General features: G+C 38.1%; 1 long non-coding RNA gene across 1 annotated transcript; it reads right to left on the bottom strand.

Moving 5' to 3' along the window:
• Positions 1 to 47,054: 47,054 nt before the first annotated feature.
• LOC106996985 (uncharacterized) lies at positions 47,055 to 134,967 on the bottom strand. Its single transcript, XR_001443089.3, has 3 exons — positions 134,845 to 134,967; positions 50,495 to 50,658; positions 47,055 to 49,709 (listed from the first exon to the last, which is right to left on the bottom strand). It is a non-coding gene; the product is annotated as an uncharacterized LOC106996985 (long non-coding RNA).
• Positions 134,968 to 144,179: the final 9,212 nt, after the last annotated feature.

Genomic DNA, 144,179 nt, shown 5'->3' with positions numbered 1-144,179 from the left:
CTTTGGTTTATCAGGACCTTATACCTTGAAAATTCTGATAATTAATTCTATGCTTATTAATTACTACAGCCAAGTGTGCAGTTTTCCAGGAGAGTCTGAAATGTTGCTTAGTGTTTTCATGCCTCCAATCATAATTCAAGTTAAGATGTTTTAGCTAGAGTCCATCAACAATTATTAAATTAGTGTTTTGGGGTTGTGTTGCTACTTCTGCTTTACCTAATGCTCTATGGAAGGCAACTAGAGTGTGACTAAAATTTTAGCATCAAACCATGGTTTTCAGAAAGGGAAAGGTCAAGGCCTACTTAAGTATACAGAATCAAAGGGAAGAACCTCTGGTATTCCCAAGGTCCAGATAAAGCATAATCTTTAGCAAAATGCCAAAACTGCAAAATGTAGATTTATTATAATATATTCTCTTTTGGATAATGAAGCATTCATTAGGAGGGGGAATTTAGCATAGAGTAACATCATGTTATTATGACAGGCTGTGACCCTTATATGAGCACAGAGTGGCAAGACTGACACCAAGTAATGACCATCAGGGTTACTTAGAATTTTTCCTCAATTAAGGGGAGATGGTAAAGCAGATGGAGAGAGAGAGGCATCCAGAAAACTTGGTATTGTTGTTTTGTCTAAAAAGAGTAAAAAATGCTAGCTGAGAAAGCTACGTTCTTGAGCTAATTATGAGAGCTGAAGACATAAAAATAACATTTCACTTTCAACAGGCAAGATAGATGCTTGAAAGCTTACCAGCAGGGATTTAAGGGAAAATGGCATAAAACCACTGGTTTTTGGCCACTTTTGGCACAGACTGTAAAGTCATGTGTTTCTTGAGGAAATGATGTAGCAAGCAGTGAGAAGAAAAAGTGTCATGGAGGTCTGTTCTACAGGGCACAGAATCTACCCTGGGACTGCCTCATCTTTTGTCTGGAAACTACAATTACTCTTCAACCCCTCAAATCCATCTATATCTATATGGTTAGTATAGGGCTTCCCTAAGAGTATAATGTGACTCCAACTGCTCGTTACAGTCATTGGCCTTAGGATGGGCATCTGGCTCAGGCTAAGCAAATCACATTTCTCTGAATTTGGAATGGATCCAAAAGTTCCTGCTTGCTTTGGCAGCTTTCTTAAAAGGAAGTGATGAATTTGGGGGAAATGAATTCAAAAACCACTTCCTGTCACAGCTATAAAACAGAGAAGTCAAGTCTGCAATATGACAGAAGAAAGAAATAGAGTGAAAGAGAAGCAGAGACAAGAGAAAGAATGTTGGTGGCATTGTGTGTCTCTATACCAATTACTCCTCAGGCCTGGATGCACTGTGCTCTACTCCACGTTAGTCTACATTGGGCATTTATTCTTCCAATCAAAAGAGTTCTAAATACTGTGGAGACAGAATGCAATAGGACTGCCCAAACAAGACCAAGGACAAATACCCAGAAAAGAAAGAGGAATTGGAAGTAAGCAAAGAATTGCACTCCAGGCATGGTGGCTCATGCCTGTAATCCCAGCGCTTTGGGAGGCTGAGGTGGGTGAATCATGAGGTCAAGAGATTGAGACCATCCTGGCCAACATGGTGAAACTCCGACTCTATTAAAAACACAAAAATTAGCTGGGCTTGGTGGTGCACCCCTGTAGTCCCAGCTACTCAGGAGGCTGAGGCAGGAGAATTGCTTGAACCCAGGAAATGCAGGTCGTAGTGAGCTGAGATTGTGCCACTGCACTCCAGCCTGGGTGACAGAGTGAGACTCCATCTAAAAAAAAAAAGAAAAAAAAAAAAAAAAAAAGAATTACACTACAAAATAAAGCCTGCTAGGCGAGGCTGAAATCAAAGTATGAGTAAAGCTGTCACCAGACACCAGAAAGCAAAAAAGAATAATCAGGCTCAAGCCTTTATCCAAGAAGTAGGGGTATGGGTGTCAAGTCCTAAGAAGTTTGGTTGCAAGTGGATTGGCCAGATTGAAAATGTTTCAAATAGCTTTGGTGGATTGAGGTTGGCAAGGTTCAGTATCCACATCTGAAAAATCAACCTCCAATTTCTAACTGAAATAGAGAAAGAAATGCTATGTTCACTTTTTAGAAGATCTTGATTTCAGTAAAGAAAAGAAAGACTCCCATATGTGGTATAACTGCTATCTTTGCTGTTGTTAATATTTTCTAGCAGATCTATCTCTGTTAGATATTATGAGGTTTTTCCATATAAAAAGGAAGTACATTTAGTTGTATCATTTGTGTGAATTTTTCAGTGATCTCTGTTTTCAAGACTGAGTTAAGTCTAATCATTGAACATGGTGATGCTTACCTAAATTATAAGAATAAAGAAAGTACTATCCTGGCTAACATGGTGAAACCCCGTCTCTACTAAAAATATAAAAAACTAGCCGGGCGTGGTGGCGGGCGCCTGTAGTCTCAGCTACTTGGGAGGCTGAGGCGGGAGAATGGCGTGAACCCGGGAGGCGGAGCTTGCAGTGAGCCGAGATCACGCCACTGCACTCCAGCCTGGGAGACACAGCGAGACTCTGTCTCAAAAAAAAAAAAAAAAAAAAAAAAGAAAGTAGAGGAGTTATTAACAGTCTTCTAGCAATGGGACTTGAATATTCAACCTATTCATTGATGATATGTTTCTGATGACATACGTCATAGATTGTCTAATTTTACTCTTGTCACATAAATTTATCTAGTGCTAAGCATACCAAAATGGTTCTGTGAAGTATGGCCAATTTTAACATAGACATAGATTTAATCTTAACTTTCTACAGATTATTATTATTTTAATCACCGTGTTGATGTTTTAAAAATACCAAAAGAGACTAGCTGTGTTGACAAATAAATTAAATTAATACACCATTTAAACTTAGACAAATAGACCTTAGTCTGTTGATAGACATGAACATTGCTTAGGTTTTAAGTGCAGTAAGGCCAGTGTAATACAGAGTTACTCAAACAGGCCATTCCATCATGTCTAATTCTGTGTACTTGACCTTTAAGTAACTGAGAAAATATCCTAAGACAATGACATGCTGTGTAAAGTTTTATACTATAAGAGGGTAATGAATTTGGGAAATGAAGAGTAGTGATAAGAATTTTAGTTTTTCGGCCGGGCGCGGTGGCTCACGCCTGTAATCCCAGCACTTTGGGAGGCCGAGGCGGGCAGATCACGAGGTCAGGAAACCGAGATCATCCTGGCTAACACGGTGAAACCCCGTCTCCACTAAAAAAATGCAAAAATATTAGCTGGGCGAGGTGGCGGGCACCTATATTCCCAGCTACTCGCAAGGCTGAGGCAGGAGAACGGCGTAAACCCAGGAGGCAGAGCTTGCAGTGAGCCAAGATCGTGCCACTGCACTCCAGCCTGGGCAACAGAGGGAGACTCCGTCTCAAAAAAAAAAAATTCTGGTTTTTCATTCTTAGTGAGTTCAAGAAACTCAGACTCTGAACTTTCATTTTTAAAAACTGAAATGATGTTACTATTATCTTTCCTGCTACCTTAAAAAGGAAAAGGTGGCGGTAAGGAAGCCAAATAGCACTGGGAAGAGCTCTTTGTTCAAAAAAAAAGAAGGAAAAGGAAAAAAAAGAACAAATAGAAATAAAAGAAACAAAAAAGACCACCCCCCACCCGCTACACACTCCCATGCATTATTGACCCCTTTAAGTTTCCAGCAAATAACCAAGAATGAAACTATTGGAAAGTGAGATTCGAAGCAAAAAACTCAAAAATACATAGAAGTCTTCAGAGGTAGGAAGAGAGGGAAGGCATTTTTGTGATCTGACTTTCGATATACCAAAATGACTCCTGTGATTAAAGACAAAAATAAGACTCAAGTTGTCTGCATACTTACCACTGTCCAAAATTCCCCAAAACAAAATCTCTACTTTTGTAGTATAAGGTTTACCTCTGGACATCTACATTTGTTGCAATGCATTATGAATAAAAAAGATGATTTTTATTACTCATTACACCTTATTCTAAATAAGTTAGCATGTGTTGAGTCACCCACTATGTGCTATGAATATACCTAAGCTACAAAGAATAATCACATACAGTTCTTGCTTTCAAGGAGCTCACCGGCTAATGGGAGATCCAATTTGTATGTCAAAAGCTGCAATGCATAATGCGATAAACTCCCGGACTCATTGAAGTGCAAACTTCAATGAGAAGAAACAGAAAGGAGATGGTGTTGGGAAAGGCTTTTTTACTAAAGTCTTTCTTGCTTGAAGGTGAGAGAAAATAATTAGCATGAGAAGATTAGGTACCTACAAAAAAAATTCATAAAACGTAGGATAATCACAGAAATGGAAAACAAAGTTTAAGAAAAAATACATTGCTTTGCTAGTAGTCATATGATTGGTAATCTGGGCACAAATTCTGGGATGCTTGAGTTATAACCTATTCAAGAGTTATTTTTTAAGTCCCATTACTACATAATCCATTATAAAAGAAAACAATGGCAAAAGAAGATCCCAAAAAGAGAGTGAGCAAATTTGGGGTGACTGTACTCCTGAAAGCTGAAAATCTTAGTTGGAGTAAAGAAATCCAGCAGGAAATGGATACCCAGCTAACAAGGAAAAAAAGAAAAATCTAATACCATGATAATTTCCCTGATATAAAGGGGTCCTATGTGCCTCAAGTGGTTTCATTTGCCCAGATCTCTTTTTGTTTTAAATACTTCCAAGTATATATTGTCAGATCAAGAAAGTAATATTTATAAATTGAAAAATAGGATGATAATGAACACCTTTGCTTTATTCTTTTTGACTGTCTTGGAAGAATAATTATCATGTTTTTCCAGAATCATTCCAGAATCAGGTAATTTTCACATCAGGTAATAGTGACTGGCATCGTCTCCTTTTGAGAGTTGATCAAATGAAGTCCTGTCACTATCACAGACTAGCTGAGAACTCATGAAACTTCTCCTTAGTGGTCAAAATGCAAATGTCCCGATTCTTAGATTTTTATAATCATTTCTTTGCTGACTTGCCAGATTTTTACCTCCTTGTCTTCAAATTCATATGTAATTTTTTTGAAGAAAAAAGGGAAGCCCCTGTAGGATTTGTCCTTGTTCTCTACCACCTCGAGAGAATGGAATTTTGAAAGAGTTCACCTAATAAAAAGAAATAAGAGTAACTTACAGTTACAGCTCCTCTAAACATCCTAGCAGTGTCCTTATTATTTGCATTCAGGTTTTTAAAAAGGGTACAGAGCAAATATAAATTAGATCCATCTGAGGTAAAACATTTCATTATATTTTATTACCCCCAAATCAATTCCTAAAGCAATGTGTGAATTCAAATGTTTTATCCAGCATTTGCAAGAAACCATTTTAAAAAATCACAAAACTTATAACAAATTACCAGAAATATTGCAAACAGTCATTAATTTACTCCAAACCGATTCAATTGTATGTTAATAGATGCAGTAGTATACATGCACTTGCTCCTAATTTCCTTTTGTAATTAAGCATGTGTACAGAGGTATAGCCTTACTTGAAAAATAATTTTAATCCTCTTGTTTATTCCTTTTCTTGATCTCTCTGGCCCCTGCTACCAAGTGGCAACAGTCATTTTGTCTACTATTACCCTTCTTTTTTCATGTAAGAGACCAATTTCTTTTTAAACATGCATATATACTATATAGTGAGTTTCTAGGCATTCTGAAATTGCATTATATTTGGGAGATATTTCATCCCCAAATCTATGGAGAGATACTCCCAGAAGGTTGATCAAACATAAGTCAGATGTAAGCGTCCCAAAATTTAATGTCAATGATATGTGGGAAATGAACACAAATTGACCTTGTTTATAGTCAAGATCAGTTACAATGCAACACTGTTAGACATACATTTTTGTTTATAGAAATTAACCTCCAACCCAAGATATTTAATACTGTTCTGAAATCTATTCCAATGTAAAGATTATTGACCAATTATAGGATAATTATCACATTGATCAATAGAGTGTCATTGTTACAAATACTTACATGAGTCAAAAACAATGACATTGAAATTTCTATAAAAATCAGTCAATTTGAACAAAACTTTTTAAACCGAGGAAGTTTCAGGTATTTGGCAAAGGGACAGGGAAATAATAGCATTGAGCTCCTACTATATCCTAGACTCTTTAAGTGGCTTTGCTTGTTTAACTCTCTCTCTCTCACACACACACACACACACACACACACACACACACTTAGCTAATAAGGAAATAGATATCCGGAGAGGATATCTATTTACAAGTGTCACACAGCTTATGGAAGAACTGGAATTTAAATCTAGCTTTAGTTCTAAAGTCATGTTTTTTATACAATGTAAACCCCAGTAAAATAAGTCTTTGCATTTGGGGAATGTTAGCATTCATATACATATGAACATTTCACATACTTGTGTACAAATATAGCATTATGCTTTTCCAAAAAACCATTTTTCTATATATTTGGCTAAGCTCTAAAGTGCTAATGTTAACATCTTTCTAATGTGTTTTCTTGCTAGTATAATTTATTTAAGATTTTTCTAATATTGGGCATCCAAATTGTTTCCAAGTTCCTTTTATTATAAATAAATCACAAGTAAAGTCATTCCTTCCTTAATATTTTTGTTTCTTACGTGAACTATTTTTTTTTAAGATATTGTTTTAGGCTGGGCATGGTGGCTCATGCCTGTAATGCCAGAACTTTGAGAGGCCGAGGCAGGTGGTTCATCTGAGGTCAGGAGTTCCAGACCAACTTGGCCAACATGGTGAAACCCTATCTCTACTAAAAATACAAACATTAGCCGGGTGCAGTGGTGGGCACCTGTAATCCCAGCTACTTAGGAGACTGAGGCAGGGGAATCACTGGAGCCCAGAAGGCGGAGGCTGCAGTGAGCCGAAATCATGCCACTGCACTTCAGCCTGGGTAACAGAGTGAGACTCCATCTCAAACAAACAAACACACAAAAAAAGAAGATATAGTTTTATTTGTGAAATTTGTGGGACTAAAGGATGTGAACACCTATATAGGTACACACTGCTCCCTTTTTCCCCAAACAGATGAACTAATTTAAAATAAAATATTGTTATTTTTAAAAGAAGACCTTGTCAACACTCGCACTGTATAACAGTGAGAAGAACATCAAGCTTCAGGAATTTATCATGCAAAGTGTTGTTGTGAATTGCCCTTGAAAAAGATAGCGACGGACCTCCTCCCCTGAATTATGTTGCATCCCAGTAGACCAAAATGGTTATTAATTTTTAATATTGTCTCTTCTGAATGGAGAGCATGATAAATGTTCTTTGTATATTCTTGTACAGTCTGAAATCCTAGAAATGCTAAGATCTCAGGACATCTATGCTAAGCCCAGAAAACACTGACGAGCTTTTACGTTCCTGGATAAGGGTATGTACCAGAAGTAAGAGTAATTATTAAATTACCTGAAACATCAATTCTAATCATAATAACAACTAGTAATGTTTGTACATCGCTTTCCTGTTTAGATAGTATTTTCCCATATGTCTGATGCTGAGGAGATTACACTGTGCTGGAGTTTGGAAGATACAGAGAACTGTGTGCCAGAAATAAAGTAGTATCTCTGTCCTTATTGAAGCTAACAGTTTCATTGGATTAAAAAGACATCATCACGCTACAAATAAACTATTCTCCAAAGAGTAGTATTAAATGTCTCGTAAATAATATATATAAGTGTCAGAATGTAAGAGAACGAAAATATAATTATTCTGGACTTGAGTATTCAAAGTAGTTAATATCGCTAAGGTGCGGAAAGTACTTTTCAGAAAAATCATATATGAGTGTTCTGGGAAGTTAAATCTTGGTTACATTCTGGCCATTTTCTTGACCTCCTGTCATCACCTCAGTGTGCCTGATCCAGCTCTTTGAGCACATCCTGAGGGCTTTTCTTTAGGAAAGTCAACTGAGTGCCAGAATCCCAAACTTTCTTGGCCATCTCTGGAAGTAGGCCCTTTTAGGAATTCAAGAGCAGAGGGTTGTACCCAGTGATTCTCTACCACTCTGTAGCAAAATATTTCACCTGCATCAAAAACGTCCATGTTTAAAAACTTTGCTTAAGTCTAGGTGTGGAAAATATCAAGCTTTAATAATGGAGGGTTAAAGGAGCTATTGATCCAAGCAGACAACTAAGTACATCCATTCACTCAACAAATACTTACTGAACACTTAGAATGCATCTGGCACTGGGTGCTTATACACATTATTGAGGTATGAAGGAAAAACTAGTATTTGATTTTGAATACAGGACAGAAAAAATTCATATAACTTAGCCATACTAGGAACAAAGAAATTCATTGTTTCCAAACCCTGTGTGGTGAATATCAAGAGACTAGGACCACCAAAAAGTGAAGTAACTTACTCAATCAAATGAATGGCTAGTTTTAAGGCCAGATCTTAGAACCCAGATCATCCTATTCTTTGCCATTTTATGTTACCCAAGGGCCCCATGAAGACACTTCCATCACCTTTGCCTTGTTGAAATTTTCAATTCTCTTCTCTGAAAGAAACTGCGAAAAACATCTCTCAGGGCAAATGTAATTGTTTATTGTTATTATATTCTGAGACTGGAAGTTCTTCATCATCTTATATTTATTCTTCAATGAAATAAACTTGAGTAACTGGGTAAACGTCTACAATGCTTCACAAACTATTAAAATGGTCTAAACAATGCTAAGACTATTAAGGCTGTGTTGTCCAATATGATAGCCACTAATCACATGTGGTTTAATTGATTTAAATTTAAATTACATAAAATTTTTTATTCAGTTTCTCAGTTACATGAGTCACATTTCATGTGTTCAACAGCCACATGTAGCTGGTGGCTACCATGTTGAACAGTTCAATTACAGAACATTTCCACCATTGCGAAAATTTCTGTTGAAAATGCTATGCCATATTAAAAGAATGAGCCTACTTTCCACCTGGCACTGCAAAGAATGAATTAACTTGCAAAGTGCATTTATTCAACATTTCCACCATGAATAATAAGATATTAACATAAGGATATGGAGAAAGAAAGATTTTACTGAGAAGTACAAGACAGATACAATCATCCTTTGTTCTTCGGCTTCCCTACTTAGAAACCTAGATGCTGAAACAGCATTATTTGAATGCCTCAGATGCTCAAATGTTTCTCTCCATATGACTATAGTTGGAAAGATTTTTCATAAGTCCCATGAAATTGTTTATGTAGAAATAGTATCAGTATTCACTACAGTACTCATTCCATTGTTCATATGTTATATACAAAACAAATGACATGTCTCAAAGAAAACACAAGTGATTATTTGAGAAGGAAAGTTATTTCCAAGTCAGTATTCAAATGAAAAACCATAAAACAAAAGACCACAGTTTTAACTATACCATTAAATTGAGCACATCTTTTTTCCCCAAATTAGAGTATTTTGAAGAAAATAAAGGAAACATTATAAATAAAATATTATATAATTATATTTTTACATAATAATATTTATAATAGTGAAACAACTTAAAAATCTGAATTGCTATTAATACAATATTACCAAACAAAATAATCATTTCCATAAAAAGTGATATAACAATCAAAAATGTAGTCTTCTCCCAAGCAGAAACAGTATGATTTTATATAAGGAAAATAAAAAGTGGGCATTTACCAACAAAAAAGAAAACATAAACACAAAGGTATTAATGTTGGTTACTTCTGGTCAATAGTATTTTTGATGTCTGCTATTCCCTCTATCTTTCTTGCCTGTCTTTGCCAATTGTCTTTTCTATATTGAATATGTACTATTATTTTAGTGGAAATGTACAGTATATCCTTTTAATTAAACAAGCAACAACATTTTTCCTACCTGGATGCCATTATCATACAGAGTTTAAATGTATGAATGCATGAGCAAATGAATAAACACAGAAATAAATGCAACTAACTTTTCTAACACATTTATAATTATTTTATTTTAATACTTTTGAGGCACTTCTAGTAAATAACATAGTTTGTTTTTGAACTTTTTATGCAAACAAATCTGTAAGGAATCAAGTTTCACTTAGTTATTAGCCTTGATAGTATAATAGGGCCAATGAAAAGAGCAAAAAGAGTTTAGAAATAAGAACAGAACCTAGGGTATACAGATTTATACCATACTAATGTGTCTTGATAGTTATAGAACTATTCCCAAAGTTTGAGTTTTAATTAATTTTTTAAAAAACCTTACAAAGTGAAACTGAAATGAATCAATAATGCTAACAAACCAGTCTGCATTTCTATTAGTCTGGTTACTGGCTTCTCCTAGCTCTTTAAAAAAATATTTACTGTGCAAATTACAGGCAAAGTGAATTTACTAACGGACACCATTTTTAAAGAAACTGAAAAAATGTAAATTTTTCTCTTCTTTCACTTTGAACCTTAATGAGATCAGGTTCATGTGATTACTACAAATATGGGAGGGAAAAAAGAATAGATGAAGGGGCAGTGAGGGGAGGAAAAGTTCTAAACCATTTCAGTGGAGTAAAGATCAAGTTCATTTTAATATAATTTTTAATGGTTGTTCAAACTCCTATAATGTACCCACACAAAAGGCTTCAGTTAATGTGTGTGTATTTTGAGCAGTTCCCCTCTTCGACCCTCGAGTTTAATTTCCGTCCTTCAAATGAGATGAATGGAGCGTGAAGCCGGTCATATCTCAATGCTGACACATGGGTTGCAGACAGAACTCACAGCCTGGAGAAGCAGCCAGTTTGGAGATTAAATCAAAGCAGCTCTGAATAGATGGGAGGTCAGCCAGGGCCAGCTTTGACATTTGATAGGACCTTGTGATCAATCAGGCCTTTCTTCACTCTTCCAGGCATCCTTATGACAGTGGCCCTAAAAAAACAGATGGGATATGTTACCAAGTGCAGGAGAAGCACTAGATTGTGAAGGAGATAGGTGTCAATAGTATCAAAGGGACAACTGTTATTTGAAGCAGCCAGCAAATAAGAAGGCCCTGCTTTGCTGCAATTGCTCTGCTAAAGTGTGCCTTTCATGATGTGAAATCTGAACCTTGGGGATGGTGAGATAACTTTTTAAAATGATTTTTAAAATTTCTTACCTCCTGTGTAAACTTTGAACATTCCTGATGTCATAAGATTAAATTTTAGCCAACATTCACTCTGTGGATAAACTGTATTTCCAACAAGGTCAAGTTCAGTTTGTGCTGTTTGTTACTTTGCCTGCTAGGGAAGACACACACGCGCACGCACACACACACACATACACACCCCACAGGACACGATAACCTTTGGAAGAGAAGAATTAAGGGATGTTAACGCAGAGCGCTTGCTGGGCAGGGACCTATGTGTGGTTTCAGGAAATCCCAGTCACGTCGCCAAGAAGGTCATGAAAAATGAATGGCCCCAGAGCACCACTGTGACAGACTGTTTTAGTGAGTGGTAATGGGCCATCTCTAGAATGAAAGGCTGTGTATTTATAACTGTGCAGGCCACCGGGTATCACACCATTCATTATGCCAGATTGATTTAAGGGAGATGCCTTTTCCGAGGGTGACATGGGAGCAAATTATTTCCAGGAATATCACAGCTCTCTTCTACCCCTCCACCTAGCTCTCTGTATGACTCACCTCATCCCAGCAGTAAAACACACTCTCATGGTCACACAAGCACATTCTCTGAATTTTTCCTGTCTTAGAGCATTTCATAACTAGAGCTTATCCCTCCAAAACATCTTACCCCAACTTGTATTGGGAGGAGAGAGCTGGATTGAGGGAGCCTTGCCTAAGGAGGGCTTAGACGAGAAGGGATACTACATTCTCACTCTGCTGTCTTTCCTCTATCAGGTGTCTTACTGGAAGGCTGTGGGCCGATGCCAGGTGACATGATAGACAATTACTGGACTAATTGGCAAAGCGAATTTCTGAAGTCACATTTTTTGCTTCACATGGATTCCATCTTCACAGAGAAGGTAGCATTTGATTGACATTTTGTTTCTTGTTTACAGTTTGTTTCTGGCATCAGTTAACTGCAAAATTACTCAACCTCTCAGGAGTTTTTCTGATGCGAAATTAACCAATTGCGCAAAATTTTGTCTAAGTCACTTTCCAACATGAATGCTTTAGGAATGCTTGAAATTTTAATAAGATAGGCACATGAAACCACCACAAATTCCAACCAGCATATCAGATGTTATTAAAATGAATTGTTAAGAACAACTAATCTCAGGAAATGTGTTGATGTAGTTATCTCACTTAATAGAAATATGCGAAGTCTCATATTATAAAAAGAGTATTTAACTCTGTCAGAAGAGTTATCATAAGGTAAGTTGTTTTAAATAAAGGATTTAGATCACTTAAGGAGTTATATAAAAAGTTTTATATTTCACATTGGTCTATTGAGGAAAAGATATATATAACATACTTGGTTTTCAACCAAGTTAATTCAGCTGCCACTTTAACATAGTTGTAATACATCAGTGGTTAAAATAAGATTCCTACCACCGTGTTTTCATGGTCCATGTCACAGGCTTTTTTGAAGAAATGGTACAGTTATTTTATTGACACTTTCCAGAGAGGGTCAAAGCACATCTGAGAGACCTTTGGATTATCAAATGTGTGTGTGTATTTAATTTATGCGAAGTGTGCCCTGATTCTGGCCCCCAAGAGCTCAGATGTTTGTGAGACTTTAGAGACTATTTACAGAGGGGCATTTTTTTCTGAATAATTTTGTCATTGAAATGTGGCACAAATCTTTCAAAATGGTAATTCTCCCTAGCAAGTTAATCCTTCAAGAGGTTTTTTTTTTATGTCTCAGAGAAAGCCGTGTGTAATCAAAAGACTCTACAAAATACGTGTTGGTTTTAGTCACTCTCTATAATTCCATTTAACTATTGCCAACTCCAAATACAGCCACAATTTTCCTGTATCTTGTGCACATCAGATAAAGAATGCAGAAACAATTGGCAGTTGGCAGTTAAGCAGCCAAAAGAGGAAGGAAAAAAGCTTTGCTAGTGTTTTCCAATTAATTTCTTTTCAAGTGAAAGTTCGAAAAGAAAAAAAATAAATAAGAAAACTGGAAATGACCTAAAAACGCTGGTGTGATAAGATAAACTTTGGCCTGACCATCACCTTGTTTGACTGAATACATAGTCTAGGTATGAGAAACAAGACCAGGAAAACATGGAATGTAGTTTCAACAATTTATAAAATTACACTGAAACTTTAAGAAATATAAAGGATTCAATTTTGAAGAAATTAAGTCTCTTGGAAAATTAGTGAGGGAAGAAAGCAAACAAAAATAAATATTTCATTAATAACTTTGACCACAATTTTATTTTTGAAAATTGTGCTAATGCCAAATTCTTTTTTTAATCTGATTTCTCAAATAGAACAAAGATACTTATTAATATCAAGAATTTCACCGTATTTTATAGTTCAACTGTCCTTTTTTAAATAATCAACAAATGCCAATGGAGTTTGTCAGAATGACCCGAATGCATAAAGCATTTAGTGAATGCTCTGGCATGTAACAGTTTCCCAAACATGCTCACCCCTGTTTTCCCTTAGTGGGAAATGAACAGTGATAGTCTTGGTCACAGGCATAGCCAGGGAGTTTTTGTGCCACTCAGCCAAATGCCTCTTGAAACCCTCTGATTTCTCTCTTAGAATTCATGTACTCCTGATTCTGAAAAATCAATATAACTGACCACTTCAAGTATCTCCCACATTCTGAATACCGTTTAAGATCGCCTGTAGTTTTCTTAAAGGCAAAGGCTATAACCTGGTGACAGAACTTATTTCAAGTTGGGCATGCACTTCTCTCTTCAAAAATGTCTTGGGCTCACATGTGACGAAAGGGCTTCTCTGGATTCAAAAATCCCTCACAGGCTGCATCCAGGGGGATATGAAATGGGCTTGCACAGGTTCTGTTTTGTAACCAGTGGGCCAGGGAGCAAATCCACTTATCACAGCTTATTAATTCATGCAAAGAGGCACAGGACATCTTCTTTGCCTAAAGTGATTAAGAGCTCAGGATTTCCTGAAGATAAGCAAATCTGGGTTCAAATCTCAGATCCACCTCTCACCAATGTATGACATTGGGCAACTCTCTTTAAAGGAGGAATAATAATGATGCCTAATTCAAACAATTGGTATGAGAATTGTCTAAAATGATTACAGAAAGCAAGTTTCAAAGTTCTTGGTACAGATAAGCATCCCATAAAGGTAACTTATTATTATATATAAATGTAGCTTATCTTTGAGCACTCTAACCTGGGATAATTCCAATGACCAAGGGAACACCATACCCTCATGCCATTTTAAGCTATCATTTTGTAACTAAAGAAAATAATTAATCAAAAGATCAGTTAAGACAGTGGGGAAGTAGGAGACCAAACTTGATATTTCAAAATATTTGAGAAATCAGATTTAAAAAAGAATTTGGCATTAGCACAATTTTAAAAGATAAAATTGTGGTCAAAGTTGGCACTCTTCAAATAGTGACTAAAAGATTCATTGACAATGTCATCCTCTTAAAGACAGTGGAATTGCCTTTTCCCAAAATGTTGAATAACAGTAATTAGAGCATTCTAGCATAGTGTATCGTCTAGAATAAGAGCGTATTTTTATCCATTTCTGCATAACAAATTATCTCAACATTTAGAGGCTGAAAATAGCAAACAATCATTTTTCAGAAGTTTCTGTAGATCACGAATCAGGAGCAGCTTAGCTGTGTCGTTTTGGCGCAGGTTCTTTCGTGGGCTACAATCAAGGTTTTGGATGAGGCTACAGTTATCTCAAGGATATCTGCTTCCAAGCCCATTCACATAGCTATGGGCAGGTCTCAGAAAGTCTATTTTCAAGTCCACTCCCATGGGACTTGCCACAGGGATACCTTAAGCTTTATGGCATGGCAGCTTGCTTCCCCAGGGGTAAGTCATTCAAAAGAGAGTGAGAGAGCACCTCCAAGATGAAAAGTGCAGCCTTTTATAACCTAATCCCTCAATTACTGTCCTATCACTTCTGAGGCATTCTGTTTGTTATATGTGAGTCAATACGCCCAGCCCACACTCAGCAAGAAGGTATTACAAAAGGATGTGAATACCAGAAGGCAAGGATCACTGGGAGCCACCTTAGCGGCTGCCCACCACAGTGTATCCTCTGGTGCCCAATGATTTATTTACCTCTCAAATGCAAAATGTGCTCACTGCCCCCAAAGACTTCAAAATTCTCATTCCATTGCAATATGAGCTTCAAGTCCATAATCTCGTCATCTAAATAAGGTCCAAGTATGAATGTAGTTTCTCAAGTGTAGTTCTTTAAGCACAGCTCTTCAAGTGCAATTCCTCGTTATTTTTAAACCTGTAAAACAAGAGCAAATTATGTCTCACTCTGCCATCATGCAACAGTGGGACAGATACAAGATAAGCACTTGTATGACCCTGTTCAAAGAAAGGGTGGGGGATGGAAGCATAGGGTTTACGGGTCCATAGCAGTTCTAAAATTCAGCCAGGCAAATGTTGGAAGATCCTTGATTAGGTCTCATGTCTGAAATAATTCTTCATGTTTCTCCCCTCTGCCCTCTGAGCTCTTGGTTTCACCCTCTTAGTCTTCTTTCTAGTTTTGCAAAATATAGCAAGTGTTAAAATTGTGCACCTTCAAAGCCCTGTCTTCATTCTGTACTGTTCTGTACTGTCTCATTCCATCCAAGTAGTAATGTTTCTGTATGTATCTCTTTCGAGAACTTTATGAGTTTCCTGTGAAACTTCTCCAGATTAAATCCATCAGGCAAAAGCCCCAACCACACATCTCTTACAGATAAACTCCCTTCCACCTTGGGCTTCTACTGAGATGACTGGGGACAATGCCCTTTGGCTTAGAAGCTCTACTCTTTGACTGAGGGAATCTGTGTGGCACACTCTTAATCTCCTTGACGGGTCCTTTAGTCTGACTGAAGGTTCTCTGAGGTACCAGAGAATAGTGAAGATCTTAATAAAAAGATTTATGGCCACACCACAGACTTTATCTCCCTTTTAGCATCTCTGACTTTTTGAATAGTGTGAGAGCTTTCAGAACCATCAAGATCTAGCTTCTTTTTGTTTAAAAATCCTTCCCTTAGTTTAGCTCTCTCTCATCTCCCATTTTACTATAAGTAGGAAGAAAAAAGAAATGGGTGCTAACTAACTGTTCTGCTTGGAAATCTCAGCTAGATCCCCTAGTTTATCAGGCACATTTTCTACTTTCCACGTTCCTGCAGACAAGCACATTGTTAAGTTTCTGCACTTTCCTCCAGTTTCCAATAAGATTTTTCTCCCATTCCTTTAAGGCCTCACTGCCAGTCTCCTCGTAATTCAAAATTGTATGTACAATGGGTTCAAGGTACTTGATCTTCCACCAATACTCTCCTCAAAATTCTCACACAGTTTCCACCTTCTACATATATTTCCAAAACTACTGTCTCATTTTAGATTTTGCTATGAGAGCACTCTACTTCCAGGTTCCAAAATCTGTCAGTCAGGAGTTAGAGTTCATTCAGCATTCAGACAAGTAGAACCACTAGCAAAGTGAGTCAGTGACCATGTTCCATTCTTATTCACATTCAATATTCACATTCATAGGAATACATCTCACTGTCCAAGCCTGGTTCACATGGCCATCCACTCACTGGCCAGAAGGAAGGCAGGACAGTTGGACTGACAGTGCCACCAAAATGACATGTAATAAGAATGGTTAGTTTTTCAAAAGAAAGGGATATGTTACTACCAAATGAAGCAGAAAGGGATACTGGTTGGGTGAAAGTAATAGATGCCCACCACCTCTGTCAAAAGTCTTTGTAACTGGCTGATGGTCTGTTATTTGCAAATAATGGATAAAAAGATTCCCTAGAGTGTATGGTTCCCAAAGGTGTCAGGGTGATTTACAAAAATAAATAAATAAATAAATAAATAAATAAAGATACGATTTTGACTTCTGTCTACAGCTCTAGGGCCATTTCCTATATCCAGGTCAGTTCATGCTTTGCTTCGTTTGTAATGTTGCGTAAGAACAGGTAGTAAAAGGTAGGGAAAGGAAAAAAATGTCTTGACCCAAACAGAATAATTAGGAATACCTATCTCCTATAGACACAGTCTGGGAGAGAAATTATGACTCTGAGATCACACAAAAGTCTGAGTACATTGTAAACAGGGTAAACATTCAGACTTTGAAATGATCATCAATTTCTTTTTTTTCTATTATTAACATTTGTCTGCCTGTATATTTAAAAAATATTAATTCAGAATATGAATCTTTGCTTTCTCCCAAAAATGTCTTGGGCTATGTGATATTTTCACACAAAGGAGCTATTTTTGGCATTCAAAAATTGCTTTTCTTCCTGCTGGCAAAAAGAATTCACTCACTACCTACTAGTGCATAACACTTAGTTTGCTTAAAAAAGAGAAAAAGGAAAAAGGCGCTTCCTCCAGATGATATAGGAGAAAAGAGAAGATATTAAATTTGTAAAAGACAAAATTACTCCTCCTCTTTGAACATTTTCTGGAACAACACCCTGCTGCCTGTCTATTGTTTCAGAGGCTAATAGTCATATAAAGCCTCTTTAACAGCTTCTATTCCACAGCATCACCATCTCTGCCATGAAAGGAGTAGGCAATGGAATAATGACTCACTTCAAAACCACACCCTTATTTATATTCAGGGCTTGTCATGGGAGAGATTACCCCATTCTTTTTTATTTCTTATTTTTTCCTTGTTTGGTTCTTACTTCCTTTTTCATCCTTCTAAAGTTTTGTTTCAATGTATACCTGGGACCCCATGTTCATACTGAAAGTGGAAGGAGAAAATTAGGCCGAGAATCAAAAGATTAGAATTCTCTTTGGTCTATTAATTTACTGAGTGCACTGAAGCCAATATTGTATTTAAAGAGAGAAACAAAAGTAAGCACTTTGTAAATAAGTTTTGCCCAATTTGATGCTTAAAGGGATATTATAGGTCATGATTAAGTAATGAACATTTTAAAATACATGATTATTTTAATAATCAAAAATGTCATCTTATTTAATCTCTCCCTTTAAGTTAAAGGTTGCTTGGTAATTTGGAGCATACACTTATATTAGTCCAGTCTCACACTGCTATAAAGAAATACCTGAGACTGGGTAACTTATTAATAAAAGACGTTTAATTGGTTCGTAGTTCCATAGGCTGTACAAGAAGCATGGCTGGGGAGACCTTAGGAAACTTACAATCATGGCAGAAGGCGAAGGGGAAGCAGGCACAACTTCACATGGTCAAAGCAGAAGGAAGAGAGAGAGGGGAGAGGTGCTACACACTTTTAAACCACCAAATCTTGTGAGCACTCACTCACTATCACTGAGCAACACTGAAGGCAAACTGACCCCATGATCCAATCCCCTCCCACCAGGCCCCATCTCCAACACTGGGGATTACAATTTGACATGAGATTTGGGCCGGGATGCAGACCCAAACTATATTACCACTGTTTGTTAAGAAACTCTGTAAACTTAACTATTTGGGCAAAATAAACGTTATTCAATTTCTTTCACTGAACATAAGCATAGAATGACATATCATTTTTATCAGCATTTCTGTTACATTTTCTTGGGACTTAAATTTAAAATTTCTCCAAGCCATCTTAGTTTTAAAATTAAAAGAGTATCTATCATTTATAGCACTCACACTCCTGGGATACTAATTAGTGAACAATTCTTCTGGAAAATTAAAGATGTCTTCCAGAAAGTGTTATTAAAATAGGTGTTTTTATTTTAAAAAAAAAAAAAGTCTTTTTATTAGGAGAACTAGACTCAACTAATGAGCAGCTCAAAGAATACATTCTTATTCTATGAGATTATGTATTTATAACAGAAAATAAAAAGTATGCTACTATGGATGGCATTGCAATACAGTAATACAATAGAACAAAATCCTACAGGGAGTAGGTAGTTCCCAGTTGCATGATGCCTTCCACTAGCAGGATGAGGTGATCTGGCGCTACATCAAACCACTGGAAAGGATTGAGAAGACCTAGCCCTGAGGAAATCATGCATTGCCCTATATCCCCCAGAATCTCTGTTTTCTCTTATGGTAGATAAATAATTTAGAGCAATATGATTCTTCCAATGCTACAGGTTTATAGCTCTGGCAGGTCCTACCTCCATATGGACGTTCCATATTGCCCTGCTATTCCCACTACAAATCCTCCCTTTTCTTCTTTCAGTTACTGGTTACTTACTATTTGCTGCAAACTCTTTTTCTTTTTTATTTCTTTTTCTTTTTTGAGACAGAGTTTCACTCTTGTTGCCCAGGCTGGAGTGCAGTGGCACAATCTTGACTCACTGCAGCCTCCACCTTCCCGGTTCAAGCGATTCTCCTGCCTCTCAGCCTCCCAAGTAGCTGGGATTACAGGCGTGCACCACCATGCCTGACTAATTTTGTATTTTTAGTAGAGACGGGTTTCACCATGTTGGTCAGGCTGGTCTCGAACTCCTGACCTCAAGTGATCTACCCACCTGGGCCTCTCAAAGTGCTGGGATTACGGCTATGAGCCATTGCATCCAGCCTGCAAACTCTTTTTCTTATCCTCATTCCTAACACCTCATCTTGGCCTCTTACTTCAGGCACTTGATGACCAGACCCTTTTAGACCAAAAGTCATGCCTTATAAATTAGTACTGCTAGCACTAGCACTTAGCCAAATGCCTAGTATATAATAGAAATTAGATAAGTGTTTGGTGAATGAATGATGTATAAATAAAGAAGTGGATGAATATTAAAGGGCTGAATGATAAATGTCTGGGATAAACAATTCTTCATATCACTGAAAAAGTAGAAGATAGGTTTTGGATGAAAATTCCATTTTTCAACGATAACATAGTACTATATGGAAAGCTACTATTTTAAAAAAATTAATTTATTACTCCACAAACAACATGGATAAAGTAAGCTTTTGTGGGCCTGTTTGTTCCTGTAGTGATCCCTTGACATTTTGAAAATTCTGAGTTGTGCTCTCATCTCGAAAATCCTGACTAGTATATGGCTTGTATATCTGCTTTTTGTGTTTATGAATTGGAGAATATCCGAAAGATAATGTAGAAATTAACTTTCGATACTATAAATCTAACATGACTTGGAATATTTTATGGAGGTTTTAAATGCTGACAACCATGAGCTAACAAACAGAAGGCAGAACTCCACCCTATCTAGGGATAGAACATGCTGTTTACAGAAGTGTTGCTGTATGTCAAAAGGAAGAAAAGTGTTCTGTGACTCCAAAGACAAAACCAGGACCCAAGGTAGCAGTCACCAGGGTCAAGATTTCAATTCAACTTAAAGGAAATCAAGCCTTCCAACAACGGAATGAGGCTCCTCCTGAAGTATCCAGCTCAGCCACCACTGCCCGTATTCAAGAAACAGAGATACTTGGTATTTGTACAAAAATTTAAAATGAAACTGACCAAAAAACTTACATGTTAAACCTGAAGAATTCTACGCCACCCTGAAGCCTTCTCTGCCCATTGAACAGTCACCCTAAAGGAGATTTTGACTGATGGTTTTCTTTACAGGGTGGTTCAGGGGCTTACCTAGTCCATTCATCCATCTGACCATTTAACTGTCCATCCATTTGTCCATCCAACATCTATCCATTCGTTCATACATTATCCTTATTAAAAAATTCCCTCTGAACCCCTTTTTCCCAGAAGCACCATCCTCATGGTTCCCATGACATTCTCTTTCCCCGTGTCTTCCCTTCCTTGCTGCTGCTCAGACATTATTGTCCTCATTTAGCACCCTCCCCTGCACACACTGTAGGATTTGCATATTCTACAAAGTCTAACCACTCATTCTGACTTCTTTCCTCTCTATGAGACAAACTCCTCAGAAATGCCGGGAATATGTTTCTTCTGTTGTCACTCACATTTATTATTTTATTTTTATAACACCCTGAGAAGAAGGCAGCATTAATATTAGTATTCCCATTTAGCAGATGTGGAAACTGAGACCCAGAGAAGTTCTCTTACCTGCCCATGTTCACACAATGAAAATGACCTGAACCTGGACCCTCTGGTTCCAAGTTTGGTGCTCTTTCCACCACCACAGGTGAGACAACTAGGTCCTGAGGGTTTAAATGGGGAATTTCTTTTTGAGCGAGAAGTCTCCTTCTACTTTATATATGATTTGAAGTTTTAAATGTTATTTATCTATCAATAAAACTAATATGGGGCTCTGTAAATGTTCCTAACACCAATTTCATTTTATGGAGTACACTGTAGCAGTCATAAACTCAGGATACTATTATTTAAGTTAGTTAAGTTACTTTAAGATTGTACAAAAAGGCCAATATTATCACACCGTTACTGCTATTTTGTCATTTTAACATAGACAGGTTAATTTAAGAAAAGAAAGTAATTTCAAAGGCAGTAAGCCACAATGGTATAGAAAAGGCTTTGCCAGCTGGCTGTAATGCTCTGAAAATTAATGAAATCATTATCCCTTAAAATTTTCTCTAGAGTTGCACTGTCAGGAACATATTCTTTCTAAATTTAACTATTGGCAGTCACTCTTAAAAACTAATAAAATTTAGTAATACTTTCCATACATACCAGGGTGTGTCTTTTTACTCAGTAAAATTATAATTTGAATGTCTATTACTTTATGACATAAATGAATCACGAGGATTTGTACTAAGAAACTAGAGAAGAAACTACCAAAAAATGATTCCCAGGTGCTTGTGGTAGGTAGTTCAGGCTTGGTTGAAGGAAAATCAGGGTCTTATTAATTCAGTCCCATATTGACATATTGCAAGTCTTTTGAGCATCCAAGTAGGATGATGATAAATGTCACAAAAATCCAGGCAGAAGGAGACTGTATAGATCATCAGTCCTCAGTAGAATCTTACTGAAGGCCAACTTTTAGTGAATAAAATAGTTATGATCACCAAAAGTTTGGGGGCATAAAATGTGTTGCATTTGCATAAAATTTACATAAAACTACCTAAATGATTTCAGCTACCAGGGGAAAAATATATGGGTATCTTCTTCCATTATTTAAATCTCATATACCTTTGAAAGAAGTGCTTAAGAGAAGTTGCTTGCAAGGTTCTCTGAATGCTTGATTAAATAGACTAACTGTGGAAAGAGATTCTGATTAAATTTAATTCAAGTGAATCTATTTTTAAAAATCTTTATTGTTAAAAATGTGTCTAAAATATGTCCTTTTTTCTCCTCCTTTAATTAGTTCAGTATATGGTGTTGAACATTATTAGTGGATACAGGGTCATTTCAGAAACATTATTAAGAGAGCAAGCTTAGGTGGGCTCTGAATCTAGGCCTGATATTTAGTGGTTTTGGAATATGAGACAAATAGTTTAAATTATTTCATCTTCTATTTTTTCAGCTATGGAACAAAAGACGGGGGCGTTCTTTCACCTGACTATAGAAAAATAACATGAGGGCTTTGATAAAAATTAAAATATTGAGAACTACCTTGAAGATCTTGATTTGAGAGTGAGGAAAGAAACCAGAAATCCATATTTATGGTCAGCACTGTAGGTGATTTCAATACAGTTGGTCAGAGCACTGAGTTAGAAATTGCCAAAACAATCTTGAGCAAAAATAACAGAGCTAGAAGCATCACACGCCTTGATTTCAAAACATTATAAAGTGATTGTAATCAAAACTGCATGGTACTTGCATAAAAACAGATACGTTGATCAATGGAGCAAGATAGAAAACCCAGAAATAAACCTATGCATTTTATGGTTAACTGATTTTTTATAAAGTTGCCAAGAATACACAATGGGTAAAGGACAATCTCTTCAATAAATGTTGTTGTGAAAATTGGATAGCCCCATGCAGAAGAATAAAATTAGACCCTTATCTTATACCATATACAAAATCAACCATATACAAAAATCAACTCAAAATGAATTGAAGACTTACATATAAGACACCTGAACCTGTAAAATTACTAAAAGAAAATGAAGCAAATCTTCATGATATTGGTCTAGACAATCATTTTTTGGATAACATCCCTGAAGCATAGTCAATGAAATAAAAATGGACAAATGGGATGGCATCAAACTAAAATGTTCTGCACAAAAAAAGAAATATTAACAACGTGAAAAAACAACCCACAGAATAGGAGAAAATGCTTGCAAATTATACATCTGATAAGAGGTTAATATCCAAAATATATAAGAAACTCAACTTAATAGCAAGAAAACAAACAACTTAAAAATGAGCAAAAGACCCAGATATTTCTCAAAAGAAGACATACAAATGACTAATAGGCACATGGAAAAATGCCTACCATCACTAATTAGAAAAATGTAAATTAAAACCACAATGAAATATTACCTCATGCTTGATAGAGTGGCTTTTATCAAAAAGATGACAGATAACAAGCATTAACAGGATGCAGAAAAATTGAACTTTTATATATTGTTGGTGGGAATAAAAATTAATATAGCTTTTATGAAAAAAGGGTATGGAGCTTCCCAGAAAAACCAAAGATAGAATTACCATTAAACCCAGTAATCTCACTTCTGGGTATATATCCAAAGAAACTGAAATCAGTATGTCAAAGGGATATCTGCACTGCCATGCTCATTGCAGTATTGTTCACAATAGCCAAGATATGGAAATAACCTAAATGTCCATCAGCAGATTAATGGATAAAGAAAATGTGGGTACACATACATGATGGAATACTATTCAGTCTTACAAAGGAGGGAAATCTTGTCATTTGTGACAACACGGATGAATTTGGAGGACATGAGCTAAGTGAAATAAGTCAAGCACAGAAAGACAAATACTGCATGGTCTCACCCATATGTGAAATCTAATAAAGTTGAACTCTACCAGAATTAAAATTAAATTTAATTTAATTTAAAAAAATAAAGTTTAACTTATAGAGGCGGAGTAGGGCAATGGTTAGCAGAGGCTAGGGTGGCAGGTAGGGAGGGTTAGGAAGAAAGGGAATGATGACTGGTAATCAAAGGGTATAAAGTTTTGGATAAACAAGAGTAATACGTTTTGAGAGTTGTTTCTCAGCAGGGTGACTATAGTCAATAACAATGTATATTTTAAAATAAGGGAGAAAATTTTAAATGTCTTATAAAGATAATAGGTAAGCAAGGTGATAAGGATGTTAATTAGCTTGATTTAATTATGCCACATTGTATATATACCTATATCAAAACATCATGCTGTACCCCGTAAATGTGGACAATTATAGTTTGTCAATGAAAAATAGTATTAATAATAAGTTTTAATAAATAAATAAATATGGAGCCAAAACAAAAGCACAGAAAGTTTGTTTAAATGTTCTAGTTCAAAGAGCTAATTTACTATGTGACACCACTATTCAAATACATAGTCCAATGTTGTGCAAAACGTTTGCAACAAAGATCAAATTTGGACTAATTTTCTCTGCTTTGGGGCTTTGAAAGAACTGTCCACAGTATATATGAAGCCCTCAAAAATCTGTTTGCAGCGGTCAGTATTCTAGAAGCAGTAGAAAAATAGGTTTTCTGATAAGACATCAGTTTTGCAATGAACACAATGAAATATGTCACTTTCAAGTTGAGTCCATTTTTGAAATTCCAGGCAAAGCCATCACAGCCCCTGTCATGGATGCTGGATAACTGTGATTCATTGCACAACCTACATTCTCTGAAAGATGATTGACATCCCTGCAGTTTGTATTGTGTGAAAGTGGCCACGTTGTCAAAACCTGGGCAAACACAATCTTCTCAAAAGGTTAATTGGAATTCAGTTGAATACAAAGAATGAAGAGCTTTTCTCACATACTCTTAATACACAGTTTTAAAGTTATGATTGGAATAAAGTATTTTATCTAGATTAGCACTGACCACTATAGTGGCCACCAGTTATGTGTGGCTATAGAGCACTTGGAATGTGGTTAATCCAAAATGAGGTATGCTGTAAGTATAAAATACGCACCAGACCTCTTTAAATTGTTTAATTAAGAAAATGAATGAAAAATAACTCATTAATTTTTAACTGATTACCTATTGAAGCAATAATATTTTGGACATATTGGATTAACTAAAATATAATAGTAAAATTATTTTTACTTTTTTTACTTTTTAATGTGACTACTAGAAAATATAAATTACATGTATGGCTCACATATTTCTACTGGGCAGCTTTGTTTACAAAAAAGATTAGAGGGTATGTCTTCTCAAACAGTTTAATTAATGTTATTTGAAGTTCGTTAGAGTATGTATTTATATCTACAGCATGTGAAATAAAGATAATAATGTCATTTCATACCAGTTTATTTTATAATAAACCCTACTGATGCCTCTAAAATATGGAATAATAATTTCAGAATAATTTTGATTTATGTCTAAAAGGACCTTGTCATAACACTGTGCCTTACAGAGTCTTAGAATTTCTAGATATCCTAAAAAATCATCTAATTTAATCCCACCTTTTTAGAGAAAGAAACTAAGAAGAATTTACCTGATCACCTTAATATTACTTACAAGCAAAGCAAACACTGGAACTCAGATCTCTGAATCCCAAGCCCCAAGATTTCTATTGTACCAGTACTATTTAAATCTGACAGTGTTTCAAAAGTAGAATAAAACTATTCCTTGTTTTTCTACCCCTGATAAGTAGTCTTATTTTTTCAAAAGAACTTCAACTCAAAAGCTACGTTTCTAAAAATTGCCATAATTGAGACCACACTCATCAACCCAAAGAGATTTCATTAAAGTAATTGAATAAAATATTTTTGTTGGTCTCCTTCCCCAACACATATACTTTTATGTAAAAAGGTTTTATGACACAAAGCAAAGCACAAAACTGACAAAAGCACCAACAAGGAATAAGGTTTCTGAACAGAAGAAGGGATGCAAGGAAGAAACCAGGTTGATTCAACAAGGAGTCTTAAAGCCTTGGAGCAAAGTTGGATTACCTGGAAAAATAGCCCCGCAGGCAGGTTGCCTGCATAACAAAAGGGAACAATGCTCATGAAGGGATAAAATCAGAAAACAAAAAATAAAAGGACACTGACCAACTTGCAGAAGATATTTTAAAAACCGCACTAATTTCCTGTATTTGACACAAAAGAAGGTTAACAGAGAACTGTTACTCCTTTTTAGACAGGAAGAGAAAACTGCCCCATAGCTGAGTTTTCCTTGGACCTCTTCAGTTTTGCATCCAGATGCTTCACCAGTCACTCTGTCACTCCCCCTGTAGAATGAGAAATCCAGTCAAGCTTTTTACTGGTTTTGCATTACTAATAAAATAATAATAATTGAGTTTCCATTTTGTGGAGGTTGGGAGGGAAGGGGACCTAAATTAGTCTTTTTGAGATCATTTAAAAACAGTCTCAAGACAAAAGGAAAATAGTCATTCTAAATACGTATTGCTCAACTGATCAATTATTTTTGGCAAAATAATTCCATGATATAGTGTATAAAATGACTACCACATTACCTGCAAACACTAGATGCTCAGTTCATTATATCTGAATCACTCAAAGAGATTACCAGTGTAAACATAAGGTTAGAGATAATTAAGGACTGGGGAGAAAAAAAGCAACTGTATTCTATTTCTTCTTAACATACACTATTTTATTTTAACATTCCAATTGCAATGAATTTTCATTGCATATTACCTGAAAAATGTAAATATGTAATATTAAAATATAAGGAATACAGCCGGGTGCAGTAACTCATGGCTGTAATCCCAACACTTTGAAAGGCCAAGGCAGGTGGATCATCTGAGGTCAGGAATTCAAGACCAGCCTGGCCAACATGGTGAAACCTGTCTCTATCAAAAATACAAAAATTAGCTGGGTGTGGTGGTGCATGCCTATAATGCCAGCTACTCAGGAGGCTGAAGCGGGAGAATCACTTGAACCTAGGAGGTGGAGGCTGCAGTGAGCCGAGATGGTGCTGCTGCACTCCAGCCTGGGCAACAGAGCAAGACTCCATCTCAAATAAATAAATAAAGATAAAAATAAAATAAAAATAAAGCATAAAGTATAATAAAATCCTTTTTTTCTTTCATTTCACCCAATAGTTTTTATCCCAGTTTCTATTCCCTTAGCATCTAATTTTATTAAACACTATTTTTCACCACCTTAGTCTTTCTCAAACTCCATTCTCTTCACTTAGAAACAACTTTACTGAATTTGAGAATACTTGATGCTCAGTTAGGACAAAATGAAATAGCATTAACATCAGTCTACTTGGCTACCAAGGGAAGGCCAATGAGTGTCACCATGGGGTCACCAGCACCTTAACTTTAGAACTCAGTGTGTCATTGCATCTAGTAGGGATCAGGCTCTGGGGATCTGGCTCCTATTAATCAAATCATTAAGAACCTCATATAGAAACCAGCAAGGCAATTATCAACATACTAAGATGAAAAGATCTACTAATGTTATGGGATCTTTAGGGTGTTGCTTTCCTGGCCAGAAACATCTGTGGCCAGTGGCACCTTGCCTGAGTTATTTTCCTGTGTCCAGGAAGAATGAGGCAGACAAGTGGAGGGTGAGCAAGATGAAGAGGAGACTTTATTGAGTGTTAGAACAGCTCAGAGGAGACCCATAGTGGGTAGCTCCTCTCTACAGGCAGGTCATCCTGTCAGTGTTTAGCTCTCAGCAGAGAGGAGGCCTGGAGTGAGTAGTCCCTCTCCATAGCTGGTCATCCTGTTGAGTGTTCAGCTCTCAGCAAGGAGAAGGCCTGAAGTGGGGGCTCCTCTCTGCAGATAGCTTGTTCTGACAAGTGTTCAGCTCTCAGCAGAGAAGGTAGCTCTTTTATGCTGCTGGTTGTCAAATCATTCACATCTGTCAGTAGAGAGGGGACCCTGGAGCAGGTAGCTCCTCTTTGTTGCTGGTGGTCCAGGTATCTGCTCTGCTCTGGCTGAGTCTGGGGTTTTTACAGTCTTGCGGGGAAGCAGGAAAGTGTGTGCTGACTGGTCCATTAGCAGCCATAGGTGGGCCCAGGAAAAAGCACCACCAGTTCCCCCCTTCAGTCCACAGGACTGGCTGCCAGGCCCCCAGGCTTCAACCTTCCCCAGCTTGAGGGTGGGGCTTCACTGGGGACCCACCCCCTTCAGCCCAGGAGCCTGTCTGCCTTTCCCACTGTTCATGGCACCCAGGCTATTCATACCAAAGGGCACCTGCAGGCTGGCACTGAGCTGCCTTCAGCCCTCCTTTGACTCCCTGCCACGCTCATCAGCACCCAATGTCTGGAGGGGACCAAGGTGGCAGGGGGGCTGATATGTCAGTGCTGCCCCAAGCATGCCCCCACTCAGCAGGGCTCCAGCCTTGCTCCATGATCTGAGTGGGCGCCAGGAGTGGGGAGAAGCCAGACAGTGGGAGCAGGCAATTCAGTGTCCGTGGGGGGTGGGGAGAAGGGGGGCCTTCCCAGCCCTGAAAGAGCACAGAGATGCCCAGGTCCCAAGCCGGGCTTGGGTGGCTGCAGCTGCCCATGAGGAGCTCCTGCCCTGCCAATTCAGAAGGGGCAGGGCTTGCACTTGTCCCCTGGAGCGGGAGGCCTGGGCCCCAGGGGTGGAACTCTTGCCTGCTCTGTGGAGTGGGAGGCCTGGCTCTGTCTCCCCACCTCAGCCAACATGTTGGCAGTAGCCACTCTAGATGGGCCACTGCTGCCATCACTCAGAAGATAAGAAAGTTCACATCAGTTGGTCAGACATTACTTTCCTTAAGATAATATGCATGGGAAACTAAATTATAATCAGTAACTTTCTTGAGGTAAGCCACCTTAATGATGTGTGTCTTGGAGCTATAAAGGCCAAATGCATTTATCCACTTTATAGAATTTGCCTGCCATAAGGTCTGGGGAATTTGCAGAACTAACAAGAACCCTAGGGAGTGCTGAAGATATTCTGACAAATATTAGTTCTTGACACTTCTTTTTAATTATTCCAGTCTAGCCAGTCTCTTCTTTTAACACGGCCTTTCTACAAAAGTGTATCATAAGATTGATCAAATTTAGCTTACTATACCACAAGCATCTTCCCATTCTACTTTTCTAAGACATTCCCTTGTTAGAGTTTTAGGTGTTATTAAGATGTTCCAGTCTTACATTTACAAATATCTCCTGGTTTACCCATAGTGAATGGTAATCAAATGTGTCATGTGTAGATTTTATTAGATGAACTCCCTAAGGGTGATGCCATTTCCAAGTTCTTGGTGAATACCTCACTTTTGCACCATATATTGGCTGTATAAGGCCCCTTAGGTACTTTCCTTAGTAATGGAAGTATTGAGCCTCATTCTAAATAATTTAGGACATGTCTAAACACATTTTTCACGAGTAATTTTGATCCACATGATTCAGTCACTTCAAAGAACGCAATATCGTCATCTAAAATTTCCAGATCTAGACAACTGGATATGTTCCTTTGAAGGGCAAATGGTTTTCTATTTCAATTCCTTCCCAGCCTTCTGAGGAAAATGGGTTTCTTATATTATTTTCCAAAGCCAAGTAAAAATCAAATGGCCCTTTGGCAAAGCTTGGGTTTATTAAGTAATGTTTCCATTTGAACTTTAAATATAAAAACTGTCTTTATGTTACATTTGCCTCTACCCTAAGGATGGATCTAGACATTCACTTCAAATTTTAGTGTAGATTTAGGATTCGGTGTACTGCTTTATGCTGCAGGAACATCCTGAGTTAGACACCTATATAATTTCTATGAAGAACTCACAATAAATTTTTTCAAAACGGAATTCACTATACAATATTTACAAATGTTTAATTCTTGCATTAACTACAGCTTCTAGGAAAAGCACAGATTATAATTTTAATAAGCATACCATTGGTTAGATTCCCTGAAATTTACAGTACATCAAACCAGATGCTGTCTTTTTCCCCTCTGCAGTCCCTAAATTCCAATCACCCTTAATGCAGCTGTATTACAATTTTAATTTTAAGAAATGTACAAAATATATAAGGAAAGGCAAATGAAGATGAAACCACCCATTCCTCACTACTAAACCCCTAATTTTTGGAATATATGTTCATTTTTCTCATTAAGGCTACATTTTTAAGGAATCTCCCAGAACTGGACCCACCACCTACCATCTTACATCAAGCTTTAAACCAAAAACATAGTGATGTGCCAGAGGCACATGTGGTGGTAGAGGTGAGGCTGTGGAAATCAGGAACAAGTCAGTACATGGACTGTTCATCTCTTTGAGCTTTCTAGAAGTCCAAAGTAGTTGCAGTTGTTGAAAATATGAGAGAAATTTTTAAAGTACATGAAGTCAGCTCAATAAATTGTGAAATGTGTTATTACTATTAATCTTGAGAAATTATTTAAAACCTCACAATTTTTTGTTGACATAGAAAAAGAAACAAGAAAAACTATTGGCTCAGAGCATATGGAGATGACACAGTGATTGCGTTCCCTTGCCAGCATCACATATATGAGTATTGTATCATCATGATGTATCATGTATGTATTTCTCAGATTGTATCATCATGATACAATTGTATCATCATGATGGTGATACAATCTGAGAAATACATTATTAGGTGATTCTGTGGTTGTGCAAACATCATAGAGTGATTGTAATTACACACACCAAGATGGTATAGTCTACTACACACTAGGCTACAAATTGGTACAACATGTTACTGTGCTGAATGCTGTAGGCAGCTGCAACACAGTGGCAACTATTTGTGTGTACAAATATATCTAACCATAGAAGTGTCACAGTAAAAACATTTTATTAGGTTCGTGCAAATGTAATTCTGGTTTTTGCTATTAAAAGTAATTACAAAAACTACAGTTATGTTTGCACCAACCTAATATTGTAATCTTATGGGACCACTGCTGTATATGTGCTCCATTGTTGAATGAAGCTTCATCATGCAGAGCATGACTGTATTTGTCTTCTTATTTTCTCATCTTTACCCCTCATGGATTAAAAATCTCAGAATTTTTATTTATTTATGTATTTTATTATAATTTAAGTTCTGGGATACATGTGCAGAATGTGCAGGTTTGTCACATAGGTATACATATGTCATCTTGGCTTGCTGCACCCATCAACCCATCATCTACATTAGGTATTTCTCCTAATGCTCTCCCTTCCCTCGCCCCCTACTCCTTGACAGGCCCCAGTGTGCGATGTTCCCCTCCCTGTATCCATGTGTTCGCATTGTTCAACTCGCACTTATGACTGAGAACATGCGGTGTTTGGTTTTCTGTTCCTGTGTTAGTTTGCTGAGACTGATGGTTTCCTGCTTCATCCATATCCCCACAAAGGACAGGCAGTCATGCTTTTTTATGGCTGCTTTTTTATGGCTGCATGGTATTCCATGGTGCATATGTGCCACATTTCCTTTATCCAGTCTATCATTGATGGGCATTTGGGTTGGCTCCAAGTCTTTGCTATTGTGAACAGTGCTGCAATAAAAATATGTGTGCATCCTCTGCCCGGCTGCTGCCCTGTCTGGGAAGTGAGGTGCCCCTCTGCCCGGCTGCCACGCCATCTGGCAAGTGAGGAGCGCCTCTGTCTGGCGCCCAACTGACTGGGAAGTGAGGAGCCCTTTGTCCCGCCTCCGCCCAGTCTGGGAAGTGAGGTGCGCCTCTGCCTGGCGGCTGCCCTATCCAAAAAGTGAGGAACACTTCTGCCCAGCTGCCCACCGTCTGGGAAGTGAGGAGGGCCTCTGTCTGGCCCTGCATGGTCTGGGATGTGAGGAGCACCTCTGCCAGGGCGCTGTGCAATCCTCCAAGTGTGAAGTGACAGCCTTGTGTGTGATACTTCTGCACTCCCCAAGTTTGCATTTTCAACATTAAAGTTTACTTTACATATATATATATATATATATATATATATATATATATATATATATATAATGCATGTGTCTTTATAGTAGAATGATTATAATCCTTTAGGTATATACCCAGTAATGAAATTGCTGTGCCAAATGGTGTTTCTGTTTCTAGATCCTTGAGGAATCGCCACACTGTCTGCTACAATGGTTGAACTAATTTGTACTCCCACCAACAATGTAAAAGTGTTTCTATTTCTCCACATCTTCTGCAGCATCTGTTGTTTCCTGACTTTTTAATGATCGCCATTCTAACTGGTGTGAGATGGTATCTCATTGTGGTTTTGATTTGCATTTCTCTAATGACCAGTGATGATGAGCTTTTTTTCATGTTTGTTGGCCACATAAATGTATTCTTTTGAGAATTGTCTGTTATTATCCTTTGCCCACTTTTTGATGGAGTTGTTTCTGTCTTGTACATTTGTTTAAGTTTTTTTGTAGATTCTGGATATTAGCCCTTTGTCAGATGAATAGATTGCAAAATTTTTCTTCCAATCTGATGGTTGCCTGTTCACTCTGATGATAGTTTCTTTTGCTGTGCAGGAGCTCTTTAGTTTAATTAGACCCCATTTGTCAATTTTGGCTTTTGTTGCCCTTGATTATGGTGTTTTAGTCATGAAGTCTTTGCCCAGGCCTATGTCCTGAATGACATTACCTAGGTTTTCTTCTAGGGTTTTTATGGTTTTAGGTCTTACATTTAAGTCTTTAATCCATCTTGAGTTGATTTTTGTATAAAGTGTAAGGAAGGGGTCCACTTTCAGTTTTCTGCATATGGCTAGCCAGTTTTGCAAACACCAATTATTAAATAGGAAATCCTTTCACCATAGTTTGTTTTTGTCAGGTTTGTCAAAGATCAGATGGTTGTAGATGTGTGGTGTTATTTCTGAGACCTCTGTTCTGTTCCATTGGTCCATATACCTTTTTTGGTACCAGTACCATGCTGTTTTGGTTACTGTAGCCTTGTAGTATAGTTTGAGGTCAGGTAGCATGAAGCCTCCAGCTTTGCTCTTTTTGCTTAGGATTGTCTTGGCTATGCAGGCTCGTTTGTGGTTCCATATGAAATTTAAAGTAGTTTTTTCAATTTCTGTGAAGAAAGTCAATGGTAGCTTGATGGGGATAACATTGAATCTATAAATTACTTTGGGTAGTATGGCCATTTTCATGATATTGATTCTTCCTATCCATAAGCATGGAATGTTTTTCCATTTGTTTGTGTCCTCTCTTATTTCCTTGAGCAATGGTTTGTAGTTCTCCTTGAAGAGGTCCTTCACATCCCTTGTAACTTGTATTCCTAGATATTTTATTCTCTTTGTAGCAATTGTGAATGGGAGTTCACTCATGATTTGGCTCTGTGTTTGTCTATTATTCGTGTATAGGAATGCTTGCAATTTTGCACATTGATTTTGTATCCTGAGACTTTGCCAAAATTGTTTATCAGCTTAAGGAGTTTTGGGGCTGAGACTATGGGGTTTTCTAAATATACATCACGTCCTCTGCAAACAGGAACAATTTGACTTCTCTCTTTCTATCTGAACACCCTTTATTTCTTTCTCTTGTCTGATTGCTCTGGCCAGAACTTCCTACAATATGTTTAGTAGGAGCAGTGAGAGAGGGTATCCTTGTCATGTGCTGGTTTTCAAAGGGAATGCTTCCAGCTTTTGCCCATTCAGTGTGATATTGGCTGTGGGCTTGTCATAAGAGACTCTTATTATTTTGAGATACGTTCCATCAATACCTAGTTTATTGAGAGTTTTTAGCATGAAGAGGTGTTGAATTTTATCAGAAGGGCCCTCTTCATCTGTTGAGATAATCATGTGGTTTTTGTCATTGGTTCGGTGTATGTGATGGATTACATTCATTAATTTGTGTGTGTTGAAACAGTCTTACATCCCAGGGATGAAACTGACTTGATCATGGTGGATAAGCTTTTTGATGTGCTGCTGGATTCAGTTTGCCAGTATTTTACTGAGGATTTTCTCATTGATGTTCATCAAGGATACTGGCTTGAAATTTTCTTGTTTTGTTGTGTCTCTCCCAGGTTTTGGTATCAGGATGATGCCAGCCTCATAAAATGAGTTAGGGAGCAGTCGTCTTTTTCTATTGTTTGGAATAGTTTCAGAAGGAATGGTACCAGCTCCTCTTTGTACCTCTGGTAGAATTCAGCTGTGAATCCTTCTGGTCCTGGGATTTTTTTGGTTGGAAGACTATTAATTACTGCCTCTATTTCAGAACTTGATATTGGTCTATTCAGGGATTCGACTTCTTCCTGGTTTAGTCTTGGGAGGGTGTGTGTGTCCAGGAATTTATACATTTCTTCTAGATTTTCTAGTTTATTTTTGTAGAGGTGTTTATAGTATTCTCTGGTGGTAGTTTATATTTCTGTGGGATCAGTGGTGATATCCCCTTTGTCATTTTATATTGCGTCTACATGATTCTTCTCTCTTCTTTATTAGTCTGGCTAGTGGTCTATTTTGTTAATCTCTTGGATTCATTGATTTTTGAAGAGTTTTTCATGTCCCTATCTCCTTCAGTTCTGCTCTGATCTTAGTTATTTCATGTCTTCTGCTAGCTTTTGAATTTGTTTGCTCTTGCTTCTTTAGTTCTTGTAATTGTGATGTTAGGGTATCAATTTTAGATCTTTCCCATTTAGTGCTATAAATTTCTCTCTAAACACTGCTTTAGCAGTGTCCCAAAGATTCTGGTACATTGTGTCTTTTTTCTCATTGGTTTCAAAGAACTTTTATTTATTTCTTCCTTAATTTCATTATTTACCCAGTAGTCAGTCAGGAGCAGATTGTTCAGTTTCCATGTAGTTGTGTGGTTTTGAGTGAGTTTCTTAGTCCTGAGTTCTAATTAGATTGAACTGTGGTCTGAAAGACTGTGTTATGAGTTAGTTCTTTCGCATTTGCTGAGGAATATTTTACTTCCAAATATGTGGTCAATTTTAGAGTAAGTGCTATGTGGTGCTGAGAAGAATGTGTATTCTGTTGACTTGGGGTGGAGAGTTCTGTACTGTAGATATCTATTAGGTCTGCTTGATCTAGAGCTGAGTTCAAGTCCTGACTCTCCTTATTAATTTTCTGTCTTGTTGATCTGTCTAACATTGACAGTGGGGTGTTAGTTCTCCCACTATTACTGTGTGGGAGTCTAAGTCTCTTTGTAGGTCTCCAAGAACTTGCTTTATGAATCTGGGTTCTTCTGTATTGGGTGCATATATATTTAGGATAATTAGCTCTTCTTGTCACATTGATCCCTTTACTATTACATAATGCCCTTCTTTTTCTTTTTTGATCTTTGTTGGTTTAAAGTCTGTTTTATCAGAGACTAGAATTGCAACCCTCACTTTTTTGTTTTGTTTTTGTTTTTGCTTTCCATTTGCTTGGTAAATATTCCTTCATCCCTTTATTTTGGGCCTATGCGTGTCTTTGCACATGAGATGGGTCTCCTGAATATAGCACACTGATGGCTCTTGACTCTTTATCCAATTTGCCAGTCTGTGTCTTTTAATTGGGGCATTTAGCCCATTTACATTTAACATTAATATGATTACGTGTGAATCTAATGCTGTCATTATGATGCTAGCTGGTTATTTTGCCTGTTAGTTGATGCAGTTTCTTCATAGTGTCTATTGTCTTTACAATTTGGTATGTTTTTGCAGTGGCTGGTACCGGTTTTTCCTTTCCATATTTAGTGCTTCTTTCAGGAGTTCTTAGAAGGTACATCTGGTGACAAAATCTCTCAGCATTTGCTTGTCTGTAAAGGATTTTATTTCTCCTTCGCTTATGAAACTTAGTTTGACTGGATATAAAATTCAGGGTTGAACATTCTTTTCTTTAAGAATGTTGAATATTGACTCCCAATCTCTTCTGGCTTGTAGGGTTTCTGCCAAGAGATCAACTGTTAGTTTGATGGGCTTCCCTTTGTGGGTAACCAGACCTTTCTCTCTGGCTGTCTTTAACATGTTTTCCTTCACTTTAACCTTGGTGAATCTGATGATTATGTGTCTTGGGGTTGCTCTTCTCGAGGAGTATCTTTGTGGTGTTCTCTGTATTTCCTGAATTTGAATGTTGGCCCATCTTGCTAGGTTGGGGAAGTTCTCCTGCATAATATCCTGAAGAGAGTTTTCCAATTTGGTTTCATTTTACCCTCACTTTCAGGTACACCAATCAAACTTGCGTTTGGTCTTTTCACATAGTCCCATATTTCTTGTAGGCTTTATTTGTTCCTTTTCATTATTTTTTCTCTAATCTTGTCTTCATGCTTTATTTCATTAAGTTGGTCTTCAATCTCTGATATCCTTTCTTCCACTTGATCAATTCAGCTACTAATACTTGTGTATCATACTTGTGTATGCTTCCCAAAGTTTTCGTGCTGTGTTTTTCAGCTTCATCAGGTCATTTACGTTCTTCTCTAAACTGGTTATTCTAGTTAGCAATTTCTGTAACCTTTTTTCAAGGTTCGTAACTTTTTCCCGTTGGATTAGAACATGCTCCTTTAGCTTGGTGGAGTTTGTTATTACCCACCTTCTGAAGCCTACTTCTGTCTGTTAGTCAAAATCATTCTCTGTCCAGTTTTGTTCCCTTGCTGGCAAGGAGTTGTGATCCTTTGGAAGAGAAGAGATGTTCTGGTTTTTGGAATTTTCAGCCTTTTTATGCTGGTTTTTCCTCATCTTCGTGGATTTATCTAACTTTGATCTTTGATGTTGGTGACCTTTGGATGGGGTTTCTGTGTGGACATCCTTTTTGTTGATGTTGATGCTATTCCTTTCTGTTTGTTGTTTTTCCTTCTAACAGTCAGGTCTTTCTGCTGCAGGTCTTCTAGAGTTTCCTAGAGGTCCACTCCAGATCCTGTTTTCCTAGGTATCACCAGCAGAGTCTGCAAAACAGCAAATATTGCTGCCTGTTCCTTCCTCTGGAAGCTTCATCCCAGGGGGCACCTGCCAGATGCCAGCTGGAGCTCTCCTGTATGAGGTGTCTGTCAACTCCTGCTGGGAGGTGTCTCCCAGTCAGGAGGCATGGGGATCAGGGCCCCACTTGAGGAGGCAGTCTGTCCTTTAGCAGAGCTTGAGCTCTATGCTGGGAGATCCATTCCTCTCTTAAGATCCAGCAGGCAGGAATGTTTAAGTCTGCTGAAGCTGCGCCCACAGCTGCCCCTTCCCCCAGGTGCTCTGTCCCAGGGAGATGGTAGTTTTATGTATAAGCCCCTAACTGGGGCTGTTGCCTTCCTTTCAGAGATGCCCTGACAGGAGAGGAGTCTAGAGAGGCAGTCTGGCTACAGCAGCTTTCAGGCACTGCGGCGGGCTCCACCCAGTCTGAACTTCTGAGCAGTTTTGTTTACACTGTGAGGGGAAAACCGCCTACTCAACCCTCAGTAATGGCAAATGCTCCTTTCCACTGCAAGCTCGAGCATCCCAGGTCGACTTCAAACTGCTGTGCTGGCAGCGAGAATTTCAAGCCAGTGGATCTTAGCTTGCTGGGCTCCATGGGGGTGGGATCTGCTGAGCTAGACCACTTGGCTGCCTGGCTTCAGCCCCCTTTCCAGGGGAGTGAACAGTACCATCTCACAGGTGAGCTAGGTGAGTAGGTGGCTTTTGAGTAGGCTCTTGAGTAGGTGGCTTTTGCCTCACAGTGTAAACAAAACTGCTTGGAAGTTCAGACTGGGTGGGGCCCACTGCAGCGCCTCAAAGCTGCTGTAGCCAGACTGCCTCTCTAGACTCCTCTCCTGTCAGGGCATCTCTGAAAGGAAGGCAGTAGCCCCAGTCAGGGGCTTATACATAAAACTCCCAACTCCCTGGGACAGAGCACCTGGGGGAAGGGGCAGCTGTGGGCACAGCTTCAGCAGACTTAAATGTTCCTTGCACTACTGGGGTATGAAAAGAAACTCCTGCAGCTAGCTTGGGATGGCTGCCTAGTTTCGTGCTTGAAATCCAGGGCCCTGGTGGCATAGGCACCAGAGGGAATCTCCTGGTCTGTGGGTTGCAAAGACCATGGGAAAAGGGTAGTATCTGGGCTGGAGTGCATCATTCCTCATGGCATAGTCTTTCATGGCTTCCCTCGGCTAGGGGAGGGAGTTAGTTCCCTGACCCCTTGCACTTCCCAAGTGAGGCAATGTCCCACCTTGCTTCAGCTTGCCCTCCATGGGCTGCACCCACTGTCTAGACAGTCCCAGTGAGATGAGCCAGGTACCTCAGTTGGAAATGCAGAAATTACTCATCTTCTCTATTGATCTCACTGGGAGCTGCACACCGTAGCTGCTCCTATTCAGCCATTTTGCTAGCCACTGAATTTTTATTATAATGTTGGATAATTGTGAAATTTTTTATTTGATAACTATGATTCTTTGAAAATGATGTCAAAACCAAGATATTTTCTCCTATTTCAACAGTCTCAATCCATTTCCATCTCTCTTCCTCACATATCTCCTTGTTCTTCTCTCACACTTCTGCATTTTCCCTCACAAAGTTTAGAACTCCTGTAAGAGGTTAGCAAAGGTGATCTACGTCCAGTACAAGAAACAACCCTGTCATAATGAAGGACAGATCCGGGCTACAGTGAGTGATCTATTCACTTGCTGCATATCTTACTCTATTCAGGCCGCTATAACAAAATTACTTTAGACTTGGTAATTCATAAACAACAGAGATGTATTTCTTAGAGGTCTGGAGGCTGGGAAGTCCAACATCAAAGCATGAGTAGATTTGGTATCTGGTAATGGCTTAATAGATGATAACTTGTTGCTGCATCCTCACATGGCAAAAAAGAGCCAGGGAGCTCACTCAAGCCTCTTAAAAGGTCACTATTCTCATTTATAAGGGTCAAGCCTCACCTTATGGCTTAATCACTTCCCAAAGTCCATACCTCTTAATACTATCACATTGGGTATTAGGCCTCAACATGTAAACTCATGGGGTACACCAATTTAGAGCACAGTGCTGCACCTCAATGCAATTTAATGGACTATCATCTGGTCATACCTTCTGTCTGTGAAACTGTTTAGACCCTACCGGCTTACCTCCGTTAGTGATGCTCTCTGACAGTCTTCAGCTTGGCAGTGTGCCTTAGTATAGGCACTGCATCCATGTTGCAACACAGTTCTCCATAGGGTTCTATATCATGAGTTAAGGCAGGTATGTTAAGCAAGCTAGCATGAGCTTTTAAGACTCTGAAACACACACTGAAAATCCACAAACATCATCCAGCATATGGAGAAAATATGGAATTTGGAAAAAGGCATAAGAGAATGACATGAGCAAAATAAATAAAACAATAACAATTTGGGCAACAGCCAAAAACACACAAAAAAAATGCGAGGTATTTTGACTCCTTAATATATTAAAATGTGTCATTCACATACTCACACTGCATGCATAATTTAGCTTTCTTTTTTCTCAGCCTCAGCAACAGCTAGGAATACTTCGTTGACAATTTTTACCTCATAAATTTGGTTCCCCGATCTAATTTTTCATTACAAGAAAAAAGAAAGGAAAAAAAAAAAAAACTCAAAGATCTTCCCTCAGATGAGATTCTCTTTCCCTCTGGGTTTCTATTGATTTATAATTGCACTGATATTTCACATTTCTATTAAAAAACACCATGTTCTAATGCTCAGTCTGGCAGAGGCTTCCTTTTGCATTTGACAGGACACCCGCCAAATCATTCTGTTATGGAGACAGCTCAGAGTTCTGGGAAAATCAATAGGTGTGTAGCTCGTGGGAGGCAGAGAGGTGGAGAAATGTGAGCAGTGGCTGCTAGCGACCACTGGGATAGGAATGTCTGTAAAGGCTAAAGTCAGGCCACAGGCCTGCGAAGTGTGGAATTTCAGCAGTTATGTAACTACATTTTTAGGTTAATGGTTAAGTCTCTGTGTGTTGGCTGTGTTTCCTTTAGGGTAGCTGCTCCTGAGAGAGAAGCATCGTCGTTTCACTGAGAATTGCCGCTTCACTGACCATCGCTTTTGTGTGAAAAAGAAAGGCCTTTTAGAACAAGCTTTATTTGTTTAAGTTTCTAAATAACAAATCCTTGGCCCCTGTAATTCATATTGCTTTGCCGTCAGCTTTAGACAGTGTTCAGTTACACATTGAGGCAAAGACAAGTCTTCTGTTTAGTTATGTCCTGTCAAAAGCCTGCCTCCCTGGTATTTGTGGTAGGTATTCCATTGTAATGATTCTGCTAGCTGTTTTTCCCCCATCTGAGCCTGAAAAATCAAATCATCTGCTCAAAAGTCAATGAAATGTCTTAAGCTGCTAGGGCAGCTAAACAAATCTGCTAACAACAATAACCTTACTGAGGAGGAATGTAAAAAAAAAAAAAAGAAAAATTTACTTTGTGTTCCTCAGAAGGCATTCTGGTAAACACTCACACCACACCAAAGCCTAGCTCTAAAATGCAACCTATCACGGTGCTGGACAGATCATATTCTGTGAGCAAGGCTGATGGTTCACGTGTAAACCTATGGCATTCATTCTGCTAACACCCCACCCACAACTGCTGAGAGTGAGCTTCTGCAATGAACTGCTTCAGAGTGGTTGGGGCTGTTATCTAACGAGTTCGTATTAATCATAAGGCAAGGACTTGAGTCTTACTTGAAAAATGTTTAAGATTAAGGCTTTCAAGCAGCAAACCTTATCATCAAGGAGAAAGAATAGCCTCCTATGGGAGATAGCCAAACTTAAAATAAAATTGACCAAGCAGAAAGTTATAAATAATATTATTTTAACAGGGTTTTGAGGTGCAGCCAAACATTTTGGAATCTTCTCAGTCCAAACAAAACCGGCATATTTCTCATTTTTTCCAACCTCATGACTGAGGCAGGAGATAAATGGAAAGGAAAAAAGCCTGCAGTTGCAAAATGTAAATTTAAAAGAAAAATCAATCTGGACAGTCATATAAACCAGGTGGCAAGCAAAAATTGGACTCATTTACGAAGAAATGCAAGGCATCCTGTAACAGGCAACAATTAAGGAACAGTAAAAAGACCAAAGAACTTGGAAACAAAACAAGTTCAAATCTTAAGTCCACCACTCACAAAAATGTGGCTGTCTGGATAAATTTCTTAGCTTCTCTGAGACTGGTGGTTCCTCATCTGGAAAATGGAGAGGATAGCACTGATCTCACGGAGTTCTTGCATTTAAAAAGATTAAAATTGGAAGCACCTAGCACAGCACTCCAGCACATACAAGAATGTTAAATCTCCACTGTCTCCTCCTACTGCTTCCCAAGTCCCTCGACCCCACCTCCCACTCCAGCAAACCAGAAGAAACAAAGATTTGCCTTGGATTAAAATGTTTTGAGCAGTTTGGGTTTTGTTGGTTGTTGTTAACAGTGATAGTGTCATACTAAAAAAATTTAACTGGGCTAGGAATCTAGAGAACTGAGCCTGTTTGATTCTGCAACTTTCTAACTATTAATTTAAAGGAATGACCTCACCTTTTCGGGCTTCGGGTTCTTCTCTTTAACGTGAGGCCACTATAATAATCTATAAGGAATACCAGTTTCAGTATTCAAGAAATTGCCTGTTATATTATTTATGGGGAGAGATACCCCAAGGCTCCTGTTGTTTTGTTGGTTTGTTTGTTTGCTTAAAGATGGGGTTTTGCTCTGCTGCCCAGGCTTGAGTGCAGAGGCATGATCGTAGCTCACTGCAGCCTCTACCTTCTGGGCTCAAGTGATCCTCCCACCTCAGCCTTCCAAGTAGCTGGGACTACAGGCATGCACCACCATACCCTGCTAATGTTTTTATTTTTTTGCAGAGACAAGGGCTCTGTGTTGCCCACGCTGGTTTCAAACTCCTGAAAAGAAGTAATTCTCCCACCTCGGTCTCCCAAAGAACATGAGCCACCACACCTGGCCCTATTTTGTTTTGATCTTGCCTCCTGCTGATGTATTATTTCACAGTTTTTTTATAACTAGTGCTAGTATTTTTATTTTACATGCAGAGATCTTACTGAAGGCAAAAAGAGCCTTATTTTCAGAAGTTATTCAATACATGTTTGTGGAATGAATAAGTTACACTAATTAGGATAAAACAGAATGTTGTTCTTAATATAAAACCTTGGTCCAATCCCAGTGCAGTGCTCCTCCTTAATTATAGCTCTCCTGCCCACTACTCCAATTTCTTTAAAAACACCAGAAGCATTGCCCCTTAATGCTGTCAAATTATATATAGCAGGTGGTTTAAAAACTTTTCCTTTTGTACCTTCTTTAAATCAGTGGTTCATGAATCTTTCACTGTTATGTGATGCTTGAGAGATTCAGAAAAGTAATATAATTATCTCTCTCCCTAAATAATATAATTATCTCTCCCAAAATAAATTTTTAAAAATTGTAAGCCATTCTTTTCAATAATTTCTGAGAAAGAAAGAAGCCTAAACTTATGAACTCTGACTTAAATGCTTTTTATTAAGACCACAACTAACTGTAGTATCACCTTTCTCTCAGGCCAAAATGAGCAAGAAAGCAGAAGAGAAATTCTTTCTTAGACAACAGGACTTTCTGACCTTGTGGGGTTTCTGTCAAGCATATGTCAGGCCTACAGAACATAAAAATGTCTGGATTAATCTATAAATCAAAGTACTTTTATTTGTATCTTGAGAATTTTTATTAAGTGGGGGCCAAAACCTTACAATCATTCTTTTCTGTGAAACAAGAACCCTGCTGCTATTAATGTTTAAGATTTGTGGGAGGAGGAATATGTATTCCTTCCACTTTCATTGCCTCCTGGATTGCTTATTGATCAAGATTGGAATTTAAATGACCGAAAAGAGAAAGAGGCATTGGCTGGGGTTTCCATCCCTCTGGCTTCAAGGTGCACACATGTGTTATTGCTGTCACTGCACCACATTTGCATTCTGGTGTTCTTGCATCACCAGACTCAGTCCTCCTGGGGGCCCATGACAATGGCTGATATTTGGCTCTGCTTTTAGGGTGAATCCATTTCAATTCAATGTGAAGAATTGTCACATTATAATTTTATGCTTTCATGGATGTGTTTTGGATTTCCTTGGCAGTCAGTTCTTCTGTTGAGGGGATGCAACAAATCTAAAAAGGAGTTCTGCCAACTCCCCCCCCCACCCAATTTTTAAAATCATAAAGTATTTTACCAATGAGATTTCAGACATGTTTGTTTGGCTTTTATGCTTATGCAAATATAACCATTGACTAGACTACATCTGTTGAGTTGTCGGTTTTAAATAGATTCTCCACCTCTTGAATATGTTCCAATTGTGATTCTCTGTAGTTATTCATTTTCTTTTTTGCTGTCAGAAACTTAAGGAAATTTGTAATTGTGTAGATTCTGGGTGAGTATATATAAACAACAAATATTTTTTCCCCAAATATATCTGCAATATGAAAATTTCGTGCTTATAAATTTAGAAAGAACATTGCAAAAATTCAGGTTGTCTTTTTAATATTTAGAACTATTTATTTCAAATAGTATCAAAATTATCTTGAAAAGCACTGAAAATTTTATTCTGAATCTACTAGGTCATTTTTAAAAAGAAATAAAGAAGAATTTTTCATAAACATATGAATTCATTTATATTGGTTGTCAGTCAAATTTCTATACCTGGGCTGCATATAATTTAAATTTTACTCAAAGCTTTGCTATAGACAGTTAACCATCATGTTAGTACACATGACCTTTGTGACCCTTCGCTATATGTGACCCTTCACTATATGTGACCCTTCGCTATATATAGACAACGTTCCTTAATGTTTGTTGTCATTATTCCCTTACCTATTATTGAGTAGTGTATATATATTTGCACCTCTGCACCTTTATCCATGCCTGGAATTTTCTACTCCTCTCTCTTTCTATGATTGGCAATGATATACTCTTTCAAGATACATGTGCAAGTCTTACACTTCTTTAAGACCTAGCATAGTGCAGGACATTGAGAATATCCACCAAATGTGCAAGAGTGGTAAATAGAACACTTTCTTTTCACTAATGTGTAACTATGAGGAAGTCCACTTGTGTTTTTATTTTTTACAATTTCAATAGATTATATGTGGTCTACCATGCATATTATCTTGAAATACTATTATTGTTTTATCTATTTATCCCTTCAGGCTAGTTAATATTTGATTGATATACTTAGGTGTTGTGATGTTAGGTGCCTATATATTTACAATTGTTATATCCTTTTCATGAATTAACCCCTTTCTCATTAAATAAATATATAAGATAAACATATCTGGTATTTACATAAGATAAAATGGACTTTAAGTCAAAAACTGCAAAAAGAGACAAAGATATTTACAATTATATATCATATATTTACAGTTACATATGGCATATATAATAATATAAAGATATAAGGATATATATTAGATATAAGGATATACATTATATAACATATGCATTATATGTGATTACAAATTTATAGAGATATTATATATTATATTATAAATATCTTTGTCTCTTTGTACTGTTTTTGATTTAAAACCTATTGTATGTTATATAACTGGCAGATACTTATCCTGCTCTTTTTTGGTTTCCATTTGCATGGAATGTATTTTTTCCATCTCTTCACTTTGAGCTTATATGTGTCCTTAAAGCTAAAATAAGTCTCTTGTAGACATCATATTGCTGAATCTTTCTTGTTTGTTTTTATTCATTTAGCCATTGTAGGTCTTTTGATTACAGAATTTAGTTCACTTATAAAGTAATTATTGATACATCAGGATTTATTATTGCCACTTTGGTAATTGTTTTCTCTTTTGTAGTTCTTTTGTTCCTTTTTTCCTGTCTTGTTCTTCCTTTGTAATTTCGTGATTTTCTGCAATGGTATGCTTTAATTTATTATCTTTATTTATTATCTTTTACTTTGTGGCTACCATGGGGCTTACAGAAAACATCATATATTTATAAGTCTATTTTAAACTGATTTCAACTTCAATTGCATACACTTTACATGTTTACTCCCCTATTCCACAGTTTAAGTTTTAGATATCATAATTTACTTTTTTTATATTGTATATCTGTTAACAAATTATTATAGTGATTTTTTTTGTTTCTTTTTTTGAGACAGAGTCCTGCACTGTTGCCCAGGCTGGAATGCAATGGTATGATCTCGGCTCACTGCAACGTCTGCCTCCCGGGTTCATGCCATTCTCCTGCCTCAGCCTCCCAAGTAGCTGGGATTACAGCAACACACCATTGCATTCAGCTTTTTTTTTTTTTTTTTTTTTTTTTGTATTTTTAAGAGAGACAGGGTTTCATTATGTTGACCAGGCTGGTCTCAAGCTTCTGACCTCATGATTCGCCTGCCTCAGCCTCCCAAAGTGCTGGGATTACAGGCGTGAGCCACTGTGCCGGCACATAGTGATTATTATTATTAATTTTTTCTTTTTTGAGACGGAGTCTCACTCTGCCACCCAGGCTGGAGGTGCAGTGGCGCCATCTCGGCTTACTGCAAGTTCTGCCTCCCAGGTTCACGCCATTGTCCTGCCTCATCCTCCCGAGTAGCTGGGACTACAGGCACCTGCCACCACACCCGGCTAAGTTTTTGTATTTTTTTTAATAGAGACTGGGTTTCACCATGTTAACCAGGATGGTCTAAATCTCCTGACCTCGTGATCCATCTGCCTTGGCCTCCCAAAGTGCTGGGATTACAGGCATGAGCCACTGCACCCGGCCCATAGTGATTATTTTTAATAATTTTGTCTTTTCACCTCTATCCTAGAGGAAAAGTGGTTTATACACCACCATTACAGTATCAGAATATTCTGAACTTGACAATATATGCTACCTTTACCAGTGAGTTTTACACTTTCATATGTTTTCATATTGCTAATTAGCATCCTTACTTTTCTGTTTGAAGAACTCCTTCTAGTATTTTTTATAATTTTATATCTGGTGCTGATAAAATTCCTCATATTTTCTTTATCTGGCAAAGTCTTTATCTCTCCTTCATTTCTGCAAGATAGTTTTGCAAGGTAAAGTATTCTTGGTTGACAATTCTTTTTTCTTTCAGCACTTGAAATATGTCATCTCACTCTCTCCTGGCCTGCAGGATTCATGCTTAGAAATCTGATAGTCTAATGGGATTTTCTTGTATGTGATGAGTTTCTTTTCTCTTGCTGCTTTCAAAATTATCTTTGATGTTTGACAATTTGATTATAATGTGTCTCAGTGAAGCCCTCTTTAAGTCAAATCTATTTGGGTACATTTGAGCCTCATGTACCTGAATGCCCCATGTTCCCCAAGATTGGAGAAGTTTTCAGCTATTAAAATCCTCCTCCCTTATCTATAGGGACATATTCCAAGCCCCCTGATGGCTGCCTGAAATCATGGATAGTACCAAAACCTATATATATTATGTTTCTGCCTATACATATATACCTATTATCACGGGATCCTTAGGGTTTTACTTTGCCAGCCAGAAACCTCTGTGGCTAGCAGTGCTTCTGCTTGAGTTTGTTCATACCCCCTGGGCTTGTTCTGTCCACTCAGCCTGGTAGGCTGCACTTGGCTCATGCTACCAGCCTGGATCTCACTCCTGCCAAGGGTTAGCCAGGCGTGGAGCAGTGAGGTGTGTGTGAGTGAGGTAGTGTGGGATCTGGCACTGCACACGGCCAGGCATACCAACCATGGTGGGTTGGGCAGCTCCAGGCACTGGCACAGGCACCGCATCCATGTGAAGCTGCAGTTGGACCAGATGTATAACAAGTGGCTTCTGCTGCAGACACCAGCATCTGGACAAGAGGAACATGGTGGTATCCAAAATCTCAGAGATGCCAGGAAGTGCAGAATCCTAAAGAAGGTGTTACAGCATGTCATAGCCCTAGTTCAGGGAACCCCAAGGTCTGGCTTCCTAGAAGGGCTGCAGCTCTTTTCTCCTTCTCTTCACCCACAATGCAGCAAGTGAGTGGGGCATGTTTTGGTTGGTTTGTGTTATAGCCCTTTCAGTTTCACCACCCGACTCAGGCCTCCAGCTCCTGGTCTGGCCCAGGCCTGCTGCTGCTTCCTGTTGCACGGCCACCCAGCACCAACAGAGGGCAGGAGAGTTATAGTGTTACAGCAGCTCTGGCTCGGAGAATCTCAAGGTCTGGGCCCCCAGAAGGGTCACCATTCTTCACTCCCATAGTCCAGGACTATGTCACCACCTGCAGCTTGGCGACCTGGCCAGGAACATGTTACAGCTCCTTTCCTTCCCTCCATTCAGCAGGTCCTGAGTTCTTGTCCCGCATCCAGGAAGAATGAGGTTATGTGAATAATTGGAGAGTGAACAAGGCAGAAAGGAGCTTTACTGAGTGACAGACAGCTCTCAGCAGAGTGCATACCCAAAGTGGGTAAGTCCTATCTGCTGGCGTGTCATCCTGATGAGTGTCTGAGTCTGACTGAGTCTGGGGTTTTCATGGGCTCAGAACGGAGGAAGTGCATACTGCTTGGTCCTTGGCCAGTCATTTGTGGGTCTGGAAGAAGCACCATCCAATTGGCTGAAAGGCATCAATGAAGTTTTCACTCCAGTTCACAGACTGCAACCAGAACTGGCAGCTAGGCCCCCATGCTTCAAGCTGTTCCTGGCTCGAAGGTGAGGTTTCACCGGGGACCCACCCGTTCCCACCTAGGAATGTGTCTGCTTTACTGCCATCAACATGCCATCCACAGCACCCAGGCTATCCACACTAAGGGGTGTCCACAGGCCCACACCTAGATGCCCTCAGACCTCCTGGTCTCCCCCACCATCCTTCCTCATTAGCATCCAAAGTTTCAGCCTCAGAAGCAGTTTCTAGAGGGGGCCAAGGCAGTGGAGAGGCTGGTATATCAGAACTGCCCTGACCATACACACCTGACCAGGTCTCAACCGCTCCCAGGCTCAACTATCACAACACATCCACAACTTTGCTCTGCCATGGAGCAGGTACCAGCAGTAGAAAGAGACCAGGGAACAGGAGCAGACCCTTCCAAGCCTATAAGGGCAGGGGACTTCCAGGGCCCCTAGAGCACAGGGATGCCTGGGGCTGGAGCCATGACTGGATAGCTGCAGCTATGCCTGGGAGCACAGGGTCCCACCCCAGCAACTTAGTAGTACATAGGGCTCCCACTAGGATCACCTGTTCCTGGACCTCACCGGCTCTGCAGAGCGCATAGCCCCAGCTACACCTCCCCTGCTGCAGCTGGCATCATGGCAGTGGCCACTCCAGACAGGCCACCACCACTATTGCTATGATCAAGTTTAATTTATAAATTAGGCACAGTAAGAGGATAACAATAACTAATAATAAAACAGAAAAATTACGACAATATACTGTAATAAAAATTATGTCAATATTTGCATGCTCTCTTTCACTGTCTGTCTCTTAAAACATATCATTGTACCGTACCTGAAACCAAGGAAAGCAAAACTAAAGATAAGCGGAGACTGATCTAGTTCTTTAAGTTAGTTTTCTTCCCCTTTATCTCTTTCTTTTTCGGAGACTACCATAGTGCATGTATGACTACTCTTCATGGTGTTGCATCAATCTCATAAGCATTTTTCATTCCTTTTTATTTATTCTTTTACTGAATAATTTCAAATGACTAGTCTTTGAGTTGATAGGCCCTTTCTTCTGCTTGATCAAGTCTGCTATTGAAACTCTATTGTGTTTTCCATTTCATTCATTGTATTCTCAACTCCAAAATCATGGTGGTTGTTTTTAATAATTTCTATCTTTTTGTTGAACTTCTTATTTTGTTCATGTGTTGCTTTCTTAATATCATTAAGTTCTCTATCTGTGTAGCTTACTGAATTCCTTAAAACAATTGTTTTGAATTATTTTTCAGACAATTTGTGTATCTCCATTTCATTGTGGTTGGGTACCAGAAAATTACGTTCATTTGGTGGTGCCAGGTGTCCTTGATTTTTCATGTTCCTCAAAGTCTTGCACTGCTATCTTCACATTTGAAGGAGTCACTTTCTCTGGTCTTTACTGACTGGATTTGAGAGAAATATATTCAACAGTCAGCCTGGTTAGGGAATCTGAGGTTCTCTCAGATCTTTTCTATGGATTCACCCAATCTATACTTCTTGGATGGGTGGAGAAGAAATTCTGATTTCTTCTCTTAAAATCCACAAAACCAAACTGGGTCCTGAAAGCTTTCTGTTTGTTTCCTCTGGGACAGTGTCCTGAAATGCTCAATTTTGTATGCCTCCCAATCCTTCAAAGTTGAGCTTGCTGACTGCATGTACTCAAAAGCTGTATGTAAAGGCTCACACTCACCATCTGGAGTGCATGTGCAGGCAACTGTCTATAGGGGAAAGGGAAGGGGAATATGTACAAAACATCGGGGGTGCCTATGGGCCAGTTGTGGGGAGATGCTACAGACATGGTGTCCCAAGTGGTTCATGGGTGGGCCTCCTGATGGGCTCTGTGAAATGCTTCAAAGGATATGTACCCTGCACTGAGTTTCAAGTCCTGGTTGCTGTGAGTCCTCTCCTTTCTTTCCTGCTACTGCCCTGTCCCAGCCACTTAGCCATGCTAATACCCTCAATATTCTGAGTTGAGTGAAAGAAAGATGGGCTTCTTGGGATGTGCCTCACACAGCTGGAAAAACTGGGTACTCACTCATTATACTCTCCTTTTCCCCATGGGAGGAACTGCCTGCTGAAAGGAGTCTATCTCGGCACTAAGAAGTGGACCCTGGGGGTGAGGTGATGCATGTAATTGTTCTTCATGCTCTCTTGAATGTATCTACTCTCAGATATTTTTCTTCAACAGTGTGCTGTTACCTTTTCCATTTAACTCCTAGATTCTGGTAAATATATTGTCATCCATCGGTGATTGTCAAAATCAGTGCATGATGTGGAGATTATGGTAAGAAACTCCGATTTCACCATTGTACTGATGACACTTTTGTCCATGGATTTATATAATCCATATCAAGTGCATCAAGAAAGTCTGAATAAATGAAAACAATAGTTTGATATTTAGCTAGCATAATTTTTGCATAAATATGCATACTTAGGGACCTTGTTTTTATTTTTATGCTGTCATTTTCAAACATGCATCCTTTGAATCATCAGTTCTGTAGAATATCCCACAAATGAGGACAAATTTGATCTTACAATCAAATATTTTGGAGAAGTTGGTTAAACATGATTCAATGGTTTCTTTATTTTAAGACTATAATATGCTAATGAACAATGTGAATTTACAGGAAAGAATATATTGTGCAATTTTTCTCAATTTATTTAACTTATTTGACTATGGTACTCCGTTTTTATTTTCACTGAGCATCCTAAGAAACTACAGTTTAACAGACGCATATTTAGGGGCAAATGCTTTCTCCAAGTGTGCAATTTAGTAACCATTGTAGGAAAGCTGAGGAATACAATCAACTGGTTGAATGTTTTCAAATACGTTTTGCTTGTAATGATAGAGTTAGAGATGTCTAGATTTGGTTTGTTCTCTTTTCATGTATTCTAATTATATAGAAAATCATGGCACATATTTGAAAATTAAAGACAAGCCCAATCCCTGAGCTCACTAATTTGTGATTATTTCCTATTGTTTTTATTTCTGCTATTTAATATAATGTATTATGTGTGAAGTATAAGAAAACATTTTTATTTGGTCTAGAACATATCAGGACTCAAGTTTCTAAATATGATAGGCCCTGTGGACAAAAAAGTGAGATAGCATTGTATCTTGTCACAGTAAGTAACAGTTTATTGAGCACTTACATGAAATAGGGTCTCTTTTAAGACCATTGTGATGAGGCGTGGTGGATCACACTTTTAATCCCAGCACATAGGGAGGCTGAGGTGGGAGGATCGTTTGAGCCCAGAAGTTCATGGCAGCAGTAAGCTTTCATTACACTGCTCCACTCCAACCAGGGTGATAGACCCTGTCTCAAAAGAAAAAAAAAAAAAAAAAGACCCTTGTTAAATGTATTAATTTATTTAATGCTTATGCTTATGATGAAAATCTCAAAAAGCAAATATTGTCATTGTCTCCTTTTACAAATAGAGAAATACAGAATTTGAATTCATGCAGTCATCTCCAGCGTTTGTACATTCAACCACCACATTAAACTCTCTTCAAGCATTAGCTATAGAAATGTAATTATTTTTGAAGTTTCTATTATTGCTACTTAAAATAGATATAATAGCTCATGCATTTAAGTGACTTCCATAGCTGCATATTGAAAGAAATACATTTGTCAAATCCTAAAGCTTAATTTTTTTTATATTAAAATGAGCTCTGACATCTAACTCTGCTTAAACCGATGAAAAATCATGCAAAAGATGCTTGCAGGAGGCATCTGTTTGATTTTATATATAAGAATTAATAGAAATGAAAATCTTATTCTAAGGCAAAGATATGTAATTAATTCTTCTCTCTTTGTTCAGCATAACTGACATATCCTAAAGGAGTGTTTTCACTGAATATGTTGATGTGTGGCTTAAGTGTTATACATTTAAACAAAAAAAAAAAAAGAAGAAAAAACTTAGATTAAAAAGTGGCAGTTAGCCTGAAAATTACTGGTCTCTGAGATGTACCCTTTAATTATTTCTGAGAAGGGAACTTAAAATGAGGAACATTTATTAGTGAATTATTTTTAGCATCAGACTGATCCCTAATGGCTTTCAGAGACGTCCTGGTTTAACCTTGGAATGTATTTCATTATCACGTCAATGGACAGAGCTCTTTCACAGTGCAGATTGAAATTATAATTTTGAGAAAGAAAATGAGGTAGATGTGTTCTATTAGATCAATCTCCTACATATGGTTAATTTTAAATTTTTGTGACACTTTATGAAGTATTAATAATAATACTAAAAGTACACAATCCAAGTTTAATAATATCCAAAATTTACAAGTTCTTTCTCAAGTATATGCAAGGGCATTATGTAATATTTTTCTTGACAATATCTTTGAAATCCAGGCAATTGACAGGTCTTATTTTCCATATTTTATAGAAAAAGGATCTGAGTCACAGCAAAATGAAATGACTTATTTAAGGTCAGAAAGATGGTTCATGTTGATATCCCATATAGTGTTTTGTTTTGCTTTTTCTTCAAACTTCAGTTTTCCAAGTGACAAATGGAGAGATAAATGTGAAAGTATTTTGTGAATTCTCTTTTCATAAATTAACAATGATTTATTTATGTGTCCACTTATTTGGTTGCTTATTCTTTTTGGCCTTTTAGAACTTAAAGATGTTATTAAAACAATAATGTTTATTTTTATGGTCATATGATGAGGCTATAGAAATTCTAAGTACTGTTGTTTTACTGGAGGAAATTTTTTGCATTGCATTTACTTTAATCATGATGACAAACCTTGATGCTTGTATGTCACACTTTGGGAGGCGGAGGCAGGTGGATCATGAGGTCAAGAGATTGAGACCATCCTGGCCAATAAGGTGAAACCCCATCTCTACTAAAAATACAAAAAAATTAGCTGGGCATAGTGGCGCATGCCTGTAGTTCCAGCTACTTGGGAGGCTGAGGCAGGAGAATCACTTGAACCTGGGAAGCAGAGATTGCAGTGAGGCGAGATCACACCACTGCATGCCAACCTGGCGACAGAGCGAGACTCCATCTCAAAATAAATAAGTAAATAAATAAATAAATAGCCACATTTCATTTAAAGAAAACAGGTAAAGGGCCTCTTATTTCTCTGATAGACTTATTTGCGTTAGGGTACATATAATAATCTGATGTAATTATCAAATACACCAGTAAAGAAAACCAAAACTACTCTAGGTATTTTAAGCAGCAAGGGATTCAATACAGGGAATTCAGTGTTTATGAAATTGCTGGAAAGGCTAGAAGAGTTGATTATGGGCTGGGACTCCAGGAATTTTTTCTAAAGCAACACAAAGTCACTACTTTGATGCCACCACTGGAACTATTGTGTAGGAAAGCACAGCAAAAGGATAATGGAAGGAGATTGAATGAGACACCATACAATATCTGCCAAACATGAATTAAAACTTTTAGCTATGATTAGCTTTAGACTAATTTTCATCAATTCTAAGGCATCTTGGTTGCACAATATGCCACCCTTTTATATAGTCCTAAGAGATAAAAATTACTGTCCATTCAGTCCTGAAATAGTACTAAGATGCCTTCAATTGTAAAATGCAGCCAATTTTAGAGATATTAACATGTTAAAAGGTGTGCATGTTAGAATCAATGGAATATAGTACATATTTCATGGCAGATTGTGATGGCATGGCCTTTTTATGCTGGTATGCCTGGACGTACAGAGCAGTTTGCTGTTTTAAAGAAACATTGATAAGTTAAAATAAATTGATTTTTCCGTTGTAATTGGCATAATGTGTAGAGAAAAAAGAGCAAGGGATAATAGAATGGTAAAAAAACTGAAAGAGATATCTTATAATTTACCAAAATACAAACAATTTACTAAGTTAAATAACTGAAAACTACTTATATCTCTTTAGGTCATGAGTAGATTGCATTGCAAATTTCCTTAAGAAGTGTAACCCTGTAGTAAAATGGAAAAAGATACTTTGTGGATGATGTTAAAACACATTAAATCAAGCCACCAGGAGTGACTGTATTCTGTCAAAATCACCCAACTACAATTGCTATGCAAAGGGTCGCCCTTCTCCCTGAGTAGGCCAATGCTTTCACAGGAGGGTAGAGAGCAGTAGAGGGCCAGGAACATGTGCAAAACTATAACTGGTCAGTTGTGAGCTGACTGGAAGCCAATAAGATAACCAAGGCCTTAGGCTAAGGCTCAACCCAGAAGAATACAGCAGGGTCCGCACACAGTATTAGACCCTAGAGATTAATCAAGTGACATTCAGGAGAAGAAACAATCAGTCAACAGTGTGGAGGAAATAGAAAGTAAATAGTCTAAGACTGGAGTTTGAGGTAGACATTTGTTGAGTATCTACTATGTGCCAGGCACTATTCCAGTTGCTGCTAGCAAAGACAGGAATTAGGATCACATAAGATCAGTAAAGTAGTATTCAGAGACCAGAGTTCTCAGAACAAAGTATGTTAGCAGGCCTAATTACTTTGATCGTGTCTCCATTATCCCACTTTGGTCTTGTCAAATGAGCCTGCTGACCTGAGATCAGAACTTAAAGGGCTGCTCCCTCAGTTGCTGAGAGGGCTGAACATGTTCTGCTATCACCAGCAAGCACAAGTGTTTTTCCACAGTTATAATCTCTTCCTGGGTAGCAGCACCAAAATGTCTAGAAAAGAAAAGTTGGCCTGAGATATTTATGGTTCATAATATATTTTGCTGTCATCTCAAAGATTGCAAATGCCATTTGCCAACAACTCACTTATTTGATTTATGGAATAATTAATTGTACGTAAGATAAGCAGTGCACTGAAGACTGGCAGTTATAATTAATAGACCCTTGCAGCAGAAAAATAAAAAACTCTTTATGAAATTGCAAATGCAAGTTCATACTCCATACTACCAGTGTCTCTCAAATTGCTTTGCTCTTTCTTCAGGTGCAGGCTGAGGGCCGTAAGTATAATAATAACCCTTTATATTCATTTTGTGTTTTGCAATTTACAAATACAAAGTGATTTCTGACTTGTGCTATTTTGTTAGGACACTGCAACACTGCTGTAATGAACACAGGGAAGGCATTGTTATGCTGGGAGCTGAGGAAACAAATCCTGGGACACTAAGTGATTTGCCCAAGGCCACGCCGTGTCAAAGCCGAAGAAAACTCAAGGACAATGACTTCCAAGTCTGCTGTGGGTAAGGCCATGTGTTGTAGTATGTAAAGAAGAGCACTGCTTCAAACTACCTGGATTTAAACCCCGCCTCTTCCATGCATTGCCTATGCAAACAAATCTCTCAATCTCCAGGAGCCTCCGTTTTTTCACATATAAAAGAGAACAATACAATTTCCATTGCAAGTTTCTTGTGAGGATTTGGTGAAATAAAGCATAAGAAAGCCCCTCTCTCCTCTGACTGCTTCCCATTCCCTGCCTCCCACCCCAGCTCACATCCATCATTCTTTTCCACTGCCCATAGCTGCTGACTTAGCTGGGTGCTCCGTTCATCAAATGCTCCCCATAATTCTGCCCATGTCAAGGAAAGATCAGATAGCCTTCAAGTGTGTCCTTTATGACTCTTCAGAAAAACCCTTAGAAATAATCTAAACAGATCCACTCCAAAAGAGATTGTGCTTCAAGTAAAAATAAAACAATATTTGAGCTAGGTTCATACTTTTCGATGATAAGAAATGCCCCAGTCTAGACATAGTCATGTACAAGAGGCATGGAATTTTGGTCACCATCATTGCAGTAGCTGTACTTTCATATCTGCCTTCAAGGAATTTAGACTCTAACAGGAAAGACATAAATAGTAACACACATAAATCCTTAGTTATCTTTTCTTTAATTGAAGGAGCATAGCTTCTTCACCTGTTAACCTTAAATCACTACCAAAAATTACAGTTTGAATTTCTTTACAAATGAGGCAACTGTCCTAATTATAATAATAACAACTTTTGTTCAAAATACCAGCAGTGCTTTTCTTACTAATTAATGACAGACTCACCCAGTCAAACAGCAATCACCACTTTCCCTGACACCATTTCTGACTGCAAGTTGCAAGACCTTTATAAAAATAGAATCTCTAGATCTCACTGTGTCTCTCTCTCCTGGCTGGATTACTTCCTACCTAAATCTTGCCAGAATGTGTGTGTTTGTGTGTCTGTTTTGTCCTGGAGTGTGGGAATAGATGGTGAATGCAATGAGGAGTGTACACAAGGGAAATTTAACATGGAGTGCAGTTCATGCAATGGGTCAAACAGCTCCTGCTTCATTGCTGTCTTTCAGTGCACATTTTCATCACCATCAGTAACACTTCTTTAGAGCACCGCCTCCAAGTATGTGATTTCGTCTCTACGCTGTGGACCCTGACTGCAGACTCAGCTGCAGAACAGTTTTCCAAAAAAATCCTAAGGTAGCTTTAGATGATATGCTAAATAGGCTGGTCCATTTTTCATCAGAGACTAACAAGCACCAATTTTTCTGATCACCCCTTCGTGGAGTGTGGTTTCCTCTAATCAATTTAATCAAACATAACAGCTAAAATGAACCAATCAGAATAGCTACTGAAATCAGAAATATCTGCTGTGTATTTAGAAAATGAACAGTGTTTAGTGAACTAAACTGATTTGTTTATGGTCTTGTGCTCAAGCCTGTTGAATGGCTTTGGGTACTGTATTATTTGTTTTGAAGCAGGTACAGAAAAGGGATAATTAATTTAAAAGAGAAGTGAATAGGGGTGTAAAATATGTGAGCTACTTTTAAGCAATATAGATTGGATGTTATTTTAACAAAGACATAATCAACACCTCCCCAGTTCATGGTCCTGTTCTAGGAAATATTGAAAGAAAGATCAAAAAAAGACATAGCAAGTGATCCTCATGGAGCTGACTGCCTAGATGGAGAGGCAGAAAGTCACTTTCACAGTATAGTGGGGCAAGTTCTATGAAAGAAGAATCACAAGAGGCTGTGGGTATGTGAGAGGGGGCCAAGGAAGCATCTCTACAGTGGTGAGGGCTGAACTGAGAATGAGAGGTTGAATAGGAAACAGCCTGGGAGCAAAAAACAAGAACATTCAGGAGAGGAAATGAAAGCCCAGCAGAGTATCATAGGTCAGGGCGCAGGACGCAGTCTGGCCTGACTGTATGTACCAGGGCCAGGGCTGCAAGAGGCAAAATGGTGAGAACTAAGGCAAGGCCAGGTCTTCACAAGCCTTAGATGGCCTGACAAAGAGAAACCTCAGAATTTCAACAGATGACAGGATATAATGTACTTTTGGAAACATCTCTGTGGCCGCAGGGTGGAGAGTGAATTTGAAGAGTTTGAGGGATTAGGCAGGGATACATCCAGAAGAAAGTAATCCTCTCCATTCCAGGACTTGAATCATAGCAGTCAGAGTAGAGCTGGTGAAAACGGAACACAGTTTAAAAGTATGTATAGGCTAATGTGCCAGGCATTTAAAAAGTAAGATTAATTTTTAAATTCAATCTGCATGTAGAGAGAACATTTCATTTTCCTTTGGCATCTTTTGGTAATGCAATAGCTGGACTGTGCATAAGAAACTTTAAGTTTTAACAGTAAATTCAGCTTTTCATTTGATGGTGTTTTAATCACAATCAAATCAACAAAAAGCTGGAAAGGAGAATGTTTGAGTTACCTAGGCTGACTTAACAAAGAAAGCCCCTTTAGCTCTTTCATTCTTTGCTACAGAAAATATTAGAATGGCATTTTCAGTTGTTACCATTACATATCAGGGACATCCAAATTTTACTAGGTCTATCATTGAAAGTAAAAACTAGAAGTGATAATGTTAGTTGCCTAGGTGAGCTCCCAGATGAGCCATGTCACTAAACCTACGGAGCATTTATGAGACGTAAGTGCCAGCATTATAGGGGATGTGGTTACTGAGTTGCAGCCCTGCAAAAGGAAGAATAAAATATTCTCCCCAACATAAAACACTAATTTGCTTTTTTGTCCTTAAAAGTTGCTCTTTGAATTCATCTCAAAAATGTGTCACAAAAACAGATTGTTTTTCCGGCTGACTCTTTTTACCCAGATGTCACTAAATGTTCAAATGTTCACAGTTTTGCCATGTACCGAACAGAAGCTGTTTGGACATTTTTTTTCTTGGTATGTCCAGATTACTTTTTATTCCACATTTTACCAGGTAGAGCTGAAATACATTGTAGTTTTCTTCTTAAATATATAATCATACTGTTTTATATTTCCTTTCCAAAGTAGCATTTAAGGAACTGTTAATGAAGCTTTTCTTCTTCACCAAAGACTGTTTTCATGTCAAGGGTGTTACATATTTTTATCTAATTCAGAATAATCATAGTGAGTTAACCTGCTTATCTTTTATGCAGAGCAAAATTCCCCTCTATACCCGTGTGTACATCTGTGAGTGTGTATATGGGGGTGGGGAGGTGAAGGCTGGTGCAAGGAAAAATATATAGTGATTTTAGAGTTCAAAATTATGGGAATACAAAGCCCTATATTAGATAATTTCTTTGCCTTCCCATTAGGCTTCCTCTTTAATATTTCAAATGTAAAATATATAGCGTATGCCTCTAGGCCCTAATCTTTCACTACACTTTAAGGAAACATGTCTCAAATACTTAAGGCATGCCTACTGTGTTGCTACCATTTCCTCAAGGTAGGTACCAAATGTACCTACCATTTCCTCAAGGCCTTTATCATCTCAGGAAATACTGTAGGCTATAGATATTTATAAAACAAGCCAAGTGGAGGATTCTGAGAGAAACAGAAAGACAGTTCTATTTCTCAGAACTGAGATTTCCTAATCTCAGGAGAGATTAGGAAGGGAGACATCATGTTTATTTACAGGAATTGGGGAATTCCTCATGAAGGAACTGATTTTGAACTAACCTTGAGGATGAGTTAATGTTCTATTGATGGGAATCCAGACATTTCATAGGAAGGAAACAGTCAAGACAAAGACAATGTGGCAGGAAAGAATGTGCTGTATTGAAAGGGCACCAAATAGGCACAATAGGCTGGAGCCTCATGTAAAGGTGAGCAGGACAGGCATCGGGAAGGGAAAGCTAGGCCAGAGTGTGAAGTTCTTTACAAATATCCAACTCAGAAGGACACGTTTGAGTTAGAAATAGAGATCCACTGAAAGATTTGAGTAAGAAAATGACTACCATACCTATATTTAAGAAAAATGTATCTGGCAGTTATGTATTTGACGGAAATGGAGAGAGAAGACAGTAGATACATTAGGAGGTAGGGAAATTAGGAAGCTGTCTCTTTAGAAAGGAAGTACTGAGTAGGAACTAAGGAGAAGCAGTAAGATAAGAGCTGGTAGATGCACGCTCATTCTTTCTGTGTCATGGTTGTTGTATTATTTTATTGTGATTGGCAAAGGGACTTCTCTACGTGTGGAAATATAACAGTTCCCTTGAGTGACAGTCCATCATGGAATGTTTCAGATGCAGATCAGTGAGTTGACGCTGATATTCCTGCAAGAGCCAGTTCACGAAATGTAACAATGAAGGGGAAAAAAATCAGACATTTACTACCACAAAAAAAAAAAAAAAAAAAAAAAAAAACTGTTATAAACTAAATTTTCTTTTATGATGAAAACCAGAATGAAGTGGGAGGACACTATGGAATATGGAAAGACAGAAAATTAATGAAAATTAAATGTTACAAGAGTTTGTCCTTTATTTAGGTACTACAAGTCCACGGAAACAAGGTCTTCTTTGGAACCTAGAAGTAAAAGTGTTATATTTATTGAATATATATGTGGCACTGTGCTAGGCAATGAAAATAAAACAATTATAACCATTGGAGCCATTAAAGAGCCCACAGTGGAGGGTGAAGAATTGTAACTGCAGTAGGGAATTGGTGAGCATGTCATAATTGAAGCATGTCTGAGTGTTAGAATAATTGCAAACGTTGGAAACACTGGCTTGGAAGTATACATATTTTTCGAAGAAGAAGATTCTCCTGTGGGCAATTTTATTTATCCAAGTTGTTGTTGTTTTTGTTTGTTCATTTGTTTGTTTTTGAGATGGAGTCTTGCTGTGACACCCAGACTGGAGTGCAATGTAGCAATCTCGGCTCACCGCAACCTCCACTTCTGGGGTTCAAGCTCTTCTCCTGCCTCAGCCTCCTGAGTAGCTGGGATTACAGGTATGTGTCACCATGCCCAGCTAATTTTTTTATTTTTAGTAGAAACGGGGTTTCACCATATTGGCCAGGCTGGTCTCGAACTTGAGGTCTGACCTCAAGTGATCCGCCCGCCTCAGCCTCCCAAAGTGCTGGAATTACAGGCATGAGTCACTGCACCTGGCATATTTATCCAAGTTTTGGATGAGGAGGTTTCATTTTATTTCCTAAAGAAGGCTATCATCTGACGGAATGTAGGAGTCACTGCTGAGGCAGAATTAAGACCTGAATGGTGAGAAGTTAGGAATTTTTCAAGAATCCAGGAAGCCTTGCGCCTACAAGACCAATTCAAGGTGAGAAAGGATATCACAGTGGCTGCGTACTTCCCCTCCATCTATTCTGAGTAAAGCTCACCTGCCCTACTTTGTTCACTTCCCTTTGTGTGTTCCTTTTCTCATATACACATTTGGTAGTTGATGAAAGGAAAAAAAAAAAAGAGTAGTTTTAGATGAAGTTTCCATACTTTCCAATTCAAGCCAAAGACAAACATGAAGAGCCAAACTGCTGACTCTTTTCATTATAATTTTCTTTCTCTTGTAATCAAAGTTCTCTCTCCTTAACCTCAAACTCTGTCCTTTCTCACGATGAGTTCTAGAGACTGGTCACGTCACCTTAGTTTCAAGCCTTCTTTGACTGTCTTATTTTTTTCATTTGTAAAGGTAAACGAGAATCCCTGACCCTTAACATTTTCCACATGAACTAATAGGAATATTCCTTTAAATACTCTATGCTCTTTTGCAGCACAAGAAAAGCATGTTCTGTTATCTTTTTTTTTTAAATTTTTTTTTTCTGCCTTATCTCCCATAGAGCCAGGCTAAATTATTAGTCTACGGCAGAAGTTCTCAACTCCGGCTGCACATGAGAATAATTTGGGGACCTTTTAAAAATCCTGATGCATAAGCCATACCAGAAACCAATTAAATCAGAGTCGCTGGGGGTTAAACTCAGGCATCAGTATTTTTAAGACTCCCAGGATAATTCCAATGTGCAGCCAGGGTTCAGAAGCACTGAGAAGCAACGCCTAATTATTTCCCAATTCCCCAAACTGGCATTTACCTTCATAATTTTCTTGCCCATCCTATCTTCTTGGCGTCAAATGCCTTGCAGTGTTTTACCACCTAAATAAAACAAAACCTGCACAACCAACAAAGTTCGAGCCAAATGCTCCCTTCTCCCACTCACTCCCATCCAAGTGATTTATATCTATACTCAACACATACGACATTGGGCTTTAAACTCTAGTTACAGACATGTCCTTTTCCTAAATTGGTTTTAAGCTCCTTAAAAATAGGGACTTAAGATTATTCATGTGCACATAGTGAACATTCAATTAAATATTTTGAAATCAAATAAAATTGCCAAAAATGAATGATATAAATAAATCTATACCCTTCCTATATATAGTGTAGTGATGACTTGTGCCTTCTATTAAAAATCAGTTGTTCAGAAAAGCCATGATACCATTTCTGATAAAAATGCAAGATGTGATTTACTATTCCTGGCAACAGCTGCTGCTCATCAATGATACACTTTGAAGTCAGTATAACACAATTCAGCAGACATGATGATTCTCAATCTATGCATGATGCCATATGGGCTTCAAGACCAAGACAGCATTATTTCTCTGCTCAGACAAATACGCTCCATGTTTTGTCTTGCAAAATTTGACCTAGATTAAAGGTACTCTGGCCAAAACATCTAAGTCCTCCCCAGAAAATGGTTATGGGTTAAATGCGAAAGGATACATCTCTGTGTGTGTTCGTGTGGGGGTGTATGTGATGGCGTGTGGTGAGTATAACACATGCACAAAATTCACTCCTGGAAGAGACAACTGAGGCATGGCCACATCTTTCCTGTGTTCCAGGTGTCCCTGTCTTTCCTCTCTGGTCCCATTTAAACTCCGGGTTTAATTCGATCTTCCTATGACTATGTCCCTCCACTAGCAAATGTGGAACGACTTGAAGGTAAACATCACGTTTTACTCATTGTTATTCACTCATAACATTTACCTGTCACGGTTCCTATCACACAACAGCAATCAAAAGGTATTTTTTGAAGTCATAATTGAACAAAAGGAACAATTTTGAATGGATAAAGGAAAGTATTGGTATGAATAGCTCCCTGACTCCAAACCTCCCCTGTTGTTGCCTATAAAAAGCAAGCATATTTCATACCACGCCCACAGGTACAGTGACTTGAATAGGTTCTTGATTAGATAGTAACAACTAGAAGAAAAATAATTAAATACACCAGTAAAAATTAAAGCAAATGTTATTTGATTAAGTGGTATTACTTGATATCACCTGTATAAAATTTAAGTTATAACTTTCACCTTACTGCGCAAAAATCTTAAGTTACAGTTAACTTCTAGGACTAGAACTAGGATAAAGCAAGTCAGGCACTCATATTGGGTGCAAAGTTTAAGGGGTGCAAATAACATTTAATGAGATATTTTTTAAAAACAAAATGAATACAAAAAATCATGATGAATAAAATACCACAATTATAAATAAAAACAAGGTCCATGTGGGATGGATTTGCAAAATATTATAAGAGAACTATTATATGATGAGCTATACTATATCAAAAAATTACAAAAGCATTATTATATAATGCCATTAATAAAACCTTAAGCATAATAATAACAGCCTACCAGTTTTGGTGCCCGTAGTTTTAAAACTATGGCCAGCTATGCACAGATTTGGGAGTTTTAGGAAATAGTTTAACACCAAAGGATGTTGTGGGTTATTTTCTATAAGAAGCAGCAAGTAATTTTTCATGCTTAGGTTTTAATTAGTGGTCAAAGTGTCTGATGTGTTAGAAATTAAATTGATACTGCCCCCACTACAGTGCTCTAAAGAAGTATTTATCTAGTGAAAGATACATGTTTCCACTTAACTATTCATCCTTCTCTCATTTCTTTAGCATCTAGTGCTGTGCTGAGCATTCAGGCTAATAGTCTGGCCAGCTTGGGGCAGACATCCTCATGAGCAAACATCGATTATAGAATACTAAAAAAGATACAAGAGAACTCAATGGGCTTATTGTGGAAATGGAAACAATAAACCAAAAGAAATTTCAGGTCAGGGTAATGTAACTAACTGGTTAACGTGTACCTTTCAAAACTGTATTGTTTTCTTCCCTAAAAACTAGTTGGCAGTATGTGTTAAATGTCTTTAAAATTCTGAATAAATCTGATGAAGTACTTCCATTTCAAGAAAATTCCCTTAAGAAAATGTTAATGGACATGTGTAAAGATTTCTCACCCCAAAAATATTTATCATAGTTTTTTTATAGTATAATAAGAGCAAAGGAATAAACTTAACTAGCCAATTGCATGACAATGTTGAGATATATACATTGTATAATGGGAGATTTGCAGTGATTAAAAATGAGTTGGTAAGGTCAGGCACAGTGGCTCACACCTGTAATCCCAGCACTTCGGAAGGCCAGGGCAGGCAGATCACTAGAGGTCAGGAGTTCGAGATCAGCCTGATCAACATGGTGAAACCCCACCTCCACTAAAAATACGAAAATGAGCCAGGCGTGGTAGCATGCTCCTGTAGTTCAGCTACTTGAGAGGTTGAGGCAGGAGAATTGCTTGAACTGGGGAGGCAGAGGTTGCAGTGAGCCGAAATTGTGCTCTCCGGCCTGGGTGACAGAGCAAGACTCCGTCTCAAATAATACTGATAACTTTGTAAGGAATCAGTAATGACACGTAATGGGGTACACACCGGCTACTCCAAGTGTGTTCCCGTGACTGGCAGCACGTGCTTCCCAGGAACTTGTTAGACATGCAGAATTCCAGGTCCCACCCAGACCTACTGAATAGGAATCTGCATTTTAACAAAGTTCCCCAAATGATTTCTTTATGCATTACCATTTGAGAAGCACTGGCATATGCTGTATTTTTTTAAGCAAAAGAAAAATATGTATATTATGATTCCATTTTTGACTCCCTCAAGTATGACTACATGGAGATAGAAAAAAAGAATAGATGGATACACATGAAAATGTATGCAGTAATGATCTCGGGGTGCTATACTTTTTATGTTCTTCTTTTATTCTAAATTTTATAAATATTTTCTATATATTCAACTAAAATATGTATTATCTTTGTTATAAGAAAGAAAAGTAAGTTTTATAAGTGTATTTTATCTTTGTTGTTTTGTCTTTGATTGTTCATGGTAAGTAAATCATTTTTCTATGAGGTAAAAATTCAGGTTAATTACACATTGAAGTTTGCAAAATTAAAAGTATACTTTTACAGCAATAGGTTTACATCTATGATCATATATACAGTCTAATTGTGATGTAGACTATTTCTTCGCATTATTTCCATAAGAATGTTCCTGTCTTTCCATTCCTATATCTTGTTCTTCTGCCTATTAAAGACACTAATACGTTTGTAGAGCAAGTCTCACCCATCTTGAGATTATGCACTCCCTCAAAATGTTATTATTCTTCTTAATTTTTTTTTTTTTTGGAACTTTACCCTCTTCCATGATGTTGTCCTAAAACTGCTAAGATATACAAAATTTCAGTGGTTCTCTTTCAATTTGTTTTACTTTTTGAAAAGCCTCTTTTCAAATGGCAGGTAATTACCATTCCAAGTTATGATTACAATGAACGCCCTTATTGGGACTGTTTTCTGGGTTTTTTTTTGTTTTGTTTTGTTTTGTTTTGGTTCTGAGACAGGATTTTGCTCTGTTGGCCAGGCTAGAAGGCGTTGTGCAATCCTAGCTCACTGCAGCCTCGACCTCCCAGGCTCAAGGGATCCTCCTGCCTCAGCCTCCTGAGTAGCTATAGGACCACGGATATATGCTACCATGTTTGGCTACTTTTTTAGTAGAGATGGGGTCTTACTATGTAGCCCAGGCTGGTCTCAAACTCCTGGACTTAAGCAATCTTCCTGCCTTGGGCTCCCAATGTGCTGGGATTACAGGTGTGAGACACTGTGTTCCTTAGAGGACGCTAAGGCGGGCGCACACAGGAGCTGTCAGGTTTGAAACCATAACAAGAGAAAGGAAAGATCCTAAATGCTGCTTAGGCGAACGCTGGTAGCTGCTGACCACACTGAAGCCCACTGAACCCAGAGAGATGGAAGGTAACAGGAAAATGAGAAGGGTCTGCTTCCACAGCTTGCCTACAGCAGTCCCAGCACATTCCAAGACATTTAAGGAACACGAGTAAAATTTCATTTTAATGTAAACCATTTTAAGACAACATTTTGTTAATTACTCAGAATTCATTAACAAGTGTACACATCCTCTGAGAAGGCACATGGTAAATGTGCTTTGCTCATCTTCCTCCATGGATCTTGAAGAACAAGTAGAGTAGCAAGGCCTGTGCATGTAGCAGTCCAATTACAAAAAACCTGGCCGTGCTGGGCAGCTGTCCTTTTTTTTCTGTAGCAGGGATCATAAGTAATAACAATGGGATGATAAATGAGACCAAGAAACTGCTTTTCAGAGAGATCATGGGTGGAGAAGATGAGATAGATTATTGAAAAAATACTAGAAGAAAACAAAATAGAGAGGAAGTCACATTAAAGAGCCTGAGGGCAGGCTCTTACATACATCATCTCATTTAATCCTCATTACAGACTTGTGATGTACGTGAGCTGGCTGAATTCAGTGAGACTAATAACTTCTCCAAGTTCATCCACCTAATAAATAGCAGAATGAGGAATCAATTTAAGTTTAGCTAATGCCAAAGTCCATGTTCTTTTCACAATAACACACCACCTCAAGACACAGTTCTGATTATGACTCATTTACTATTTACCAAAAACCAAAACTGTTTAAAATTCCTCAAAGCAGGGTTCTTCCATCCCAATTCATGCACTAACTTCCATCAAAATATCCTCGGTATCTTGTTAAAATGCAGATTCCAGGTTTTCTTTCCATATAGTCTCTAGGTCTAAGTGAACCCCAGGAATTTACATTTTAGACATTTCCCAGGAAACTTTGACACACAGACCACACACACAGATGCCTAAAAAGGACATAATCTAGATATCATTGAAAGGAGACTCCTTGTCACTCCTGGGCAAACACTGCCCTGCCCTTTCCCATCAACGTGCCATCGATAACACTGATCCCTTGGTCTGCATTCATATTTCACTGGCTAGTCCAAGGTTCTCTGAGATAAAGAAGAAGAAGGGTCTGAAGTGAAAGGAGGTTAAGTCTTAGACCTGGCCATTAACTAGTGATGTTAAGTAAAGAAGTAACAACGTCTTTGAATCTCCATTTATTTTTCTAGAAAATGGAGACCATAACTCCTGCCTCAACTGCCTCACATGGGGATTATGAGGAAAACAATAAGAAGATTTAATAAAAATGGACTCAGACTGTTACTGATTTTCCATACAGGTGCTAGTAATTGGGTGAGTAGAGGATATGAGAAATGAAGAGCCCTGGAATTGAAGTCAGATGTGAATCAGAATTCTGACTCCCCCTCTCATTAGCTGTGTAACCTTGAACACTTAATCTCACAAAACCACGGTTTCTTTTTCTGTAAAAAAAGAATGACAGACTGGGTGCGGTAACTCAGACCTGTAATCCCAGCACTTTGGGAGGCTGAGGTGGGCGAATCACGAGGTCAGGGGTTCGAGACCAGCCTGGCCAACATGGTGAAACCCCATCTCTACTAAAAATACAAAAAACTGCCAGGCGTGGTGGTGGGCACCTGTAATCCCAACTACTCGGGAGGCTGAGGCAGGAGAATCATTTGAACGCAGGAGGTGGAGGTTGCAGTGAGCCATTGCACTCCAGCCTGGGTGATACGGTGAGGCTCCATCTCGAAAAAATAAATAAATAAATAAAATAACAAAAATGCATGCCCAGTAGCAGGAATGGAAGTAGCCTAAACTACCATCCACAGGGGACCAGCTAAATAAGGATGCTCTGCCTGTACAGTCAGAGAGGAGCGCCTTCTACTCTCTTCAGGTTTCCGTGCAAAGGAATTTTTTAAGCACCCTGATGATCTTGCTTTTTCCCTTGACTCGCTCCACCTGTGAGAAGGTGGTATCACTTATCTGACTGGTAGATCTTGTCTCAACTGTACTTTTCATTTTGGGAATTGCTGTAGGCTACACAACAAGATCTATATGCACAGCTTCAGTAATAACAAGCCTGCTTGACTATTCACATGAAACTCTAACTTCTAGTCTTGCCTCTGTCTGCAATAAAATTAAATTTGTGGCCTCCTTATGCCAATTATTTGTTTTCCTTCTCAAACTCTTCAGAACCCAGGGGAAGAGGGCAGAGATAGAGGGGCACGATTTATTGGTCTGTCAAAAATCCAATATATATATATATATATATATATATATATATATATATATATATATAGAAAACTATGTAGCTGTAAACAAACAAACAAACAAAAATATAGAGGTGAAGCCATATGTACCTATTGTCACTTAAAGTACTTTAGGATATGCTGTTAAGGGAAAACTCTCAGGTCCAGAGCAGAGTATTTATTGTACACTTATTTGCATAGAAATAAAGGATGCATACAATGAAATGCACATACATTTAATGAGAATATTACCAGGAAAATAAACAGGAACCTTTTGCTCTGCTTGCTCTTGGGGATAGACTGAGAGATTGAAGTGAGATGAGGAGTTATTTTTCATTGTATATGATCTAACATTTTTAATTTTTAGTTACACTTACCTCATTTTGTAAATAAAAAATATACAAGGCGAGGCATGGGGGCTCATGCCTGTAATCCCAGCACTTTGGGAAGTTGAGGTGGGCAAATCACTTGAGGTCAGGAGTTCAAGACCAACTTGGTCGACATGGTGAAACCCCGTCTCCAGTAAAAATATTTTTAAAAAATAACTGGGTGTGGTGGTGCGCACCTGTAATCCCAGCTACTCGGGAGGCTGAGGCAAGAAAATCGCTTGAACCTGGGAGGCAGAGGTTGCAGTGAGCCGAGATCATGTCACTGCACTCCAGCCTGGGTGATAGAGTGAGATTCCAGCTCAAAAATTAAAAAATTAAAAAAATACAAGAAGTGCACATCCTTCACATTGTTGTGTTGAGGAGTAAGCAATATTGCACAGTAGAGTCAATAAATTTTGCTCTCCTTTCTTCATGCTTCTGCCTGAAAGTCAGCTTCCCCTTGACAATAGTACTCCTTTGAGATCATTGGAGGTCACATTCTTAGAACATTGTGCTCTGACTTCTCTTAGTCTTACTTAATATATCCCTCGTCATAGGAGGCTTTCCCCCACCAGAAAGCAAGCTACAGAATAGCAAGGGACCAAGGAACTGTAGCCCTCCCAGCAGCTAGCTCAGTCTCTTTAGCATAGCAGAGAGCCAACAGGTTTACAACACTAAAGAGTGCACGAGGCTCTTAGTGCCCAGGCCCATCATCTACTCTGATTGCTGTAGAATTGAAATTGGTACAAAGAAAGCCTTTGCATGACTCCACTAAGTAGAAAGCACTGCTTCAAAGAGCAACTGAAACTTCCTGACAGAACACGGACCCAGCATGTGACATTATGTGCAAAATCACCACATGCGTGCTGCTCCTAACCACCATCCTCTCCCAACATGATATTTTAAATGGAAGCATATGGCTAACACAAAACAAATCTGATTTCTTTCCTCTGTGTGTTTGGTGACTATTTATTTATCTGAATTTAAGAAAGAATAAAATACAAATGACCAAAACAAGGGAAAATCAGTTTCAAGATCCTTTGACGTTTTTTACCTTGGGCATGGTTACAAAGTTATGCATTCATACTGCAGGCTGAAAAGTTTGGCTACAGTCCATCTTAGATGATGGAGGGCTCTGGTTGAAAGACCGAGGACTAGAAAGTTAGACAGAATGGGTTCAAATCTTAACTACATCCTCGGCATGTCTGTGGTGTATCCTCTCTAAGCCTTGGTTTCCACTGCTTTGAAATTAGAATAACACCTACCTTGAAGGTACAAATAGAACAACATCTGTAAAACACCAGACAGATGCCCTGTATATGGTTATAGTGATTAATACAGAAATTAATTTATAAACAATAATAGAATGGAGTATGCTTACAATCATGTATTCAGTTATTCATTTTATCTTTTCCACTGGTCTGTGGATCTCTTAGAGGGTGCTAACTTTCCTTTCTTCATTTTTATGACTCTAGCACTGAGCACATTGTCTTGTTATTCCATTCCTCAACGAACATTTTGAATGAATGAGAAAGAGAATTGGAAGTAACTTCAAACCTGCTAACCAGTGTTATTTTTAACCATTCCCAACATGAACCTGTGTATCCGTGCCTGAGATCTCTTTCCTCTTCTTTTTTTTTTTTTTTTTTTTTCCGAGACAGAGTTTCACTCTTGTTACCCAGGCTGGAGTACAATGGTACAATCTCAGCTCACTGAAACCTCCGCCTCTCGGGTTCAAATAATTCTCCTGCCTCAGCCTCCCAGGTAGCTGGGATTACAGGCATGCACCACCATGCCTGGCTGATTTTGTATTTTTAGTAGAGATGGGGTTTCTCCACGTTGGCCAGGCTGGTCTCAAACTCCCCAACTCAGGTGATCCACCTGCCTTGGCCTCCCAAAATGATGGGATTACAGGCGTGAGCCACTGCGCCCAGCCTCCTCTTTCTTTTAACATAGCATACTCAATACCAGGAAGAGGAAGAAAACCAGGCCAATTGCATGGAAATAGGTACTAATTCCTTCAAGATATCAGAAAAGAAGAAGAAGAAGAAGAAAAAGAGGAAAAAGAGATGAAGAAGAAGAAGAGGAGGAGGAGGAGGAGGAGGAGGAGGAAGGAGAAGAAGAAGACAAGCTAGAAGCATGTTCCTTAAGTTGAGAAACCAAGTTATCTGAAAGTATTTTTTAGCAATATGTAATTTGAATCTCCCTACTTCAAACCCATGGATACCTTTTGGGGGTCAATCTATATTTTGAATAACTTGTTTTGGGACATATAAAAGAACATTTGAAAAAATAATTAAAGTATAAAATTTGATCTTGCTAAATGGGGTTTGCCATAGAAACCTGATTATTTCAATTCCTCAAGTATACAGTAAACTTCTATCTGCTAGGTGTTATTAAATACAGAAAAATTCAACATGGTTAAGATATGACCCTATTTTACAAATATTATGATTGTCACCTGGTAAAAAGGACACATCTTCCTGCTCTACTTTTCTTTCTTGGGATTTGTGAAGGTCTTGTTAACGTGTTTAAAACAGCTACTCCAACCCATCCTCCCTCATTAACCCACATTTCTAATAAAATTCTACATAATGCAAAAGACAATTTTTAAATTTTTTATCAATCAACAAAGATTTACTTTGCAATTATGTACTACGAGCCCAGTTTCGCTAAAATATAGACACAGAGCTATGTGCCTTGAATACCTACAAGACATCTAGGTACTAGCCTGTGTATTTGTTTGTTTATTTGTTTTTGTTTTCTGTTTTTGTTTTGAGACGGAATCTCACTCTATTGCCCAGGCTGGAGTGCAACAGCACGATCTCAGCTCACCGCAACCTCTGCCACCCGGGTTCAAGCGATTCTCCGGCCTCAGCCTCCCGAGTAACTGGGATTACAGGCACCTGCCACCACGCCCAGCTAATTTTTGTATTTTTAGTAGAGACAGGGTTTCACCATCTTGGCCAGGCTGTTCTTGAACTCCTGACATCATGATCCACCCGCTTCGGCCTCCCAAAGTTCTGGGATTAGCCTGTGTATTTTTTAAATGCATGTACTTAAAAGTAAAGCAATGTTTGTTTTAAAAACACACAAAAATATAGAGTACTGTCTAGTTATTCAAATTAAAAATGGATTATTTATTGAAATATAATTTACATACACTATACAGTTTGATGATTTTGACAGATGCATATACTTGTGTAAATGCCACATTCCTAACAAGATATAAACTTTCCGTCACCCCAGAAATTTCCCTCACGCCTTATCTCAATCAGTCCCCACCCTCACACTCGCCAGAGGCAACCACTGCTCTGATTTATACCATTTTGTATTTTATTTATGTACTCTAGAACTTCTTATAAGTAGAATTATACAGTGCGTACTCTTCATAGCTTGTTTTTTTTCTTTTTTCTTTTTTCTTTTTTTTTTTTGTTCAGCACTATGCCTTTGAGATTATTCATGGTTTTACCTATATCAGTTGTTCTTTTTATTGTTGAGTAATACTCCATTATATGACTATACCACTGTCTGTTTACTCATTCTTCTGTTGATGGATGTGAGTAATTTCTTATTCTGGGCTATTACAAATGAAGACATTATAAGCATTCTTACTGTAGCTTTATAGCAAGACTTGAGATCGTGTAAATGTGGTGCTGTAAATCTTTTTTTAAAGATTATTTTGGGCGGGATGTGGTGGCTCATGCCTGTAATCCCAGCACTTTGGGAGGCCGAGGCAGGCGGATCAGGAAGTCCGGAGATCCAGACCATCCTGGCTAACACGGTGAAACACGGTCTCTACAAAAAAAATCCAAAAAAAAAAAAAATAGCCAGGCGTGGTGGCGGGCGCCTGTAGTCCCAGCTACTCGGGAGGCTGAGGCAGGAGAACGGTGTGAACCCGGAAGGCAGAGCTTGCAGTGAGCCGGGATTCTGCCACTGTACTCCAGCCTGGGCAACTCCAGAGCGAGACTCCATCTCAAAATAAATAAATAAATAAATAAAAATTAAAAAATTTTTAAAAAATTTAAAAAGAAATTATTTTGGCTGTTTTCGGGGTATATAAGTTTTAAAATCAGTTTGTTTCTACCGAAAAAAAAAAAAAAAAAGGAAAATGCTCTGCAATCTTGATTGCAATGGCATGGAATCTGTAGAACAATTTGGGGTTATTTATGTCTTAAAAATATTGAATCTTCCAATTAATGGAGATGGTGTATCTCCCTACTTAGTTAATCTTTATTTAATTTATAAAACGTTTCACTTTCTTTAGCAAAGTACTACAGTTTTAAAATCATTGATTTGCATATACCTTGTTAAATGCATCACAAAATAGTTTGTATGCAATTGTAAATGACCTGGTTTTATAGATGAAGTGTAAAACTACAATTGATTTTCATACATTGATTTGTATCCTGAGACATCATCAAATTCATTTATTAGTTCTAATAGATTTCATGTAGATTTCTTTGAGTTGTTATGAACACAGATTATGTTATCTGACATTTTACTTTCTCCTTTCCAATGTGCAAAATTTTTACTTTTTTTTTTTTTTCCGTATTGCACTGGAGAAGATCCCTATTACAAATGTTTAATACAAGTGGTAGGAGAAGATATGCTCGCCTTATCCTGATCTTATGGCAATCGAGTCTTTCATATTAATGTGATGCTACTTTTAGGTTTTTTCAAAAATATTCTTCATTAAGTTGAAGAAGTTGCCTTCCATTCTTAGTTTGCTGAGATTATTTATTTATTTATTTTAATCTTAAATAGGCTGTGAATTTTGCCAGTGTTATTTATTGAGATGATCATGACTTTACTCCCTTATTTTGTTAACATGAAGAAATATATTAAATCATTTAAAAACATTAAATGATTCTTACATTCCTAGTGTAAATCTACTTAGTCATGATGTATTATGATTTTTTATATATGGTAGGATTTGACTAGTTAACATTTTGTTTAAAATTTTTTATCTCTATGCTCATGAAAAATATTAATCTGTAATATTTTTTTCATAATATTTTTTCAATTATTTTGGTATGAGGGTTACATTGACCTCATTAACTTAGCTGAAAAATTTTGACTTCTTTGTCTTTTCTTCACATTCTGTTTTTTTATTTTTTATTTTACTTAAAATTCTGGGATACATGTGCTGAATGTGAACATTTGTTACCTTGGTATACATGTGCCATGGTGGTTTACTGCAACCATCAACCTGTCGTTAGGTTTTAAGCTCCACATGCATTAGACATTTGTCCTCATGCTCTCCCTCTCCTTGGCCCCAACCTCATGACATGCCCCAGTGTATGATGCTCCCCTCCCTGTATCCATGTGTTCTCATTGTTCAATTCCCACTTATGAGTGAGAACATACGATGTTTGGTTGTCTGTTCCTGTGTTAGTTTGCTGAGGATGATGGTTTCCAGCTTCATCCATGTCCCTGCAAAGGACATAAACCCATCCTTTTTTATGGCTGCATAGTATTCCATGGTGCAGATGTGCCACACTTTCTTCATCCAGTCTATCATTGATGGGCATTTGGGTTGATTCCAAGTCTTTGCTATTGTAAATAGTGCTGTAATAAACATATGTATGCATGTGTCTTTATAGTAGAATGATTTATAATCCTTTGGGTATATACCTGGTAATAGGATTGCTGGGTCAAATGGTATTTCTTGTTCTAGATCCTTGAGGAATTGCCCCACTGTCTGCTACAGTGGTTGAGCTAATTTACACTCCTATCAGCAGTGTAAAAGCATTCTTATTTCTCGAATCCTCACCAACTGTTGTTTCCTGACTTTTTAATGATCGCCATTCTAACTGGAGTGAAACGGTATCCCATTGTGGTTTTGAATTGCATTTCTGTAATGACTAGTGATAAACAGTTTTTTTTCATGTTTGTTGGTCACATAAATATCTTCTTTCAGGGAGTGTCTGTTCATATCCTTCACCCACTTTTTTATGGGGTTGTTTGTTTTTTTCTTGTAAATTGATTTAAGTTCCTTGTAGATTCTATCAGACCTTTGTCAGATAGATAGATTCCAAACATTTTCTCCCATTCTGTAGGTTGCCTGTTCATTCTGATGATAGTTTCTTTTCCTGTGCAGAAGCTCTTTAGTTTAATTAGATCCCATTTGTCAATTTTGGCTTTTGTTAAAATTGCTTTTGGTGTTTTAGTCATAAAGTCTTTGCCCATGCCTATGTCCTAAACAGTATTGCCTGTTTTCTTCTAGGGTTTTTATGGTTTTAGGTCTTACGTTTAAGTCTTTAATCCATCTTGAGTTAATTTTTGTATAAAGAGTAAGGAAGGGGTCCAGTTTTAGTTTTCTGCATATGGCTAGCCAGTTTTCCCAACACCATTTATTAAATAGGGAATCTTTTACCCATAGCTTTTGTCAGGTTTGTCAAAGATCAGATGGTTATAGATGTGTGGTGTTATTTCTGAGCCCTCTGTTCTGTTCCATTGGTGTGTGTATGTGTGTGTATATATATATGTGTGTGTGTGTATATATGTGTGTGTATATATATACATATATGTGTATATATATCTGTTGTGTGTGTGTATATATACACACACACACACACACATACAGATAGATAGATAGATAGATAGATAGATAGATAGATAGATAGATAGATAGATAGATAGATCTCTGTTTTGGTACCAGTACCATGCTGTTTTAGTTACTGTAGCCTTGTAGTATAGGTTGAAGTCAGGTAGTGTAATGCTTCCAGCTTTGTTACTTTTGCTTAGGATTGTCCCGGCTATATGGACTCTTTTTCATTCCATATGAAATTTAAAGTAGTTTTTTCTATTTCTATGAAGAAAGTCAAATGGTAGCTTGATGGGAATAGCAATGAATCTGTAAATTACTTTTGGCAGTATGGCCATTTTCATGATATTGATTCTTACTATCCACGAGCATGGAATGTTTTTCCATTTGTTTGTGTCCTCTCTTACTTCCTTGAACAGTGGTTTGTAGTTATCCTTGAAGAGGTCCTTCACATCTTTTGTAAGTTGTTATTTTCTTTGTAGCAATTGTGAATGGAAGTTCATTCATGATTTGGCTCTCTGCTTGTCTATTATTGGTGTATAGGAATGCTTGTGACTTTTGCACATTGATTTTGTATCCTGAGACTTTGCCAAAGTTGTTTATCAGCTTAAGGAGTTTTTGGGCTGAGATGATGGGGTTTTCTAAATATGCAATCATGTCATCTGCAAACAGAGACAATTTGACTTCTCTCTTTCTGTTTGAACACCCTTTATTTCTTTCTCTTGCCTAATTGCTCTGGCCAGACTTCCAACACTATGTTTAGTAGGAGTAGTGAGAGAGGGAATCCTTTTCGTGTGCTGGTTTTCAAAGGGAATGCTTCCATCTTTGCCCATTCAGTATGATATTGGCTACGAGTTTGTCATAAATAGCCTTATTTTGAGATATGTTCCATCAATCCTAGTTTCTTGATAGTTTTTAACATGAAGTAACTTTGAATTTTATCGCAGGGCTTTTCTGCCTCCATTGAGATAATCATGCGGTTTTTGTCATTGATTCTGTTTATGGGATGGATTATGTTTACAGATTTGTGAATGTTGAACCAGCCTTGCATCCCAGGGCTGAAGCCTACTTGATCATGGTGAATAAGCTTTTTGATGTGCTGCTGGGTTCGGTTTGCCAGTATTTTATTGGGGATTTTCACAACAATGTTTATTAGGGATATTGGCCTGAAATTTCTTGTTGTGTCTCTGCCAGGTTTTGGAATCAGAATAATGCTGGACAGAGGTAGAATCTGTTTAAGTCTTTAATCCATCTTGAGTTGAATTTGGCTGTAAATCCGTCTGGTCCTGGTCTTTTTTTGGTGGGTAGGCTACTAATTACTGCCACAATTTCAGAAATTGTTATTGGTCTACTCAGGGATTCGACATCTTTCTGGTCTTGGGAGGGTGTATGTGTCCAGGAATGTATTCATTTGTTCTAGATTTTCTAGTTTATTTGCATAGAGGTGTTTATAGTATTCTCTGATGGTAGTTTGTATTTCTGTGGGATCAGTGGTGATATCCCCTTTATCATTTTTTATTGTATCTATTTGATTCTTTCTTTTCTTTTTTATTAGTCAAGCTAGTGGTCTATCTATTTTGCTGATCTCTTCAAAAACCAGCTCCTGGATTCACTGATTTTTTGCAGAGTTTTTCATGTCTCTATCTCCTTGAGTTCTGCTCTGATCTTAGTTATTTCATGTCTTCTGTTAGCTTTTGAATTTGTTAGCTCTTGCTTCTCTAGTTCTTTTAATTATGATGTTAGGGTGTCAATTTTATATCTTTCTCACTTTCTGATGTAGGCATTTAGTGCTATAAATTTCCCTCTAAACACTGCTTTAGCTGTGTACCAGAGATTCTGGTACGTTGTCACTTTGTTATCACTGTTTTCAAAGAACTTCATTATCTCTGCCTTAATTTCATTATTTACCCAGTAGTCATTCAGGAGCTAGTTGTTCAGTTTCCATGTAGTGGTGTGGTTTTCAGTGAGTTTCTTAATCCTGAGTTCTAATTTGATTGCACAGTGGTCTGAGAGACTGTTTGTTATTGTTTCCATTCTTTTGCATTTGCTGAGGAGTGTTTTACTTCCAGTTATGTGGTCAATTTTTGAGTAAGTGCTATGTGGTGCTTAGAAGAATGTATATTCTGTTGATTTGGGGTGAAGAGTTCTGCAGATATCTATTAGGTCTGCTTGGCCCAGAGCTGAGTTCAAGTCCTGAATATCCTTGTTAATTTTCTATCTCATTTATCTGTGTAATATTGACAGTGTTGTTGGGGTCTAAGTCTCTTTGTAGGTCTCTAAGAACTTGTTTTACGAATCTGGGTGCTCCTGTATTGGTTGCATGTATATTTAGGATAGTTGGCTTCTCTTGTTGCATTGATCCCTTTACTATTATGTAATGCCCTTCTTTGCCTTTTTTGATCTTTGTTGGTTTAAAGTCTATTTTATCAGAGACTAGGATTGCAACCCCTGCTTTTTTTTACTTTCCATTATCTTGGCAAATATTCCTCCATCCGTTTATTTTGAGCCTATGTGTATCTTTGCATGTGAGATGCATCTCCTGAATACAACACACTGATAGGTCTTGACTTTTTATCCAACTTGCTAGTCTATGTCTTTTAATTGAGGTATTTAGCCCATTTACATTTAAGGTTAATATTGTTATATGTGAATTTGATCCTGTCATCATGATGTTAGCTGGTTATTTTGCACATCAGTTGATGCCGTTTCTTCATAGTGTCATTGATCTTTATATTTTGATGTGTCTTTGCAATAGCTGGTACAAATTTTTCCTTTTCATATTTAGTGCTTCCTCCAGGACCTCTTGTAAGGTAGGCCTGGTGGTAACAAAATCTCTCAACTTTTGCTTGTCTGTAAAGGATTTTATTTCTCATTCACTTATGAAACTTACTTTGGCTGGATATAATATTTTGGACTGAAAATTCTTTTCTTTGAGAATGTTGAATAGTGGGTCCCAATCTCTTCTGGTTTGTAGGGTTTCTGCAGAGAGATCCAGTGTTAGTCTGATGGGCTTCCCTTTGTAGGTAACCCAACCTTTCTCTGACTGCCCTTAACATTTTTTCCCTCATTTCAACCTTGGAGAATCTGGCAATTTTGTGTCTTGAGGTTGCTCTTCTTAAGAAGTATCTTAGTGGTGTTCCTTGTATTTCCTGAATTTGAATGTTGGCCTGTCTTGGTAGCTTGGGAAGTTCTCCTAGATAATATTCTGAAGTGTGTTTTCCAACTTGGTTCTATTCTCCCCATCATTTTCAGGGGTGCCAATCAATCACAGGTTTGGTCTTTTCACATAGTCCCATATTTCTTGTAGGCTTTGTTCATTCCTTTTCATTCTTGTTTCTCTAATCTTGTCTTTACATCTTATTGCATTAAGTTGATCTTCAGTCTCTGATATTCTTTCTTCCACTTGATTTGGCTATGATACTTATGTATGCTACACGAAGTTCTTGTACTATTTTTCAGCTCCATCAGGTCATTTATGTTCTTCTCTAAACTGGTTATTCTAGTTAGCTGTTCCTGTAACTTTTTGTCAAGGTTCTCAGCTTCCTTCCATTGGGTTAGAACATGCTCCTTTACCTCAGAGGTGTTTGTTATTACCCACCTTCTGAAGCCTACTTCTGTCAATTCATCAAACTCATTCTCTGTCCAGTTCTGTGCCCTTGCTGGAGTGGAGTTGCAATCATTTGGAGAAGAGGCATTCTGGTTTTTGGAATTTTCAGCATTTTTGCATTGGGTTTTCCTTATCTTCCTGGATTTATCTACCTTTGATTTTTGAGGCCAATGACCTTTGGATGGGTTTTTGTTTTTTTTGTTTGTTTGTTTGTTTTTTGGTGGGGGGGTGGGTCCTTTTGTTGATGTTGATGCTATTGCTTTCTGTTTGTTAGTTTTTCTTCTAACAGTCAGGCTCCTCTTCTGCGGGTCTGCTAGAGTTTGCTGGAGGTCCACTCCAGACCCTATTTGCCTGGGTATCACCAGCAGAGGCTGCAGAACAGCAAATATTGCTGCCTGCTCCTTCCTCTCGAAGCTTCATCCCAGAGGGGCACTGACCTGATTCCAGCTGGAGCTCTCCTATATGAGGTGTCTGTCAACCCCTGTTGGGACATCTCTCCCAGTCAGGAGGCATGGGGGTCAGGGACCCATTTGAGGAGGCAGTCTGTCCCTTAGCAGAGCTTGAGTGCTATGCTAGGAGAACCCTTTATGTCAGGATACACTGCTCTCTTCAAAGCTGGCAGGCAGGAACGTTTAAGTCTGCTGAAGTTGAGCCCACAGCCTCCCCTTTCCCCAGGGAGCTGTCCCAGGGAGATGGGAGTTTTATTTACAAGCCCCTGACTGGGGCTGCTGCCTTTCTTTCAGAGATGCCCTGCCCAGTGAAGAGGAATCTAGAAAGGCAGTCTGGCCACAGCAGCTTTGCCACACTGTGTTGGGTTCCACGCAATCCAAACTTCCAGGCCTTTTTAGGGCAGTCAGGGAAAAACTGCCTACTCAAGACTCAGTAATGGTGCATGCATCTACCCTACCTAGCTGGATCATCCCAGGTCGACTTCAGACTGCTGTGTTGGCAGCAAGAATTTCAAGCCAGTGGTTCTTAGCTTGCTGGACTCCATGGGAGTGGGACCTGCTGAGCGAGACCATTTGGCTTTCCAGCTTCAGCCCCCTTTCCAGGGGAGTGAATGGTTCTGTCTTGCTGGGGTTCCAGGAGCCACTGGGGAAAGAAAAAAAAAGAAAAAAAATCCTGCAGCTAGCTTGGTGTCTGTCCAAACAGCTGCCCAGTTTTGTGCTTGAAACCCAGAGCCCTGGTGGTGTAGGTACACAAGGGAATCTCCTGGTCTGTGGGTTGCAAAAGCTATGGGAAAAGAATAGTATCTGGGCTGGATAGCACAGTCCCTCATGGCTTTCCTTGGCTGGGAAAGGGAGGCCCCCCACTCTTTGCACTTCCTGGGTGTGGTGACGCCCCACCCTGCTTCTGCTCACCCTCTGTGGGCTGCACCCACTTTCTAACCAGTCCCAATGAGATGAGCTGGGTACCTCAGTTGGAAATGCAGAAATCAACCACCTTCTGCATTGGTCTCGCTAGGAGCTGCAGACCAAAGCTGTTCTTATTTGGCCATCACGCCAGATCCGACTTCTTTGTTTTTTGAAAGAGTTAGTTAAGATAGTCATTACATTTTCTTACATTTGATAGAATTCACAAGTGAAGCTATCTGAAAATTGAGTTTTTCATGGGAATGTTATTAAATATAGATTAAATCTCTTTGATATGTATAGATCTACTCAGGTTTCTTGATTTTTTTCTTGTATCAGTGTTGGTAAGTAATATGTTTTAAGATATTTTTATTTTATCTAAATTGTTATAGTTATTACTTAAAGATTGTTTATAATATCCTATTGTTATCCTTTCACTGTCAATAGAATCTGCAGACTTGCCTCATATTTAACTCTGGACCATTGTAATTTGTATGTTATTTCATTTTCTTTAAACAGATTAGTCAGTGGTTTTTCAATTTATTGATCTTTTCCAAGAACCAATTTTTTGTTCCACTGATTTTTTTCTATTGTTTGTCTATTTACCACTTCATTGATTTTTTTTCTTTTAACTTTATTTTCTTTCTTCATGTTATTGTGTTTAATTTTTTTTCTTCTTTGTCTAGTTTCTTAAGGTAAAACTTACAGGATTGATTGTATATGGTTGCTGTTTTCTAACTAGGTTAAAACAGTAAAACTCCCACTGAACATTATTTTAATGGCATCCTATCAATTTCAATATGTTGTTGGTTTACTATAATTTACTTTAAAAATTTTACATTATTCTTGATAAATAGGCTATTTAGATGTGTGTTTCTTAATATAGAAATGTTTGTAAATTGTTGAGGTTTTTTTAATTCCTAATTTCACTCCACTGTGGTGGAAAAAAAATACTTTTAAATGTATGACTTGGTTTATGATCTATCTGGTTTTATTTATTTATTTTTATTTATTTATTTATTTTTTAATTTATTTATTATTATTATACTTTAAGTTGTAGGGTACATGTGCATAACGTGCAGGTTTGTTACATATGTATACATGTGCCTTGTTGGTGTGCTGCACCCATCAACTCATCATTTACATCAGGTATAACTCCCAATGCAATCCCTCCCCCCTCCCCCCTCCCCCCTCCCCCCTCCCCATGATAGGCCCCAGTGTGTGATGTTCCCCTTCCTGAGTCCAAGTGATCTCATTGTTCAGTTCCCACCTATGAGTGAGAACATGTGGTGTTTGGTTTTCTGTTCTTGTGATAGTTTGCTAAGAATGATGGTTTCCAGCTGCATCCATGTCCCTACAAAGGACACAAACTCATTCTTTTTTATGGCTGCATAGTATTCCATGGTGTATATGTGCCACATTTTCTTAATCCAGTCTGTCACTGATGGACATTTGGGTTGATTCCAAGTCTTTGCTATTGTGAATAGTGCCGCAATAAACATACATGTGCATGTGTCTTTATAGCAGCATAATTTATAATCCTTTGGGTATATACCCAGTAATGGGATGGCTGGGTCATATGGTACATCTAGTTCTAGATCCTTAAGGAATCGCCATACTGTTTTCCATAATGGTTGAACTAGTTTACAATCCCACCAGCAGTGCAAAAGTGTTCCTATTTCTCCACATCCTCTCCAGCACCTGTTGTTTCCTGACTTTTGAATGATCGCCATTCTAACTGGTGTGAGATGGTATCTCATTGTGGTTTTGATTTGCATTTCTCTGATGGCCAGTGATGCTGAGCATTTTTTCATGTGTCTGTTGGCTGTATGAATGTCTTCTTTTGAGAAATGTCTGTTCATATCCTTTGCCCACTTTTTGATGGGGTTGTTTGTTTTTTTCTTCTAAATTTGTTTGAGTTCTTAGTAGGTTCTGGATATTAGCCCTTTGTCAGATGAGTAGATTGCAAAAATTTTCTCCCATTCTGTAGGTTGCCTGTTCACTCTGATGGTAGTTTCTTTTGCTGTGCAGAAGCTCTTTAGTTTAATGAGATCCCATTTGTCAATTTTGGCTTTTGCTGCCGTTGCTTTTGGTGTTTTAGACATGAAGTCTTTGCCCATGCCTATGTCCTGAATGGTACTACCTAGGTTTTCCTCTAGGGTTTTTATGGTATTAGGTCTAACATTTAAGTCTCTAATCCATCTTGAATTAATTTTCGTATAAGGAGTAAGGAAAGGATCCAGTTTCAGCTTTCTACTTACGGCTAGCCAATTTTCCCAGCACCATTTATTAAATAGGGAATCCTTTCCCCATTTCTTGTTTCTCTCAGGTTTGTCAAAGATCAGATGGCTGTAGATGTGTGGTATTATTTCTGAGGACTCTGTTCTGTTCCATTGGTCTATATCTCTGTTTTGGTACCAGTACCATGCTGTTTTGGTTACTGTAGCCTTGTAGTATAGTTTGAAGTCAGGTAGCGTGATGCCTCCAGCTTTGTTCTTTTGACTTAGGATTGTCTTGGAGATGCGGGCTCTTTTTTGGTTCCATATGAACTTTACAGCAGTTTTTTCGAATTCTGTGAAGAAACTCGTTGGTAGCTTGATGGGGATGGCATTGAATCTATAAATTACCTTGGGCAGTATGGCCATTTTCACGATATTGATTCTTCCTATCCATGAGCATGGTATGTTCTTCCATTTGTTTGTGTCCTCTTTTATTTCACTGAGCAGTGGTTTGTAGTTCTCCTTGAAGAGGTCCTTTACATCCCTTGTAAGTTGGATTCCTAGGTATTTTATTCTCTTTGAAGCAATTGTGAATGGAAGTTCATTCCTGATTTGGCTCTCTGTTTGTCTGTTACTGGTGTATAAGAATGCTTGTGATTTTTGCACATTAATTTTGTATCCTGAGACTTTGCTGAAGTTGCTTATCAGCTTAAGGAGATTTTGGGCTGAGACAATGGGGTTTTCTAAATATACAATCATGTCATCTGCAAACAGGGACAATTTGACTTCTTCTTTTCCTAACTGAATACCCTTGATTTCTTTCTCTTGCCTGATTGCCCTAGCCAGAACTTCCAACACTATGTTGAATAGGAGTGGTGAGAGAGGGCATCCCTGTCTTGTGCCAGTTTTCAAAGGGAATTTTTCCAGTTTTTGCCCATTCAGTATGATATTGGCTGTGGGTTTGTCATAGATAGGTCTTATTATTTTGAGGTACGTTCCATCAATACCGAATTTATTGAGCGTTTCTAGCATGAAGGGCTGTTGAATTTTGTCAAAAGCCTTTTCTGCATCTATTGACATAATCATGTGGTTCTTGTCTTTGGTTCTGTTTATATGCTGGATTATGTTTATTGATTTGCGAATGTTGAACCAGCCTTGCATCCCAGGGATGAAGCCCACTTGATCATGGTGGATAAGCTTTTTGATGTGTTGCTGAATCCGGTTTGCCAGTACTTTATTGAGGATTTTTGCATCGATGTTCATCAGGGATATTGGTCTAAAATTCTCTTTTTTTGTTGTGTCTCTGCCAGGCTTTGGTATCAGGATGATGTTGGCCTCATAAAATGAGTTAGGGAGGATTCCCTCTTTTTCTATTGATTGGAATAGTTTCAGAAGGAATGGTACCCACTCCTCCTTGTACCTCTGGTAGAATTCAGCTGTGAATCCATCTGGTTCTGGACTTTTTTTGGTTGGTAGGCTGTTAATTATTGCCTCAATTTCAGAGCCTGCTATTGGTCTATTCAGGGATTCAACTTCTTCCTGGTTTAGTCTTGGAAGAGTGTAAGTGTCCAGGAAATTATCCATTTCTTCTAGATTTTCCAGTTTATTTGCGTAGAGGTGTTTATAGTATTCTCTGATGGTAGTTTGTATTTCTGTGGGGTCGGTGGTGATATCCCCTTTATCATTTTTAATTGCGTCGATTTGATTCTTCTCTCTTTTCTTCTTTATTAGTCTTGCTAGTGGTCTGTCAATTTTGTTGATCTTTTCAAAAAACCAACTCCTGGATTCATTGATTTTTTGGAGGGTTTTTTGTGTCTCTATCTCCTTCAGTTCTGCTCTGATCTTAGTTATTTCTTGCCTTCTGCTAGCTTTCGAATGTGTTTGCTCTTGCTTCTCTAGTTCTTTTAATTGCGATGTTAGAGTGTCAATTTTAAATCTTTCCTGCTTTCTCTTGTGGGCATTTAGTGCTATAAATTTCCCTCTACACACTGCTTTAAATGTGTCCCAGAGATTCTGGTATGTTGTATCTTTGTTCTCATTGGTTTCAAAGAACATCTTTATTTCTGCCTTCATTTCGTTATGTACCCAGTAGTCATTCAGGAGCAGGTTGTTCAGTTTCCATGTAGTTGAGCGGTTTTGATTGAGTTTCTTAGTCCTGAGTTCTAGTTTGATTGCACTGTGGTCTGAGAGACAGTTTTTTATAATTTCTGTTCTTGTACATTTGCTGAGGAGTGCTTTACTTCCAATTACGTGGTCAATTTTGGAGTAAGTACGATGTGGTGCTGAGAAGAATGTATATTCTGTTGATTTGGGGTGGAGAGTTCTATAGATGTCTATTAGGTCTGCTTGCTGCAGAGATGAGTTCAATTCCTGGATATCCTTGTTAACTTTCTGTCTCGTTGATCTGTCTAATGTTGACAGTGGAGTGTTGAAGTCTCCCATTATTATTGTATGGGAGTTTAAGTCTCTTTGTAAGTCTCTAAGGACTTGCTTGATGAATCTGGGTGCTCCTGTATTGGGTGCATAAATATTTAGGATAGTTAGCTCTTCCTGTTGAATTGATCCCTTTACCATTATGTAATGGCCTTCTTTGTCTCTTTTGATCTTTGATGGTTTAAAGTCTGTTTTATCAGAGACTAGTGTTGCAACCCCTGCTTTTTTTTGTTCTCCATTTGCTTGGTAGACCTTCCTCCATCCCTTTATTTTGAGCCTATGTATGTCTCTGCATGTGAGATGGGTCTCCTGAATACAGAAGACTGATGGGTCTTGACTCTTTATCCAGTTTGCCAGTCTGTGTCTTTTAATTGGAGCATTTAGTCCATTTACATTTAAGGTTAAGATTGTTATGTGTGAACTTGATCCTGCCATTATGATATTAACTGGTTATTTTGCTCGTTAGTTGATGCAGTTTCTTCCTAGCCTCGATGGTCTTTACATTTTGGCGTGTTTTTGCAATGGCTGGTACCGGTTGTTCCTTTCCATGTTGAGTGCTTCCTTCAGGGTCTCTTGTAAGGCAGGCCTAGTGGTGACAAAATCTCTAAGCATTTGCTTATCTGTAAAGGATTTTATTTCTCCTTCACTTATGAAACTTAGTTTGGCTGGATATGAAATTCTGGGTTTAAAATTCTTTTCTTTAAGAATGTTGAATATTGGCCCCCACTCTCTTCTGGCTTGGAGAGTTTCTGCCGAGAGATCTGCTGTTAGTCTGATGGGCTTCCCTTTGTGGGTAACCCGACCTTTCTCTCTGGCTGCCCTTAAGATTTTTTCCTTCATTTCAACTTTGGTGAATCTGGCAATTATGTGTCTTGGAGTTGCTCTTCTCGAGGAGTATCTTTGTGGCGTTCTCTGTATTTCCTGGATTTGAATGTTGGCCTGCCCTACTAGGTTTGGGAAGTTCTCCTGGATGATATCCTGAAGAGTGTTTTCCAACTTGGTTCCATTTTCCCCCTCACTTTCAGGCACCCCAATCAGACGTAGATTTGGTCTTTTTACATAATCCCATACTTCTTGCAGGCTTTGTTCATTTCTTTTTCTTCTTTTTTCTTTTGGTTTCTCTTCTCGCTTCATTTCATTTATTTGATCCTCAATCGCAGATACTCTTTCTTCCAGTTGATCGAGTCGGTTACTGAAGCTTGTGCATTTGTCACGTATTTCTCGTGTCATGGTTTTCATCTCTTTCATTTCATTTAGGACCTTCTCTGCATTTATTACTCTAGCCATCAATTCTTCCACTTTTTTTTCAAGATTTTTAGTTTCTTTGTGCTGGGTACGTAATTCCTCCTTTAGCTCTGAGAAATTTGATGGACTGAAGCCTTCTTCTCTCATCTCGTCAAAGTCATTCTCCGTCCAGCTTTGATCCGTTGCTGGCGATGAGCTGTGCTCCTTTGCCGGGGGAGATGCGCTCTTATTTTTTGAATTTCCAGCTTTTCTGCCCTGCTTTTTCCCCATCTTTGTGGTTTTATCTGCCTCTGGTCTTTGATGATGGTGATGTACTGATGGGGTTTTGGTGTAGGTGTCCTTCCTGTTTGATAGTTTTCCTTCTAACAGTCAGGACCCTCAGCTGTAGGTCTGTTGGAGATTGCTTGAGGTCCATTCCAGACCCTGTTTGCCTGGGTATCAGCAGCAGAGGCTGCAGAAGATAGAATATTTCTGAACAGCGAGTGTACCTGTCTGATTCTTGCTTTGGAAGCTTCCTCTCAGGGGTGTACTCCACCCTGTGAGGTGTGGGGTGTCAGACTGCCCCTAGTGGGGGATGTCTCCCAGTTAGGCTGCTCAGGGGTCAGGGACCCACTTGAGCAGGGAGTCTGTCCCTTCTCAGATCTCAGCCTCCGTGTTGGGAGATCCACTGCTCTCTTCAAAGCTGTCAGACAGAGTCGTTTGCATCTGCAGAGGTTTCTGCTGCGTTTGTTATTGTTTACTGTGCCCTGTCCCCAGAGGTGGAGTCTACAGAGACAGGCAGGTTTCCTTGAGCTGCTGTGAGCTCCACCCAGTTCGAGCTTCCCAGCAGCTTTGTTTACCTACTTAAGCCTCAGCAATGGCCAGCGCCCCTCCCCCAGCCTCGCTGCTGCCTTGCCGGTAGATCACAGACTGCTGTGCTAGCAATGAGGGAGGCTCCGTGGATGTGGGACCCTCCTGGCCAGGTGTGGAATATGATCTCCTGGTGTGCCTGTTTGCTTAAAGCGCAGTATTGGGGTGGGAGTTACCCGATTTTCCAGGTGTTGTGTGTCTCAGTTCCCCTGGCTAGGAAAAGGGATTCCCTTCCCCCTTGCGCTTCCCAGGTGAGACAATGCCTCGCCCTGCTTCAGCTCTCACTGGTCGGGCTGCAGCAGCTGACCAGCACTGATCGTCCGGCACTCCCCAGTGAGATGAACCCAGTACCTCAGTTGAAAATGCAGAAATCACCAGTCTTCTGTGTCGCTCGCGCTGGGAGTTGGCGACTGGAGCTGTTCCTATTCGGCCATCTTGCTCTGCCCCCCTATCTGGTTTTATAAACATAAAATAGCACGTGTTTTATTTTGTGAATGTTCTACATTTGCTTGAAAACAATGTGTATTCAGCAGGAGTTTGATGTGATTTCTTATAAATATTAGTTATGTTCATTTTATTAGTTATGTTTAAATCTCTGTATCTTCATTGATTATTTTTGTATACTTGCTCCAGCAGTTACTAGGAAAGGAGTATTAAAATACAAAAGTCAAATTTTGAATTTGTCTATTTCTCCATTTAATTCTGTCCACTTTTGCCTCATGTATTTTGAAGTTCTGTCATGAGTTGCATAACTCCATTTAGAACTGGGGACAGAGTGACATTGGCAAGATGTTGGAATAATATGTCCCAGGCTTCACTCTCCCCACAGAAATACTAACTAGCGATTACCCACAGACAAAAATACCTTGGTGAAAACCCAAACATGTGGGAATAAGCCAGAATCACCTGCATGTTTTATGAAACTGAATAAAAATTTGCATTAAAAAGTAGGAGACATGGTCTCATTTTGACCACGTCACCCCTCTCCCTCCCCCAAATTGGCACAGTCCCACATAGAGAGGATTCTCCAGGGCTCATGGTTTCTACAGTGGGGAAAGAGAACCTGGGAGGCAGACTTCCAGCTTCTTTAACATACTGAGATGCTTCCCAGGAAACCCCTTTCATTTTTACCTCATGGGGAACAGAAAATATAGGAGGAAACTGCACAGCTAGACCACCTGGGGTCAGATAGAAACAAAGCAAGGAGGTATAGCTCACAGAGACCAGCATGCAGATTCTGATATAAGCTCAATGTATCAAGCAGTGGTACTCAATCAGGCGTATTAGCTAACAGCATAGCCTGCAAAGCTGAGCTGGTCACTCTCAGAAGTGGAAGTGCTATCTGGCTTGAATCCCTAGATGATTAACCTCCAGGCCCAGCCTCAGACCCTACCCCAGAGTTCTGGCAAGGGAGGGAGATCTACCACAAGCAAATTTCCACAACAAAAAGGTATTAGATCTGCCATCTCTAAGAGCTCAGTGTTCCCCACAGCCTCAAAGTGTACCACCAGACCCCACCTAAGAAGGAAGACAACCACTGCAGTTGTCTGAACCACTGCAGTTGGGCAAGTAGGCATTGTTTTCCCATGCCCAGAAGTTTAATGTGCTCCCCCAGATCTTACACAGTGAAGGAGGCAAATCTGACTCTTGCATTTTTACTGAGCATAGCAGTTAATTCGTGCGTTCTGATTCACTTAACCCTGGATCCTCTCCTGCAACCCTGTCCAACTGCTGAACTCAAATATCAGTACCTCTAGCCAAGGAATATGGCCTGTGGCTCACCCAGATCAGCAGTAAATGCAGTGCCCTTATAGCAGCCCAGCCTGATAGCAGAGCTCAGCTTGTGGTCTTGCCAAATAGCAGAGCCTAACCAGGGGCCTCATCTGACTTCAAAGCAAAGGCAACAGCCTAACCATCTAGAGAATCTGAAAGGAAGCTGCGCTTTCCAGGGTTATGACCCACTGGCCTATTTAGAAGCATTATCTAAACTAATCAATGAAGGTTTTTACCTCCAAGAATTCCTTTAAAAGCTGAAAAAAAGTGTCCTTTTCTATAAATGCATAAACACCAATGCAAAAACACAGGGAATACAAAGACTTTGGATATCATGACATCTCCAGAAGAAATTAGCAAACTACAACAATGGGCCACTATAAAAAGGAAGTTTAAAAATGACAGGAAAAGGATTCAGAATAATCCTTTTTAATAAAATTTAGTGACCTTCAGGAATATAGAGATAAAAAATTAAATTATTTGGAAAATAATTGTTTCCATTTTTTCATATGAGCTGTGACAAGAAAATAGAAATAATTTTTAAAAGACAAATAAAACTCCTAGAGATGAAGAATACAATGACTGAATTGGGGAAAAAAAATGTACTAGAAAGCTTAACGGCCAGCTTGACCAAGCTAAAGAGTCAGTAAATTCAAAGATGAATCATTTGAAATTATGCAATCGAGAAGCAAAATGAAAAACAGATGGAAAAGAATGAAGATGGCCCATAGGAATTATGGGAACCATCAAGAGACCTCACCTATGTTTAATAGCATTCCAGGAAAAGAAAAAGAGAAAGGTCCAGAAAGCACATTTAAGCAAATAATGGATGTAAACTTCCTAATCTCAGGAAAAAAAGCGAAAATTCAGGTATACTAAGTACAGATGTCACAAATTAAATTATACCAAAAGAGGAGTTCATCAAGACATATAATAATCAAACTGGCAAAAATCAAAGACAAAAGGAAAATTTTGAAAGCAACAAAAGATGAGAGAAAAACATTGCAGACAAAAAAGTACCAATATGACTATCAGCAGGCTTCTCAGCAAAAACCCTGCAGACCATTAAAAAGTAAGATGATGTATTTTAAATATAAAAGGGAAAAAACTGCCAAACAAGAATATTTTACCCAGCAAAAATGTCTTTCAGAAATAAGGGAGTAATGAAAACTTTTCCAGGCAAACAAAAGCTAAGGAAGTTCTTCACCAATAAGCCTGTCTTACAGATATTGCTAAAGGGAGGTCTTTAAACTGAAACAAAAGGCTCCTAATTAATAATATAAAATTTACAAATGCACAAAACCTAATAGTATAAGTAACACAGACAATATTTAGAATACTTCAGGACCATAATGGTGGTATATAAAGTAATTTTATCTCTAGAACAAGGATTAAAGAAATTATTAATAATGACTATAGCTAAAATAGTCAAGGGATACACATTACAAAAGAATGTAAATTTAGGCATTGAAAACATAAAATTGAGGGGAGGAATAAAAGTGTAGAATTGTAAGGAATCAAAATTAAGCTGTTATCAGTTGGAAATAGACTTTTATAAATGTAAGATATTCTATGAAAGTCTCATGATAACCAAAACAAAAATTAAAGATTCAAAACATACCACCATAGGAAATAGAAAATTATTAAGTCATAAAGAAAGATGACAAGAGAGGAAAACTGGACACAACAACCAGAAAATAAGTAACAAAATGGCAGCAGAAAGTTTCTACCTATCTATAATTACCTTGAATGGAAATGGATTAAATACTCCAATCAAAAGGCATCATGTTAATGCATGAATTAAAAAAAAAAAAAAAAAGGCCAGCTATATGCTGTTTACAAGAAACTTCCTTATAAGGATGCACATAGGCTGAAAGTGAAGGGATGGAATAAGATACTCCATGCAAATAGAAACTGCAAGACAGTGTGAGTAGCAATTCTTATATCAGACAAAATACACTTTGGGTCAAAAACTGTAAAAGTAGACCAAAAAATATATTTTGCAATAATAAAGGATTTATTTATCAAGAAGATATTACAATTGTAAATATATATACACCCAACTGTGGAGTACCTAAATATGTAAAGCGAATATTCAAGGATCTGAAAGGAGAGATAGAGTCTTTTCAAATGCACACAGAACATCCTCTAGGAGAAATCATATGTTAGGCCACAAGACAATCCTTAGCAAATTTAAGATTGAAATCATATCAAGTATCTTTTCTGACCACAATGGCATAAAACTAGAAATCAATAACAGAACATTTCCAGAAAAATTATAAATACATGGAAACTAAACAACATACTCCTGAACATATAGTGGGTGAATAAAGAAATTAGAAAAGAAAATTTTAATATATCTTGAGACAAATGAAAATGTAAACACGGGGGAAAAGGGGCCACGATGACCAACTAAAGCAGTGGTGTTCGGAGGCTCCCATAAAAAAAAACACCATCACCAGTAACCAAGGTGTCCAGTTTCTCTCATCAAAATTGACTAGAAGGCTGGCGTGACCCACGGAGAGAATTCGGAAAAACTGTGGTGCGGCGCCCACTTGAGCGCCACACGGGAGAAGGGAACCTCCTTCCCCCAGCCAAGGTGGGTGGTGAGTTAGTGAGCTACCCAACCAGGGAAACTGCTTTTTCCACGGAACTGTGCAACCCAAGGGTGGGAAGATCCCACTTGCAAACCCACGCCACCGGGGCCTAGTGTCCCAACCCCAGAAAGCACAGATTCTTTTTTTTTTTTTTTTTTAATTTTTTAATTTTTTTATTTTTATTTATTATTATTATTATACTTTAAGTTCTAAGGTACATGTGCATAACGTGCAGGTTTGTTACATATGTATACTTGTGCCATGTTGCTGTGCTGCACCCATCAACTCGTCATTTACATCAGGTATAAATCCTATGCAATCCCTCTCCCCTCCCCCCTCCCCATAATAGGCCCCGGTGTGTGATGTCCCCCTTCCCGAGTCCAAGTGATCTCATTGTTCAGTTCCCACCTATGAGTGAGAACATGCGGTGTTTGGTTTTCTGTTCTTGTGATAGTTTGCTAAGAATGATGGTTTCCAGCTGTTACAAAGAACTCAAACAAATTTACAAGAAAAAAACAAACAACCCCATCAAAAAGTGGGCAAAGGATATGAACAGACATTTCTCAAAAGAAGACATTCATACAGCCAACAGACACATGAAAAAATGCTCAGCATCACTGGCCATCAGAGAAATGCAAATCAAAACCACAATGAGATACCATCTCACACCAGTTAGAATGGCGATCATTCAAAAGTCAGGAAACAACAGGTGCTGGAGAGGATGTGGAGAAATAGGAACACTTTTGCACTGCTGGTGGGATTGTAAACTAGTTCAACCATTATGGAAAACAGTATGGCGATTCCTCAAGGATCTAGAACTAGATGTACCATATGACCCAGCCATCCCATTACTGGGTATATACCCAAAGGATTATAAATCATGCTGCTATAAAGACACATGCACATGTATGTTTATTGCGGCACTATTCACAATAGCAAAGACTTGGAATCAACCCAAATGTCCATCAGTGACAGACTGGATTAAGAAAATGTGGCACATATACACCATGGAATACTATGCAGCCATAAAAAAGGATGAGTTTGTGTCCTTTGTAGGGAAAGCACAGATTCTTAAAGCCTCTCAGCTGGAATCTGCTTAAGCCTACCAATTCCCGGTGGGAGGGGCGACCAGCACCAGCTGCAGCTACCTGCTAAGCCCTTTGAGCTCCTTGCGGGAGGGGCAGCAGTCAGCACTGGGAATCCCAAACTGCCTAACACACTAAGCTCCTGGGGGGCAAGGGCGGCACCCGTTTCTATAGCTCCAGGCTGCGCTTTTCCCTTGCTGGAGCCAGGGAGGCTAGACAATTTGGTCCCAAGGCTTGTCCCACAGTTGAACACACCGGCTGTTGGCAATCGGCAGCCAGAGTGCCTCTTCAGGCCTAACCCTGACCCTTGCCTCCTCATTGGGTGGAGCTTCCCTTCAGAAACTCTAATTACTGCAGCTAGAGGCTCAAGGACGGAATTCGGATCTCCCTGGGCCTGAACGCCTAGGGGAAGGGGCTGCCGCAGTCTCTGCAGATCAGCTGACTTAGCCTCCCCTCTTGGTAGTTCTGAGGAATCCAGGCAACCCAGACAAGTGGGTTTCCCCCAGCAAAACACACCCTCTCCATCAAGGGACAAAGTGCTTTGTTAAACAGGTCCTGCTCCCCATGCCACCCGACAGAGTGAGACCCTCCAACAGAGGTTGTCAGACACCCTAGACAGGAGTGATCCTACTGGCATCAGATTGGTACCCCTCAAGGCCAGAAGTCCCAGAAGAAGGCACCCATCTTTGCTGTTCTTCAGCCTCCTTGAGTGACATCTCCAGGCACAGGAGCAAATCAGATGAAAAGGGCCTGAAGTGAACCCCCAGCAAAATGCAGCAGCCCTACAGAAGAGGGACCTGACTATTGAAAGAAACCAAACAAGCAGAAAGCAACAACAACAACAACACAAAAAGATCCCCACAAAAACCCCATCCTAGGGTCAGCAGCCTCAAAGACCAAAACTAGACAAAATCACAAAAATGAAAAAGAATATAAGAAATACTAAAAACCCAAAAGATCATCTCTTCCAAATCATAACAATATCTCTCCATCAAAGGCACAGAACTGGACAGGGGATCAGATGAATGAAATGACAGAAGTAGCTTTAGAAGATAGGTAATAAAAAACTATGCTGAGTTAGAGGAGCATGTTCTAAAACAATGCAAAGAAGTTAAGAACCTTGATAAAAGGTTAGAGGAGCTGCTATCTAGAATAGCCTGTTTAGAAAGGAACATAAAAGACCTGATGGAGCTGAAACATGGCATGAGAACTTTGTGATGCACACACAAGTATCAATAGCCAAATCGACCAAGCAGAAGAAAGGATATCAGAGTTTGAAGCCCACCTTCCTGAAATAAGACATGCAGACAAGAATAGAGAAAAAAGAATGAAAGGAAATGAACAAAGCCTCCAAGAAATATGGGACTTCATAAAAAGACAGAACCTATGATGGACTGGAGTACCAGAAGGACACAGCGAGAAAGGAAACAAACTGGAAAACACACTTTAGGATATTATCCAGGAGAACTTCCCCAGTCTAGCAAGGCAGGACAACATGCATATTCAGGAAATACAGACAACACCATTAAGATACTCCATAAAAAGATCAACCACAAGACACATAATTGTCAGATTCTCCAAGGTCAAAATGAAGGAAAAACTATTAAGGGCAGCCAGAGAGAAAGGCCAGGTCACCTACAAAGCCCATCAGACTAACAGCGGATCTCTCAGCAGAAACTCTGCAAGCCAGAATCGGTTGGGGGCCAATATTCAACATTCTTAAAGAAATAATTTTCAACCCAGAATTTTATATCCAGCCAAACTAAGCTTCATAAGCAAAGGAGAAATAAAATCCTTTCCAGACAAGCAAGTGCTGAGGGATTTCATTACCACCAGGCCTGCCCTGCAAGAGCTCCTGGAAGATGTACTAAATATGGAAAGGAAAAAACTGGTACCAGCCACTGCAAAAACACACCAAACTATAAAGACCAATGATACTATGAAGAAACTGCATCAACTAATGTGCAGAATAACCAGCTAGCATCATGACGACAGGATCAAAATCATACATAACAATATTAACTTTAAATGTAAATGGGCTAAATGCCCCAGTTAAAAGACACAGACTGGCAAATTGGATAAGGAGTCAAGACCCATCAGTGTGCTGTACTCAGGAGACCCATCTTACATGAAAAGACACACACAAGCTCAAAATAAAGGGATAGAGGAAAATTTACCATAGCAAATGGAAAGCAAAAAAACCCAGGGGTTGCAATCCCAGCCTCGGACAAAACAGACTTTAAACCAACAAAGATAAAAAATACAAAGAAGGGCATTACATAATGGTAAAGGGAACAATTTAACAAGAGCTAACTATTCTAAATATATATATGCCCAACACAGGAGCACCCAGATACATAAAACAACTTCTTAGAGACCCACAAAGAGATTAGACTCCCACACAATAATAGTGGGAGACTTTAACACCACACTATCAGAAAATTAACAAGGATATTCAGAACTTGAACTCAGCTCTGGATCAAATGGACCTTGTAGATGTCTATAGAACTCTCTACCCCAAATCAACAGAATATACATTCTTCTCAGTGCCACATGGCACTTATTCTAAAATTGACCACATAGCAAAAGCAAAAGAACTGAAATCATAACAAACAGTCTCTCAGACCACAGTGTAATCAAATTAGAAATCAGGATTTAAAAAACTCACTCAAAACCACACAATTTCGTGGAAATTGAACAACCTGCTCCTGAATGATTCCTGGGTAAATAGTGAAATTAAGGGAGAAATCAAGAAGTTTCTTGAACTAAAGAGAACAAAGAGACAATGTACCAGAATCTCTGGGACACAGCTAAAGCAGTGTTTAGAGGGAAATTTATAGCACTAAATGCCCGCATCAGAAAGCTAGAAACATCTCAAATAGACACCCTAACATCACAATTAAAAGAGCTAGAGAAACAAGAGCAAACTAATCCAAAGCTAGCAGAAGATGAGAAATAACCAAGATCAGAGAAGAACTGAATAAGACAGAGACACGAAAAACCCTCCAAAAAACTCAAGGAGTCCAGGAGCTGGTTTTTTGAAAAAATCAACAAAATAGACCATTAGCTAGATTAAACAAGAAGAAGAGAGAGAAGAATCAAATAGGCACAATAAAAAATGATAAAGTGGATATCACCATGTACCCCACAGAAATACAAACTACCATCAGAGAATACTATAAACACCTCTACACAAATAAACCAGAAAATCTAGAAGAAAGGAATACTTTCTTGGATGCATACACCCTACCAAGACTAAATCAGGAAAAAGTCGAATCTCTGGATAGACCAAAGCAAGCTCTGAAATAGAGGCAGTAATTAATAGTCTACCAATAAAAAAAAAGCCCAGGACCAGACAGATTCACAGCTGAATTCTACCAGAAATACAAAGAGGAGCTAATACCATTCCTTCTGAAACTATTCCAAACAATTGAAAGGAGGGACTCATCCCTAACTCATTTTATGAAGCCAGCATCATCCTAATATGAAAACGGGGAAGAGATACAACAAAAAAAAGAAAACTTCAGGCCAATATCCCTGATGAACATCGGTGCGAAAATCCTCAATGAAATGCTGCAAAAGGAATCCAGCAGCACATCAAAAAACTTATCCACCATGATCAAGCTGGTATGGTCATTTTCACAATATTGATCCTATCCATCCATGAACAAGGGTTGTGTTTCATTGGTTCATGTCATCTATGATTTCTTGCAGCAGTGTTATGTAGTTTCTTCTAAATTTTTAAATAAATTTAACATGGCTATTTTAAATAGTTGTCAGTGTCAATATTTGTAATATCTTTACATTTATTTCCATTGATTAGTTTTCTCCAAGTTATGTGTCACATTTTCCTGCTTCTTCAGATGTCTAGAAATGTTGTTGAGATTCTAAATTTTTGTTTTATCTTTAGAAAGTCTTAAGTTTTGCATTACTAGCCAATTAATTTACTGGTGGATTCTTTTAATCCTGCTCAGACTTAATTATAAATTTTGGTAGGTTGAGTCTAGAGGAATCCTTACATCCTTACTATTACTATTTCTTTATTATTATTATTATTATTATTATTATTATTATTATTATTATTATTATATTGAGATGGAGTCTCTCTCTGTCGCCCAGGCTGGAGTGCGGTGGTGCAATCTCGGCTCACTGCAACCTCTACCTCCTGGATTCAAGAGAGTCTCCTGCCTCAGCCTCCCAAGTCACTGGGATTACAGGCGCCCACAACCATGCCCAGCTAGTTTTTTGTATTTTTTAGTAGAGACAGGGTTTCACCACGTTGGCCAGACTGGTCTTGAACTCCTGACCTCAAGAGATTCACCTGCCTCAGCCTCCCAAATTGCTGGGATTACAGGCATGAGCCACTGCATCCAGCCAATCCTTACTATTTCTAAGTTGTGGCCTTTTGTGGTCTCTGGCTAGCTGAACTCGAGTCTCTTAGCACAGTGAAATCTTTAGAATCACACTGCTCAGCTTACACGTCCCAGTAGCTATTCTCTGCCAGACCTCATGAAATCTTGCCTTATATGTACACATCTTAGTATTCAGCCAAAGACTCAAGACAGCCCCAGTGCAGATTTCTGGAGCTCTTTCTCTAAACATTTCCTCTTCTTCACTGCCCTGATCCACAAATTCCAGCTGCCTCACTAGTCCCCATCTACAATTTTTATTGTCTATATCTCATAAGACCACTGCTCTCCATTTGGGCTCCACAACCAGAGACTGCAGTTTTGTAAGGACTTCCATGCAGAAAGTCTGAATGAATATGGAGCTTACCTCATGTGTTTTCCTTCTGTCAGTGATCCCAGTACTATGCTATACATTGTGCAAAGACTGAAACACATGTTGCATGTATTTTTTCTAGTTTTATAATATTTGAAGGATAAGTCTGATACATCTTATTCTATCATGGCCAGAATTGCAAACCTAGGTCCAAACTATATAGTTATAAAATAAGATGTAATAAGAGCCTAAAGCAACAAAAGACCCAGAATAAAAATTGTTACTATTATTATATTTCACAATGACAGAATTCTATAAAGCACTATATTCCAAAAATGAGATAACTGACACTCAAAGAGGTTGAAGTCAAGTCAGTTAAATAGTAAATGACCTAGCCATCATTTGAACAAAGACAAGTCTTATTTAAGAGTATACATTTTTTTTTCTACTCACCAAAATGCTTAAAGTAATTAAAGCACACTTTTTTTAGCTCAATTGAGAATTGAACTGGCTTAGAAAGATTGATGAACTTTGTGTTGGTGAACAGGTTCCAAGAGCAGAGCACATTCTTAGTAAAGAGAACAGAATGTGGTGGGAAGTATGTGAGAGCCAAACTAAAGGCAAGACTTTGTGTGAAGACAAAGTTGAATAGCTTGGGTGAAGTAAATCAAGACTTTTCAGATTGCAGTTTATTATAACATTTTAGCAACAGATTTTTTTTTTCATATTTACTGGCAACTACATAAGTATATTCATTCTCACAGCATCTTCCTTTTCTGTGTTTATAGTTTCATGCCTACCGAAGTCTTTGCCAGTCTTATTTAAACAAATGATTAAAGAAGTGGAAAGAGAAAGAAAAGGTGAATTTTGTCTGTTTTTCTCTATTCATGTCTAGTCGCTTTCCATAGTAATGTAAATAATTTCTTCAAGCCTACTCAAATATCAAAAAGTCTTTAGTTGCTGAAATTCCCTTTCTAAGATCACAGGAGATACCTTGCCTCTTCTAATTTAGCTAAAATTTTATCTACAAAGTCTTCCTTTCAGCTCATGACCTCCTCATCCACAAGGATCATAATCTGTTTAGAACAATTGTTTGAACAATCTCTCTGCTGCAGGCAGGGTCAGACTTGCCTTCCCAATTCTAACTTTTGAAGAGAATTCCCATTCTTCGGTTGTACAGAATTGTTTTCTTTGTAGGAGAGCTAATTTTAAAGAAAACTATTTGTTTGGTTTTAAAATTTTGAAATTTCTTTAAAGATTTACAGGACAGCTTTGGTTTTTCTACATAACATTTATAATTTGACTGCTTTAGCACCATACTACTTGGTGTCTAATTTTCTTAATAATACCAAAGTCAGCTAATACAGACTGAGCACTTCTGTGTGTCAGAAACTGTGACCTCTACAAGAATGATTTCATTTGGCTCTATTATTGTTATTTCCATTTCACAGATGAAAAGACTGAGGTTTGAGTAACTTGTCTAAGAATGCCCAGCAGCAAATTGCTTCACTAAAGAGTTGAACTCAGAAGTTTAAACACTTGAAGACAAAACCGAGTCCCCAAGCATACATAGAGACAGCAGAAGTAATTTTCTAAGACTCTATATGTAACAAAGAGCTTTAGAATTGGACAAACATAAGTGGCTCTCTCATTTTCTAGCTAGAGGACTTTGGAAAAATTATTTATTCTTTATTACCCTGTTTGTTTATCGCTATAATTCAGTGAGATTAACACCTCTTAGTGAGCCTTATGATGATTATATAAGATAGTATCAATAAAGCAATAATAGTAGCTCCTATGATTTATTATTATTATTATTATTGGCTTTCATCTTTACTCCAACTTAAGATTCAGATTTCCTTGAAATGCAGTCCCCCATTTACTAGTTCCATGACCTTAGACATATGACTTAAACTTTCTAGGCCTCAGTTTCCTCTTCTACAAAGGTGAAAATAATAATTACCTACACGTGACGTTTGTAAGAACTAGGTGGGTTATATAACAGTCTCTGATATACACAAGTGTTCAGTGTGTTACCTATTAAAATGATTATAATGATGGCTAGACAAAGTGGTATAGTGGACTTGTTTAAAGTTTAATACACGTGATGATCAAAATGCATGAGAACTTGACTTAGAAGAAATCCATAATCTTTTAAGGATATCTGTTACTTGCATATGTCTCCAGGCCCTGCCTCCATCAGCCTCCTGTCTGCATCCCACCTAGAGTAGTAAAGTCTCAATGAAGAGCTGTTTCTTATCAAGGCCACTATGGACCCTCTCACTTATAGAGAAAAATCCAGTGGGGAAAGAGCCATACTTATTCCTATACTTGCTCATTAAATTGCATGGACACGGTCTCAGTGCTTCAGTAATGGAAACTGGTAGAAAAGTGGAGGTACCACAGTGCCCAAGAGGGCAGTAGCTGACAAGGACAGTGGAAGAGACTATGGTTCTTAGAGAATCATCAATAGCAAAGTAGTAACAGGATATAGCAAGGAAAAGTTTGTTGTTGAGCACATCTAGAAACTGGCAGAAATAACTGAGAAAGACTTCAGAACTCTATCACTCAGGTATACACAATGAGTCAGCATAATTTCAATAATGATAAGGTGACCTCATTTGTATCCACAGGCTGGTGAGGTCTGGAGAAATTCAGGTCACATTATAATAAAAACATGTAATTGTTATTATGATTTTTGTGGCATAATCTTATTTGAAGCATGGATTTTGCTCAGAGTTACTTGCTTGACACTTCGGGTTGCCCCAGTTTCCTCATGACACAGACCCAATTTTCTAGTGGTTTAAGTTTTTTGACTTTCTCTTGACATTGCTTAATGGGTCAACATTCACATTTTAGAAAAGGAAATGTACTTAAGAAACAAACATGCAATCTTTTTTATTATACTTTAAGTTCTAGGATACATGTGCAGAACGTGCAGGTTTGTTACATAGGTTTTGCCATGGTGGTTTGCTGCACCCATCAACCCATCATTTACCTTAGATATTTCTCCTAATGCTATCCCTCCCCTTACCCACCCCCCGACAGGCCTCAGTGTGTATTGTGAAACAAACATACAATTTTTTAAAAGCTAAAAAAGTTTTTTAAAAAGTTATGTTTTTTTCTTAAGTACATTTTCCTTTCTAAAACGCTAATGTATTTTTCTATTCGCCTAATTAAAGTTTGCATAAACCTGCAAGTTTGTGCTTTCCCTTGCATCCTAGGAAAATAAAGGGTTTTTTAAATGACCCAATTAGTATATAAACAATTAGAAATAAGATACCATGAATTAGTGAATTTTTCATTATTAATTAAAACCTAAATAATATTCCTGTAAACAGTGTTAATTCAAGAGGCTACTATTTCAAATAAATGTGTGACAGGGTTATCCAGTGTGATTCATACTACAAACACATCACAGAGAGAGGAGGAGATAGAGTAAACTTTGCTTTTTATGGTTTTCTTTATTGTGTTTAGCTTTAGTTGTTTAAAAAAGCCACAAAGCTATAGTCATCTTGTTGTAGGCCTCATAAATATAACGAGTAGAGACAAGAGGTTAATTTTAAACAAAAGGGGAATGTATATATTCAGTACTGCCTAAGTAGAATTTTTGCTCAAGCTAATTTCTCATAAAAGAAATCTCTTCTTCCCAGAAAAACTTTTAAAAAGGTAAATAATCTGTGAACTGATAGCAAGGTTGCTCAAGGAAATGAGGCACGTGTTTCTAGGAGAAGATAACAAAATATACTATGTCTTTTAGAATTTGACCTCACAAAGTAATGTTTATTTGGCAGACAGTCTAGGGAGATAAGCTGCTTCATACAGAAAAAGCAAGGTCTATTTACTATGAAACTGATTTTCATCCAATCCTGCATTGTAGGTTATCAGTGAGAATGCCTTCAGTTGCCTAGCTAGTTAAAAATGGACTTCCTTAAATCTTTCCTATGTGCCAACTAATCTTGCTAATATGGAAAGTATGCTATCAGTGCTGTTTAACCAAAAGATAACTGCTCAACCTTGAGGAGCATACAATTTTTGAAGAAAGATAAATTTTCAACACATCAAGTACTTCTAAGCGGAGTCAGTACTGTAATTACTTGAGAACAAATCTCTGTCAAACACTTAGAACCACGATGCTGAACACTTTACACAGATTATATTATTTATTTAATCGAAACCATGTAGGGAAGGTGTCATTATTGATCCCATTTTATAGAGATAAAACTCAGACTTGGAGAAGTTAAATAATCTTTCCAAGGTCACACGATCAAGCTTTACAGGCATGAGTCTAACAGTCAGAACTTGCCTTCACAAGCTTGCTCTTACCCACTGTATTATTTGTAAGATATTGTGGCAGGAGCTAAGCAGATGGAAGATCTCTAAGCCTGAGCTCCTTCTTTGAGTTATTTATAATCTCCTATCTAATAGGACGCAACACTACAGGGTAGTATCATCCCAGGTATATTGAGTTTGTTCCAAGGCCTCTTCACTCCAGCACTCCACTCATTCCAAGGCCAGGTGCTTGGACATTTGAGGAGGGAAGCATGGAGGCATTCAACTGCCTTGCCCTCAAAATAAGCCAAGATAAAAGCTTAAATTTGCCTGGGAGCGTTAAGATGATTTTACATAACTAGAAACTTTACCTGCCACTAAGCCTTGAGATTCAGGAAAGTACAAGTAGAGACACCTGCCATAAGTGAGGTCAGCTGGCAGCAGGGAATCAATTTAATGGAGGAAAGGGTGCAGAATGTGCCTACTTTAAGACTCAAAGTTCCTATGATTCTGGTCATGTCAATTTGGCTGCATTACCTGGTTGGAGGAAAGCTAGCAGTTGAAATATCTATTTTCCATTTGACACTTGTGAGACTTGGCTTTAACAAAACCATTTTCATAAAGCAGAAAACCAGCTCGTTCCATACGTTTTCCTATTTGTATGCTGTATTTTCAAGGTGACTAACAGATTAATTCTGTAGCCTCTGAAGAAAATTTTTCTCAGTGTATTTTGACTTTTCTCAATATATCCTTTGTAGAAGTGACCTGAATTAAAATTACCTAGTCTATTACTGATTTTTCCCTCTAAAATTACAGTTGTACTATAATGTGCAAATTTTCATTGCACTTCAACATGAAATTAAAATTACATAGTTAGAAGAAAAGAGCCTCAATTTGCAATTTTTGAAAAGTCTTGGACTTCAAAGTATAATTACCTAGAGCTCATTAAAATGCAGGATTATTAACCTGAGAGCTGAAGTTTCTAGTAATAGTGTATCTCTTATAAGAGTAATTATAAGAGTCATAAATATTAAGCATGAAACTAACACTCTACACTTAAAGACGAAGTGTGTGCTCACATCTTTACCAAGCTTAATGTGAAAAGAAGACAACACAGCAGTCAGCAGAATGTTAAAGAGCTGAGCTCAAGCCCTGTGTTTGGGCTCTTTATTAAATTAAGGCATTATAATAAAATGATCTATGGTAAAAAGTCAATAGATAAAATACATTAGTGAAAAAAGCACCTAGCAGCAACTTTAGTTGCCTTTTTTCCTAAATTGTCCAGGAGGGGAGGAGGGTTAGCAGGTGGAAATACTATATTTAGTATATGTCAAGAATTATATGAAAATGTGAAAAAAATGACTATAATAAAACATATGCTAATATTAATAACAGTAATTTCTGAGTGGTAGATTTAGGGTGATATTTCTAACTTTTTAATAACTTTCAGCAATTTCTCATCTTTCTACAATGAGCATGTATTTCTTCTAGCCCAGCTGTAAATTACTTTCAGCACTTATAGTTATATTTCCAAGATTTCCAGTTCTTTTTATAACTGTCTATTCTTGTTTTACATTATTGCATTATCCTTTACATTTCTGTAAATATTAATTAGATTTACTATATTTTGTGGTTGATGTCTCTTTTCAATTATCTTCTGTATCTGCTTGCCCACATTGTCTACAGGGAGGGGTTCAAATCACTGCAAACTTGCATAGCCCCGTGCTTTGGGTATATATTTATAGGGGCAGGGGAAAGGCCGATGTGCCATTGGGCTATGTATGCTGTAGCTGGTCTTCTGAGAATGACAGTTCCTTTCCTTTCCAGGTTATCATCAGCTAGCTACTAAGAGCACCACCTTGCCTCTGTTCCCAAAAATCCCATGCTCCTTGCCCCACCTAGAGATAGACAATCTCATTGTTGTCCCTGGATTATCTCTTGCCTTTTGCTTTCACAAACCCTACATGAAGCATCCTTGTCCTGCATCTGCTTTGTTTAGCACTTTCCTCCCAGAATTATGATGTCTCCCTTCTCCTAAGAATTTTCCCATTTTGTAATATACCAAGAGTTGTTCTGAACATGAACTATACATTTAATCAGTAAAAGACATGAACAAACATTTTCTCTATTATTTCTAAATATGTGGACTTAAGAGGCAGACCACAAATTGTGTTTAGGTTGCCATTTTCAAACAGAAAAAGTAAACAAAAGCCAATGTTTAAATGCTACTTAAAACCACCATTTCCATGGAGTTATCTTTTTGCAAATTAAAGAGAATAAAAACAAAGATGAAAAACTGAATGAGGCACACAGCATGGAGTTCAGAAGATGACAAAAGTCCTTCCACTCTTACCACCTGGTCCTGGTTTTTGCTTTTTACTATTGCTGTGGTGGAACGATTGATTCTCTTTTTTGATAATTTTCTTTTTTTTCCTTTTGGTAAATAAATGAAGAATTCTCACTGAAAGATTGACTCTTCAAGCATAAAATTATAAAGAAATAGCAATATTATAGTCAAGTAATCATCATAATTAAATTAAAATTTTAAAAACTATTATGATTCCAAATGTGCCTTAGGCTTTCTAATGGCTTGAGACAATAAAATTTATGAAAAAATGCTTATTCATTGGCCTATTTGTAGATGTATCACAAAAGCTAGATCATTCCAAGAGAGTCAGTATATACTAGAGTCAGTTAGCATCTTGGAATAGACCTCTTAAAAATGCTATTAATACAATTTCACTTCAGTTTTCTCAGAAGCCTCTTGAAAAATCAGAAGACTCTTATTTTTAATTCTGAGTTAGTCTTTATGACTTGGGGTATAATTGATGCATACGTTTTCCATAAAACTTTCTTTTTTAAAATAAAAACTAAGAATCAAATATATGAAAATAACCAGAAAAAGAAAAACACAAAAATGGTTATTCTCTTAGTTCATGATTTTGAAATATTTTGAAATTTGCAGATTGAATTTTATCCTCTTAAGATTCAAGTTGTATTTACACCCAACAAAATGAGATATCCTGGTTCTATCAAAAGGGGAAAGCCTCAAATTCTTTTGAACATCCAGCACATCTTAATAAACTCCATGTGACAATGTAAGAGTAAATGAATAAAAATCAGGCAGATAGAATTTTTTTTAAAAATACACATGGGTTCTAAAATAAAGGTAGAGAGAGGCTTGGCACAGAATACTTTTGATTTTTGCCAAGGCCTGAAACATTTAGGCAAAAAATAAAATAAAAATAGTTGAAACTATATGCCAAGTTCCAAATATGGTTTGTCGCTTCAATATGTAAAAATACTGGTATTAACTTTTTCTGGAATGAACTTCAGCAGTTAACAATTTCTTAAATGAGGGGAAAAAAAAGAAGTATAAGAATTGCAATATGTTTGTGCTGACTAATCATTGACTGGGTCTGACTTAAAGATCTTGTCTTCTTGAACTTATGAATTTAGGTTTGAGGCAGAACATGAGCAGAGAATTCCTCTTACTATTTAGTACACTGTTTACATGTGGAGTTAATAAACAGCAAACTTACAAAGAAAGCCCTCCCTCAGGCCAAAACCAAAGATATTCACTGGAGATACAAAGGTGAAGATCGTCTTTGAATCTGATCCTAATACTTACACTAAGGACAGCCAACCCCAACCTAAGCTGGACTGAGAGAGGAGGTGGGTAGAAAGTACTCTGTGGTCATCTTAACGTATAACTGACCATAACTAACAAGCAAAAGAAATCATGTTCTCCAAATAACCAATAAACACACAAACAAACAACAAACAAACAAAAAGACGTTCAGTTGTATTACCAATCAGGAAAATACTAAAGTGAAACAATGAAATTTTATATTCAATCATTTTCATCTATCAGATTGGAGATTACAAATATTATTAGCACCTAGTTTGGGGAAGGTGTAAAGAAATAACATTTTCTTGTATAACTTCTTATTATAAATTTTATGGAGATAAATTTGACAAAATGCAACAAAAGATCCTACAATTCTACGTCTGTATTCTAGCATGCATGTATAGGAATATTCATTGAAAATGTTGTAATATGAGAAAATTATGAGCAACTCAAAAGATTTGACAATAGGGGACTAGGTTCATGTGTTATAATACACTCATAAGAGAGTCATTCAAAATGATATTGTATAATATATAATAAAATGGGAAATATTCATTATATCATTGCTAAGTGAAGCAGAGCAAATTAAACACCATGTTGGAAGATGATTATGTCAAAATGTGTATAGTTGAAGAAATTCCTTTCACATCTCTGCTTTATTTCTCTTGAAGAATTCAAGAATCACTCAATATCCCCTCAATACCGGTGTCCTGGGTGATCTCAACCAACCTCATGGCTTTAAATACCATATTTACTCTACACAGTTCCTAAATAAATATTTCTAGACTAGACTTCTTTCCATTGTCCAAATACATCTATCCAAATCTCCACTTGGATAGAAAATGTCTCAAACTTAACATGCCCCAATCCTAACTCCCACGTTCTTGGTCCTGATGAAAGCTGTTTCTTCTAACGTCTGTCTCATCTCAATTAATGCCAACTCTATATTTCAAGATATTCAAGCCAGAAAACCTTAGAGTTATCCTTGACTCAATACTAGTGTTTATATCCCATGTATCCACTGAAATAATCCTGTCAGCCCCTTTTTTCACAGTATGCCCAGAGTGTAACCACTTCTCTTTACCTCCATTGATACCATTCTGGTTCAAGGCAACCATATTGCTCATCTGGGTTGTTAAAATAGCCTAATCTCCATCTGTTAACCTCTTCCTTATTGAGCATTCTCTAAATAGCAACCAGAGTCACCATGTTAAAACATAAGTTGGAACACATCTGCTCAAAGTCATTCAATGACTTCCTGTCTCACTCCAGTTATTAATAAAAGCCAAATTATCCCCACGAGATATAATGTCCTACATGATCTGGCTGACCCTTATCATTATGAACACCTTCCACCAATCTCTTGGTTGCTTGATATACTCCAGCTATACTTGTCTCCTTGTTTCTTAAACCTCAGGGTCCTCACTTGCTCTTCCTTCTGCCCAAAATACCTTACCCTCAAATATCTTCATAGCTCATTTTCTCACCTCCTTCAAGTCTTTCCTTAAATGTCAAAAATGGAAAATTCCCTAAATGCTCTATTTAAACTAGAATCCCCTTTCCTACATATTCTCCCTATTCCCCTTGCTTGCATTCTTTCATAGCATTTACTAACATCTATACTGTATAATTTGCTTATTTTCTGAGCCCTGCCTCTACCTGAGGGAGGTCAGCATAAGCTCCACAGAGTAAGGAATTTTCTCTGTTTGAGTCACTGCTATATCCCCAGTGCCTAGAACAACCCCTAATATATAGTAGGTGTTTCATGAATAATTGTGGAATGGATGATAAAGGTGTATACTAAAGTGGGTGGTAATTATCACTGTATGGTGAAATTTGGGGTGATTTTGTTTCTTCTTTTCTGCATTTAAAAAATATAATTGTTATGTTTAGAGCAGTTTTTTTTTAACTTGGATTCCAAGTAATTTCTTTCTTTTTTTTTTTTTTTAATTATACTTTAAGTTCTAGGGTACATGTGGATAACGTGCAGGTTTGTTACATATGTATACCTGTGCCATGTTGGCATGCTGCACCCATCAACTTTAGAGCAGTTTTAAGGTTACAGCAAAATTAAATGGGAAGCACAGGGAGTTCCTATGCACCCCTATTCCCTGCACACTCACAACCGCCTTTCCCACTACCAACATCCCCCACCAGAGTGGTACATTGGTTACAAGGGATGAAGCTACACTAACACATCAATTATCACTCAAAGTCCATCATTTACATTAGGGGTCTTTCTCAGTGTACATTCTATGGGTTAGGACAAATGTACAATGACATGTATCCATCATTACAGTATCATACAGAATAATTTCACTGCTTTAAAAATTATCCATCCTTCCCTCCCCACTAATCTCTGAAAGCTGATTTATCTTTTTACTCTCCATAGTTTTGACTTTTCCAAAATGCCATATAATTGGATTCATACAGCCTGTGTTCTTTTCAGATTGACTTTTTTCACCTGGCAATATTCATCTAAGGTTCCTTTGTGTCTTTTCACGGCTTGATAATGCATTCTGTTTAGTACTTAATAATATTCCATTGTCAAGATGTACCACAATTTACTTACCCACTCACCTACTGATGGGCATTTTGGTTGCTCCCAAGTTTGGGTAATTATGAACAAAGCTGCTATGAACATTTGTGTGCCGATATTTATGTGGACATACATTTTCAACTCATTTGGGTACAGTTGCTGTATTGTGTGATCACGGTATTATCGGTTTTGCAAGAAACTACCAAACTGTCTTCTAAAGTGGCTGGACCATTTCACATTCATGACAGAAATGAATGAAAGTTCCTGTTGTTCTATATCTTCACTAGCATTTGGTTTTGTCGATGTTCTGGATTTTCACCAATTTAATAGGCGTATAGTAGCTCATTATTGTTTTACTTTGCAGTTTTCTATGGCATACAATTTTAAGCATCTTTTCCTATGCTTATTTGCCATTTATACATCTTCTTTGGTGAGGTGTCTATTCAGGTCTTTCGCCTATTTTTAAGTCGAGTTGTTCATTTTCCTACTGAATGTTAAGACGTTTTTGTGTGTTTCAGATAGCAATCCTTTTTTAGATATATCTTTTGCAAATATTTTCTCCCAGTCTGTGGCTTGTCTTCTAATTTTCTTAAGATCAGTTTTATAACTGGTAAGCATTCCACATTTTAAAATATGTGTCATAGATATGACAAATGAGTATTAAATTATTTCAACTTATGGCTGGGCATATAACAGCTATGTTATGTTGATTATACAATAGAGAGCATATATGAACCAGTATAGCCTGAATCTGTATAATTGGATATCCTTCTGTGCATACTTTTTTAATGTAGCCATAGCTAGGATTCCTCATTTTATGCAGTCCATGTCACATCTCAGTTTTTATAGGCACAGCAAAAAAGTGGGGCCATGTAATGCAAATGCTCTATTTTTGAGAAAAGCATCTGTCCTGTGTCTGGGATTTCCTATCTGACAAACTGAGCAGCACCTTTCCTCTTTTCCTTGAGCAGAAAGCGTCCCAAACAGATGTTTCAATCTGCCTTGCCTTTGGACCTGTCTGCTCACAGAACCAAGCATGACTGCCTTCCCAGAAACTTCTCTAGCTCCAAAGACATAGCCACCTAGTTCAAAGGTGTTCAAGTAGCTCACATTCCAAGAAGTCCCAAAGCTCCCAATTCAACAGTCTGTGATCAAAATGCCAAGAGGCCAAAGACCTCCAAAAACCAAAAGTCTGTTCTCCATTCTCAGATTTCCCAATCCCTTAAAAATTATTAGTTTCATAATATTTTCTGTGTCTCTACTAAGACCTGCTAGAGGGTCAAGGGGAATAGATGACTACCTGCCCTACTCTCAGGCCAAGAGATACTACCAACTATTTTTAGTTTCTGATGGAAAAAGAAGCTAAAAATAAAACAATATTAATCTCCTGATTACTGTTTAGGGTTTTTAAGCAAGTTTCTTAATCTGTAAGAACTTCAGCTTTCATATCTGTAAAATGCAGACAAATTTTTCTTCCTTTCAGAGCTACTTAAAAAAACTAGAAATGATGTATGTAAAACACATTACACATGTTATATACTCAACAAATCTCTCTTTCTTGCTCTTCTTTCCTCATTGTTCATTCTATTCACATTTTTCACTTAACTCCCTCTCCCTCTGTTCATACCTTTCTGAACTCTCAAAGCCATGTTGCACCCGAAACTCTTCCCTGAGAAGGAACATGTGAGAGGGCAGGATATTCATTATTTGTATTTGATTTATGTAAGTATCATCACATATGAGATGAGTTGTTCTAATTTCTAATTCCTGGCAAAGTAAATGGACTCAATAAAGCCTAGATGTAATGTTGCAGATTGAGCATGTTCAGCAGCATGGCTGGGACTTGCATTCAATTCATAGACAGATTTCTATTCTAACTTTAATCGCTAGGAACCATTTTACTGTTACAGTCATAGAACATTAGAGATGAAAGGAAACTAGAGCTTTGAGAGGTCTCCTACCTCTGCGACCATGCCAATTTTCCCTGTATCACTCAGTTACACTCACTGTACTGTACTCACTACATTGTTCTGATTTACCATACCATAATAACAAAAAATTCTAATTTTCCAGATATTTAAACCAGAAGGGTAGCTGGGGTTGTAGGGATCTAGCTCAGAAGTCACTGGGCAGGAAATAGCTAGAGAGTAGGGCTTGCAATGTAGGAAGACAATACAAAGGCACCACACTTCCACCACCTTCTCTTAATGGCCCTGGTTTTGCCGCTGTCATGCGGTCTCTGAGATCGCCTCATCATAATTTTGACAACTGCTATGTCAATATATTTCTTTTTTCTAATTGTGGAAAGGTGCCATTTTTAAAGACTATTTTTTCCTTGATTTTCCCCTAGTTCCATTTTATCCCCATTTCTATTTTTCTGATATTTTAATTTATATTCAACAGAAATATTTAGAGATTGCTTAGCAATGTTTTCTTCAACCAACAGTGTACAAATGACAGTGAATCTCTCTCCAACAGAGAAACACATGGTGTAGTTAGATGAGCAATTTCAAGAACCAATACAAAGCTTAGAGACTCAGCTCTGAAATTACTTGTTCCTTATATCTATACAGGCCTGTGTCACAAAACGTTTTGGTCCATGACAAATTGCATGTACAATGGTAGTCCCGTAAGATTATAATACTGTATCTTTACTTTACCTTTTCTATGCTTTGATATGTTTAGATAAACAAATTATCATTCTGTTAAAATTACCTGCAGTAATCACTACAGTTACATGCCATACAGATTTGTAGCCCAGGAACAATAGGCTATACCATTTAGCTTAAGTATGTAGTAGGTTATACCATCTAGGTTTGTGTAAGTACACTGACAAAATCACCTAATGATGCATTTCTTAGAACATATGCCCATTGTTAAGTGACACATAATTGCATTTGTATGACAAGTCACAAACTGAGGCTTAGTTTCTCTTCTGTAAATGTGGATAATATCAAATTTATAGGACTATGTTGTAACCCTTTGCAAATGATATCCTCTATGAATCACAAAGACAGCTGTGATTTTAATTTTATTTAATTCTGACTGACAAAAAATAAGAAAATAGGCAGACAATCCTATATATCACCAGCAGAAAGTCAACATACCCTTAAGAATGGCTTTGACACTGTCTCAAATGCACTATCCAATTGAATGATGTGCCACAATGATAAAGGAACTATCAGATTCTTTGCAAAAATGCAGTGACACTGTAAAAATTGTGACCACTACTAATGAATGTTTGCAGAGGGTAAACATCTTCCAACTGTCAGCAAATCAAATACCGGAATGGCAGAAGGTCACTTGGTATTTGAAAGACAAACTATGATGGCTCAGTGGTAATTACAATGAAACCAATTAGAAGATTAACAAACCCCAAATGGCATAATGTCATATAAGTAACTGTTTAAAAGTCAGAATTTTAAATTCAGAGGATAGGAATCTTGGAAATCCTCTAGCCAAATCTTCCCTGAGGCCCAGAGTTGTGAAGTGATTTACCCAAAGTCACACAAAAACTTTGAATAAGAACCTCTAGATAGTTACAGGTGATATTTAAGTTCTTATATTTTTTAAAAGTTTAACAAAAATGATTGTTTTGCCGTTATGTATTATAAATTACTAATTCTCCATATGGATTAAGAACTAGGCATTTTAGAGAGTATTTCATATACACCATCTCTTTGTCTCCTGTCAACCCAGTGAGATGAAAACTACCGTGTTTCTCATTTAAGAGGTGAGGAAGCTGAGGCCCTGGGAGACCCTGTGGTTTGAAGCCACAGAAATGGCATGTGGCAATCATGCTTCAAATCCGGACCTGTCTGATTCCACAGTTGGTGCTTTTTGCCTTATCCTTCCTTTATTCTCAACTTTTGCAAAAATCAGTTATTAAAGAAACCAGAGTAACTGACCATTTTGTTATTTCCTCCTTAGGGTATTTGTAGGATACAGCCCTTCTTATGCATTATCACCGAGCCTGAAACGCAACCCTCAGCAAGAACAATGGGCACTTTTTCCATTGTGAGTCCTGTTCTGAGCTACTGGTTTCTATAAAGCTTCAGTAAAGCCATTTGAAAGCACATCAAAGCTACAGAACAAAGACATAGTCCTCCCCAGATGCATGAATATTCATCATGTTTCTACAAATATTCTTAGAAAGAAATTTCAGGACAAACAGCCTTTGTGGTGTCATAAAAGATGTCCCAGAATTAAACTCAGATCTAAGTACATACAAGACACAGTGCTACCCCTGCAACCTGTATGACCTTAGAGCAAGGCTCTTAACTTCACTTGTAAAATCAGACAAGGCTTTGAAAGGATTCAATAAAATAATTCAAATATCCATTGAAAAATCATTAAAATGAATCATCAACAAATTAATAGAATACATCATTTTGTTAAAAATATATATATAGTATAGAGGAACCTACTTATGTTAAATTTAAAACACAGTCCATGTGTTCAAGGAGTTGACAAGCTAGATGGTAAAGCAAATGTGCCTAGTTATAAAAACTAAACAAAAATTAGACATCTGAGTTTTTGTCCTCATTATTTCCAGGTTATGAGTAATGTTGGTATATTTGTAATAAAGCATTTCTTTTGCCTTTTGAGATTTTTTTCTTAACATGAATTTCTAATGTACAATTATATTTTACTGGTTTGAGGTATGCATCTGGTTATCTATTGCTGTAATAATAAATCATCCAAAAACTAAGTGGCTTAAAACAACAATAATTGCTTTTTCATTATTCCTCATAGTTCTAGGGGTTGACTGGGCTCAGCTGGGCAGCCTTGTCTCTGGGTGGTTTCAGTCAGTTAGCAGCTAGTGCTGAAGTCATTTCAAAGCTTCCATGTTGGCAAGTCTAGTGGTTGATGCCAGCTGCAGACCGAGATCTCAGTTGGAGTTCTTGCCCAGAATACCTACACAGGGCTTTCCATGTGTGCTTCCTGCTTCCTCATGACATGGTGCCTCGGTTCCAAAAGCAAGCACCTCAGGAAGGCCAGGCAGAGCCAGATCACTTTTTATGACCTAGAATCAGAAGTCACATTGCATCACTTTGGCTGTAGTCACAGACCCATTCAGATTCAAGAGGAGAGAACATCATCCCTTCATCTGAATAGGAGTGTCAATGTCATATTGGAGGAAGGGCATGACGAATGGGAAATCTTGCTAAAACCATCTTGAGAAGCACTATCTACCACAGGGCATAATAAGCAGAATTATTATGACTAAAGTCTGTTCACATGTGTGCACATGAACAAAAAGAATATACAGTATAGGAAAGAAAATCACTATTGTACTAGAGTATTCGGGTTAAAGAATCACGTAATTCTTCCAAATGTCTGTTGTAGCTACACTGGTTTTCTCTTCCAAAATGCTCACTCATGATACTACATCATCTACATACTCCAGAGTGGCCGGACTGAAGAACTCAGGAACATAAGTTCTCATGTGTTTCAGGGCTCTCAGCAGAAGATCAAGAGATTGAGCTTTGTGCTTTAGATGACGGGAGACCAGAGGCAGCTCTCGAAAAGGTCAGGCAGTGTGAGGCAGTATTTTAGGAAGATGCGTCCTAAACTGGATAAGGAATTGGGGGCCTTTATGGGCAAAGACAGTAGCTCAGACTCCAGTGGGAAAGATCAATTGTACAGGTGTGAGGGCTTTGAAAGAAGGAGGGGAGCAAGTAAGACGTAAAGAAAGTAGAAGTGAGACCGATTTGGAGACCAGAGAGCTGTGCAGTGAGATGGCAAAGAAGAGCCAAGGGCAACTCTGAGGCTGCCAGCCAGGTAACGGAGAGTCTATGAATCAGTCACTGACCTAAATGGGCAGGGAGCGAGTTTCAGAAGCAAGGATGAGGAATCCCTTTTTTGTTTTCTTCACAGTCTTTTACTGATGAATTTTGAAGAAACAAGCACAGAGATGTGTTTGCTAATCCATGTTAATCTTGCTCAAGACATCATCTCTTTATTTTCAAATTTGTTCTGCCTCTCTCGAACAACATTTTCTCCTATACTCTTTATTGAATAGTTTTGTCTTACATTTTATGTCTCAGCTTAAAAACTCCTTCCTTGGGGAAGTCTTCCCTTACTCCTAGACTCAATTAGATGTTCCTATTATACCCAGGCACAGCACGCTACAGGCTCCTTCGCAGCTCTTAGCACACTTGTAATTATCTAAGCATTTGTAAAAAGACATTTGTTTCATGTTCCTTGCTAGAGTATATGCTCTCCTGGGGAGAAGTTGTCTCCCTTGGTATCTCGAGTGCCATCCACTGTGCCTGGCACATGGTAAGTGCTCAGTAACTGATGCCTGAGTGACTGCCCAGCTCTGCCTTCCGAGTTACTTGGACTAGGTGTTACCAATTCAAATACCTCTGGGACAGAGAGGTTAGGAGTAAAGGAAGCCAAGTGGTGATAACGTGGTAAATTACAGCACAAGCCCATCCAAAGCATTCAAATTCTCATTAAAAGCAAAACAACAAAACATGTCCTCAATATCTCCAGCTCACAGACAATCTCCCATCTCTGGTTAGACTGATGTCCACCCAGGCAGAATGACTCCTCATAGAAGAAAACAGTTAATCACCGAACGCAGATCTTCCAGAGGGCACTCAGACTCAAGACAATGACCTGCATTATCACTCCCGTCATATGAATTCTGCACATTTGTGAGGGGCATGATTTAAATCCTATTCCCACATGTTGTCTACCGTTCCTTTCTATAATCCTCTTCCATTCACTGAATTTACGACCTATAGAAAAACTTAGGCATCATCCATTCTAATCCACTCATTTTACAGATGAAGAAACTGGGGCAAATGATTCACTTGAAAGCACACAGCTGGTTACTGGAGATTTGGAGATGTAAAAACCCAAACTTGTCTAAGTGCTGTCCAGTGCTTTTCCCAAGCCACCATCATACCTGAACTGAAGTTCAGGGTGACTTTTGGAAATGAAACACTATGAAAATATTAGATGCAGAAATAATTTTCATCATGCATCTATTTTAATATAAAATATAAATATGCATATGAATAAACATTCTCACACATTGCTCTTCTTTAATTCTGGGCATGACCTAGCCTGGGATCTGAAATTGATCCCTTGCTAATGAGGAACAACTAAAAGGCAAAGATTTAATGATAGAAATTGTTTGTAGTTGGCCATAAATAATGCAGTAATGGAATATTTATTGATTCCAGGTCCGGTAGCTCAAATGAATGATGGACGAGGAAATGCCTGTCACTTTTTGACGCCTTACACACAAGTGCAATCCACCCCATTAAGGAAATGTGCTAAAGCACAGAGCCAAAAATTGACTGAGCTATCTGGATACTCCAGGCTGACTCATTTGCAAGATGGTTCTTTTCTTAGATTCTCGGGGTAGAAAAGACATAATATAAGTTTTTATACTTTGAAAGAAAACGATGTGACCTTGTTTCCTATTAGTGCTGTCAAGCTGAGGAAAATTGAGAGGTGTCAAATGGCCTGAAATTTAAGTTCATTTCATGGCCCATCTGGCTCACCAAGTACTGGACTCCTCCTCTGAAGAGCCTCTTACTATTCTTTGTTTGCATTTTAATTTTCTCAGAGCTCTAGAAATTCAAACTTGTATCCTGGATGCCTTTATCCCTCCCCGACGCCTCCCTGGCACAAGTGCTGAACAGAAACCACCTTGCCTCCGTTTAATAACAGAATGACAGTATTTCAACATAACAGAGGGGCTGTTTGTGCTTTATCTTTTACTGCATTTTTATGGGGAGCAATATATTTTCTTCCTTTCCTCCCCTGATACTGTAACAATCTTTCCTAAATTAAATATGTAACCAATTTCTCATATGACTTTATTCCCAGGCTCTTTTTAAGCCATCATTAAATATCTTCATGCTGTTTGACAGTTATTCCTCATCAGTGTGTTACCTTAGAGACTGTCTGGCGTAAACGGAGGTTCACAGTGTGTGGAGAGAGAGGAGAAGATGCCAAGGAGGAGCCCAGGCAATGGCCAGGCGCACCCCCATCAGGCAGGGACAGGCAGAGCATGACCAGGAGAGGGTGACAGCCAAGAGGTACACACCTGATCAGCAGAGAGTGCATCTCATTCATCTGTGTGTCCCCAGGACCTAACTCTGCTCCAGGCACAGTGAGGTTCTCTGAAGAATAAGGAAAAAGATACAGTAGAAAGGTAAGAAGAGGAAAATGGAGAGGAGGCAGAGGGCGATGGTGGGGGGTGGGTGGAGAAGAGGCTGAAATTTGGAAAGATGTTTACTGAAAAAAATAAGACAGATGGAAAGCTCCACACCAGAGTGAGATTTGGGGTAATCTATCATTCATTAATCAATTTGATCCAAGACAAAATATACATAATGATATTAAAATGTGAGGATTTCAGCCACTGATTGCTCTTAGAGCAATCCAAAGCCTGAGACCATGCTCTGCTGTGAAAACAGGCTGCCACGGCCAAGGCCCCAGACCAGTGCAAAAGGCATTTGATGGACAAGAAGGTGAACTCAAGGGAAAGGGTGTTGGACTGAGCCACAGTGCCTTAGGGGGTAGTCACTGGATTGGATGAATTATGTACCCCAGTGAGACTGGACCAGCAGCCATGATACCCCAGAGGAAATTACACAGGCCAAGAAAGAAGAAAACACATTTAACATTTCTAATAGTAGTAATTATCTGGATTTATTGATCAATTCACTGAGCTTATCTGAAAGACAAGAAAACAAACTGGGATTTGTCACTGGCTACAGTCACAGCCGCTGTGTGTCAGCTTTAATTTACAACCATTCTCTTTGACACACAGTCTTTGTGGTATTGAGCAAGAATTGGTAAGCCTTGTAAGTGGCTCATTTATATGACTTCTGCGGATACGTGGACCTCGCCTAATGCACATCAAAGAAACAAGCTGGACACTTGAGCTACATTTCAGTCTCTTAGGTAACAAAGTTGTGTACAATAGTGCTATTGGGGCACTTTTTGTTTTGGTACAATCAAGACATGTAGAATCTTGCAAAATTAATTATGGAAGGAGAATATTTTTATTACTCTTCAGTGAGTAATCTAGTTCAGCCAACATTTCTTGGCACTCATGTACACTGTTGCCCACAGGGTTATTTTTTGTTAGATTTCCTAATAGGATCTGATATTGTACATTGTAAACACATAAGTAAAATAATCAAGGCCCAAGGTTTTTAATTTGTTTAGTGTCAGGATATTTTTCTTTTCTTTTTTGAGACAATGTTAGACATATAGAAGAGTTGCAAAATAGTACAGAGAATTTTCTTAGAGCCTTCTCCCAGCTTCCCTTAATGTCGACATTTTGCATAACCATCATACAATTATCAAAGCTAAGAAATCAACATTGCTCCAATACAATTTACTAAACTACAAAATTTACTCAGATTCCATTTCTTTCACTAATGTACTTTTGCTGTCCCAAGATCTAACAGAGGTCTGATTTTAATACAAGGTTGTCTTTTCATGTAAGAGAGGAGGTGGAGTTCTTAAGTCATGGGATCCCCTAGAAGTTAGGCTCCATGGCAACCAAGACCTTGTCAGTCTTGTTTATCTCCGTAACCACAGGCCCAGGAATAGTGCCTGGAACATAGTGGCTTGAACATGTTGAGTGAAGGAATGACTAAGTGACCAGTCAGAACATTCTCTTCATTTTTACAGAAAGAAACTCAACAAGACTAGATTCAAGGGATTCTTTTAAATATTTCATTTTACCTCAATGTCTAAATTCTCATGGTTACTTTGGGATTTTTATATGGCATAGTTAGACTGGAATTAGACTTGAATGATTAAGAATACTGGAGAAACAGATAACAATCCACCACTAACTACCTCTTACTCTAACCTACAAAGGTAGGCTAAATGCCATTACCTGTGTTCCATTAAGTATATTTTATACTGTATTTATTATACAAGGCAATAATTAACTGTGCATTATAGAATGAACTTCTGGATGACAGTTTTTTCATCTGATTATGCCAAATACCTAATTTATGTTAGATACATAGCAACACTGAATAAACGCATGGTTACCTTTCTTCAGTACACCAATATCACCTATACACCAGCATCAAACAGACAATGTTATTTACATCACTTTGTTGATGGTAATAATGAACAAACTGTTCATTATTAACAATAATGTAAAATTGTTCATGAGAAAACTGAATTTCACGCCCATATTCTAAACCAAACCCTTAAGGGAAAGTTTATTCTAAGACCAACTAACATATTCTGATCTTCTTTTTAACTTCTAGATGTATTTGTGACTTACAAGAAGTACACTTATGTTCTTTACATGTTTGTTAGACTTGCCCACCAAACAGAGTAACCTGGTTTATTTTGACTATGTTATTCAAGTACTTAAAACACAGCCACATGCTATAAGCTACTCAATAAAAAGCTGTCCTTGGTGTAATCAAAAGCAGAGCAGAGAATATGAAAGCCATTCACAGCCATGCCCCCAATGCTTTATGGCTACTTCCTAAAACCATCATTCACTCTCACACACAGTGACTCAGGCAAACCCACATCCTTCTCCATGACAGGCGCTGTTGCCCTCCTGGTTTAATCCTTCTGGGAGGCAAGACCTCATGATGAGAGCAAAGGAGTTTAAAAGGTTTTAGATCAGCCAGCTGGTGGATAGGACAGAACTCCAAGTAATCAAAGATAATTCACTCCTGGGTGCATGTGTAGTCACACTGTAAGCAAGTCTGTCTGTCAACAAAAAACAAACACAACTGAGAAATCGCATCATAGAGAAACAGGTAAAAGGGCCCATGTAGAGGAAAACACAGGATGCTAGAGAGGTAAAGTAACTCACCTTAGACCACACAATGAAAGTCCCAGTTAGCAGCCAAAATACTTCAGAATGAAAATCATTGGATTGATTTTTCCAAAATCACTGCTTCAAAACCACTAAAGCTAACAGCAGCAGGTATTGCAAATCAGGCTGTGTTGCTCCTTTGCTTGACACTTTTGAATGGGTTCTGGTTGTGCTGAGGGGCCAAGCTTGTCAATGTAGTTTACCAGCACTTCAGTTCTGTGATCTTGCTTGCCTGCCTGTCTCACCACTCATCATTCCCACTTATACTCCACCGGCTCCCATCACACTGTCCTGTTCGGTGTTGATCTGTGATGTCGGGTCCATGTTCCATGTTGTGTTTGGTCCCTGTTCCCTCTGCTAGATGAATGTCACCCTGTCAGACACCACCCTCCTCTTTGCTCTCCTTGGACCCTATATTTCCCTACTTAACACTGCTTAGGGCAGAAATGAAATTGGTCTTGTTTGTTTGTTTATTTGTTTGTTTTTGCCACTTTCTCTACAAAATGATAAAAAAACTTGAGAGCAGCAATCATGTCTTTCTGATTCATTGCTGTATTCCCAGGCCTTTGTACCATGCTTGACACATGGTAACTATTAAATAAATATTTTTTCAAAAAATATATTAAATTAAAAATGTCTTGTTAATTGCCTATAAACAATTACTAAATATCCCATGAATATCATTTTCCCCCTGGGAAAATAACACTATGTAAGTTTAAAACAAAGCCATATAATATTTCATAGGGGTTGGTTTGCTACAAATTGAAAATCAGGTCATTATCATTATTATTCCCAAGCATCATGCTATATCTATGCCGTTTAATAAATTAGGTTAGCAAAAACTACACTCACCCACCCTATTCCCACAAAATGATACTCAGAAAGCAGTTTCAACATTCTGGGCTCTTAGAGATCTGGTCCACTACTTTTGGATTTGGAGCTGTCTCCATAATAGTTAAAGAAGAAAGCTTTGAATTCCTAGCCCCTGAACACCAGGTATCAGGACCTTGGGCACTGTGACATTGGAGCCCATACACCTTCTTGCTAACCCTAAAACAACAAGCCTGCACCACCCACTATATGCATCCTTTCCACTGTAAGGATGAATTTCCTGTAAAGAAATGCCTTATAGCACAGTGTTATTTTATGCAGATAAAAGAGCTAAACTTTTATTTTTCTCATATTCCAGGGTTTTTCTGAGGGGACCACGTGATGATAAAGCTGTCTTTCTGCAAGTATTTACATCTCCTGTCTTCTTCCGCATGTGCATAAGGGATTGCGTTTGCATCCCTGCCAAGATAAGTCTTAATTGATTTTTTTTCAGGTGTTTCCTACTGCCATGGCAACCATAATCAAATATATTTTCATGAATAGCTTTGTCAATTGCAATATAATATTCTCACTGAATGCAGCCTCCAGTTCTCTTTCTACAAAGCTCTCAGGAGCTTTCTCTTCTCTGGCCTAACATTTCTTTTCCTTCAAGCCTCTAGGCCCCATGAAAATCATATATTTAAATAGCACACATGGTTTCTTAAAACGAGAACCTCCTATGATTTCCATCAGTAATAACACACACAAAGATGAAAATAGAATATGCTTTCAAAGGTGATAGATATTTTATTACTGTCATGATTTGTCAAATACCTATAATCCCTCTCAAATCACCTTTGATGGTGTTATTTCGTTTTTTGTTTTTGTCTCCCAAGAAAAATCACTATTCATCTTAAGAGAGAACATCTTGTCAAGTGTTGCAGTTCAACAAAATAAGGCAAACATCTCTGCCAAAATGCAGCAAATGTGATTACACAAGGCCAAGGAGAAGCCCATAATTAGATCATTACCATGGAAACAACCTAATTACATGTGTAAAGCAGTGAGGGCTGAGTTGTAGATCTGAATATGTTAATACCATTGTCTATGTTATAATATTTCTGCTGCTTAGCTTTCCCCAAATCTAAAATATAAAGTATATAGATAAATCTTAACTCAGTTTAAATGAATGAAAAAATACTGTACAGTTACGTGAATGGAGTTCAGGGATATTCACTCTATTATAAACATAAACATATACCTTAAATGAGAAAAAATATTTCAATGTGCATATTAATAATAAATGTACACTAGCATGTAAATAGCTGAATGGCCTTAAGTGTGCATTCCAGAATTTCCTACTGTGAAAAAAATATTTGCTAGAACAACCACAGTTCCAATAAGGTAATTTAATTGTTCAACTACATTTGATGATTTACACTCAGAAATAATTTTATATTGATCTTCCCTCAGTTATGTAGAGGCCTGTTGTTTCTTTAAGGACTCATTTGATCCCTGAAGGCTAAAATGTACATCTCCATTCGTTATTCAGGCCACAGTTAAAGAAATGTGCCGAATTCTTAGGAGCAGGGGAGAGGTTACTCAGAACTTTATTCATATAGGTGTGCCTTTACTTTTTTAAATTACCAAATCTAAGTATCTGTTCCAACTGCCTTTTAACACTAATTGCAAGTGCTTTTGTGGCTAAATTTCTTTAGTACCTTCATCACTCTTCTTAACTGTTCATTTGGAAAGCATCTTCTCCAGCAGCACCAGATATTAGGTAGTCCCTGACCTCCTCCACCTCTCTCGGAAAACAACGTGGCTTCCAGAGTTCAGAAGGGCAAGAGAGGAGATGTTGCTGAGGTTCCTTCCTCCCAACCTCTTACCCTTACACAATCATGATCAGGATCAGAGAGAGGATTCCAGAGCACAGGGCTGAGGGCAAGAGTGTGAAGGGTCTTGTCGTTTCTGACTGGTCTGCACTTCTCATGCCACCTGTGCCTCTGACTCTAGCAATGCCTCTCTCCTACTGTCATTCCCTACCCTTCTCTGCAGCTATAAGAACTGGTCTCCTTCTGGGGAGGAGGAAGAATGAAGGAAAGTATGGCTCTTTTGGATAAAGGTACAACGTCATTCTGGTGCAATCTTCCGTATGCCTCCCTTAGCTTTCTTTTCATAGCACATCACACACACACACACACACACACACACACACACACACACACGCATACAACATGCAACCTAAGAACAGAATAGATGTGGTAAATACATCAGCAGCACAGGTATCTAAATAACTAAGTCCGTCTTTAACAGAGGACCCAAGGGGTATAGTGCATGAACAGGTAACTAGCTGGGAACAGAAAATAGAGCCCATCAACACATAGAATCTGAAGGAGGAAGGGAGCTTGACAGAGAGAAAATAGCTGGACTTAAAGTCAGACCATTAGATCGCTATGTTGTGTGAGTAACTTTCCCTCTGGGTCCTCAACTGTCCCTCTCTGCAAAGCAATAGGATGAGGCTGGATGGCATTTAGGTCTTCTTTGAGTTCTAATATGTTCTTTCTATGGCTGTAACATAATCTGGGTCAATGCTGCTTCCTGTTTGCCCTCTCATTCAGCCTGGCTGGTCCTGGACGAGGATGTTCCTGCTCCCTTTACTGTCCATCCACCCAGCCTGGAACACACGCACTGTTAAGATAGAAAGAAGGAGCCTGAAATGGAGACAAGATTACTCTATTTGTCTTAAGCAAATCCTATCACCTCTGTGAGCCTGCATTGCCTTTTCAGTCAAATGACAGCCGTCTGAAGGGTATTCAGATGGGCTAGTGAGTGAAGGGATCTCTACAAGCCCTTCCAGCTGTTCCAATGTAACATCCCATAAAGAAGGTTACTTTTATTTGTGTACTTCTTTCAGCAGTCTCTCCCATACACAAAAACCTCTGGTGACTCCCCATTTTCATAAATGCCAAACCCAAAAGCCACTGCCTGTCTTTTAGAGCACCTTTCAATCTAGCAGCAGTTTTCTTGCCCAAACTCGTTTCACTCTATATTTATTTCCCACCATCCCTCACCTCAAACTCACTGGTCCAGCCAGGTTTTTCCACAAATCCATGTATCCTCAATCCCAGTTTTCTCCCCACTCCCATGCTGCTTCTTTATTCACGAGCCTGACACATGGTAGGCCCTCAATACAGGTTTGTGACTTGACTGTCAAAGCATTCTCTCTCCCATATCCAAACCTCATCCCAGTTTTCGAGGAACAGATTAAGCCTTACCCCAGCTGTGAGGCTTGCCATGGTGTCTGTGAATTGCATGATCGTGCTCTCTAATCTACAGAATTTATGATGTGACACACTAGTTAGGACTGACGGTCATGACCTCTTAATCACTGTTGAAAGTGTGGGGAAATTTACTACTCCTTATGAGTAAACATTCTGAAGATGAGTAGCAAGACTTCTATTTCTTTATAATTACCCCATCACCTAATCCCACACCGAATCCTTGGTAGGTACTCAGGAAATATTAGAATGATAGGCTGGGAGGTGCTCCAAGAATATTTCCTAACCAGGATGAATATCATTGATGTTGTACAATCTCCACTTGGCAAAATGCACATCTTTCAAAAGGCAATTCAAACGCCAGTTCAATGTGGCCTTTTCTCTATCCTGCTAGGCAGAGCTTGGCTTTTCCTTTCTTACAAATGTCTATCGGTACTTCTCTCATTGTCATAACTATTTGTTTATAAATCTGTCTCTCCACCTAAACAATAAATTATTTTCCTTGAGGAAAATAAAAAAATTTTACTTTTGTTATAATTCCATGCCCAGTACCATCCCCATGATATACTAAATGCTTAATAATGTTGAATGAATGTATAGATAGTATGCACATACCCTTTAGGAAAATAGTCCATTTTTGCTTTACTTTCTCTCTCTCTGAACTTGGTGAAATCAATTTTTGACAACTTGAGATGAAGGACTAATATGAGGCTTGGCATCCACTTTGCAAGTTTATGATCTAAATTGCATACAGAGTTAAAGGATAGAATTATCCATAGGATTATAATATTTTGACAAGTCTTCTCCACTGTGACCTTTAGTAGTCCTGGGTGGCTATGCATGGATACTGCACTGTCTCGCTTTTGAAATCCACATTAAAGAATCATTAAGTATTTAAAAGCCACCATTAAGAAATTAAAAGAGTTAATGTATTAGAAAGTATAAAGGTTTTACTTGTTACAATATCTTCTTGTGGGGTGGTCCACAGATTGTGCTAAGATATAAATTGCTTCTTTTAACACCACACGTGTACCTCTCATCGTTACTATCTACTTTGAACTTTGTTTGTTTGTTTATTTGTTTGTTTGTCTGTTTGTTTTAAGACAGAGTCTCACTTACTGGTGCCCAGGCTGGAGTGAAGTGGCATGATCTTGGCTCACTGCAACCTCCGCCTCCCATGTTCAAGCCATTCTCCTGCCTCAGCCTCCCAAGTAGCTGGGATTACAGGCGTATGCCACAATGCCCAGCTAAATTTTGTATGTTTAGAAGAGACAGAGTTCCACCATGCTGGCCAGGATGGTCTCAAACTCCTGACCACAAGTGATCCACCCACCTCAGCCTCCCAAAGTGTTAGGATTACAGGCACGAGCCACTGCGCCTGGCCTGTATTTATTTTTTTAAAGATAGTGTCTCTCTCTGTCACCTAGGCTGGAGTGACAGATCATAGGCCACTGAAGCCTCAAACTCCTGAGCTCAAGCAGTCCTCCTGCCTCAGCCTCCCAGGAAACTAGGACTGCAGCTGTGCACCACCATGCCCAGCTAATTTCTGTTGTTGCTGTTGTTAGACAGAGGGTCTCACTATATTGCCCAGGCTGGTCTTGAACTGCTAGCCTCAAGTGATTCTCTGGCTTTAGCCTCCTGATGAACATAGTTTATTAATGTATTACTTATATTCTTTCTTTAATGCATATTATTTGAGAGCAGGGATAGTTTGAGACATGTCTTTCTTCTCTGTAGCACCCAACACAATAATTTCTGTGGGTCAGAAACTGTTTCAATAAACAGTTACTGCATGAATTTATTAAAGACCATATTCCAAGTCTGGTTTAATATTCAAGTTTAATGCTTAATATTCTGGTGAATACTAAAACTGAGCAATATGGCAGAAACTACTCTTATCACCATGTCAATAATGAATGTCCTCTGCCTAAGCAACCAGTTTGTTTTACACAATCATCTTCGTGAATTATATTACCACTCTCATTACCACCTGTAGCAAGCGTGGGGGATTCAAGATACAATTTCACATTCAAAACACCATCTCCTTCTTTTCTACCTTTGTTTTCCATTTATCTAACTTTTCCTATTAATTTAAATTTAATATCATTTTACTATATATAATATGCATCTTTGTAAGCTGTCTTAAATTACCTTCAGACCAAACAGGTCCTCACGAACATAAATAAACAGATTCATAGATATAAAATATAAATGAATAATAAAATAAAATCTGAAATTTTCTTGATTAAAACTAATTCTTGATTAAAATTATTTTTACATTTGCTATTGATAAATTTATTTAAATTGTTATTACTGAATCACAACTTTAATTACTCTATAGATTGTTCATAATTTTGCTTATGCTTAAAAGGTAACTTTTGCTTTCCATTTAGTCATCTGGCCTTATTACTACACACTTCCAACTTAGCTAGAGGCTAGTGGGGAAAAAAGAATGAGAAGATGAATAATTGTCTTCAAGACAACCTTTGTATTTTAAGAGCTGGGATATACAATAAGATGATCAACACATACAGCACTTACTATGGGCCAGCATCATACTGAGAACTTATCACCATTGAATCCTAACAACAACTGTAAGAGATGACACTGTCATTTTCATCCCATATTAGAGATAAGTAAACTGAGGAACTCAGGCATTTGGTAACTTTCCCAAGATCATACCACAAGTAAATGACAGAACAAGTATTGAAACCAAGGCTGGCTGGCTCCAGAGTTGTGCTCCTAAACACTTTGCTACACTGCCTCAACTATGCTGTCTCTTCCGAGTCCTTAACATTGCAATCTTAGCTTCCAGCATTGTTCAAGAACTACTGCAAGTAATAAGAGGTAAATGGTGAACAGATGATCAGTTATGCCATTGCAAGTAAAAATTGCCCCCACAAATCCCACTGTTTTTCTTAAGATGACATTTCCCAGCACTTACCCCTCCTAGCCAAAGCATTCATGGATGATGCTTTAATATAAACTTTGTGGATTTTAAGAAATCCAAATGCTATTTAAGTGAAAGGCATTGTGCAAAGGGGGAATTTTCTTTCACTCTCAGTGGCAAAATTATTCATTGCCTCCTGCTATTATGAGTCATCTGTTGCTCCAGTCAGTACTGCCCAGGGCTTTATTTGCCATCTCTGTGTTTGAGCTTTGAAATGAGGTTATCGATTTATGATCAGTGTAACTCCTGGCTGACTCCTGGATGTTAAGATACAATAACAGAGGGTTTTGTGGAAAATCACCAGCTACCCTTGAAGGCCAGATCTACATCTTGTTCATTTTTTTGTCACTCCAACATCTAGCACATAATAAACACTCAATAAATATATGCTGGATGAGTGACTGGTTTCATAAATTCCTCTCTGGCTGTAGACTTTAAGTTTCTAATGGATAAAGACTCTGTTTACCATCTAATATAGGGCTAACATTGAACAATACAGATATGATAAAGTGAATGAACTACTTAGAGTTTTAAGAGAAATGGAAAGAAGGGTTTACGTCTTGCTGAAGTCATATGCCAGGAGACACATAAAAATAAAAGTTCTGCCAACCACAAAAATTTATTTTAAATCCTATGAATCCTATTTCATAAGGAACCAGCTACTTCATAATTCATTAGCTAGAGATTTAACTTTTGTTATTTCTTCAGTGACATAAAAAGATATTAAGCTTTCTCATATTTCCTATTTTAAATCTCCATCACCTTAAATATATAGTGACTCCCAGGTATAAGAGGTACCGGAAAAAAAAAAGACATAATATATTTATCTGGGAGATTATTTAAAAGATTTCTCTTCTTCTGTTTTACTGTAAAGGGCCAATTGTGATGCCATTCACAGGTTTCACTGTAAAAAGTGTGAATGAGGTGAGGGGAGAGAGTCCCAAACAGCCTGGAATGGAAATTCAGAAATATCTGGCTTTGGCTTTAGAAGAACCTGCTGTCCAGTATGGTGTTTCTGTTCATCTAGTGATTTACATGGTAGATGAGGAATCTTCTAAAACATTGCAAGATATATTCCCATTTGAGGATTAGATCTATGCAGAAATGAACAGGGGACTGGGAACGGCATGGAGAGAAAGCAGCCAAGGTGCCAGGAGAATGTGGCTGAATCTCTGAGAGAAAGTGTGAGAAAATGTTCTAGAGAGGAAGGAGAGAGGCCTGACAAGCCAGCCTCAACCGTAAGGCCGAGCAGGAGGAGGAAGAGGGGTCAGGAACACCAGCTGGTCCTGGTGCTGCCTTGATACCTCTGCCCCATGAGTGCTGTATCATGAGCTACACCGTGCTCCCCAGCACCACCGAGGGGTCCACTTAACCGGGTGTGACCACACAGCCAGGAAGGCCTTCCTTCTCACTTCCCAAAGGACTGCCAGCTTGTGAGCCATGAGCACTAAGCGCTTTGGAGCCAAGCTGTGAGGTCAGATTTGCTCTCCAGCAGGGTGGAGGCTGGGGAAGCAGCAAGGGCACTGGTGAGGAGAGCCCTCAACTGGATCTGTGAAGGCACATAAAGTTACCACTAGGGGCCCACAGAAACATCAAGGATGAACTTTGCGGGGATTGACATGCCTGTGTGAATGAGCTGAGCCTACAGCCGACAAAATGTTCGTTTATCCACTGCAAAACTCAGGCTTAACTCTAAATGTGAAATCACCTGAGCCCATATGCTGGGGAAAGCTAAACACATTCAATTTATAAATTATTCTGTAAGAGAAAATAGAAAAAAATATATAAATTACTGTATATTTTTAGGCCAGGTATGGTGGCTCATGCCTATAATCCCAGTGCTTTGAGAGTAAAGGTAGAGGGATCAGTTGAGGCCAGGAGCTCAAGACCAGCCTGGACAACATAGTGAGCCCCCATCTCTACCAAAAAAAAAAAAAAAAATAGCTTGGTGTGGTGGCACGTGCCTATAGTCCCAGCTCCTCAGGAGGCTGAAGTAGGAAGATTGCTGGAGCCCAGGAGTTTGAGATTGCTGTGAGTTATGATCATACTGCACTCCAGCCTGGGCAACAGAGCGAGACTCTGTCTCTAAAACAAATAATAAACATTAATAATTTTTTTTTTGAGATGGAGTCTCACTCTATCACCCAGGCTGGAGTGCAGTGGCACAATCTTGGCTCACTGCAAACTCCATCTCCCAGGTTCAAGCAATTCTCCTGCCTCAGCCTCCTGAGTAGCTGGGACTACAGGCCCGTGACCCACGCCTGGCTAATTTTTTTGTATTTTTAGTAGAGATAGGGTTTCACCATGTTAGCCAGGATGGTCTCGATCTCCTGACCTCGTGATCTCCCTGCCTCGGCCTCCCAAAGTGCTGGGATTACAGGTGTGAGCCACCGTGCCAGGCTTAATAAATCTTTTTAAGATATAAATCACTGTATATTTTTTACTGGCATCATGCTTCATGGTTTCATAAGCTTCTCATTTCTTTCTTACAACCACCCTGGCAAAAACAGTACAGGTATTATCCCCATCTAATAGCTGAGGAAACTGAGACTGAGAGGCCAAGAGATCCGACCTCGATCCTACAGCTCATGGGGTGCTAGTTGGGGTAAATTCGAGGCTGTCATTCCAACGGGGAAGTACAGAGACGAACTCCTCCCAGCACAGATCACTCTCCAACGCGAATTGTGATGTTTGTTTCTTCTCCTTTGTTTTTTCTTCTCTTCTCCTTCTCCTATTTCTCGTCCTCCTTCTCTCCCCCGACGGGTGCCAGGGATGTCCTGCCAGGAGCATAGTGATTCCTTGCAGGAAAAGATGGAGAGATAGCCGGGCGCGGTGGCTCACGCCTGTAATCCCAGCGCTTTGGGAGGCCGAGGCGGGCGGATCACAAGGTCAGGAGATCGAGACCACGGTGAAACCCCGTCTCTACTAAAAATACAAAAAATTAGCCGGGCGCGGTTGTGGGCGCCTGTAGTCCCAGCTACTCTGGAGGCTGAGGCAGGAGAATGGCGTGAACCCGGGAGGCGGAGCTTGCAGTGAGCCGAGATCGCGCCACTGCACTCCAGCCTGGGCGACAGAGCAAGACTCCGTCTCAAAAAAATAAAATAAAATAAAATAAAATAAAAAAAGATGGAGAGAGATACAGAGGGGGAAGGATGACAAAAGGAAGAGAACAGGACAGGACTGGCAGCAGCTCTCCCCACCTCCTCTCCTCACTCTGTGCTCTTTAAAAACACTCCCTGAGTCATTTTCTTTTTAAAATCTCATTTCACCCGAATGAGTAAACACAATTAACCAAATGCAGTCATGTACTTATTGAATAAAGAAAAGCCGTGGCAGCTTTTCTGGAAAAAAAAAACAAAAAAACAAAACAAAACAAAAATGCAGCAACCCATTCTCCAGCCAGCAGTAACAAGGACTTAGAAGTGTAAGACTTTTCAGTATGAAGTGGGCTTTTGGCATTTTTTCCTGTCCCCTCCAGTGAGGGAAATGCCTTCTAGCTGATATTTCTGTCTTAGGAAAAAAGCAGAGAAAATGAAGATCGCCAGGACAGATAGGTTGGAAGAAGAAGCTTGGCTCCCAACTACTGTAGTGAAAGGCTTACACTGGGGTCGAGTAGAGTCCTTTTAGTTTCTGAACAGTAGAAAATGTTTTCTCCATTCTAGTGCTCCCTGATCAGGCCGAAGCCACCTGCTCCTCCTCCCATCGCACATGTGATGGCACCTACCCTGTAATAAAGTCAGAAGAGTTGGTTGCATAAGCCTGATTAAACAGTTTGGACAAGCACCATGAGCTTTGGGGAATGAATCAGAGCCAGCCTTTGCCACTGTTCTTCAGCAAATTCCATTCCTCAGAGATTTATAGAGTGCCTGCTACCTGCAAGGTGCTATACTGTAAATTAAAATTTTAAAGGAATTCTTGCAACCTCTATTGCCTTTAATGGATAACCCCTGCGCAGGTAGAGTTACTCTTGTTATCAAATGATGAACTGAGGCCCAAAGAGGTTCTGTAACAGTGATGAGGTAGAGGAGTCTCTGAACCTGTGAGAAGAAATGCATTGCAGCCCTGGCTTTCAGCAGGCCAGTGTAGGAGCTGTGCAAGTCTTTCAACCACTTAGCCCTCAGTTCTTCAGCTATAAAGAGAAGGAGGGTTGGTCGGGTGCGGTGACTCACACATATAATCCCAGCACTTAGGGAGGCCGAGGGGGGCCGATCACCTGAGGTTGGGAGATTGAGACCAGCCTCACCAACATGGAGAAACCCTATCTCTACTAAAAATACAAAATTAGCCGGGCGTGGTGGTGTATGCCTGTAATCCCAGCTACTCAGGAGGCTGAGGCAGGAGAATCACTTGAACCCGGGAGGCGGAGATTGCAGTGAGCCGAGATTATGCCATTGCACTCCAGCCTGGGCAACAAGAGTGAAATTCCATCTCAAAAAGAAAAAAAAAAAAAAGAAAGAAGGAGAGTTGACCAAATGATCTCTACAAAGATGTCTTATGGTTTGTTTTTATCTTTTGTAGGTAATATTTATTGAGTACCTATTATGTGAAGTGAGTACCCATTTACACATATTGATATTTTTAACATTCTATGATTTCTAAAGATCCCATACATTTAAAGTAATACTATATAAATAGTATAAGGAAACTTATTTAAGTGGAAGAAATAAGGGAAAAGTGAACAGTACTTTCTTTCCTTTCTCAACTGGTGTTTCTTTAAGCCAAAATTTTGTCTCACCTCACCGTTCACTTTTAGTTTTATAGGGAATTTGGTGTGTGAGCCAGAACATCAAGACTTGTAGAGTAATTTTTGTTGTTATTTTAGATTTTAATGTAAAAAATAGTTACAGAGAGAAGACAATTTCGAGTCCATCCTAGGGGTGCCCCAGAAGGTTATACAAGCTTTCAACAAGTAGAAACCAAACATTCACTCTTTTAAAATTCCATTGTATACAGGCTTTATGATGTATATATTGTTCTCAGCTGTTACTGTGCATGGTCTGTTGCAGTTTGCATTTGGAAAGTATTTTTATAATTATTTTGCTGACTCTGGTGATAACCTTCTAAATTAAGACTCAGCCTCAGTAATGGATGTTTTGACCCCACTTGCCAAGTCCACAAGCAGGAAATGAGTGAAGACCTCTGGTTGGAAAAGAACCTTTCTGTGTGTTTCTGGCAAGTAAACTGTCATCACATTTAATTGAGATTTGAGAAATGGGTAGCAAAACAGCAGTGAATGATGGCATTTGCAAATTAGTTGAAGCCAAGTGAATTTTTGCCTGGAGTGTTCTGACTGAAAAAATAAATATAAGAAAAATCAATGTTAGCAGAGAGAATCTTTCTTGTTTCCCTACTGATTTTCCATGAAGTAAAGTGCACATGTTTGATTCAGCTTAGAAATCACTATCTTTTTTTTTTTTTTTTTTTTTGGCCCTTTAAGGGAATCTGTCAAATTTCAGGTGAGATGTCGTAGTAGAAACAATCTTCGAACTTACTGTACTGATCAAAGTAATGACTCAACCTGTATCTTCCCCTACTCAGCCCCGATATAGATTTTCCTTTTCCAAGGAATGATTGCAAACGTTTCTAAAGAAGTAGAAAAAAAGCTTTTCAATTTTCCTCCCTTTCCACTGTGATATGGACTAAATCATCAATACCTATTTCTGCCAGTAATTCACACTCATGGTTATCAATGAGCTTACGCCAAGCTCTGTTCTCAGCACATTCTTGTTGTGCTGTTATAAAATTTAAGTATGTGAGGTCAGTGCAAAAGTAACAAACAGTGAAAGAATGTTACCTAACAAATCCTTTATTCTAAACATAATCATCTATAATATATATGTCTAGAAATCTGTAATAAGACAGTTCTCTCTATCCCCAGTGCAAATGTTAAGATTGGTTAGATTTTTAGAAAATGTGCCATATAGTTAATATTAATCTGTTTTTGAGAGAACATTTCATATTTTCCAGATAACTCAGTATAGTGTTTTGGCTTTATAATTACTTTAAATCAGCCATATGGAAAGATGATTAAGAACCTGTTTGTCTTTTCACATTTACATATACATACAGAATATGTATACATATATAAAAATTAAAATTTTCTCTGATCATTCTCTAGATCAGTAAGTTACAGTAAATATTAAGCTTCACAAAGTAATGGGATTTTTTTCTATACCTAGTTTGTTCTTGATTCCAGTGATAAATAAGGAAAGAGATGATAATCCTTGTCATAAATGACAATTGATCTTTTCTTCTTTTCTTTTTTTTCTTGAGACCGAGTCTTGCTCTGTCACCCAGGCTGGAGTGCAGTGGCACAATCTCGGCTCACTGCAAGCTCTGCCCCCGGGTTCACGCCATTCTCCTGCCTCAGCCTCCCAAGTCACTGGGACTACAGGCGCCCGCCACCACGCCCAGCTAATTTTTTATTTTTTATTTATTTATTTATTTATTTATTTTTTGTATTTTTAGTAGAGATGGGTTTCACCGTGTTAGCCAGGATGGTCTCAATTGTCAATCTATGGACCTCGTGATCTGCCCACCTCGGCCTCCCAAAGTGCTGGGATTACAGGCGTGAGCCACCATGCCTGGCCTCTTCTTTCTTTCTTTCATCTTTCTAGCTTTCTTTCTTCTTTTCAAGGTCTGTGGCTAGAAACTAGAATTTTAGAATCAACATTTCCACTAGGATTCTTTTTAACTTTCCAGCTTTTACATTGGATAAGTCTCTTTATAAAATCAAAGGTGTTCTCATTTAAAATGAAGTTTATTTCCAACGCTGACATAAAAGGTCTCACAATTTTCATTGCTATTTTCAGCCATGGAGCTGCAATAAACCCTTCTAAGTTTGTGTGCATAACAGGTATGCAATATAGTCATTTCCCCTACCATCAACGAAACAGAAAAAGAAAAAAGGGTTTCAGGAAAAAAAAATGAAACATGTCTCATTTTTACAGGTCAAAAGTCATTTTCATCCCCTGAAAATGCTTTGAAAGTGGTCCAGATCTCAAATTACCATAATTTTCACCTACCCCTATGTAAGAAAAGGGAAGTAAAAGCAAAAGGAATCATAAACACCTCAGTGCAGGACATTCTTACTTTCCGTAGAATCTTTGCTGTTTCCAATTCCTACATGACTTCCCAGCACTTCTGCATCACTCTTCCCCTTATTCTTCTCTAATATGGTTCACATTGATTTTTTTTTTTTTCAATTCTCTGCTGACTGCACAGTCTGAAAATGCTTTGACCTTAAAGTCGAGGTCAAGTTTGCATTCCTGGAGTAAACAAGAAAGAAAGATGGAGAAGAGAACTTAAAAGAAAACCATTTGACCAAGAAAAACTACGGAGCAAAATATGTATCCTATGAAAAGGGATAAAATAGTGTCTTTCTTCTGAGGGTTCTCTTTTTTTCTAAATTTGGCATTCAAGGTGAGAAATATTAATATAAACTACCAATGAAAGAAGAGAAAATTTTCCTCAAGTACTATTTGTGTGGAGACTAGTCTGGCATTAACCATTGCTATCACTATGTAGAATAATAGATCTGTTAGAATGAAACTTCTAACCATACTATTATGCTCGGGTAGTATACTGGAAAAGCAAGAACCGTACACTATGACTCCAAGAAAAATGGAAACAAATTAATGCTGGAAAAATACATTTAAAAACCCACAAGTTTGAATAATCTTCTAAAATTGTTTTAGGTTTGAATAAAGATTTTATCTCTGTCTCAGGGTCTAGCTACAGTAATCTGACTTAACTGCTTAAAAAGATATTACATCTTGAAACATTCATAACTTTTATAACAAAGGCAGAAAAACAATCACATTTATAGGAAGATATTTTTTCTTTTTACATCCTACTCTGAACCAAAATTCTGACACAACTAACACTAAATGTGGACATCCAATGCAAGATTAACTCAGTTGAGTATCTGGGAGACCCCTTTTTTTTTTTTAACAAAGTCCCTCCACTGAAATATTGTGTCATTGCAAAAGCCTTTTCATGATCCAAATTTTAATTTAATGTGATATTATCCAGGAAACAGTTTCAGTAATAGGTTTGTGTTCACATGGACTACCTGGCTTGGCTTAGACGTTTGTCATAGAGTATGTGGTACATCTCTATCCATTGGAAGCATGTTTTTACTTGGATTAGAAACCTACATAGGATATTTGGTGAATATTATTGGTGCTTACCTGAAGTTCATTGCCTCTTCTTTCTTTTTTTAATAGAACTTAATTTTGTCCAGATATCCATCTTTCCTTCTCATAGTCATGAACCTCAACTCCAGGGGTAGCCTCATTGGAATATAGATTTACTCGTTGGTCTCTATTTCCCTTGCCAGTAGTTAATTCAAGAATGGACATGCAATGTAACTGTGGACAATGAGACATGGAGAGAGGCTGTCAGAAAAATTTGAGAAAAAGAGAGAAGCAGCCAGGCGCAGTGGCTCACGCCTGTAATCCCAGCACTTTGGAAGGTCAAGGTGGGAGGATCTCTTGGGGTCAGGAATTCAAGATCAGGGTGGCCAATATGGTGAAACCCCGTCTCTACGAAAACACAAAAAATTAGCCGGGTGTGGCAGCATGTACTTGTAGTCCCAGCTACTTGGGAGGCTGAGGCAGGAGAATTGATTGAACCCAGTAGGCGGAGGTTGCAGTGAGCCGAGATTGTGCCACCGCACTCCAGCCTGGGTGACAGAGCGAGATTCCTTCTCAAAAAAAAAGAGAGAGAGAGAAGCCTGAGAGTGACTCTTTCTTCTTCTCCTGGGTATTATTGCCCATAAGTACACGGTTTAGATCTGGCATAGCCTTCTTGCTACCAATCTAAAGAGGAAACTAGCTCAAAAGATAGCAGCGTGAAGAAAAATTTTGTGTAAAAACCTAAATGTCATTGAGTCACAGTATCAACCAGCCCTGAAATTCACCCAACATGAGTCTTAGCTATGGGAGAAGTTATTATTGTCATCTTAGATACTTGGCATCTGAGATTCTATTCTTTGCAGCCAGTAGCAGGCTAACCAATTTCTCTTGGCTTCCTCCAATTGTATCCACCTTCCTGGCTTAGGCCTTTCAGAAGAAGAGAGAGTCCTAAGCAAATGTGTTTACCCTTGATTTTAACTTGAAACTTTCTGCCATTAACATGGGGAACAAGATAAATTTATAGAAATAAAAACAATATGATTTAACAATACCAAAACATTAATATCTGAAATGTCTCTTGGAGGGGTTGCTTCATATGCCTGGCAATGTTGTCAGTGTCAGGCTGACGAGTAGAGATGTGAACGACAAAGCATTTAAATGATCTGTGTTGTCATTTTTTTCAACACGAGCTCACACAGATGATGGTCAATTTAATAAATCAAGTTGGACAAAAAAAATTCAGTCTGCCTCCATGACCTTTCTCAAACCTACTGTCAGAGTTTTCTTCTCCCCTCAATGACCTCTTGGGCAGATCCACAACTTTTTGCTTACTTTCAAGTACTATAGAACTTATTTTCAGGAACTAAAAAACTCTAACCCAATAAGACACCAAAACTTCAATTTCTTCTTGAAATCAATGTTTTTCCTCCCCAGCTCAAGTGCATTTGTGTCTTTCTTCATTGTCAAATGCCCCTGTGCAGGACAGACGTTCCAAGAAACCTTTTTCATGAAGTACCTCTGTTAATTCTTTGGAGACCCTTTCAGGGACTCATACATTTAACATTTCCTGATGCATGCAAAACACTCTCTCGTTAATCTTTTTAAGACCCTTGACTCCCGTACCGGAAGGTACTTGGGATTCCTTCATTCCAGCAAGCACCCCTCTTGGTGTGAAATGGTGTGAGGCCCTTTCAAATAACTTGCACTAACTTGCATAGTGCTAGCTGCCCTGCAGGAAAATGAACACATCCTTCTCCATCATGTTCTGAAACTTCAAGCACTGCTGCCTTTTGGCCTCACTCTGTCATGCTGTGCATCTTCAGCCACCTCATACCTGTGATTTCTCCTGCAGAGTCAGGCACCAGGCCCTGTGCTGCCTGCACTCAAGCACTGCCTGGCCAAACACTGAAATTGTTAACCACATGTGCCCATTGAACACTTGAAATGTGCTAGTCCAAATTGAGATCTCAAAGCCTTAGTATAAAACAAAACAAAACAAAACAAACACACACACACGACACACAGCAAGATGTCTCATTACTAATTTTTATATCAACCCCGTGATAGTATTTTGGATATATTGGCTTAAATAAAATGTATTAGTAAAATTAATCACCCGTTTCCTTTCACTGTTTTTTAAATAGGCTACTAAAAAATAAATTACATGTGTGGCTCACATCATATTTCTATTGGCCTGCACTTCTCTAGAGCCTTGGAAACAAAGAGTGCCCCCAACCAGAGCACTGGCATTGCCCAGGAGCCTCTTAGTTATACAGAGCTTAGACTGGCAGTAGCGCCCAGAATTGTCATTTTAACCAGATCTCTAGGTGAAGTTCTGATGTAGGGTAGAGGTACTTAATCGGAGGTCTGAGCACTCATGTTGATTCTTAAGAGTCTGTTACCAGTTCATGACAAAATAAGTGCAGGAATTAAGAGTACTGTTCAGAAATTTTTATAGCAATTTGATGTTACAATACAGAGTATGTAACCTCTGAACATCGTGTTCGTTTCATTTTTCTAAAAATTCAGTTCTGGTAAATCTATAAACCTGTCCATGATGGATTGGAAATTAAAACAGGTTGGTCCTTTATCACAGAAAGTTTGCAAAGTCCTGCTCTAGAGGGCACCCTTCAAACTCTCTGAGGAAATTTCTCGAACTCTGTAAGATGGCAGTACTCCCTGCTAGTGAAACTCCCTGTCCTCACCACCTTTGCTCCAGAGGGTTTTCCCTCAAATTCCTCCCTTGGATCAAGACGAAGTCACATAACAGCTTACCCTTCCGTGCCACAGTGCTCTCTATTCCTGCAATTTTCTTCCCAGGCATTCTTTGGAGTGACAATATTTGATGATTGGCCAACACCTTAGCACATCCTATGGGGAACATGTCTAAGTACCTTTCTTCAGAATGTACAACGCAATTGTCACAAGTTGCCCTCAGTTTTGAAAGTTAGCCCAAATTCCAAAGCAGTAGGAAAGTTCCCAGTCTGTATCCAATCAAGGCAATGACTCCCAAATTTTCTGGGGAACTTATTTTGGGCTCTGGCATTTTCTGTTTTGTCTTTTCCTCCGTCAAAACACTCCTCCAATTTCCCCACATGAGTTCAAGTAGTCTTGGCAATCAATCCTAATTTGAAAGTTTTAATTGGAATAATATGTAATCTTTCTTAAATATTATACTCTAGGCTTCTTCTACAGTTTAAGGAAAATCTTGTAGATGTGCCCAACACATTTTATTAAGATACAGATATATGTAACTCAGTGCATATTACATATTCCTGGTAAATGGAAATTTAAACCTCTTTTTTGGTCAATTTAATGTCCACAAGCAGTTCACCATTTAATCTTATGGCTTATTTTGTATAAACAAAGTCTTCTTTACTAAATGAAGAATCACTTTCTAATTTTCAATTTTAACAACATAATCACAGATTTCCATGCACCAAATTTATTTAAAGAAAAATACACCTGAGTTTTCAATTTATACCCATATTAGTATTTTATTAATAGTTTGAATGTTAAGTGGCAACCACATTCCAACAACCCTGAAAAATTCATAATTTCTTTACGGCTTTTAAGAGCTTTGCTTCTTGCCATGATCCTTTCAACAGATTTATAAGTGTAAGCAATTCAATTTTTTAAAGAAAGTAATGGATATTTATCGATTTCTTAATATGCACTAGGCACCCTATTATAATGCACTCTTTTGTACTAAATCTACAAAAATGAATAAAACATGTCCTTCTCTTGTGGAACTCAAGAGTCTGGGCGATGAGACAGACTCCTACACAGAAAATACAACACAATGTCAGGGATTGTAAGACAGTATTTTGTGCAGGATTCTGTGGGGGTAGAAGGAAGGGGCCCTTAACTCCTAAGGAGATTAGGGAAAGGCTTCCTGGGGAAGATGATGCCTAGAACTAGAACTAGAAAGAATCATAGTAGGTTTTTCAGGTTAAAAAAAAAAAGTTTGCAAAACATTCAAGGCAGTGGGTACTGCATGATTAAATATTCAAAGGCATGAAACAGTCTAAAAGTTTTCAAGCTAAGTAGGTTAAAATGAGGCTGAAGAACAAAGAGAAACCAGGTGATGGAGACCCTGAATGTTACACCTAGGAGCATGAACTTGACCCAACAGGTGTCGCAGGCTGTGAAAGTGGTTCAAGCTTGTAATGCCATAGTTGCCCATTGATTTCCCTTCTGGTCTAATTTTGCAATGACTTCCATAGAAGATCTTTAATATAAACCTTTGTTGAGTTCAAGGCCACATATAGAAATCCGAAAGAATGATAGTGTCAGTGAAACAAGCAATACATAAAAGAAGCAGGAATACTCTCTAGCTCCCTTCATGAGTAAGATAATTGCCTTAACTGTTTATGGCACTAAGATCCATTTTCATATGGCATTCTATTTTCTAGAGCAACTTTGTGAAATACATTAGGCAGATATCATTTTTTCCACTTTAGTTGAGAAAATTGCCACCAAGAGAGATAAAGTCAGAACAGTAGTAAATGACAGAGGAAGAAGATGGAATCAGGTCTTTAAATTGCAAATTCTTTGCTCTTCTCCTTCACAAGGAAATGGAATCTATGCTAATGAAATTCCTTGCCAAATTTAAGAGGTGATTGTTGATAATGAATGCCATAGGTAACATTACCCTGACACACATGCTTTGTAAATTTGTCTAAACTAAGTTTGCTATGTAAATGATACTGTTAATAATGATTAAAAACTAATAATTTATTGAGCACCAGAAAGTGACTATTTTTTCTTCCTTTGTTAGCCTTTTATTCTACAAATTTTCCTCTAAGAATCGCTTTAGCTACATCTCACAAATATTGATATTTTGTGATTTTATTATCATTTAGTTCAAAATATTTTCTGACTTCTCTTGTGAGTACTTCTTTGATCTGTGGGTTATTTGGAAGTGTGCTGTTTAATTTCCAAATGTATGAACGTTTGCTTGCTATCATTTTGTTACTGATTCCTAATTCAGTTACACTGCGGTCAGGGAACATACTCTGTAAGATTTTAGTCTTTTCAATTTGATTGAGATTCCTATTAAGGTCTGGAATATGATCTAGGTGAATAGTCCATGAGTACTGGAAGGAATGTGCGCTCTGCAATTATCAGGTACAGTGTTCTGTCGATAGTGATTAGATTCAGGCAGTTGATGATGTTCAGATCTTGAGTATATATAGTCTTCCTGAAGTTTTGGTCTGCTCATTCTGTCAATGAGCAGAAATAATTACTGAGAGAAGATGTCTAGAACATCCAACTGAAATTCTAGATTTATATGTATTTTCCTAAAGTTATGTCAGGTTTTTACTTCAGGTATTATGAAGTTCTTTTGTTAGATGCCTACACATTTAAGAGTTTTACGTCTTACTGATGAATTGGGCCTTTTATTATTGTGAAAAGATCCTCTTTACCTCTGGTAATAATCTTGGTCTGACAAGATTATTATTATGACATGATAATCCACTCTGTCTGATATTAATATAGCCAGGCCAGCTTTCTTATGTTTACTTTTGGCATGGGTTATCTTTTGCCATGCTTTTATTTTTAGTCCATGCTATTGCCCTTACTTGCAACATCCACTGGGGATGTAGAGAGTTGGAAAGAGTGCTGCTCCATCTTTAGCGCAGAAACAACAGCAACAAAGGACATATGTATCATTTCCAATGCTATTTACTCCATTCCACAGTCCTAATTTCATTTTCTTCAAGTGGAAGAACTTCCTTGAGTATTTCTTACAGCTTAATTCTGCTGGTGACAAATTCTCTCACCTTTTGCTTTGTGAAAATGTCTTGTAATGCAGGTCCACTAAAGATGAATTCTGAATTCTCTCAACTTCTGCTTATGTGAAAATGTCTCCATTGCACCTTTAGATTTTATTTTTATTTTTTAATGACAATAAGGAAATAATAAATGTATGAGGTAATGGACATGTTAAATACCCTGATTTGGTTTTACACAATGTATACATGTATCAAAGCATTACACTGTACCCCATAAATATGTACAATTTCACCTTTATTTTTGAAGGATATTATATTAGTTTTCCATTGCTGCCATAACAAATGACCATGAATTTAATGCCTCAAAACAGCAAAAATTTATTACTGTATAGTTCAGAAATCCAACCTGGGTCTCACTGGGCTAAAATCAATGCATCAGCAGAGCTGTGTTCTTTCTGGGAGCTCTAGGACAGAATCCATTTCCTTGTCTTTTCAAGCTTCTAGAGGACACCTGCATTCCTTGGCTCATGGCCATCCTCAAAGCCAGCAATGTCGCATCTCTCTGACCTTTCTTACACAGTCACGTCTCCCTCTAACCACAGCTGGGATAGATTCTCTTCTTTTAAATACCCATGTGATTATACTTGGCCCACCAAGATAATTCAGAATAAATATCCCCATCCCAAAGTCGGCAACTTTAATCACATCTGCAAAAGTCCCCTTTGTCAGGTAAGGTAACATATTCACAGGTTCTGGGGATGAGACTATGGTGGACATTTTTAGGGGAGGGGAAGGGGGCATTATTCTGCCTATCACAGCATTTAATCAGAGTATGAAATTTAAAGTCTCTGATTATTCCCCTCCTTTCAACACTTTTAAAGTGTTATTTCATTGTATTTAAGTCCCCACTGTCTGAGAAAGCAGCTATCTTTTGTATCACTGCTCTTTCGTACTAATAATTACTTTTCTCTTTAACTTTGGTTTCCAGCAGCTTGAATATGACATGCTTAGGTGTGGTTTTATTTGTAGCTATCCTTGTGCTCAGCTTCTTGGATTTATAAGTTGGTATGTCCTTTAAAATGTAGGTATTTTTTAGTTTCTACTTTTCAGATACATTTTCTACTTAATTCTCTTTTGCCTCTTTCTCTGGGATTTCAATATCCACATATCTTACACCAGTCAATATTGAGACCAGTCACTGAGACCACCACTCTTCTTGGCTCCTCCTCCCTGCCCAGTGACAAGAAGGTGCCCCCAAGGGAGAAAGCAGAGCCCATCGTGGCACTGACTTCCCAGGCTCTCAATACTACATTGATTGTTTTCTAACAATCAAACTGGAAAAAGTTACCTCGTGTGTTTTGCTCGGTTTTATAGTTGCTTTTTGGCAGGAGACATGGATTGGTACCAGTTATTCTCTCATGGATGAAAATATACTTTGCCAAGAGTAGTTTTTAAAGAACAGTTTATAAGCTGGTCTTACAGCCAGAATAGGAAATCAACTTTTCTCTGACATTCTTACCATTGGTTCAATTCACCCAAGCCATCTTTCCATTTCATAACATTGACAGGAAATGTAATAGATAAGTGTAGGTTAAAGATTGTTCTAAACATGTAATTTCATGGCAATATTAGATGAAATTTTTGCAGATTTGTATACAACTCCAGTATCAAAATTATTTATCTTCTTTTTATTCCAAGACAAAAGATATTTTTACAAAAATTTCTCATAAACAAATTTAGAGGCAACCACATTGTTGACACATCTCATCTATAATTTTGCTCCACCAATCTGGCAAAGTACCTGTACTTCTTACTGTAACCAAAAAGACAAATAGATAAAATGCAGTGCTCACATTTCAGATAGCTTACAGATGCAGTAAAATATATATATATATAGAAAGAAGTCAACAATATAAAGTGAATTTATCCAATTTACCAAACACCATTACCCTTTCCAGCTACTGTGACCTCTGACTCAACATGCAATTGTTAAGCATCTATTTTTCACAAACCACAATGCTAGGGGCTGTACCATGTATGTGACTAGATTCTGCCATAGCCAGAGAACAGTCTTTAAAAACAAATCTTAGTTTGGATACTAGTTTCACTGTAACCTAGGAATTTAACATCCTTGGGCTTTCACTTTTAGCTCTTGTAATATTAGCTTAAACATAACTACCCTGTATGGTTGTGTAAAGTTAAATGCAACAACTTCACACCAGCACCCCCTTTCTACCCACAATCCCCTAGAAGTTATGATTAGGATAATTATTTTCAGTCTGTTTCCTATTGAGTTCTAGCATTCCTCTTAAGTAGCTCTTGGGATGGCGGAATATATAGACACTGTTTAAACCTTTTATCTCTTTATTGTATTCTGGGTTGACATAAATATTTTTAAAATAGACTCCAGCCTTTTATTTATGTATTTATTTATTGAAAAAGACATTTAAGCTGAGTGCAGTGGTGCACACTCGTAGTCCCAGCTACTCAGGTGAGTGAGGCAGAAGGATCACTTGAGCCCAGGAGTTATTTGAAAGTTAGCCTGGGCAGCATAGTGAGATGCCATCTCAAAAAAGAAAAGGAAAGAAAGGAAATGTACTACTTCTCTCACTATTATTTGTGTCTCTCTAGAAGCCAATACTTGGAGAAAAGTTAGAGATGAGGGATAATAATCTTCTTCCTCTTCCCCTCCATTTCAGTCTCTCTCACCTCTTTTCTTCATGGATGAGTAAGCTCAGAATTCTCCCTTCAACATAGATACTTTACAGAAGCTCCACATGGAGTAAATGGGGAAGTAAAAATTACTGCAAGAAGAAGGTATGAGATCAGACCATATTACCCAGCGTTAACAATAAAGTTTAACACATTTCTATGACCTGTGATGTCTTTAAATATGTCCATAGACACCATTTTGGGTGAGCCTACAGCCAATTTGACTACAAAAAAATGAGGAAAGAATTATTATCTCCATTAAACAAATAGAGAAGCTGAGTTTTCATGGGACCTAGAGAAAAGAGAAAATAGAAGAGAGAAGGCATTTTGCTGTCTCACAATTGACATTCTGTTTTTGGCCTATCCACCAAAATATACGCCAATCAATTGAAGCATTATTAATGCATTATCAACACCAGGAAAATGCTAGAAATATGTATGTCAGATGAGTATTTCTCATTGTATTTTAAATATTTATCATCAGACTGCAGTATATTCAGTTTCTTCCTTTCATCTCTCCAGAACGAGAATTATTCACAATAAACTTTACCTTTAAATTCTTATTTAAACAATTGAGTACCCCACAACAGTATTGGTTGACACTTCTCTTGAGCTATTTTCTTTCTACTTCTCCATGTAACTCAAAGCCTATTAAGAAAAAAATTTGAGCCAAAATCCTTAATTTAACAAAGCAGGTAAAGAATGAAAATTGTATCGTTCAAAACAACAATGATCAAGCAACAAAGAACCCTCAGTCAGAGTTCAGAGGATGTTTATGCACTAAGAGGAAACGCTGTCTTTGGCATGAAGAGGGGTTATTGAAATGATCTAATTTCAGACAAGGTACATAACTGAAGTTGTAGTCCAAGTTTATTGTAGTTCCGTATCTTTTTAATTAGGTAATTTTAAGTTTATAGTTTTGAATCATCAGGGAAAAAAATTGCAACATAGTCCGTTTAGAGTCAAGGCATGCTGCTGACACATTCAAAAAGTCCTGAACTTCATAAATAAACACTGCCAATGTTTATTTCAAAACATCTGAGAACAAGGAAACACAGTGACTCTCTGAATGCTTCAGATTGGAACTATTTGTGCTGAGTCATCATTATCTGTGGATCCCTTCTGAGATACAGTGGAGTGTGTTCAGTATCTGCCAAATGCACAGATATGAATAATTAGGGAAGGAGAATCTCATTACAAAACTTTTTTCTACCTAAAATGCCACCAAAAAAAATCTGGAAAAATAATTTTCTCTATAACTAGGTAAAATGGCTTTTACTTTCAGGGCTTTTAGAAATAACTTTTTCAAAGAGAAAACTCATATAAATTGAATCTGGAATCTTGTTTCTTTATTTCTATTACATTTGGTGAGAAGGTGTTTTGTTTGTTTTGTTTGTTTGTTTGTTTGTTTGTTTTGGACTTGCCATGACTTTATAAATTGAGTCTATAAGGCTAGCTTCTGAGGTTCTTTCTCTACCTCATAGAAACTGATTCAATGGTTTTCACCAGGTAAATGGTGGGGATATTTTGACTTCACCGGCCAAATGACTGGACAATACCTTAGGCTTGCTAATGGGAAAACAGCAAACAATTTTCTGTTAATATGTGTTATTCCACAGGAAAAGATTATGAAAACTGTAACATTTGTCATTCTATAGCTAGTGTACAGTCTCACAAATATTATTAGCATTAACTCTCAGAGTTTAAGCAAATATTATATTCATGTACAGGAATAAACAGAAAATAACATTGTACACATCCTGAAATTTTCCTTTTAATGAGTTGTCCAAATTGTTCTCAGAGGTTGGGACTTGAAAGCAGCTTATGTGATTTTCTCTCATTTCCTTCATGCAATTCAGCATTCCAGAAACATTTATCATCAATTAATATGTGATAGACCCCATACCAGGCCTCAGGAGTGGAGAATGGGCTATGATCGCTGTCATTAAGATTGTCATTATCTAGCAGATAGAAACAGGTTTGTAAAGAAAAAGTTAAGTATGTGTGATAAATCCATAAGATACAATGAGGATTCAAAGGAAAGACATTTTTGGAATGTGCTAGTAGAATCGTTGACTCTCAGTAGAGTAGGTTGGATTTTTTCTTGATTCTTCAAATAAAATTATTCTTCTATGACATTCTCAAAAAGACTAAGTTGGAAATAATTTTAAAATATGACAAACTGGAACAAATATTAAAATTTTAGTGTTAACTCATACTCTAAAAGCTGATCATTTGTTAACTCTATTTTATGCAATATAGCACACCTCTTAGAAGAGATACATTTATAAAGTGTCTTTCATTTTTATAGCACAGGGTGTTCCATTTAGGGCCAGTCTCGCAAGTCAGAGTTGGGAAATTTTCCCACAGGAATGACACATAACTGTATCAAGAATTTTGAAGAAAAGAGTGTTTGGAATAGCACCCACGTAGAGAGAACAGAGTGATCAAAAATCAAAGGATCAAAAAAAAGAACACTCACTTCAAATAACTGCAAATTAAAATTTTCCTTTTTGCCAGTTATGGTTCTTCACACCAGATTCTACCTTTTTGTGAATAGACCTCGCTTGTGTTTTCATTTTCTTACGTTATCGCAATTCATGGCTGAAGGAAAATTCACAGCATGGCATCACTCTTCAGATGTTAGTAAAAAAAATCTACAGACTTGAAACTTTTTTTTCTGTCTAAACAGAATTCTTTCTTCTCTGTGAGTCCTTTCAGGCTCAGCTCCTTATCTGAGTTCAGTAGCAGGTATATTTCCTTAAGGACATCAAAATGTACAGTTTTCTCACTAATTAGCCATTTTAATAGCTAAAGTTAAAAAAAAAATACTGAGAAAACCAAGTGTCGGTGAGAACAGGAGCACCTGGAACTTTCTTCCTTTGCTGTTGGGAATATGTAACAGTCCAACAACTTTGGAAGATGATTTGGCAGTCTCCTAAAGAATTAAACACACCCCATGGCTCACCAACTCCACTCTTTGACATGCAAGCAAGAGAAATGCATGTGTATGTCTATCTTAAAAATAAACAAAATGAAATAAAATTTATGTTAAGAATATTTATAGAAGCGTTTTTATAGCCATAAACTAGAAAAAAAAATTGAAAGTTTTTTCTAGTCTTCACCAGAGTGAAGGACTGGTGACAATTCTCTAGTTCATCAAATCAGAGAATAGAAAAATACCATGTATATCTACACAATGGAATACTTTCAGCAATTTAAAAAGAGCAAATTACTATACATCAATATAGATGAACCTAAAAAATTCTGTGTTAAACAAAAGAAGGCAGAAAAAATACATACTGTATTATGTAATTATTTAGCTCAAGAAGAAACAAAACTAATCTATGGAGATAGAAGTCAGAACAATGGTTTCCTCTGAGGTGGAATATTGCCTGGGAAGGGGCATGGTGAAACTTTCTAAGTTGATGGAAATTATTTTAATCTTTATCTAGGAGTGATTACAAGAGGATATAGATATGTTTGAAGTCAATCAACTTATAAGTTAAGATTTGGGCATTTTACTGTAGTAAGTTATACTTTAAGAAAGGAGACTGCAAAATTCCTAAATATTTTTAAAGAGTCTAACTTTTATATTGGAGAACAGCAAAAAACATAAAGACAATATGTGACTGAAGTTTTAATCAAAGAACATAAAAA

The sequence above is a fragment of the Macaca mulatta genome, chromosome 2 (genome assembly GCF_049350105.2).
Source record: "Macaca mulatta isolate MMU2019108-1 chromosome 2, T2T-MMU8v2.0, whole genome shotgun sequence".
NCBI lineage: Eukaryota > Metazoa > Chordata > Mammalia > Primates > Cercopithecidae > Macaca > Macaca mulatta.
Note: the sequence above shows the minus strand (reverse complement) of the source record. Positions and strands in the feature narration are given on the sequence as shown.